This window comes from Homalodisca vitripennis, chromosome 5, assembly GCF_021130785.1.
Source record: "Homalodisca vitripennis isolate AUS2020 chromosome 5, UT_GWSS_2.1, whole genome shotgun sequence".
Lineage (NCBI taxonomy): Eukaryota > Metazoa > Arthropoda > Insecta > Hemiptera > Cicadellidae > Homalodisca > Homalodisca vitripennis.
This window is the reverse complement of record NC_060211.1, coordinates 25,183,504-25,327,682: the sequence shown is the minus strand read 5'-3', so window position 1 is coordinate 25,327,682 and position 144,179 is coordinate 25,183,504. Positions and strand designations below refer to the sequence as shown.

Sequence of the window (144,179 nt, the reverse complement as noted above, 5' to 3'; positions counted from 1 at the left end):
AACTGATGCAATGCCATATGGACTAGCATCACTGGCTACCACTAGTGGTAATGCAGGAATCATAATGCGCTAAAAACTTCAGCAGAGATTAACTTTTGCTTAATCTCTTGTAGTGCCTTCTTACATGCTAAATTAAATACAAAATCGGTATCCTTTCTTAACAACCTGATACATTGGGGTTAAAATAGTGGATATCCTAGGAATGAAACGTGAATAGTAAATTAACAAGACCAAGGAAAGGCTTTAAGCTGTGTCACATTTTTGAGGTTCAGGTGCCTTGACAATTGCTTCAACCTTACTAGGTGCGGTATGCAACCCTTGTTTACTGATAACAAAAACCTAAATATTCTAAAACTGTCACAGAAAAATTTACATTTGTTCTTGCTCACTGTGAACCCTTTGTCTTCAAGTCTTTGACACACTAGTTCTAAAGTCTATGCATGTGTTCCTCATTGTTTTTACCTGTTACTAGAATGTCATCTAAAAAATACAGTTACCCCCGGGATACCTTGTAATGTTCGTTCTATTATTCTCTGGAATATTCCCGGTGCTGAACTGATACCAAAACATAGGCGATTGTAAGCATACAATCCTTTGTGTGTGCTAATTGTACAATACGTTTGACTACTACATCTAGTTTAAGCTGCTGATAAGCTGAAGATAAATCTATTTTAGAGAATTTTTCTCCGTTTTGTAGGCTGGCAAATATTTCTTCAATTTTCGGTAACGGGTGTCGGTCTACCTCCAAGAAAGGATTTACAGTTATTTTATAATCCCACAAATTCTTATTTTCCCATTAGCCTTAATAATTGGTACAATGGAGTCCCCCATTCACTGGTATCTACTGGTGAAATAACGTTCTCTTGTTCTAGTCTAGTCAGCTCGGCTTCTACTTTTTCTTTAAGTGTAAAAGGTAACGTCCTAGGTTTAAAGTATTTTGGTACTACATTTTCTTTTAACTTTAATTTAACTGGTGCACCCTTGAAACATCCCAACTTATCCGTAAATACATTTGGAAACTCATTGTACAGTAATTCTACTTGTTTGTTTGTTGTTGACAACAGACGGATTGACAGATGTTTGTTTGTTTACCTCTACAAGTGTGTTGTGGCTTCCACCTGACAGGCGTGCATGCGTCTGCCGCGCTGCCGCCTGCAGTTGGCACAACCCCCACCATGCTCGTGCGATCAGCTGACTGTACATTGTTTTACATTACTAGGCACTCTAACTGTTAAATCTAATGCTTGCATCCAATCACGCCCTAACAAGGGATTAGCCCCATTAGCTACGATGTATAAAGCTAATTGTTTCTCTTTACCTTTATGTTGTACATTGACCATAACCTTACCTAAAGGCCTGATCTTTTCATGTGTATATGAACTTAATACTAAAGCTAGTTGGATACATGTTTATATTTCCTAACTTAGTCTTACAATCTTTTTCTGACATAACTGAAACACAAGCTCCACTATCGACTTCAAATACAATTTCCTTACTTTCCACTAATAACTGTACCGTTATTGGCTCAATTTTATTAATCTTATTTCTATTTCTTTAACCGTAAATAGATTGGAAATGTCATACACATCGTCATTGACTTTATGTTTCCCAGTGATTATCTGAACCGGACTCTGCTGATTCTTTACTTTCCTCTACATAGTGCTGCCTACCTTTATAAACATATTGCTTTTTATTGCTGTAAAACTGTTTCCCTTTAGCTGAAGGCTCCTTAGACCTATTTGTAAAAAACATTTGGTTTGTTCTCATTAGGTTTGTTAACATAATTTTTCGATCTACAAACTCTTTCAAGGTGTCCCTTCTTTTTACAATGATTACACGTGTACTCACGAAACCGACATTGCGATGCTGTGTGTGATCCTCGCTTGCCGCAACAATAGCAGGTGATGTCTCCCAGCGCCTTCCCGCCGTCCGATGACCGTCTCGCTGCGATGCTCGCCGCCTGTGTCCTTTTCGGTATCGACCCGCTGCTCTGCATCCGGTGAATACGTCCTCCTGCAGTTGTCATCTGGGCCGCCCCCTTCTCAGCAAATTCCATTGCAGTAGCTAGTTTGCACGGCTTTTTTCATAAGTGAGGTTCTCCTCCCCGAGAAGTCTTTTTCTGTATCTGTTGGTCTCGCAGACCCGCGACTAATCTGTCCCTTAAGTAGTCTGGCAATTTATCACCAAATTCACAATACTTAGATAACTGTTTTAAATGCACAATATAATCGCTAACCGTTTCATGATCCAATTGATTCCGCCTACTAAATTTAAATCTTTCCGTGATAAAAGAAGGCTTGGGATGCAGATGATTCGCTATAGTGTCCACAATTTCCTTGTACGACTTGTCCAGACGGTTTGTCTGGTGTAATTAAGTCTTTCAGTAACGTATAGGTCCTTACACCCATAACTGTCAACAAAGTGCTTAGTTTCTTTGAATTATCGATATCATTACAATCAATAAAAAACTCAAATCTCTCTATATAAGACTGCCACGATTCTTCCGCACTATCAAAATAACCCATAGACCCGATAGTTGCCATTTTGTTTTCTTGTACACTCCGTAATAACTGTTTAAAATGTCCCCGGTAAAAATAATCGTCTAACGGCATTAATTGCAACGATTAAAATCAGCTTGTGCGCTGCTTACACCAAGAATAGTTTATATCGATCGGCGTACCTTACTACTCCCGACCGTTGGAATGGTCCGGAATGTCCTTGCACATTCGCGGTTATTTGCACGTGTTCATTACGATAGTTTGCCCTTCCGCACTATATCACTGTAATTCACTGTTTCAATGTCCCGAATGTCCCTGCACATTCGTTGTTATTTGCACGTGTTCATTACGCTTGTTGCCCTTCCGCACTAAATCACTGTAATTCACTGTTGCAGTTGTTTTCCTCGTCGCCACTGTAAGCGACGTTCCACTGTTGCAGTTGTTTTCCTCGTCGCCACTGTAAGCGACGTTCCACTGTTGCAGTTGTTTTTCCTCGTCGCCACTGTAAGCGACGTTCCACTGTTGCAGTTGTTTTCCTCGGTCGCCACTGTAATGTATGCGAGTCGACCACTGTAACTCTCTATGGGTCGGGAAGAATAATTAAACTACACATTTAGAGTAACATTGCTCTAGGGACCGCTCGTAAAGGAACGACGGGACGCGGAGGTTACATGACGGTGTCTGGTGGTGGACTCTGGGTGGACTGGCTGGCTGGCCAGCTTGGACCGTTGGTTGTAGGGTAGTGGCGTGATGTGACGTCACAGGAGAGCAGCCTATGAGCATTCTTTATTCTTTTAGACCACATCGTATGTTACATCGCCTGACAATACACATACTGCCAACATCACTGGTGCAGACATTAAATATCACTATGGATACCTACCAACTTAGTACTTCTCACACTAAATACACTACACATTACTCAAAGCTTCCTGGAGATTTGCTAGGTCACCTGGTGTTCCGTTTAGGATGCACCTCGAAGCACTTAACTGTGAAGTGTGATCTGTTTGCGAACCACTTCAGTTCAGGGTTTTCTATCCGACATTCGTTATTTCCAAACTTAGCCTTCCGTACTTCTGGTGCTATTAGACCGCTTAAGGTTTCTGTGAATGATGTACTGTACAGTGAAGGTTGATAGAACTCGACACTTTTAAGGGTGTTGGTCCCTATGGAATACTATCTATTCTACTGAAACACTGGATGAAGTGACCTATTGGCTAAGTCTTTCTATCAGCTCTTCAACGAGGATCTTTTAATGGAATATTTCCGATTTCATAAAAATGGTTAAATAGTCCCTATGCACAAGTTTAGTGACATAAGGAATTATAGTTTCAAGACATAGCCTCTCAGCCCTTGGTAAGATCTTTTTGAGCTTGGTTTTGGACAACTTGAGACTTAGCAGGATAGCTAGTCCTAATCATAGCGGGGTTTCTGGTAACAAGATTAACTTAACTTTACTAACCTTTTGTTACTTCCAGAAAACGTCCTTTCCCTTTTTAGGAATGACAAACAAGTATATGTAGCATACACATTAGAGAAGTACCTTCATAATTGATCCAGCGGTAAATTTTTATAGAGAACGAATAATATCTTACGTATACGCTTAGTTTAGTTCGTGGGGTTATGACTTCTACATGATTTATAATAAATTATAAATATTGAATAAAAACACATCTTTTTTATTATTATTTTACCTTTTACGAACATGCGTGATACTAAATAAACATATTACAAGAAAAAATTGTATTTTAATGAACAATAACTTATTGCCCTGATCACTTATTTGCACAGGTAATATACAGCTGTTAGCGAGAAGTCAAGTCTATCAGCTATTGCATTTCCTATTGCAACCTTACAATAGCAAAGTAGAAGTCATAAGCTGTTCGTCCACAACTACGGCCAAAGGGGTGGTGAAATCTGGTGTCATCAGTAACTCTAATATCCACTTCAGCAAGGAGTTCTGGACAAGATGCATGACCATTTAAAAGTTTAAACAAGAATCCTATACATGACACATCACATCTCAGTCTCATAAGATGTAAATTTAGTTTTTCTGCATTGGTATTTGTAGGAACCTAACGAAACAGATATCCTACTCGCACTCCAGTCTCGAGTCTTTTTGTATTATCAGCAGTATGGGGAAACAAAAAAAGTGGAAGCATATTCCAGATCCTGTTGCATCAAGGAGAAACAGAGAGCCTTCAATGCTACGAAACTTTTTTCTGATAGAACGAGCGATAAATCCCAATGCTCTATTGGCTTTGTTGATAATTCTATCAACATGCTTACCAAAGTACAAGTCAATGCCAAAATTTACTCTATGGTCTTAGATTAACTCATTTCTTAGAATACTCTACATACCTAAAAATTAAGAAATATTTGCGTGTATAAAGAGCAGTGGAAGTCCATGATGAGACATTTGCCAGAGTTCAATAGAATATGGTCATCAGTACTCCAACATAATACCCTATCAAAGCTCATATGAAGGTTTGTTTTGTCTCTGTCCGATGCCTCCTCTACTAAGAGCATCCACCACATTTAATACGTCGTTGAAAATCATTATTGATAAATTATACCAAAGATAAGAGCCCCGAGGAACCCCCGATATCTGTATAAATTGATTTGAGGGGGCGGGATTAAGTCTAATAAAGAGCCTCCTGTTTTTTTTTTTTTTTTTTTTTTTTTTTTTTTTTTTTCTATATATATATAATCTCTGAAACAGTTGAGTAGATTCCCTATGATTCTATAGGCTCTCAACTTCTCGAAATGGATTTTATGGCCTACCTTATGCGAACACTACTGCACGCTCCATCGTTCGTTAAAAATGTGTAACAGGTTATAGAATTACACATGTAGGTGAGGAGAGTGGAGATCTTACAGTTTCGTTTACGCTACCTAGCTAAGCTTAAAGTGTATTAGTATTATCTTGCTTTAAATTTACTGCACAATATTGAACATTATAGGCTTAAAACAAATTACTTTCTTTATTTAAGAGATCGCTTTTGAGTTCCTCACGATTAAGATATTTGGGAGCTATTAACTGTTATTTGTTTAATGTATCATTTTAATTATTGTTCATATTTTATCGATTAATTTGAACATAATAAATAAAAGTTACAAAAAAGTGCAAATGCTCTGGGTACCAATTTTAAAATAATTAATTACGATGGGTTTCTGTGGTCCATGAAATGAGTTGCATTTTTCTATACCATGTCTTTGAGGCTCAGTTTGGAGTCCGCGTTCCCTTTCTCCATTTCTCATTAGTCATTAGGATTTAGGATATTTTGTTGTGCTTTTTATTCAATTGGAGATAGAATTAAGATTCTGACAGATTGTATCTGCTGATTAATTTTCGTCGATTCTAATGTACGTATCCCACTATTTTAGTTCATATTTTTAATAGATTATCGAATTAATAATACATTTCTGGTCTGCATTACTTAGACTTAAAACGAGCTAACCTAAAAGATATCAGTAGGTAACTAGCCCTTATATTTAAACAGTTTCCTTTGTCTTGTTTGTAATTCAGGTATTGCAAGTATTAAATATATTCTGTGTAAGGAGCCAGTGTAAATTGATTGTAAGAATTGGAATTAGTTTTGTTGAATTTTTACAATAAATAAAAGTGCCTCTCATTGATGACATTTAACTATCAGTAACATATCAAAATTCTATAACCTAGGGTATGACTATAAATGCCTGAGAATCTAAAAATATGAATTCACCCAGCCATCAGTAATATTTTAGGTAGGCCTAGAACTATCAATATTTTAATTTAAGGATCTATTGTGTTTGTATGTGTGCAGATGGACAGATTGCTCCGATTGGGTGGAGGTATGCCAGGGCTGAATCAGGCGCCCCCCTCCAATGACGCACCTGTTGTAGACACTGCAGAACAAGTGTACATTTCATCGTTAGCTCTCCTGAAGATGCTGAAGCATGGACGAGCAGGTGTTCCTATGGAAGTTATGGGATTGATGTTGGGCGAATTTGTTGATGACTATACAGTTAGAGTCATTGATGTGTTTGCTATGCCTCAAACTGGTACTGTAAGTATAGATTTTTATATAGACAAATATTTATTTACTAACAGACAATAGACAATATATATTTATTTTTACATTGTTAGAGAATTACAATGGCATCAAAATGTTATGGAATTGATTCAAGGAAAGTACAGTCACATTCACCAAGATGTTCAAGCCTCCAAATCCCATTGAATTCTCCAGTTTGTGAATTCATCAATGGTGTAAAACGGGTGCTTCACCAAGCACTTCTCCAGCTCCCTCTTGAAAGCGATGCTCTCTTCCTGTAGTTTTATTTCCTCAGGCAGGATGTTAAACAACTTAGCTCTCATGTAAGATGGCTTTTCCAGCCATTTTGGAGTACAGTGGAGTACATTAAGAATCCAGTGCCATTCTGTGTGCTGGTAAATTGAAGTTTTCAGTATAACATGTGCTGTGTGTATGCAGGCCTCTGTCCCTTGTCAAGTTGTTACAATGTACATACATTATCTCTTGTAGTATATAAAGAGACACTAAAGTGATAATATTGAGCTCAATAAAGGCTCTTCGACAAGTATCTCTGGGCTGTAAGTCTGCCAGAACTCGGATACACTTTTTTAAGTCTATATATTTGCCATACTTGAACTGCCCCATACTAAAAGACAATAGCTAAAATGAAAGTCAAAAACAGCATAGTGATCAGTTTTTGCTGTATTATTATCAGTTATCGCCTTAATTCTTTTGCCAACATAGAGTCCTATGGCAAGCTTCTTACAGAGTGTGTTTGAGTGTGTGTACAGAGTGTTTATTTGAGGTCTTTGTCAATTGTAACACCCAGGTACTTAGCTTCATATCTACAGTTTCAAGGTATGGTAGCAATGCCACCTCTTCTTTTTTGCGTCCCTAGACAAGCTGCTTAGATTTGGCCTCGTTTACAAAGAGATTGTTGCTGTGGAAGTACTGAACAGCCATCTCTGTTGCAATATGACTTGAAACTTCCAGGGTATTAGGTGTACTGTCGCTGAGTCATATATTCATCCAAATAAGTAGGAAAGTCATTTTTGTAAATAAGATAAAAAGAACAGGGCCTAGCACAGATCCCTTTGGCACACCTCTTAAAATTGGAAGAGCTTTGGACCTCATATATAGAATTAATCCTTTTTCTGTGTGTGCCAGTTCAACCACCTGGTGCCTGTCTGACAGATAACTCAAACCATCTGGCTGTAATTCCTCTGATACCAATTGCTGCTTCCAATTCTACTAAAAGTTGAGCATGGTCTAGACAATAAAGTACCTTGCTGAAATTCAGTAGAATAGACGTAGTAGTATTGCCAGCTTACAGTTGATCAATTATTTATTTATATACAGCATACACCATTTTACAACAAATGTTAAATCCGATTCAACAAGAGATGAATTATCTTATAATACAGTACAACAAGCAATAATATATTTAAAGATAACAAGCAACAAATAAATAACACCAACTATATGAACAATTAAAAAATTATGGCAATAATCACAGCAACAATTTATGTGTGTGTGGGGGGAGGGTGCGTGCGAAGGGGGCAGTGAGGTGTGTGTGTGTGCGTATAATATATATATGAGTGTATAATTAAATCCAACTTGCAGTAGAATATGAAGTTTCGACAAGTAATAAAGTATCTTATAATATATAATAACAAGCAATAAATACATTTATAATATTTAACAAGCAATAAAAAACTAGATAACAAGCAATTATAACACTTCTTATTACAGTACAATCACGATGCCAGAATGTGTAGAGAAGAATCACTCATGCACTCAACTTTTGTCATCACACTGATATGAGAAGGAATTATAAACTCCACTAGATTTATAACAGCAGTTGTTGTGGGTCGGCCTTTATAAACCCATTCTGATGTTTTGTGAGAAGGTCGTATTCATAAAGGTGGTTCATGAGTCGACATAGTGCCACCTTCTCAATCACCTTAGAGGAAGTTGATATCAGCGATATTGGGCGATAGTTTCCCACATCAGCCGCATTACATTCTTTGAGTAAAGGTATAACTTTGGTCAACTTTAGTTGTGATAGAAATTTTCCTTCCTTAAAGACATGATGAGAAGAGTCAATGGGTAGGCAAGTTCATTACATCAGGATTTTGGGAGCTTAGATGACACATCATCTATTCCAGCTGATATTTTGTTTTTGAGAGACGAGACAACTGTATTTCAATTACTGTAGTGGGGTATAAAAACAAGTTTGGAATCCCATAGTCTGGTGTTTGTATAATTCTGTTTAATTTTCGATTGGATGTGAGGGTGTTGTTGGCTAATTTTGTAAAAACCTCATTTAAAAAGTCAGCCATTTTTAAGGGGTCAGTTATTTTTTCTCCATTTGCATCGAACAGCTCTTGAGGTGTTTTTGCTTTTAGGTCTCCTTTCCTGGTTTATCATTGCCCACACATCATTTGTTCTGTTGTCCGAACGATCAATTTTACTAGCAGTTAGTTAACACCTTAATGCTTTCAATTTGAGATCACAGTTTTTCTTTTTAAGAGCAGCTTCTTGCTTTTTTTTTAATAAGCCTGTAATTGTGTACTTTGCCTGTGCTGTCAAAAAGTCTTCCCTCAACCTTTCTGCTTAAGAATTTTATGTGTTCCTTTTTTGCCTTTTATTCTTGTTTTTTTTTTAAGGGGACAAACATAGTCTATAGTACCATACTGATTGTTCTACTGAAAATGTGGTGGTTTGTAGGACTTTTTCTATTGGGAATATTAAATAAATAATTTGTTCTGATAGCTTCCAACTTTGCAGTATTATAATACTGAGATATGGTAAAGTTAAACATTAACAAGCAAAGTATAGAAATTTGCCTTAACTATGATGACATATGTCCATTATGTAAAATTGATTATTATCTCAACAACAAACCTTTGCAAATCGATGCAGATATATGATGCTGACTTGGCTGTGTATGTAGCAAGCAGTTAACATATATATCTTCTAGTTTGTAAAACAATCTATTCAGTGCAAATACTACCATCATACAATAAGTTTTACATCATCTGTAAGATAAATGTGTTTCTATTGATAAATTTTTTGTCTCAAGTCATAAATATTTTAACGTATTTTCTTGACTTTTGGCTGTCCACAAAATGGTTTTATAAAGGATTTGATTGAAAATAACGGTTTTCCTAATTAATTGTATTATGAAGGTGTATTTTACCATAAACAGTCTTAAAGATTAATGAATTCAAAAAAAGATATTCTTAAATAAGAAACATGATTTAATCTAAAATTTTATCACTGACCATGATGACAATTTTGAAAAAAAAAACTCAGTGGAAATAATGATATCCCTGTAAGGTTGAATCTGTTAGGCATAAAATCATGAACATTTGTAGATCAAGATAAATATCTGCCAAAGAGTGTATTGGTTATAAATTATGTTACACTTGAATTTATTGTAACTTAAAACATGTTTATATTTTTGTACTTTATCAGTGATTTATGTTTAATAAAAATCCCAAAATCAAAACACTTGCCAGTTGTTAAAACAGACCATTGTCAGTCCTAAAAAGTATCATCGTTTACATTTTTAAGATTTCTTAACCAATCCTCAAGGTGTTAAATAGACAAGATTTCATTTAGCATTTAGGGAGGATAATGTTTACATAAAAAGGGGTGTACCACTTTTATCGATTTCTTAAAATTGTATATTTTCATTTCCAGAAAAAATCTTTAGGGCATCCGCAATCCATAATTGCACAATAGCTTATAATTTGTTCGAAATTTAGATTATATTCCAATTAGTCCATCAGACTAGCAGACGAGGAGAATCAGGGTTTCTGGGTGGGGGAGATAAGTTAATGAGGGGTACCAGGCATTGATGGAATGGATAATTGGGATACCAATTTTTACACGAGAAAAGAACAAGGAATTTTCAATGTCGTAGTAGGGCTACCAACTGCATATGAGGATAATTTCAGTTTTCTATACTTTTTCCTGTTATTCTTCATTTCTGCAACAGTTTTTACCTCTATGGTAAAATTTGATTGTAATTTTTTTTCTCTTTACTCTCAATCTTGTTTACCAATATACAGCTTGTCTTATGTTTGTGTGATAATAAGCTTCTAGAAAAATGGATTTACCTTCTAAAAGTGAAGAAAATGATTGACCTGACGGACAATATAGTATGTAGTATATGATAGTGGGTGCTGTATCAAGTTTTTAAATATTTTTTGAATGACGTTCTATTATTGTGTGGTTTTTAGTTCTACATAGAATTTTACATTCCTTTTCCTTGTGCAACAAAGTAATGACGGTCATGGTCCTGAAGCTGAATATACACTGTTGTTTCTTGTTTTATATGAGTGTAATATGGTGAGGTGAGTTTGTAGTATTTAGTGAACATCAGTGATCAGCCTTTTGGAATTTGATATTTTTATGATTGGTACTATCTCGAGGAATATTATTGTTGTTCGTCGTTGTCAGCACTGCCAGGTGCTGCCATAGCCTGTGCTGATGGTTGGAGGCATTACTTTTAGCCCACTCACCTACTAGTGCCTTGTAGTAGATGCAAAAAAATCTTTCCAAAATTGTATTTTTTTTTTTTTTTTTATTTTAATTTTTAAGCATTTTCCAACCAAGTATTGTGAAGTGGCTAAAGTCAACAATTACGTTTAGGGCTTCTGGCTATTGAGCAATTTAGGTTATGTGTACAATTTCCATCTACCACTTTAAATATCTGCTCTGAAATAATTTTGTAATCTTTATACACTAATTAAGTTGTTATAATGGCACTTTATTTGTGACTCTTATGAGTGTGTTTTGTGGACTCTTTTTAAAAACTTGTTTAGTAAAGTATAGTCTTTTACTTGATTGTATGCAAAACTATGCATGCACTTAATCTCAAAGATTAGAAATGTTGCTTAGTTGTTGATTCCAAGAAATCCATTCATTGTAGATCAATTTTTATTCTAAGTTTTTGGGGTAGCAACAATTATCCATAATTTGCTTCTTTCTAGGGAGTGAGTGTGGAAGCAGTAGACCCAGTATTCCAGGCGAAGATGTTGGACATGCTGAAACAGACCGGGCGGCCAGAGATGGTTGTGGGTTGGTATCACTCTCATCCTGGGTTCGGCTGCTGGCTCTCGGGGGTGGACATCAACACTCAGCAGAGCTTCGAGGCACTGTCTGAGCGAGCTGTTGCTGTCGTCGTGGACCCCATACAGAGCGTTAAAGGTTGTACCCCTTGCCTTTTGTACCATCCTAGACACGTAACTTTACTTTATTTTCAGTACTACTGTACAGGGAGCAAGGTTTGTGTATTATGTATGTGAGTATGTGTGTTTTTTGTATGCTATATATCTGAGTCATATATATGATTGAAACTTATCGGTAATGTGGGTCGACCTATCTTTTTCAACAACTCGTACCCACGCACAGGCTTGCCTATGTGGGTACTTTTTAAGAAATGTTTATATTTTCAATCGTATTTTAAAAATATAGTATAAATGTATCTATTATGGAATTGTAATCTCTTTATTTGGAAATAAATAAGGTTTTTGAATTGAATTGAAGTGTACATCCTTTTTGATTGGCTGGAGGTATTTCACTCCTGAAGTCGGTCTGAGATAAACAAATCATCATGATTAATTATTATTCATGTTCTTTACAAATTTTATCATTAAGTTGCTGTTAACATGATTTATTCCCATTGCCATCAATATTTATATATTTTGTAAATCATTTTTTTATGTAACCCAAGCTCTTCTGTTTCTGTCACTATTCATATTATATGATAAAAAAATTGAAATGCAACATAAAACATCTGACTATTTACAGTGAAACGTCCTTAAACCAAATCACCAAAATTTAGAGGTTATTAGTACAAGTACTAAGTATTGTTGAATTAGAAATTGACGTCATTTGGTAGATTACAGTAACTACTTTCCACTGAAAATATATTTTCTTTAATCTATTATACAAATTGTAAATGCAAAATGTGCACTCATTTAATTAAACTATAGTTAAATTAACTAAAAATTAAAATATGCTTTGAAATATTTGTACTAATGAACCTGGTTGTTTGACTCCATTCGTTGCCAATGTTTGATATAAAAATTTTTAATTAGTGTCATAAAATATATTTCTATAAGTTCTAGAAAACATCTAAAGAGTCAATTGCGTATGCCATTACATTTGCACACATTTCAGAATTTATTTGGAACTTAAGTAATTCTGCTTAGGAGAAATCTGTAATAATGTTGTATGTACGTGTGTCATCAGGTAAGGTAGTGATTGATGCGTTCAGACTGATCAATCCAAACATGATGGTACTCGGCCAGGAGCCTAGACAGACTACCTCCAACCTTGGTCATCTGCAGAAGCCCTCTGTACAGGTCAGTACAGCCGTTACAGCAAATTAATTTGGTTTGATTCCAATTGTAATTTATGAAGTTTTTTCATTTGGCTATAAGTAAATGTAAGAGAATTTCTTAATTGAGGAATTTACTCAGTAAGCTATGGGAATTGGTAACTTTATAGTATGCATAAATAAAGTCTTTATTCAATCACAGTTATCATAATAACCATCTGTCATATTAGTTATTTTACTTTTTTTATGATGTAGAGTATAGTGTTATGATTTTATATTGAACACAACATGAAATACAATGTGATCTGCTATATTTAGATAATTTTTCATATAATTTGTGTCAACATTTTGAATGATAAAAAAATTGGATAGTTGGAAGCTCACTTTTTAAGATATGGGTGTGTAAATCATGGTGTGTAAATAGTTTTACTGCTTTTTCTATAAATAGTTTTACTGCTTTTTCTTTAATATGCTGAGATCATATTCACTGAAGAAATTCCACATTGATTGCTATGTTTGAGTTTTAAAATGTTAAATTTAATTAATTTTAAAAATCTACAATTTGTATTTTCATATATTTTTGAAGTTTGAAACTGTATTTTTTAATTACTTACTTACTGCCGTGGCTCTTGGTACCCAAGGTGGTACTTTGCCTCGCCAACACACTGCCTCCAGATCTCTCTATCCATTGCCTCTACTTCCCTTCTTCCCAGTTTTCTTATGTCTTCTGATCTGGTCTCGCCATCTCAACTTGGGCCTTCCTGGTGGTCTTCTGCCCTCCGGATTGTTTACAAGGACGTTCTTGACTAAAGAGTTGTCCTCCTTCCTTAGTAAATGGCCAGCCCATCTCATTCTCCTACTTCTCACCTCGGCCACTATGTCTGGGTCCATATATAGTTGCCTCAACTCCACATTATGCTTTATCCTCCACTCTCCATCTTCAAGGGTTGGCCCATAGATTTTTCTCAATAATTTGTTCTCAAATACTATTAAACGTTTTTCTGTTTTTTTACTTAACATCCAGTTTTCTGAGCCATATAACAGAACTGGTCTTATAATGGTTTTATATATACAGAGTTTGGTCTTGTGTGATAGTAGTCGAGAACTTAATAGCTTGTGGCATGCTGATAAACTTCTGTGTGCTGCATTTATCCTTTGTTGTATTTCCATGTCTTCTTCATTATTATTCGTCAGCATTACTCCCAAATAAGTGAATGGATAAAATGTATTTTTTTACAATGAATGTATTTTTAATTACATATAAAGAAACTATGGTGAAAAGGGTTGATTCAATGTGAATGTTGAGTTCAGCTCCAATTCACCTTCTGTTTAGTGTAGCGATGATTCCAGGAGTTGTCTTTGAAAGCTTCAGATTTCAGATGCTGCGCTAAGAGGGAGAGTTATTGGAGCTTAACTTAACGTGTGCATTGTATTTAAACTGTTTTTAAAATAACAAAAATTCAATTCAAAAAGTTGTTAGTAATTTATTAGTTAAAAGTATACTTTCTATTTATTTAAATTGTAATAATACTAATCTGCTTTTAGTAAGGTATTATTTCCTTTTACTGTTTTACCAGTATCCTCCCTTTTCGTATTAAATACTGTGGTAAAGATTTTGTCCCTTTAGCCCATCATCAGTTTTCCAGTGATACATGAATCTTTCTAATTGCCATATTCTTAATTCTGTTTCAGTAAAAGCTTGGTAAAAAAATCACTGTGATATTTTCGTAAAGTATACATTTATACATTTTTTTATTTTGTTGAAACCAGTGGTTTTCTCATACATCCAGAAATTATTTTTAATTTGGTTGTATTCAATAGTTACATTAAAGAAATATAGATTTAAGAACTTTGAGAAAGATCCAAGTTCGTCAACTGAAATCTATGCAACAATATATATTTGCAGGCTTTAATCCATGGCCTGAACAGGCATTACTACTCAATAAGTATAAACTACAGGAAGAATGAGCTGGAACAGAAGATGTTGCTGAATCTGCACAAGAAGTCGTGGATGGATGGGTTGATGTTACATGACTACAAGGACCACTGTAAGATCAACGAGTCCACAGTCCATGACATGCTTGACTTGGCTAAGAATTACAATAAGGTTGGTATTAGTTGTAGAGATGTCTAATTCTCAATTTTGTAACCATACGGTACAATATCACGATATATCTACTTGAAATTTTCATTAAGTTTTACCGGGATTCTTAAAGGGATCAATATTGTTTATCATAATATTTGTGTTTATCATATCAGAATCAGTGTTATTTTATAAATGAAACTACTTTTAAATAATTCCAATAGTATGCTATAAAAATGAATTATCATACGAGTTTAAATTTCATGAGTACATTGTTTTTCTTACCTATAAGTTAAAGCTTAAAAAACCACCAAAATTCATCAGTTTTTGTGTAGCGGTCAATTGTAAATTACTAATCTGGTACCAAAGTTTTCCTGCATATGTTTGGTGTCAATTTCATACACAGGCTCTTCTGTTTGTTAAATGTTCCAACAATGCAAAATATTGCTAGTTATAGCTATTAGAATGTCACATATTTCATTTTTGAACATTTTTCTTTATATTTGGTAAATTTAAGTACCGGAAAATGGGATTGAAATGAGGTTTCAACAGCCATGCTACAAGTGACTTGATTTATCTGGAGCATGAATTTTGAAATACAAAAATATATACAAGCTGATATTTTAATGTAGTTCTATTTATGATCGTGTCCTCATTAAAAACAAAACACGGCAGAATACGGCATATTATTTGGATATTACTTAGGGTCATTGTGTAGTTAATTGAAATTTGTGTAAAAATGCAGTAATAAACTGAAAAGTGCCGAAATTTCTCAGCCAAATAAGTAACTAAATTAATATTTCTCTATTTACAGCTCATACCGTGGTAAACAACTTTCAGAATTATTTGCTATCCAACTGTGAGTGTCACTATAGCTGCTGTATTGTATCCTATCTACTTATTAAAATACTAGTGTGACAAAGCTCAAGATATGGGAACAAATTTATATTCTGTTGATTTTAGAGACCTAATTGAGATAGATTGTATTTTTATTCCACAAATAAAAATATTTTTTAAAAAAAGATCAACTTAATTGTATATTACTTAGTTAAGCAAATAATAATAAATAACCAATTGATAAATTTTAATCTCACGACAAATAAACTGTATAAATCATTTGTGAAAATTTAATTTAAATCTCAGTCATTTAGAGAGCCGAAGGCCATATAATGCCATTTAAACCGAGTAAAAGTGATGTACGTGGTTAGGCAAGTGTTGCATGATGATGCAGAATACAGCTGGCCACTATGCATGGCACGGCGAGCTTAGGGAACAACCACCTGAGACTAAGTAAATCCGAATTTAGCGAGAAATAAGTTTTGACCCCTTTTGGAGCCTCCCAATCGCAAAGGTTTAAGTACTTACTACCATGAAGTAAATAACCAATATGTTTTTCCCAGGCTCTTGAAGAAGAAGAGAAGATGACTCCAGAGCAGCTGGCTATCAAGAATGTCGGTAAACAAGACCCCAAGCGCCATCTGGAAGAGAAAGTTGATACTCTGATGGCCTCAAACATTGTGCAGTGTCTCGGAGCTATGCTGGATACCGTTGTCTTCAAATGATCATTTTTCTTGCTGTAATCTCTTATTTATGTGGATCCACTTAATTATAAATAATTTGTTAAATAAAACCCATTTTCTATTTTGTTTCTGTATGTATTTCCTTTAACTTCAGTACACCATATATTCAGAAACGTGATGTTTAATTGCAACAGAACTATGGAAATTATTTTTGAAGTGAAAACTTCTTTAGGCGCGTTGAGCGTTTTGGTAGAGGGTAAAATCCTCGGTTCGCGTCACCGACATGCTAATGATACTAACCTGCATGAAAAAGTCAGTCTCGCTGTGTTTTTTAACCGTAGACTTGGCCGCGGACTACTAACCTGCATGAAAAAGTCAGTCTCGCTGTGTTAAAACTGTCCCGGCGGAGTATGAAAACAGACTGCGAAAATCAGTGACCTTTACGGCTTCCTCTCGCGATTTAAAAGTGAAGCCAATGTCGTACAATTCTCTAAGATGCGTCAAATTAAAGCTCTTAATACTGGCAATCTATTGGTTACATTTTTAAATATTAAAAAAATTTCGAAATAATTTTGATTATTGTTTACATTTTACATAGCGTTTACAATGACAAGAAAAAAGTAGTAAGCGAGGATTTTTTTTATTTTTTGGTCAGACAAAATTTGTCAGCGAGAAAGTTGTGTGAAAATAGATGAATATTTTTTTTGTAATTTATCATTTTTTTTATTGGAAGTTTAGTTTAGCCTGTAGTAGCGTATGAAGTGATGAGTGAACGTTTCTGCCGGAACTGTAGTAGGCGCATTGGCTCACTGATACCATATTAACTCAATAAATTAGTTTATTGTGCAATAAAAATACCTTTACGAAAGAACCAAGTTAATTTAACTAATTTATTAGTTTTAAAAATATTGTGGGTTTAATTGTTATTGCAATTATATACTTTATCCGTAGCAATAACTGTATTATTTACAGTGGTGCTCAACTCACTGTTGTTCACTCGGTGTTTACTCACTTATAAATGAATAATGAAAACAACGAATATATTTTTAAACATTTTTGATATTTATACGAATATTTGTATTTAAAATTTAGCATTATTCATTTTAATTATGTTTTTAATATTTAACCTCTTCATCATGAAATGAGTATTATTACGGTATAAGATTTATCTTACTAGCGTGGTAAAATAGATTTCTAGTTATTTGATAATATTTTTTCGTGGATTTTAAAATTGGAAAATTAAAAACGCGTCACATTTACAATTACAGATGTACTGCTACTGTAACGTATTGTTAATTACTCTCAAATTAATAGTTCCGTTTTCACTTCTATCGGCAGTCCCGCGACTGCTACTGTTTTTTTTTTAGAGTTACATAAGTGTTGCAACAGTTTATACCACCACCAACTTCCAAAATGTGGGATTTATTTCCAATTCCTATTTATTTTTGTGTTACTGATACATTATTTAGTGCCTTCTGCATAAATTCATGACTTAAGCTTGGTGTGGAAGAAAGTAAAATAACTTAAAAAAACCTTATGCACCTAGGACTGGGCTCACTGGGTCCAGGATGCATTTACATAAGAGACCTTCCAGGATTACCTCGGGTATGGGATAACTCGGTTAAAATGGAGATTGCAAAAAAATCCTAATTTACAAAAAACTAAATATTAATGAATAAAATGGCTTATTTACATAATAGGTTTTGTGATTTACTACCCAACTACAAACAAAAGGCCCAATCCCTAGAGAAAACAGATCTTGTATTTTCAGTGTAATGTTGTAGTGTTCCCTAAAGGGTTATTAATACTTTCTTAAATGACCTGGGTATCCTTTGGCTGGGATATTCAAACATCTATTGTATTTAAATTTATTTAAAAGTTAACAGAATTTTTTTTAATTTTGGTACTTAAAATACTTTACTCCAACTAAAAATTATTTGTTAATTTTTATCTTTAATTAATGTAAATTTTGGATCTAATTTTTTTTATTCGTGGTGCACACAGAAAGATTTAAATTACTTTTGTTTGTGAAGCTTTGAAAGATTTAAGATGTTCTAACTTAATAATTAAAAATTAGAATTGAATCTCTTATTTGAATGTAACAAATATCTTTCCACTTCATACAATTGTGCTTATGAATATTACCAGGCTACATTCATTTAGTCAAGTATTCTTGGATTTAAAATTTATTATACAGTACATATACTGTTCCACAATTAACACGACAGCCTAACTAACAACAAGGTAGGAGTACACCAGACCATGTGTTGCAAAGCAGGCTTTGTTGGTTGCGTACAAAATTTTAAGTCTATAGCACTTCTTAAGATATGCAGTCAAACAGAATAAATAAAAAGTAATAGTCTTAATGACGTTCACCCAAATCTCTTAAAGGAACAAGCTCCTTCAATAAGGATAAGGACGTTAAACTCGTTCTTGTCTATGTATGAGTAGATATAATGTTAATGCAAAAGTCTTCAGATGACATTTTTTAAGAGATATCCTTGTGGATAGTTAAGGGGACTTGAACGCTCCATATAAACCCATGTTAAATTAGGTACTTTTGTGTCCCATTATCTTAGAAAGTAATAAAGATACGAACCTGATATTTTTATCACTTACTATGTGGTCCTATATAAAGCTACTGATCTATTTTTATGAACTTATAACTCTGTTTGGCCAAGTTATGATTTTTTGTATCTAGCGAGTTCAAAATAACCCTGAAATATAGACTATTTTTCAGTAAAATGAGGCCTAATAAGTCAATACTTGTTATAATTGTTTCTTTGTAGATCAGTAGCATCATAGATAAGTACTAAACATCCTGTAAAAATTTCAGCTTGTTATCTTTAGTACTTTCAGAGAAAACGGGTCATTTGTGTGAAAAATCAAAATTTTCGGGAAAACGCAAAAAACAAAAAAATTTAGATAAAAAGTATATTTTTCACAATACTTGAGCTCTAAAACCCTCCAGGAACATAATGCTCATCATTCTCCTCTTCCTCTCCAAGAGCTTTCCTTCTTTTCTTCACTCGACTTTCCTTGGTCATCACTACTACCTAATTTCTTCTCAGAAGAACTGGGTGGCACTACAACTTTAGGAGTAGTAGGCCGAGGCCTAACTGTTGAGTCTTCATCTGGTGAAACTGAAGGTAACCTTTTATAAAACCTATTACCTTTATTGGTACGTTTTTTAAAGATTCCTTTAGGTCTAGTCATTATATTATCAAAGATCACTTTGAAATAAAAGTCTATAAACACTGAGTCAACTTCCAATAATAACAAAATATTGTCAGAACAACAAAGTTGCTAGGTTACAAACAATTGACAATAACAAAACAAGCAGACATCTGTCAAAACTGCTAAGGTCATAGAGAAACAAAACCTAAGAGTAAGTAAATAATAAATCAGTAAAATCAGCACTATAAGGAAGCTCAACACTGGATACAGCCGTCAATGGCGTTGCAGAGGCAACTTCAAAAATTTATTTGAAGCATTTAGAAATTTTTGTGAGTGATAATATTAATATCATTGTATTCAGAAAATGTCAAACTACAATAAAAAAAAAAAAATAAAAAAATAAATGTTAAAAATAAATTTTTTTTTGTCCAAGTCCCCTTAACTAAGCCTCATAGAGGGATATGATATGCCCTGTCATCAAACACGATGTTGCATATGTAGAAATGAAGTTTCATGCAAAGTGTCAGTTTAAATGCTCAAATTGTTCTTGAGATATCCAATGAAAACCGAAACAATAAAACTTTTCACACACATTTATGTTATTAAACATGCTTATTAGAAATTAAAATTGTTCTCAGAGCTCCAATTTACTGGTTTTTAAACTTTGCAACGTTAATGTTATGTGATGTGAAATCGTTACCAGGTAAAAATTAACAGGGTCACTCTTCGATGCTTGTGTTCTTCAAGTAATTCTGAACCTAATCATGTCATCCAAGTAAGAATTCCTGACGATATTCCAATTGGATCAGTTTGGATTTCCATGTTAATTGCAGTGAGACAGGGTAGGATGCTTGTATTGGAATTTCTTACAGTGACCTTTACTGACTGGGCTGTTTAAGAAATCTCATTGTACAGATAAGAGTTGGTGATATTCCTGCTCTCTATTGATTTCAGGCTACAGTAGGACAAGATAGAGTGTAGTAATCTTAATTTCATAACTATGATGTTTGTAATAGCTTGGTACAATTAAGACTGCCTGTTAGTAGTGATGCATCTTTTGAGGTCAGTGGAATGAATCTAAAAGGGGGTGTTTGAGAGATCTTCCATGTATGTACTGGACTGTAATGAAAAAGTACACAATATTTATTACTTAACTAGTATTTACAAAGAAATAAAGTAGTTGTTAGACCATGTAAACTAAAAGTACCTCTGGGCATCTATTAAACACAACAATTCATTATAAATTCTATTGAAAGGATCAGAGTAAGGAACATCAAGCAAATTCACTTCTGTTTGAATGGGAAATACCTGTTTTTAGGGAAACTGATTTTTTTCAATTAAATATTTGAAAATTGACTTTGTTTTTTTTCTAATTGACTTTTTTGGTATTGTATATTTTAAGTATAGAATGTTTAACAAGTGTGTCTTAAACACCGAGAAAGGATTGAAAGAATTTGATCTAACAAATGAATGTCTTCTACACTAAACAAATGTCCTTTTCGTTATATTCTCAGTGAAGTTCATGAATATGTGCTCCTGTCTACATTTTACTATACACCTCCTGTCAAACATATGTGGTGGTATATAGCCATGCATCAACAGTCTTTCAAAAGATAACCAAGTAGGGTTCAGAGATCATGGTATGGCCGATAAGAAGCGTCGCGGGAGGGTGGGGTGGGCCCGAGTGAATCTTCCAGGGGCGAAGTAAGAAGCAGTTGATGTCATGTGATCTAATCAGATAAGCATTCGGCTTGAGATATTAATTTCTTTCAATGTGCGACCTTGGAAATCGTTAGGGCTTGGCGGGTTGGGGTTTTTTGTGCAGTAATAATATAGTAATATGTAAATGAGTCATTATTTAAATATTGTCAGCTAGGTTCTAAATAAATTTGTTCCAGTGTGTGCAGTTTCGTCAGCATTTATATATAATAAATCAATATTATCAAAGCTGGATATTATGACAGAATAAGCAAGTCTGGATTAAATCTGAAAAATTATTTGAAATGAATATATCAAAACCAAAATCAAGCGATCCTTATAATAATATCAAAGCAACACTGTTTAACATTTTAAAATATACTAACTCTTCTTTTGGAGGTTTTGGTCCGCCCCTCAAAATTGGTACCGCCAGAGCAAGGTTATATCACGTAGTTTTATGTACCTAATTAAAATTATAATTAATTGAACAAATATCACTACAACAAATTTATAAAATCCAGACTATAACGTATTTTCGACACAGACTGCGATAATTCCTTTGTTTCATAGCTCATGTCTCTACAGGAATGTTGCGCAATTTCCTGTCGGGAAAGCGGAAGCCTTGGAGTTGACCTATAATAACTCTGCATATTTTGGTTAAAACTTTCCAAATTAATATGAAAAATAAAAACAAATCTTTATTGATCTTTTATAATAAGCAATTATATCGGAAAGAATTTAAATAGAATCCATGTAAAACATATTATCAAAGTTAGCTGTGACACACTCTTAGAAATAGCTACAGTCGATTGGGTTATGCATAGAGAAACTCCACTGAGGCTTCTTGAAAATCAAATTGGCCTCTGCTCTCGTAAAATTTGAAGAAGTATTCAGATGATTACGTTCCTTCAAAAGTTGATTAATGGTGTCATAGACTGCCTGGAAAATTTGCAAAATTTATTCTTTTATTGAACGTAGTCTAGTGAGTGATTTTTTTGACAGAGGGCCAAATCCAAATCCAACTGCATCATTGTACGGCTAAAATGGTTTGGAAACAAAGTAGACACACACAGGTGGACTTTTTTGCTGACAATACTGCTTCCATCAGTGTTTGGAAAACATTGTAAGCACTTTGAACAATTCACCCTAAAGCCAGAATCGTATTGCTTGCATGTCATTTCATTTTTCGTTGATTAGTTGTAGTAACGTTGTTGAAGTATCAATATCAATAATTAACACTGTATTAATGTTCCATTTTTCATATTAAAGCATGTCAGTTTTTAACAATTATCATTATATGCTCTTTCTGTTTTTCTTTGGGTTTTTATTGACCGCTGGATTCTCTAAAAATCATTATAGCGTTAACTATCATTATTATATTTGCTTATAATATACTGACAGGCTATTAAATGTTTCTGCAAGTGATATACTGGAGGTTTGCCGTACATACAATTTTAATACAAATGCAACTTAATTAATAAAAAATGTGTGTATATTTTAGAACTGTTTGCTGTGCTTTAAGGCTTCAAGAACATTTCCAACCTATTTATTTTATTTTTTAGTTTGAACGGTAACCTCCGAGATTTGGGAGTAAGATGAGCCGAATTAATTTTATGTTGGCAACTCAAAAACTTTTCTTTATGCGTTAGCTAATAAATCAGTGAAGTGTGAAGCAGGCTTAACTGAGAATAAAAAAGCGTTATACTAAGAATTAAAAGACGCTGGCAAGCCCAATAGATGCCAAACTGGATACCATTCTCTCTAAGTTGTCTTCCCTTGCCACTAAAACAGAACTCTCAGAAGGACTACAACTTATAAAACAAGACCTGGAATTGGTGACCTCCAAATTACTGGAACTTGAGCCTCGCTTGGCCTATGTTGAATCTGAAATAAGCACTATCAAGGATAAACAGGTATCGGGTAGTGATCAGCTTTTTGAAGATGTTTATCCGAATGCAACGATCGTAATCGACCTGCCAAAAATGTTATTGTACATAACATCCCCGATTCAAACACAATCTCAAAAACTGCGGATGCCGTTTTTTGTCCAGGATTTTCTAGCTCATTTGAAATCTAATGTTCAGTATTCAGATGTTCGTCATTTTAGATTGGGGAAAAAAAAGGACAAATCGTCCTCTCATGCTTTGTATGCCGTCTGAAGGCACTGCTATTCACATTTTCAAAAACTTCAAGGAAAATGATGTTCCTAATAGCATGCGTGGAATATCAATCTCTCATGACCGCACTCCTCGAGAGAAAAGACATCTGGAGACTTCGTGCCACCTTAAAGTCCAAACAGGATGCCGGTGATACTTCCCTAACGATTAGATATAAGAATGGAACGCCTTCTATTGTGCCAAAAAACGAATAAATTCCAACGGTAAGCAGCAGCATGTTTCTCTGAATGTTTACTGCCAAAATGTAAATGGTCTTCGTTCAAAGCTTATTGAGTTAAAAAAATAATTTATCTGCATGCCTTGATGATGTTATTCTACTATGTGAAACAAATCTCTCTCCTGATATCCCCGACTCCGAAGTTGTTGGTGATACTGACTTCATTGTTATTGTTCATAGATGTGATAGGTCTGCTGCTACAAGTCACAAAAGTTTCTGGTGGAGGAACCCTACTTGCAGTTCGTAAGAAGCTTTTGTCTAAGCGACTATACTCTGGATTCAACATCGAAAGCGTCTTTGCCCTTGTGAAATTAGGATTTGGTTTTGATCTTCTTCTGGCTTGTGTCTACATTCCCCCTTCAAGTCCTCTTTCTGTTTACCGTGAATTCTGTGATGTGGTTACTGAGACAGTCGAATTGACAAATTTCCCAAAGAAGACACTCATTTTTTGAGACTTCAACTTGCCTCACTTCGATGTCAATTTACCTGTATCTGGCCTCCCTCAAACATTGCAGCGAATACCTCCGTGACAAGTCTTCTCTGCACTCTCTCTTCCAGATGAATCATGTTCAAAACCGTAGAGGAGTAACATTGGACTTGGTCTTTCATTCTGATAGTGAGGTGCAAGTTAGCAGGGCTAATGATTGGTTGATTAAACCTGAAATTCATCATCCTCCTCTGTCCCTTTACTCTTGAGTGCTATATGCCCTCTACTTGTGACAACAGCTACAGCGGCTACAACTTGGGGAAATGTGACCTCCCAGCTGCTTTTACAGCCCTACAGGAGGCAGATATGGGATTTATTCACCAGCCGATTTCAGTTGATGAAAAGTTCGACATTCTGGAGAGTTCCTTAGAGAAAATCGTCAAAAATGCAAGTCCGTTGAAGAAATTTGGTATCTCACGCTTCCCTAGGTGGTTTAATAATGACCTAAAAAAATGCATTATCGAAAAGAAAGCTGCGCATGCACGTTTCAAGAGAAGTTTTCAATCTTGCCCATTATTATGAGTTCTCAAGGCTGAGAGATACTTGTAGGTCGCTGTCTCGTGAATGCCACATTTCGATATTTGTCCAATGTTCAATCAAACATATCATCTAATCCACGAGCTTTCTGGGGACTAGTTAAAGCTCAAAGAAATACTCCTGATATGCCATCTAGTCTGCATTTAGATGATGAAGTTAGCCAGTGACACAACAAGCATATGTCAGCTGTTCTCCAGTTATTTCAACTCAGTCTACTCTCCCTCGTTACGAGTTTCACCTAGCTTTAGCTATCCCGTCTTCGATTCTCTTTGTGTCATAACAACCTCAACAGAAGAAGTTCTCAGCAAGCTTAAGAATCTGGACACTACAAAGGGAGCTGGAATTGACAATATACCGCCATCTATGCTTCATCACTGCCGATCTCTCTTAGCTGAGCCCCCTCACAGTGTTGTTCAATGAATAACTTAACAAAGGAATCTTCCCTAGCTCTTTAAAGTTGGGCTTCATCATTCCTTTACATAAAGCAAATGATCCCAGCGACACACGTAACTACCGTCCAATCACTATTCTGCGGCAATTGGCAAAGTTTTTGAAAGTATCGTGGTAGATAGATTGAATCCATTTCTATCCAAAATAATCCATCCTTCCCAACATGGTTTTATGAAGGGCAAGTCTACTGTCTCCAACCTCCTGCTCTTTCAAGAATATGTTTTGTCTGCTTTTCGCAAGAACTACCAAGTTGATACAGCCTACATCGATATGGCAAAAGCCTTCGACAAGGTCGACCACACAATTCTTGTGTCTAAGTTGCTGGGTTACGGAGTGGCTGAACCTCTTTTGTCATGGATTTCTAGTTATCTTCAAAATCGTTCTCTGGTCGTGAGGATTGGTTCCGCCACTTCCACTCAGTTCTCACCTTCTTCAGGAGTTCCACAGGGTTCTTTGCTGGGACCTTGCCTCTTCAATGTCTTTGTCAATGACCTACTAGACAAATTAACTGTAAAGGCCTTACAATTTGCTGACGACCTAAAGATTTTCATCACTGTGTCTACACCAAAAAGACTCTCAAGAAATTCAAAATAGCCTTTCCGAAATTGAGGATTGGTGTGTCAGGAATAACATGTCTGGTAAATCCCAGTAAGTGCTCTTGTATAACTTATCACCGGATCAGATCCCCCAGTCATATACGTATACTCCATTTCTGGTACATCCATTCCACGGCCCCAGTGTATAAAAGACCTAGGCGTTATATTTTGCCAGCGACATGGGATTTTCTGGACATATAGACCACATCAGTAGCAAAGCAAACAAGATGCTTGGTTTCATAGCAAGATTCTCCAGAGGCATCGACAACCCTTCTGCTTTCTTCGCTCTCTGTATTGTTCCCTTGTGAGACAGCTTGTGGAGTATGCAAGTCCCGTGTGGTCGCCTTACACTGTTGGCAATTCAACAGTCGACTTCAACAGTCCTCTCGCAAGGTTTATTCCCTGGGAAATCAGGTTGCGTCTGGGTGTGACCTGTTCTTCGATGGACTTCACCAGGTTCGCCGGCAGGCCTTCTCTCTTCTTTCTTGACAAACAAGGGATGGACGCTAATCTCACGAGGCTGCAAAGAAGTTCTTTAACAGTACGTTGACTGCCTATCAGAATGAACGGACGAATGAGGGGCTTACTTAACAGATTTACTTTCTAAGTCGTTATATTATATTATTGTTTATAGTGTTGTATACCTTATCTTCTATATTTTGTTATTATTAGTAGATTCGATTACCTTATATAGTCTATTAATGTTATTTATTACCACGAGTTTACTGGTTGCTTTATGTTAATGTACGTTAGCGTTGTTTTCAATTGTTACGGTTATGTTTGCTATTATTGTTAATACTGTTATTGTTATATAAATGATTTTCCTAGTGTTAACACTATTTATTGAACCACTGTTTCGTACTATTGCTTATTGATTTGGCTTTATAGCTACACACGTTGGTTTGGCGTGTTTGCAACATGTTATTGTATTGTTTCCTTATTTATACTTTTGTATTTTTTTTATAATATATATTGTTATCTTAATATCCTTATATGTAAAAATGGTAATATTGCCGTTAATAAATAAGAAAATAAATTAAAGAGAGTAAATTATCAAAGTATCAACTTGCCATTTGATGATTGTCTGATAACAACTATTTGTCATTTTTAAGCAAAGAAAGAGTTCAGCCTGTGTTTACTTAATGTTTTAATTATTTAGTTATTTTGTTGTTGAATCTTCAGAATAATGAGAATATTTAGAACGAAAACACGAATACATACATGTATACGAATAGTTACGATGGTATTAGTTTTTTTGTTGGAACATTGGTCAACCTGGCAGATCATATGATCAGCCTTCTGTCTCTTGGGGAGTCAACCCAAATTTTACCTTTTACAAACATTGGTGTTTTCAACATAGTTTAAAATGTCTGTGAAACCAGTGTCCGCCGTTTCAATGAAGGACATGCTGAGGGATATGCCTGATGAAAAGATTGGTAAGTCAAAGAAACATTCACATTTTTATCACTATAATTGGATTGTATTTATTTAAAAGCAAGCCTAGCCCTATCACTGTTGAGAATGATCAACTTATTAATAAACATTATATTATTTAGAATATACATTTAGTCCCTTGATTTTAAGATTGTACATTTCTATAATAGCATATGGATGGTAACCTAAAATGGAAATTGATCAAATTTGGCACTTAGCCAATTAACCCTTTGAGTACCTGAGTTTATGGATCTACAGATCACACTCTCATCTACCCTTTTATCTCCTAGTATTATGTAATTGTATCTCATCATAATCTATTTGAGAGTTCACATTATTAATACAATTAGATCTTCTGTTACTTGGTGCGGAGGGGATGCCTCTGTCATATAATAGTGAAATCGTTTGTAATTTGTATGCTATCTTATGATCAATGTAGAGTTCAGTAACAGGAGGATATGTTAAAATTTATCACAGGAGTGATATTAAAATATTTTGTAGAATTCCATTAGTAATACATGTATCAGTAACCTAAAAACATATATATCATACAGATTAAGAAGTTACAGCTGCAGTATAATAAGCAGCAACCACGAAAATAAAATCAATGGACCAAATTATTGATTAGAAATATCTAAACTATCGAATTGAAAAACATTCTAATTATAGTAATTTACAATTTAATCTAATTAATTATTGTCGGTTAATTTAACGGCTGCATTTGCCATGTTGATATGAGTACCTATGCGTTATTTATAACTCAATCTGTAAGTTTTACACTTGTATCGTTAAATTATTACGCTGCATAAAAGCATATCTGAACCAAACTATATTAATTTAAAATCCCTATAAAGTAATGTCTTTAGTTTAATGTAGGTTTTTTTTATTGTTCGGTAGTTTAGATAATCAGAAATATTGATGATTTTTTGCCCTCTTTTACTTAAGCCTTATTACATTTTCAATTAAATTTTAAGTAATGAACAATTTTTTAAATTTATTACTATAAATAACAAAAAAATTTTATCAGATTTTAAATAACAATGCTGTAAGTCTACATGTAATGTGTGTAATGATAGTGATCTTTCATGAGTGGTTGTAGAGTGTTGGTTTAATGTATTAAATCTAAGAAACATCGTATTTGTAATGTTGGGCTACTATTTTATCAGGAAATAAACATCATATGATTTTTAACTTGTGAATTGCAGTATCAGTTTTATTGCTTAAAGCAGAACCTTTTGTAATTAGTTGTTAATTTGTGGGGGTTTTATATACCGTGAGATGTATGGGCTTATTGAGTTTTATCTTGTTTTGTACTTTGTATTTTTATGTAATTAATTCTAACAGTTTGATAAGAAACTTATATGACAAGATAATGCAACCAAATCAAAGATAAATAAAGGAGCAGGGAAATCTTATTTCCTGAAAAAATTATTATTTTGTTACTGAATTAATTATTTTAGATCAAAAGAACGATTATGTACTAATCTATAGGGTAGCACTGTACGAAAGGTGCAAAACTAGGCCTTGGTAATTTAGAAACACTTCTAGAGGTAGGTTGCTTGAGAACACAACCCAAATAAGTTTGTATTTCATCTATAGGTAAATTTAACTAAGTAAGAGCAATACTTTATTCAGATTTTATCATTGCTGGCCTAAAATGACTTAAATTATAAAACCTCTGTAGTTCTTTCTATTTTTAATCGAATCTAAAATAGTTGTTGATGTTACTTTTACTAACCTATATAGATTGAATAGTTCATTCATATAGTTTTGTCACAAAGAAATCAATTGTCAAAATCAATCAAGTAGCATTACATTAAGAGCCCTGTGACAAAATACCCTCTTAAAGTGAGAACATTTTAAGCATAAAATGTACCTCTTAGTTCCAGTTTACACTCTTTATATAAAAAATGAGTGGCAATTGCTTTATTAAATCAACATGGTGCGATTTTAGGATTCCATTACAATATATAATCAGACTCCTGTAATAATATTACTAAACACGGTTAATAAAAAGTCTGGAGGCCCTGTTAATATGGTAATGGTTCACACTAGAAACACTAAACTCTGTACACTTTTATGTCATGTTATAAAGTACTTTTTGAGGATTATTATTACTTTGTTCACAAACCCAAAATTGGGGATTTCGGGGGCAACTCAAAATTTTTAAATGATAAGCCCCATTGAGTGACCCCTCATTTTGTAGGTTATGGTTAAAGAAAACTAACAACACAAACTGGAGGTCTCTATATTAGCCCAGTACAAAATGGTGTTCAATTGAAAGTTTTAGAAGTCAGAATTAACTACTACAACCTAGGCTTGAATAACCTTTTGGAACAGCTAAGATTTTTAAATTTTAAGTACCACTCAGTGATTTTTTATGTTTAAGGTTACAGGAAATCAGAGATTTCTTTGTAACTTACGTATTTAAATACTCAATTATTGTAACTGAAGAAAAAAAAATGCCCCCAGAATTTCCATTTGTTTAGAAAACATTACAAAAAAATGTAATGTTTATCTAATATAAAGAAAACAGTGTGTAACATATGAATGACATTTTTCTGTATTCTGTGTAAAGTAATGCTTTTTGAATTTTTTGTTTTTACAGAACTTATATTGAATTAGTAGGCACTACACGCACACACTGTAGTAACTAATAATTTATTGATATTCTTGAACATTAACTAATAACAGCCTTATGAAGTTCGTTTTCTGTATTTTTGAGATGGACATAGTATAATACAAACATAGGTAACAAGTAGTTACTTAACAAAAGCTTCTGTGGCTCAATTTCGTTTTATTAAAATAATTCAAAAGTTATGCTACAGTTAGATTTACAAAAAAAAAGATACGTATTTAAAGAAGTGGTAAAGTATACATACTTTTCATAGATTACCAAACTCTATGACACAAACCATAAGGGACTCATATTGAATGAAATGGAGGTGGACTGTGTGTGTGTGTTGCTCAAGTGACAAAAATAGAACTCTGCATCTAGTATATTTATAACTCTGTTCATGTTTGTGGGATTATACACCTTGTGTATTAGGAACCCAATAACAATGATATAGTCTCTCAATTGTTAATAAAATAAAACCACTCTATATGTTGTTTGAATTATAATTTTATATAATACTTTATAGTTTTAATTAGCTCTCAAAATTGTTCCTTGGCAAAAGTCCAGATCTCCCAGTTGTAAGTATGATTCTTGTTGACTGTTTGGATGTTGTTTTTGGCTTTTGTTTTCCTTGCCAAGATATGTTGGATCTGGAACAAGTTTAATTTTGATTCCAAGAGTGAAACATGTATTGCCCTGCACATAAAGGTATTTTAACAAATATTTAATACTGTGTTATGTGAGAACAATAGACTATTGAGTTTTGTTTTTAAAGATTGTACTCTGGAAGTAAATATTTGATTTTGAGATCCTATCATCTGAAACTTAATGAATTTCTCTCATTATTGACAAATATTTGTTTGGTTTTGCTGTTACATAATTGTCATAAATTGGATGAAAAAACAGTTTTTTCATGGAATATATTGAAATACAGATGATGTGACATTGGTTTTTCTTTATATATACCATTAGAACTCTCTTTAATATTTTTTTTAAATTTTATTAAAGTATGTGAATATTTTCCTTCATCTCTTAAGCCACTTTTAAAATCCATACAACATGTTGGCTAGCTATTTATTTTCTCTATTCCATTTAACATAACTAATTCTCCAAACAGAAAATTGGACATAGATTTTAGGCAATAACTTGCATAAATTTTGCATTAAACTATTTATATCATGCTCAATTTGTATGATATGACACAAGAATGTCCTTTTGTTTTATTGAATGTCCACCATAAAAACATGTTATACTTAAAATACACCATTTCACAAATTTATCAAAGCCAATAATCTCTTACTATCAAAGTAAAAAATGAAACTGTCTATTTTGATTATGAAATTTTAGTCAAAATCTAATTATATTTTTAAATTTCAATATAACAACAATAATATTTTATAAAAAGTAGTTTTCAAAATTTTGTATTTGGTGCATGGGAGAATTTTGTTTCTGAAAATTGTTAATTCCTCTTTCTAGAAGAAATTCTTCCATCAATTTCAAGGTCTGTTTGTATTTCAAGGAAAATAATATCATCATTGTACTTCTGAAAAACAGTCATGCTGAATGACTGGCTGGTAATCTCTATACTGTCATGTTTCCAGTGTGAAAACCATTCAGTCGTTTAATGAATCAAAATGCACTTGGTATATACAGTGGTATAGTGGTGTTAGAGCGAGCGCACATGTTAATGACTGAAGTGCTGGTTACAGCTGCTGCCTCTCTCAATAGTTGGAGATGCTGCAAACGTGTTTTTCAGAAATCCACTAAACGCTCAAGCTGGTGGTTTAGTCTACAAAACTGGTGACAAATGTAACTTTTGAATTGTTTTCTTAGAAATGTGCGTATTTGCAAATATTTTGTCGGAATTACTGGCAAGTTTTCTACAGATCTGCCAAGTACGGCTTCCAGAACACAAAACCACCATAATATATGAAAAATTATCCTTTCTTGCTTATGAAGTATAATGTGAACTTGTTAACACTTAACTGCCTTAATTTCGAATCGATTAAAATTAAACTTGGTAGCCTACTCATAGTACTTACACGTGTCTTCAATAAGTTCGTTAGCTTGTATTATACAACTAAAAGTTTAAAGACCACAGCTGTTTATATTTGTACAACATTTTTATCAAAACTATTCATATTTTTTACATCCCTTAAGGAATCAAAATGGCAGTCATTCAAAGTTAGAAAATGAATGGTTATCTCAACTATTAGACATTGTAGAGAAAAATGGTAAATTACTTTAGAATAATAATAGTTTTGTTTATTTTGAGGATTCATACAAATCTTTGTCAATAACTAACTATTAACATGGTCTAAATAGCCAAAAGCCTGGTCAACACACTATACTAGATGACTTTCTAGTTATAAGTATGTTCAATTAATTTAAAATAGATTATGTGATAAAAATTAATAATGGAATAAAATACATAAATTTATTTAAACTACTATACAAATTAATATAATAATCTTATATTTTCATAGTAGAATATATAAAATTATTACCAAAATATTGTAATTTAATAAATGTGATAAAGGTATGAACAGTTCCTTAATAGTATATTAACATTGATTCTAATTTTAATTCTTTACCCTAAATATAAATATATGTATATATCCTTATTCATTAAATTTGTATGAATGGCAACTGCCTAGTTAAATTTCAATAAAGATTAAATTACAAAAAGTAATTGCTCTGCCGGGACTCGAACTCGGATCTCTCACATTTAAGATTATTACTTTTGTGTTTATATGTATAGTATTTTAAATTAATTTTAATAGATATATATTTATAGTATGCTGTTTGTCAATGTCAAATAGTGGTCGATGGAGATATGTGTAATATATTTGTTTACCAATACATTTCCTTAGTCAGTAAACTATTGTAATGAAACATTGATGTATGTGTAGACATGTTGGCTGCAACCAGCGTGTTACAGCAAAAAGCTACGGAGATCAGAGGCCAACGTGTCAACTGGCAATCATATCTCCAGTGAGTGATTCTTATAGTCAATACGTGACATTACCTCAGTGCACTATAGCACATCACTATAAACCAACACAACATGGGTTTTACAATTTGAATTTAACATAGACCTATTATGAAATATTTTCCACAACAATAATGTAATTTTTTGAAATTAGGCTATATCTATGAACATATTTTAAAGTTTTAATACCAATAAAATACAGTTGGAAAATTATAACTTTTGGAAATTTGAGAACAAAATATTTTATTTGTCTTTATGATTTACAAAATAAACAATAACATTTTAAAATCCCATTTTCTGCTTGTCATATGTTATTACGATTGTTATTTTACTTAGTACTTTTTATAATTTAAAGATATATACATATTAAAAGGGTAAGTGTGATAAATAACCTATATATTATTGCATAATGTTATAATTAATTGTTGCAAAGATTTGAAAAACTATTATTAAAAACTATTTCAAACAGATATTTGCAATAGTTATTCAATTGATTATTTTCATCTTTTTGTAATGTACTGAGAATTGCTCTTAAAATACAATACAAAGTTATAATCAGTTTTTATTTTTAAAGGACACATACACAAATATTTATATAAACAATAAAGAATTGTATTTGTTTAAAACATTTATAAAGAATTTGTATACATTTGTCCTCATATTTTATGTTTGATTCAAGTTTTGTTATTATTCATAATTATAAGATACTTTAAAATATAAATAAACTTTATATACAATATACACTACCAGTACATAAAAAGAAATTTAGCTCTTCAGAAAACACTACATTAGTAATAATGCTCAGGCTACTGCCTACTAATAATGAAAAATGTAGAATAGACATACTCGTGTAGTACATTTAAAAACTAATATTGTCATTAGCAATGTCATCTTTACACATTTAATTACTCCAAATAAAAGTTCATTAGAATGATGTTAGATATACTAAAAAGATAATCATATAAACATGTTCTTTCGCCAAGGCAATAGCTGTGGGCTTACCTCTTAAGCGGAAAAAACATTGCTTTTGCAGAAGCCTCTTATTTTAAGGTTAAACACAATAGAGACACAAAGGTTCTTTTAGGACCAAGTGCACGGGTCCTAGAATCATCCCTCACACAAAAAAAAGCAACAGCCAGGATAAAAACTAACAGCTTAACTTTTCTGAGCAACTGATTCAAAATGTTATGTAAAAAAATGTAATAGTAACAATAGTATAAGTTTTAGACCTTGTTTACGCCAATCACAATTGTTATCAACACATAGATAACAATACAGGCTACTTTATGTTTGATTACTATTTCAGCTGTCAGATGAAAATATTGTCACAATGGCACAGACATTCAGACACCAAAGAGGAATAAATAGCAAAACTCCCATACATGTTTAGATAAAATAGTTAAATATTATCAAAGTAGAATTATTGTACATAGTCATTGCTGGCACTTTTTATATTGATGAAATAGTTGACACTGTTTACTCAAAGGAATATGTGGTAATTAAGTCTGACAATAAGCAAGTAAATAAAATAGTACACATTAGTCATATGTAATTTTGATGTGTGTAGTTGTAATGCGAGTTGCAAAACAGTAACGTCAGTAATATAATGTTAGTTATATTTCAACTTTTGCAATTTTATTTCAGGTCTCAGATGATAACACAAGAAGACTTCTCATTCATCACATCATTTGATAATGCAGATGCTGCTGGACGTGAAAGCCTGTTGAAGGATAAACGTACGCAGTGCGCTAAAACCTTTCTCAATCTGCTGGAACATGTGTCTAAGGATCAGACCATCCAGTACGTACTGGTCATGATCGATGATATGCTACAGGTACTGTGTTGCGTTTTTCATGTTACTTTTATTTTTTTAAAGATTTGTTTCATATTTGCTATATTGTCTAGTGAATGAAAAGCTCCTCATTGTTCTTATTCCAAATGAAAACAAAAACTGGAACATAACTGCACTCTGATTAAGTGCTGAATTATCATGGCTGCCAGAATGTAACATCACCTTGACGTCTCGTAAAATATTGAAATTTTGTTTCCCCTCGTTAGCGTTTAAGAAAAAAATAACTGATCACACTCTGCAACATTTTGTGTTAACACATCCATTATACAAGGTAATGTCAATACATTAATAACTGGCAACAATACAACAATGATACATTGTAAACAGCTGATTTAGTATATGACGTAAGCATTAGTTATATAAGTTATTGAAACTGAACACTACTCCGGATTTTACAACAAATGGATGTCTAGTTTTTTATGAATTATTCTTATAATTATACTTTGCAATACTGTTCTCTTTTAAAATTTATCATAAGTGAAAGAACTGTTGTGTATGTCAGAATTTTGAGTGAAACAAACATAATCGTTGAATGAAATCGGTTGTTGTTTGTTAAATTCTGCACCTAAAATAACCGATTTGTTGGCAGGAGGATCGTACCCGGGTGGAGATTTTCCGAGAGTACTCAATACGGAAGCGAGAGCCGATCTGCGGTCAGTTCCTGAACTTGCTGAACGGCTCTGATGGTTTCATCATTAACATGACAGCGCGTATCATCGCTAAAGTGGCATGCTGGGGTTCGGAGCTCATGGAGCAGAAGGATCTCCAGTTTTACCTCACCTGGCTCAAGGATCAGTTGACTATCAACGTAAGCTTAAGTTTGACATCCAGTTAGAAAATTGATGTAGGGGACATCATTCAAACAATTCTGGATAGACGTTACTTGCTGAAATAGGATCATTAAGTTCTCCTCTTAGTAGATTACTTCTTTGAAGTTTTATAAAAATTATGTGAAATATTAGCAGCCACTAGCCGCCATTTTGTATTTTTATAATAACAAATTATTATGTTTAAAAATTTAAGCTAAGCGCAAAGGTTGAACAGATAAGAGAAAAATAAAAAATTGTGTTTTTTCTTACATATTAACAAAAAAAGTGCCTGTTGAAAAGTTTTAAAGTCAAATAACAAAAAACAGTATAATTATAAAAAATACACCAGATACTGACGATTTAGTAATTTTTACAGAAATTCTAACAGTATCTTTTGCAATGAAATCTGTCAAAGGATAAGCAAACCCTATCACTTTATAGGTACGCTTGCACAAGCCGGGAGCAGCAAAAATTTTGTCTTTTGATAGGCATCAACTGTTTTAAGTATGTGTTTAAGAATTTAACAAGATAATAACTATTTTTATAACAATTCCAACGGTACTTTTTTCAACGAAATCCATCAGCGCATAAGCGAGCACAACCACTTTAAAGATACGCTTGCACAAGGCAGGAGTGCCAATCATTTCACAGTTGACAGTTATCTGTTGATTGTTGCTCCCGGTACGATAATTGTTTCAGTTCCTAATTTAGATTTATATCATACTTTTCGTACTAAATTTACATCCTGTTTTCTAATAATCATATTTATTTACAGTAGTAAACCACAGTATATTAAAAGAAAATTTAACTCTCATGTTTGTTTTCAAATTTTAGCATGAGGTTTGTTGTAGAATGGTAGCCTACAACTGCCGGGCTTGTGTAGGTTACGTTGGGGGTCACTCAGATTGGAAAACAACTCCTTCCTTTAGTGTCTGGTAATTTTTACACTTTCCAGATTCATGTAATTTCCACCAACTTCATTTGGGATGATTGTTTTGTTCTAAAATGCAATGTACTTCAACGTTTATCTTTGTACTACGATCCGTGCTTGGCTGCCAGTTAGTTCTTTTTGTGTGAGCTGGGCAATCGGAGAGGATTTCTTAGATAGTTGTTTTAAGATAGTGTTTAAGACTATATTCTGTGTGTTGTATTGTTGCAGTAACCAAACGTGTGGAACAAATTTCTTATTCTCGACGGATCATAAAAAAATGCCTTCTGTAACAGTGCTATTATTCCTGCCATAACCATAATTCTTAAGTTTAATTTATTGATCAGCCATATCTTGTCTGATCAAAATTTTCTGGTACTTTGGAAATATAATTTGTCATTTCTGTTTGAACGATTGACTTTTGTGGAGTATTTAGATGCTGAGGTTCATCTCTATTCGGTACGTAGACATGGTGGTATTTATTCGTAGGCAGAAGGAAATGCAGTTCCAGCAACTCTTGTTCAACCGTCTCAACTACCTGGTGCCTTATCTGATAATCATTTGGTTAGAAAACAATTAATTTGAAGAAGAAGAAAGAAAGAAACTTTATTTCTCCAAAATAAGTTACTTCATTTACACCAGCATTACCAACAATAATGTTAACAATATATTACTACATAGTATTAAACATAAGTAAACACTATTGAGAGTCTCGGATGCACGGGCTTGACTTGATACTTGTTGATAATTGTTGTTGCAGTAGATCACATTTATCCAGACTAATTTACTTTCCACCCATGATTATTACATCATGGGTCTTATACATCTCTCTAACATCTTTTAAACTTATTGCCTCAAGATCAGTTAGTGGTTGTGTTACCAAGACACGTCAGTCCTGCTTTAGTGTGGCTGTGATGTTAATATCACAGACTTACCTTGTCAGAAGCATATTCTAAATCCAGCTTATCTACATGTAGATGCTGCAGAAAGACTGTTAGTATTTGCAAGATTTTGGCTGAGTCCTGTGTGAAATATGGGTTCCAAGAGTAGTGACAAATCTCAGTATGTTGGTTGTTCGAATTGGCAGTGGTTGCAGATTTACGATGTAACCTTTTGTGCGTTACAGGATTATTCATAGTTTTAAGAGACATGTTTCAAGAAAGAAAATTGGGCTCCATTTAGTGTTTCAGTATAACTTATATTATTGTTGAATTGAAAAGTTTTACAACCTTGTAAAAAAACTAAACCAAAATGTGTAGAATGTGAGAAGATACAAAACGATAGATTTTGCTTGTTATTAATAACTTTTCACGGATGGTTACGGATATATCCGCTAAACACTGTGTAGCAAACAGTAAGTAACTGAAAATCATACCAATTTATTTTTAATGTAAACTGTTTAACACTATTTATTAGAGGTATTTTACAAAAATATAATCTCCAAAACACGAATTGAATAGTTATTTTTAAGGAAAATTTGTTTTGTAAATAGGCAACAATGCAATGGCATATATCAGGATGCCTTTTTTTGCAATAAAATTGCCAAAATTTACTTGGTGCAATTTTCTATCACACACTTTTTTTTACATCAAAATGTGTTAGGAATCATGCTTTTGTTTTTGTCCCGAGTCTAAAAAAATGACATCTGTTGCCAATATTCAGCAGTCCGTAAAATATGTTAGAATATGAATGAATATGCAACAAAAAGTTACTACTTTACCTGAAAAAAATAAATAAAAAATCATTTTTTAAACTTGTGGTGAGTTTTTGTTTATTTGTATTTTTATAGCCATGAAATTAACGTTTTATTTATTGATATGTAATACATGTAGGAGATAAAGACTATTCATGCACTTATCAACAGCACTATATACACCTAATTTGTTTTCAACATAATTATGTATTAATGCTAATGCTAAATGTGTTGAATGCAATAAACACAAATTTATGTTTATGTTTTATAAAGTTGTACTAACAGGAAGGTTTCCAACCTAAAATTATCAGAAAATAACTAAAACATTTTTCTACACTTTCCACAATAGACAAGTTATTGTCAACGTATTATTTAAATGGAATAACACACACAATCTGTATAAAATCCAGGAGCATTTTTTAGTCATGGGAAAATTCTTGTTTAATATTTTTTTAGCGGATATATGATTACCAAACTCTATCTCTAAAACCAATGGTAAATTATAAATAAATATAATAATTAATCAAAGTAATCCTAATCTTCAATATTAAATTTTTCAAAAATCATCATACAAGGTTCATAATTTAATATTCAAAATGTGTTTTACTTCAAATTTAAATTCAAAGCACATTTAAATGGTTTTAACTCAGATTAATAATATAATAAAGCTCTGCTAGAACATTTTAACTTATAACTTAAAAATAGTTCTTATAAACTAATTTTGCTCTTAAATAATGTGTATGAGTATTTATTTCAACTTCCATTCCATAAGTGTCAAAAATAATATTCAGTTGTTATGTCTAGTTAAATTTTAATAGTATAGCATTATATTAAGTGCTATGATGTGTAATTTACCAAGCTTTAAAACTTAACTTAATTTGCTTGCCAGCTGTATACTAACCAAGATATGTAACTTTTAACTAACAACCCTTTAGTGATAGATGTATGAATAGTTGATCACCCCCCCTCTCAACTAAATGTAAAATGTTCAGTGTAGCTTAAACGTTGTAACTTGCTTATCACTTTTGCACTGTCACATTGCTCATTCACCTATGTTTTTCAGGTCCAAAAATATTTAAAAATATTTCTTATTTTTAAGTTCTTCTCAAATGTATAAAGCATATTATCAAAAATCATGATACTTGAGTTTTCTTTAAGTAGTTGTGGTCAATAAGGCAGCCTTTATCATATTTAACCCTTCCGATAGTTAGAATATTTATATTTAAATTTGGGTAAATTAATATTTTAGAATGAAATAACAACAGTTTGATATTCATATCTGATAATAACGTAACTGTTCCATGTTCTTGTTGATAACTATTTACGTTGTCATCTTGTATGACTGTTTGGTTATGTTTTGTAACTAAATTTTGTTTGTACTATTGTAAAGTTTCACTATAATCGTGTGAAATTAAACACTATATTAAACCATAGTAATAAGTAATGTATACATCAGAAGTAAATAAATAATGCTAGTCAAATGATTGGTTTGTGATATTTTTGCATGAATGCATATGGTGACTTTCCTGTGTAGCCTATTTCTTTTTTCAAACTCAGTTTCAACGTTGTAAAAATTTAGCTAATAAAATGAAATTTCAAAATTAAATATCTTTATAGTTTTAATAATGATAAAAATAACTGAAATAAATTGTAAATTCACATTACCTCATGACGACGAAGGAAAATATTTAAAGTTTTTCTGTTATAATTGTTCGGTAGAAATATAAATTATTAAACATCTTGGATAAAATATTAAATTATAGAGAATATAATGAAGAAAAAACTCAAAAAAATTGTGAGGTTTCAGCATTAAGAATTGTTTATTACGAAGTTTGTTGCTATTCAGTCAAGGAACTGAGAAACATCGGTCCCAAATGGACACTTATGCTTGTTTCCAAAGTGACAGAATATTTAGGATCGATAAGGTTGGGGTAGGGGCTGCAATTTTCTCATAATTCCATATTACATCCATCACGATGGAGGACACAATCTCAGCCATGTCACCTTGGAAGAAGAGGAGGCTAACTCTGTTCTGGCTCCATACACCCAACAGGCATCCTCTGCAGTAAACTCTATCGATTAACCCATTTCATCCCAATATCTCAAAATTTGTGGTTAGATGTGTCACTTTTGGACATCCATTGGGTTTCTCAGATTTGAGTGACACATTGGTTTTTGCAATATCCAGTGTAGTTTCCACTGTAAGGTATAGAAGAAGTAAACCCTCCTTGGGTCTTATAAAAAAATTGCATCCATTTTAATAAGCTACGCAAAATACTTGAAATAGGTTTCGGTCTCTTTTGATTTGTATATATAAATTTCAAGCAGTCTCAAAATTTTTGGAAGAAATATCAATATTATATTCGGAAATATTACAGTTATTATAAATTATTATTCGGACATATTAAAGGTAAAAAAACTGTACATATTTTGAGTAGGCAGATACTTATTTACAAAAATTAGGAAAATATTGATTGTTTTCAATTTGATAACTAATATTTGGTTTTATTTTCATTGTAATAGTCAGTGTTATCTCTAATAATTAATTAAAAACCGTGAGAATCTCTGTGAGATAACTTATTTCTTTCTGTCATTATTGTATTGTGATAATTTGCTACTTATTTCTTACAAAGGGGTTTTTGATAGGAAGAATTTGAATGTAATTTTTACTACTACAAAAATTATTAGGATTTGAAAGTGGCATTACAGTATAATAAATAGACTAATATAAACTTGTTAAGATATTTCATCTGATCTGAGCAAGTTCTGGAGTAAATGGATAGTATTCATCTACTCCCAGCTTATCTACATTTACATCATCTACTCTGTTCATCAAAGGATGTAAGGTTTCTTTTGTCACTGCAGTTAAATTAATTACCACCAATAAATTAAATCACCATTGACTATTATTTTATATTCTGCATCCTTGTAGAATCAAACTATTTTTTGCATTTAATTGTTTTTAAGAGTGACTTCAATAATACTATTTTTATGATTTTGAATTTTGTTATTGACTTCTTCTAATGTGCATGGATCCACATTACCATTAGCTACTAAAAAACCTGCATTAAACCATGACACTGTTTAATCTTCAGGAAAATCATATACTATTGTCACAAATATAATCAACTTATACAAAATATTAAAATAATAATTTTATAAGTCAATCATTAATAAATATAAGGGAATAGTTAAAAAAAGTAAAATATTTAATCACATTTATCAGTTTTTTAAGTACCGTAAGCATTTTATTTTACTGAGATTTTTGTTTTTGACATGAACTACTACCATAATTTTAACCGAACGATTTTCCATCCTATTTGTATGTGACAGAAGAAACCTTTGTTGACAACTTAGTCTACTTGTTTCTAACACTAACTTAGAGACCTTAGCCTACTTTTCATTTTAACAAAATCTTTCTCTGGTGGTTGTCCTCAATTCTCTTCCGTGTTTTGTAAGTGTACGCGTTCAGGCTGCGATGTCTTCCCTGCAGATAGTCTAGCGTCTCCTCGCTTGAGTTAGGGCAGTAGCCGCTCGCTTTGTGCGCTCTCCTCAGAATGATCGTCTATCAGAGTTTTTCTTTTGTAGTTCAAGGGTCTCGTCCAGTCACGGGAGAGTGGTGTCGAAACTCCTGATCCCCACGCAGCGTTTGATCCGGTTGTCGCAGAAATTAAAAGACAGGAGGCTTTGGTTTGTCACAGTAGCACTTAAATACTTTACGAATATTTTATTGTGGGTACTTATATGTAAGGATTGTTTCAAATTGGTTGATATTTTAACTTTAGTGCTTTAACTTCTAACAGCTGTTTGTAGTTAAGGTAAGTTTCTGATGCATTCAACTCCGTTATGTTGAACGTTGGCAGTACATAAATGATTCTAAACCAGGTAAAAAAATATTATGTCGAAATGATGAAAAACAACTGAACTTGTGATAATATTTTCAGTTGAGGTAGTTATATAAAAATATTTGGTTTTTCTTTTATTTTTTTAATGAGTGTGGATTTCCTCATTTAATCAAAGTTGTACATTTAATTAATTAATCTAGAAGGCCTCTATCGATTGATGCAGAGTTTTCATACGCTTTGACATCTATAAGAATGAATCTTGGTAACATAATTCACTGCTAAAATGCACAGTCTGTATTACTTTGGCCGCTTTACAACGCTCAACCTGATTAGCTTGCATCATTATTTGTTTTCAACTGTAAAATGAATGGCTTATGCTTCATGTAACATTGAAAAATGTTACAAATATTGGTCAAAACTTTAAAAAAAATCAGTACTTTACACACATTTTAAATGATTTAAAATGGTTTTTGAATTATTTATTGTGAATAGAACATTTTTAGTAAAGATGTACTTGAATTGTAAAATATTTTACGTGTGTGCTTAAGAATATTCTAGAATATACGAGGGCTGTTTTTTAAGTAAGGGCCGTTCTCCCGTACACGGTAGTAGTTCGCATTCCTGCCGTAACGAGCGTGCGCCCCGCCTCCCGGCATTCTTAGCGAACAACTTCATGCCATTTGCAGCTCTGTAGCTAACCTGTATGCATTACTGTGGATCTTTAAAATGTTTAAGATTATCGAATCACCCGCCGCCGCGTGTGAGATTCGGTCAGTGATACGATTTTTGACTGCAAGAAACATGTCGGCTGCTGACATTCACCGTCAGCTTTGTGAGGTGTATGGTGCCAAGGCAATGAGTGAAGGTAAAGTGCGGAAATGGGTCCGAGAATTTAAAGATGGCCGCGAAAATGTCCACAATGAAGATCGCTCAGGCCGGCCATCTGTGATCACGGGAGATTTGATTACTGCAGTTGACGCAAAAATTCATGAGGACCGACGGTTCACAATAACCACTCTCTCTATGGAATTTCCTCAAGTGTCCAGGTCAGTACTGTACAAAATTGTGTCAGAAAACCTAAACTTTAAAAAATTGTGCTCAAGATGGGTACCCAAACTCCTCACTGAGGATCACAAAAAAAAGAGATTAAGCAGTTCTTTGACTTTCTTGACCCGCTACGACGAGGAAGGAGACGACATGTTGAGTCGAATTGTCACAGGAGATGAAACATGGGTATCCCATATCACTCCTGAATCAAAGCAACAGTCCATGGAATGGCGGCACACAACATCTCCAGTCAAAGTCAAAGCCAAGCAAACACTGTCGCGGCGCAAAGTTATGGCAACTGTGTTCTGGGACAGGCGCGGTGTTTTGCTAGTGGACTTTATGCCGCGAGGAATGACGATTAACTCAGAAGCCTACTGCGCAACCCTGGCCAGTCTCCGACGCGCCATTCAGAACAAAAGACGCGGCATGCTGACAAAGGGAATTCTGCTCCTCCACGACAATGCAAGGCCTCACACCGCTGCTCGGACACACAGGAAATGATCGACTCTTTTGACTGGGAAGTTTTGAATCATCCGCCGTACAGCCTTGACCTTGCTCCGAGCGATTTCCACCTTTTTCGTTACTTGAAAAATCATCTTGGCGGGAAGCGCTACAATGACGACGAAGAAGTCAAGACGGCCGTGAACTCCTGGTTGTCAGAGCAGGCGGCAGATTTCTTTGAAGAGGGATTTCAAAACTTAGTTTTAAGATATGATAAGTGCCTTAACAAACAAGGCAACTATGTAGAAAAATAAAGAAAAGTATGCAGATTCTGAAAATAAATGTATTTTGAAAAAAATAATTGTTGTTTATTTACAAAAAAAAAAACGGCCCTTACTTAAAAAACAGCCCTCGTATATATATATATATATATATATATATATATATATATATATATAAATGAAAGAAGAAGTTAACGGAATCATTATGTGATTATTTTTTACTAAATATAGTTTGTAAGCAATGTATTTTTTAAATAACTAAAATAATATTTATATATTCTAGGGGCAGCACTCAAAGTATTAAGTCATTATTTTACACACATAACATTTGGCATGAGTATCTCTGGAAGCAATGTTCTAGAGTTCTAAATTGGTCCAATATATTAAGAAAATTATTTTTATTTTTTAACATAGTAAATAAAAACTAGAATTTACTAAATTAATGCTATTGAATTTTAAAATCCTTTGTAGTGTAATAAACAATTGTTTTGTTAACCACCGACGGGTTTATGTAATTGATAATATGATTGGTCTTTTAGAACAACGAATACATGCAGTCAGTGGCAAGATGTCTGCAGATGATGCTCAGGATCGATCAGTACAGAGCTGCGTTTATCTCCGTTGACGGTATCTCCACGTTACTCAGCGTACTCTCAGGTCGCGTCAACTTCCAGATCCAGTACCAACTTATATTCTGCATCTGGGTTCTCACCTTCAACCCTAAACTGGCAGAGAGGATGAACAAGTAAGCAGAGTGTCATGTAGGTTCAGTGTGTGTTCTTGTATGGAGTGGTGTAACTAGGACTTAGCTTTGTGGGGGGGGGGGGGAAGAATCTGATTTAAGAACCACCACACGGGGAGAATTGAATAAATCTAAATTTAAATAATTTATGTAGGACTAATCAAAGTAAAACATTAAACATTCAACTGTAGTATTTCAAACAAGTTGAATTGATGTTATACGTCTATGCTTACATTTTTTGGGCTGAGGGTGAGGTTTCTATTTCCCTTAATGTCTTACACCACTGCTTGTATGACAATTTTGAAACACTTGAGCAGATTTACATACTATTTTGATTATTTAAGCACTAATACCATATTTTGTTTGTTATTTTTTTTCAAACTACCAAATTAAAATTGCATCGTAGTATCCAGATATCTAATTGGTTGTATCATAATATTTTTCAATTAGTCTATTTTGATTTTTGTAAAATATGTAGTTACTATAATATTAAAAATTTGCCATTATTAGGTAATATTATAGGTATTACTAGGTAAATAATTCTTTTCTTTTATAACGAAAGTTCTTCAGTGAAAAAAGAAATCAGTAACACTACGTTTCGAGATCTGCAATCTGATCTCTTCTTCAGGTAAAGAACTAACCTAATACATTTCTTGTTTCACTGAACGATGGTAAATGTCCAGAAAAATCCTGTTTCCTTCACAATCCTTCCATCGTCAAAAATAACCTTCAAACAAAGAAAGTTGTTCTTTATAAAATTACAAAGGTGGAACTTAACAAAATAAGCTATGGATTATTAAGTAATAAATGTATTAATAGTGTAGGCTCCAAAAGTATTTACCTTAACCTACTTTTTACATGATACTGGAATTGCTGAATCCAAAATGTTCATAATATATACTAAAAATAACAAAAGTGATGAAGGCGTTTTATTATTTTTTAATAGATATAAACATACATGTACAAGATGGGGTGGATCTTGTTTTATATAATTTTTTTCTGATTTTCAATATAGGACCAATATTCTGAAGTTTATGTAATAATGAGAGTTTGAAAACACCCTACGTATTATATTAAATTGGTTGAGGGAAAGTTACTCAGAAAACTATATAATTAAATTTTTGAAATAATTTTGATATGCAACAGAACAGAAGGGTACGTCTCAAAGGAATAAAATAAATGTCGCTTCTTGAAGCTATAACACATATTATATATACTGTATAAATATTTTATTTTTATCTTCAGCCATTTTTATTTGGGTCTGACTACAAAATTGTCTAAACTTTCTATTTTAAATGCCTGTAATTTCATAAGTAAATAAAAAAAATGTTAAAAATGTTTCTGTCTTCAGGGAAAAATAATCTGAAAGTGCTATGATATGAATTTAACATTAAAAAAATATTTTCTAAACCCAAAATTGATTGCACCACCTTAATTAACTTTAGTAGTAGTGTAGTAGCTTTGTTGGCATTCGTTGATTCTGCGGCTGTATCAACACTGTAGAAAGTAAACTGTTAAGTAATATTTTTAGCCTTAAATGTGTTTTACATGTTATAACTTCACATTAGATGAAACACTAATACATTTTGGAATTATATTCCTCATTTAATTTTTCAGATTCAATGTTATTCCCATCTTGGCAGATATACTGAGTGACTGTGTAAAAGAAAAGGTGACTCGAATCATTCTTGCCGTCTTCAGGGTAAGTTTATATAAATATTTATTATTTTTTGAAGTTCATTGCTTATAGTTAGTAACTTCTATATATCGGGGCAGTTCTTTAAAAAAATATTTTTAAAAAACGTACAAAGGTTAAGTAAGAACTGATTGTGTATTTAATCCTAGCAGTTTATCACGTAACGTCTGTTCATGGTTAGCCTTCCTAGGTCATTTTCCCCACTACCTTCCATTACATTTTTTTATGTATCGGCCTGTGCTGGTTGAGTGTGTGGTTGTACTGCTTTGTTTTTACATTTCTTTGTCACCGTATTTATCAATAATTTGGTCGATTGTTAAGTTTGTTCTGCTGAAATTCACCTTCAGCTTGTTGAAGTTTGTGGTAAAGGTGCAATTAATTAGTAGTTTAGGAGTGTAGGAGTTTCTTAGAAGACTGACTTGCCCATTTTGATGGAGGAAATGTTTATTATAAAGAACGATCTGATACCAAAATTATTAGATGAAGAAATTCACAAATATTTTTTAATAAATATTACTTATTGCTGTTAGATAACCCATTTTATGCACTGGACGAGTTCTTCCGATTAAATTATTTTATTTTAAATTCCGCAATGCTACTGGTTGTATTTGAGTATTGTATTTTATGTTTGCGTAACATAAAGATATAGATAATGTAAGATTTATAACTGACTTGGCTATATTTATAATGAAAGCTGTAATGAGACTTTGTCAATGATTTTTATTTTATGGCAATAAAAATGTTGATTGATTGATTGAATAAAACAGGCACTTCACTTTTGAAAGATTATCAGAAATTCCCAAAAATTTCAAGATCATTAATTATTTAATCAAACTGTTACTGACAAATTTAAGCCTACCCCTTGTACCTAAAAAAACAAGGGGGCGGGTAATTTGTACTTCTGTATTTGTATTTGGCCCTATTTAGGCCTGTTGTTTTCAGGCCTATTTTCGCCTGTTAACCCTGGAACTGGCAAACGCCCAATATAGGTCGTTTTAGTCGCATCCTAGATGGCAGCGCCCGATATCGGGCGTTTTAATACGTCTTTTATTTCTCAATATTACGTACTTAAAACACAATCAAAGAGTATTGGTATTGATACCAATCGAAAGAGGAAGGTTCAATTTATGTAAATAATACACTAATAAATAATTTTATCTTTTCATTACACGTCAATACGTTTATAATCTCTGAACTGATTGTTTACATTCTTCCGCGTACTGCGCTAGTTGCGTGCGCAGCGATGAGTCAACTGGTTCATTCGGCTATTGTTATTTCGTCAGCTGCATGGTGTTCTGTCTGGTTTATTGTTTGTTTGAGTTCGTTGTAATGATGGTTGTGTATGTGACACAATAATAGTAAGTTTTTTGTGCGTGTTTACGAAATGGATCGTAATTTCCGCGATCGTTCAAGTGACATTCGAGAACTAGTTGTACACCAAATAAGCAACGATGAGAATTCCGATTTAGACATTCAATCAGAACATAATTAAAAAATATTTAATAAAAATAAAAAATTAATATAAACTAATAGTTACAAGATTGTACAAATCCAAGTGAGCTTTGAAGTTCTTACTTTCGTTGGTAAGTAGCACTTTTGAATGTCACTGTATGATTTTTGTATCGTTTACCACATGTAAAAATAAATACCTTATAAACTATGTGTTGTTTTATTTTTACTCAGAATTAAATGCTCTTCCTTTTTACATTTTGGATTTTGCATATCACTAACAACAACAATTTTACAAATCAAAAACTTTGAACTAACTTTTCTTTTTTCTAAAAAAAATTTTTTTCATGAAGAGGTAGAGTAAGGGTTTTTTTTGTTCTTTTAATTATATTATGTAAAAAATGTTCCTTGAACAATGCTGAATAAAGAAATATATAATATGACATAGGTACTTTATAGTAAACATGTAATAATAAAATAAATATAAGGCAATGTATGAAGTACGAAAAACACTCTGCCACTGAGAGAAATATGACCGCCAGTTCCAGGGTTAATAAGCCTTATTTTGTATTATTAAGATTAACTTTGTTTAAGAGGTTAAATGTAAGAAAGGATTACTCTATTCTATTCTAAATTTGACTCTAGCAGATTGCACATTTGTCACAAACAAGTTTGTGTGTGATTAATTAACTAAGATATTAATAAATTTTCTTCTTATTTTTGTTAGAATCTGATTGAAAAACCTGAAGACAGTTCAGTATCAAAGGAACATTGCATTGCTATGGTTCAGAGCAAGGTTTTAAAACAACTGAGCATTTTGGAACAGCGTAAATTTGACGATGAAGACATTGTAGAAGACGTCAACTTCCTGAATGAAAAGTTACAAGCATCAGTCCAGGATCTTAGGTAAGTAAAAGTATTATCCATTCAGTTTAAAAAGGTTTAAGGATAATTTATATCCATTTTTATTCTTCAAATTTGTTTTTTACTCATGGTGTAATGTTTTGTTATTCTAACTAATAATCCTTCAGGTATTTGAGACAATAAGCCTCAAACTGTAATTTTTTAAATATGGTACAGAAAAAGTAAATTTTTACTCAAAAATGGAATGACTGCCTTCATCTTCTTCACAAGTCTCCAAAAACCATGTGGCTTGTCAAATTAACTTAAAAAATATAATGTGCTGATATTGAATATTAGTATGAAACTAAATATCTTCAACAACATTCAATCATGATAAAGGTTGTCAATGTATTAAAGACACATTATTGTTATGTATGCAATTTTGTGTAACTATAAAACCATGTTTCATGTTCCAGTTCATTTGACGAGTATGCCACAGAGGTCAAGTCTGGCAGACTGGAATGGAGTCCAGTTCATCGTTCCGCTCAGTTCTGGAGAGAAAATGCTCCTCGTCTCAACGAGAAAAATTATGAACTTCTAAGAATTCTGATCCACTTACTGGAAAACAACAGGGATGCTTTGGTCCTCAGTGTGGCGTCTTTTGACATCGGAGAGTATGTCAGGCACTATCCTCGAGGAAAACAGTAAGTTTTCTGTCAGCTTTTCTGCACAGAAGTATGAAGCAGCTAACGCGTAGCAATAATGTTGAGACCGTACTGTTCTAATACTATCAGCTGTACATTCGGAAGCTTTATTACCCTAATATCTGTAGTGAAATGGAAATGGTTACCATAAAAATTACCATGGAAGTAACAAATTGCTGCTATCGTGAAATGTAATCCCCAAATGAATTTATCTTTGCAAGGTCAGATTTTAGAGCATTTCTTTTTTATTTAATATTTTGTGTAGTGTTTTGGAATGCCACTAGAAGAAGGTCATTTCACACAACCAATTAATCTGAAGTTTTACGTTAGACAAACTGTTCGTTCATTTTGCAAATGATTCAATGAACACACAACCAAATTTTTGACACAGCAATCCAAATTTGCAGAACATCTAATCAACGAGAACCATTAAAAAAAAAAAAAAAAAAAAGTAACAATGATAGTTAATTGACAAGTGCTGCACAAATGTAAAAAAGATCCTGTCTTATTTTCCTATAGAATTACTAAATTTATATAGGTACAATTAATTCCCAAATTGTTTATTAAACAAAAAAATTTACACAGTTCTATATTTTATTGAATTGAATTACTCCATAATCTAAGACTAGTCAAGTCAGCTGATCTCTCTCCAAGATCAGCGCTATCGAGCAGGCTTTGGTTAGTGTGTTGCTCTGTCCATACAATGAAATTAAATTTTTTGCATTTCTTTATTGTGGTGTTGAGTTCTTTGTGTGTTTGGTTTTGGTAATTTCAATTTTGACTATTATGTTATGTTTTTAAGAAAATGTAACAACCTGATTTGACAATGGGAGCAGTGTTCCCGAAATTAGTTTAAAATATTGCTTAAAAACTTATATGCAACATTAAGGTATGAAACCTTGGTTAATTTAGTCAAGCATCAATAAAAGAAGGGCATTACTTATAAAATAATGTAATGATACATGTTTTTGGGAAAGAAAATGTGTTCTTTTGGTTAATTTGATACAAACGGCCATTACCATTAATAGGTTAATTATGTTGACAGCTAATATAATTTCATTCATGATTGGTTCAAAACGTCACACTGTAGCAAAACCCTAGCTTTAGGACCAATTTGGTTGGAATGTCCCTTAACTGAAAGAAATATCTTGGGAACAGTATTTTGTGAATGATGATAAAAATTTAAAAATCTTGTAAATGAGTAGCCAACTACTGGTGAGGGAATTTTATTCTTTGAGAGATGAAAAGCCTGTTTGTAGTTATAAGAGCCTAAATGTAGGTGAATTGAAGTTAAAAAGTAAACTATCAAGATGTATATTATGAAAGAGCATGTAAATACATTAATTTAAAAAATATTTAAACGAAACACGAATTGCTCTCATACAAAGTATCTTTAATTTCAAGGAAATGTTATGGTTCATTGTGAATCTGAAATCATTTTGAAATCGCTCTTTACCTTATTACGCTTATTAGACTTAAGGGAACAAACAAAAGCTGACTGACAATCATATATTTTCATTGCATCATATTGTAAATTATTAAGGTCTTGTTATGCTTTTGTGATTGAAACAAGGTTTGGAAGACTTGCAAGTTCCAAAGCACACAAGTACAGTAACAAACAGATCATGATTGTGCATGTATTACATGTACAGCACGTTATAGCGGGTGGACAATTCGAGTTGTGTAAATTCTACTGCTTTCATATGTTCTATGAAAAAATGACAAGAAAGCCTTTAAGACATATGTCCACTATTAAATGTCATTAATAATTACTGGATTGTTTGAGGTTTGAGGGGGAGGGCTGAAGGAGAGGGAGGATATAACTTTATTCAAAATCATTTGAAATGCATAAAAAAATTATGAAAACATCACATTTTTACAAGAACAAATAATGTATTACATTAATTAATATGTTATCCATTAATGTAACATTAGTTAATATATTTGATCCCAAATATAAATTTAATACATAAAAAATAAACTACTCTTTCGCAATTCAGTAGAATTATATTTCCAACAATTAACTTGGATTTATCTATAATTTAATTTTTGCAGTTTCATTTCTGTGAATGATGATAAGAGGTCACTAAAGGCCAAGCTTTTTAGTACGGTATGCTCACTAATCAAGCTACCTTAGATACCAGTAATAAAAGCTACACAGTTCTTTGTTTGTTTGTCATTGATGATGGAAGGATTTAAAGAATAACAGGATTTTGGACATTTGCCATCGTTATATGTTACAAAAGTTATAACACAAAATATCTCACTTTCGCCTGTGCTGGTGTGATTTGATTCTTGTACTCGTGACTTTTATTCTGTGCAGTGACAATGCTTGGACTGGACTCCAAGCAGCTTTTGGGTATGTTAGAACCATTTTCTTTCCCTTCTTTATTTTTCTATGTATTAATACCTCCCCCACCTGACGAAGAGGATAGATTCCAATCTTCGAAATGTGTTATACCTTTTGTAACATATGATGATGGCAGATGTCCGAGATCCACCTACACAGTGTCGATAAAAAAAATGATAAAAAAACTGGACTGATGAATAGGTGATCCATTGATATGAGTAAAGGTTTAAACGAGTAGTTGGGATAGAGATTATAGCAACGACACGGCAGTATGAAACATTCAAGACCATAGCCAAGCACAGCGTCATTTCACCCATCTCCGTCTAGCACATAATTAACAAGTAATTAATTTATCTGCTAGGTGTTGTATACCGTATTGTCAAGGCTTGTTGTTTCAGTGTAATTGAACAGTTGGGTGGCAAACAACTCGTGATGCAGCTGCTGTCTCACGAGGATCCCAACGTGCGCTACGAAGCCCTTCTCGCAGTCCAGAAGCTCATGGTTCATAACTGGTTAGTTTTTGATTGACAGATTTGCTCTGTACTTTTTTCATAATTGTTAATTACAACATACAAAAGTGATAAAATGTTAATTTGTTAATATTTTGTTATTGTCAGGCAAATTTTGTATACTGCAGTGTTGTTTTTCTAATATTTGCTTAAAATACACTTATTTTTCGAATACTGTAATGACTGTGGTACTGTTTCTGACAGATAATACATTGAATAACCAACCATTTAGATTAATATTTTTATTATTTAATTTCTATTAAATATGTAATAGTTATATAATGCAAAAATTACATACTTAATGGTGACAATTCATGCTAAAATTTATGTAGCAAAAATATCATTGTACACTAACAAAACCTGAGTTTTATTAATTTTCAGATAAAGATAAGTTAATAAAATTTTCATATGTAAAAAGCCTAAAAAGTACAAAGGATTTTTTTAAAGTTCATTTGAAAATTGTCAATGTTTTCAAAAAGATTTGGTTCATAAAAATACTTTTACAAGACTAAATGCTAAGTGTTTTGTCAGTTCGTCTGAAAATGTCTAAATGCAAAGAAAAGTAAATATAATTATGGTAAACTAGTACATTTATGTAATAAAAATTAAAATAATGAGAAAATAGATTTTTAACACTTTTATATAGAATTTTTAGGGTAAAAAATTATAATAAGAATCAATTTTTATTTAGGGTGTTAATAATTTTTAATAAAGCACAGCATACACTCTTAAATTGAGGTACACCACAGCGCATGTCTCGAAGGTTCCTATGTTATGAATTAAGCTGTACACACATGTTCAATCAAGCGTGCATTTTGAGACAGCTGGCTACTACTGTAATCATGAAGGAAATGTGTTTGATGCTGAGCTCTTCAATGAAAAGAAAATAGTTTAACTCAGTCCGATTCAATTCAAACATCTATGCTATAAATGCTATCCCTTACAAAGTTCCTACTAGGTGCCAAGTCCATAGCTACGTCCAGTAACTTGTCTAAAAATGCAATGGACAGTCTTCAGTAATTAAAGATATGAGCCCTTACTCTCTTATATTAGAATAAAGTATTAAAGGGCCATGAGTCAATCTGTAATGCAATCTTTATTACTACAGAACAAAATCCAAACACGTACCACCTCTTCAACTTATACATCTTTACAGAAGATCAATGTGGTATTGACGTCAATGTATCACATAGATTTCTCTGTTACGCGCATTAACATGCGTTGCAACGTTCTTATGTGTGCATAGCTGTGTGGCATAATAATGAAAAACAAGTATTGAAGATATTAATAAAATATTAACATGTAACTATTATCCTTTGCTGAGTATAACTGAAAACAGGATTGATAACTTTCAACAGCTAGACAACAGATGTATGCAAAAGACAGTGATATTTTAAACTAACCGATACAACCAACAAAATCCCATAGCAAATTTAAATGTGGTTTTTAGAGTACATATTGTTAAAGAACAGCTATATTGCCCAGATGGAGCTGGACTTCCTATGCATGCTTAGTAGTGTACAATTCACCAAATGTAATATAATTCACAAGGTTTGAATTTATTGCGTTGATAGTTAATTATTGCAATTGCAAAGAAAATTCAAATTAGTTTGGATCTTTCTAATATGGTTATTTTCTATGGAAACCTATGAAAAATATATTAAGGGTGCTATTTTGTTTATCTAAGATTTTTGAAATTTTAAAATTAGTCTACTTACTGTTAAATCGCATATCTGTTTCTCTCCCTATGTGTTTTAAAATGAATTTAATCAAAGATTGAATTTAACCATTGGTTTATTTGTGTCATAGAATTACCTCTCATGTTTCCAACCATCCTTTGGGTTTTTATTGCTTCTTGTACCAATCTCCTTTCAAAACTATATCTTTATCACATCCCTTAAAAAATGTGTCTTTTACCACACTTCCTTTACCAGAAATCCTCACCCCATCCGAGAATATTTTAATTTTAATATTTTGTCAGTGGAGTTAACCTCTGTCTGATTGTATAAATTGATGTGCAGGGAATATCTTGGCCGACAGCTGGAGAAAGAGCAAAGTACCACGACCGGTGGCAAACCTGCCGTTGCTGGAAAGGCCTAGAAATAGCTTTCGGGTAGAGTACTACATGTCTTAGTGGTGGTTTTATGTTCACACTGTACATTCCATTTCGTATGTTTACATTTTTGGATGAGGTTTTTGCATTGTCAAAGGTTGGTTACATAAATGTTTTCTTTGATTTAATGTCCAATTATTTTACACTAGTCAACTGATTGTTAGCCGTAAACATCTCTTATACACAACATGATTGTTGTTTTTGAAAAGTTTTTGGGTTCGTCCAATTTAAAAATGAGTATTCAAACGTATAAAATTTACTTATAATTCGCAAGATCTAGCGGTAGCTGAGCTTAGCTAAGTGTAAATAAAATGTTAATACAACTTATATTCAGTATTGTTTATAAATTATATAAAAGTTTATTGTAAAATATGATTATGTGATTAAATGTTACTTCTGTAAATGTGAGAGGAGTAATTTTTTCCCTCCTTTGTCACATTATACATTTTGCAATACAGTCACAGTTATGCTGTGGAAAGATCGTTGGTTATGTTAATGCAACTTTAATGTCATCTTCATACAGAGTCATGGACAAATAAATGAAAAGCACATCTGTCACTGTTAGTATTACAGCACAGAGAAATGTTGTTTCAATATCTACAATCTGATCTCGTATTCACACAGTTATTAAATTAACATATCTATAACAAAATCATATATATATTATATTAGTTATAATAAATATACTGCTGTTTAGTATAATAAAATAAAGAATTTATTTGAGATGTGTATGTTAACATTTTTAATATCACAGAAATATTTCAAGACAGTAGCAGCTATATTAGTCATCTATTAATATTTCAGAAAAGACATTCAAAAATAATATTGTAATGTTATTTGAATTTTTTTTAACTATTTACTTCCAAAGATGCCTTCAAGAGTAGTGTAAATTAAATTAGCAAGAAATGAAACATGTAGATATGTTTGCAGACAATCTTTTTTTCGATTTACCAATTTCCGAGTTTTGAATGTTTGTAGTGACTTGGAAATTGATAATCGTAGATTACTGAAAGAAATAACTGGTGTGATTGTTGACTGGTGTGCTGTAAACAAACTTTGAATCAAGATAAACCATTGATCTTAAATTTATTATTTGTATTAACGTAGATAGTTTTAAATCCACCAAGTTTCTGGGTATTAATATTCAAGATGGGTTGGTTACTCATACTGCTCATGTTGCTTTTCGAATGGCCAAGGTTTTGTTTTTGTTAAGAGTGTTAAAAAATAACGTATCAAGAAGAAGAGAGTGTCAGGTATTCATCTATACTATGAAAAGGTCTAGTTAACAGCCATCTATACATCACTGATTTGAATTTACTAAGACTAATGTTATGACTGGTAAGAGGTAGTTTATTAAACAAACGGATACCAATAAAAGAATACATAGATTGTGTTTTACTTAATCTGCAGTAGGGCTGATCTAAATATAAGCTGCCTCTAGTAGGATAGTGATGAATGTCATTTTTAAGAGAAAAGTCGCCAAGATTCTGTTTTAATTTAATCAGACATGAATAAATATAAAGGTTGATATCAGTTAGAATACCTTCCTCTGCAAAAATAGGTTTACATGTAGTTAAGGAGGAGACTCCTGCTAAAATTCTAACAGCCTTTTTCTGTAACAGTAATACTTTATGAATATCATGACTGTTACCCCATATGGTGATTCCATATGATATGATGCTATGAAAAAATGCATAATATGCGGATTTAAGATAATCTTTGGGAACAAGTTTCTTTAGGTGGCGCAGCAAAAAAATTACTCTTGACAGCCTACAACAGACACTCTGAACATGGGGTATAAAATCTTTTGACCTTTGTCATACATTGTTAAATTAATGTGATAGACAAATAAAGCTTGTAATCATGTGTCCATACAGGCTCTAGCTTTTTTGTACTATATTTTTGAGATGTTTTCAGTACTAGTTGTCTAAAACATTATTGATAAAGAGAGTTGGATTGTAAATCAGTTTCTAATCTGTACAAACTATAATCAAGTCCACTGATTCAATTATAAAATATCAAATTGATGTTCAACGCCATCTGAATTGAAGTGAAGTGTATGTTTCTACAGACTGCTGATAATATAATGTTAGTGTGTTCCTTACCTTCACATCTGCTCTCCTGTCACCTGCAATGCCTGAAGGTAAAGCAGACAAAAGATCTATGACTATTGAGACTTGTATCAACCAATACCTTATATGCACGGATGGAATTGACGTTCTAATTTCAAAGCTAACAATTGAGATCGGGGCAGTTTAGGATGCCCTGAATGCAGCAAATCAATATTTCTAGGCTGAGTGAAGAGGTTATGATGCTTAAAACTTGTATGAAGAAAATAGAGGAGGTGCATGCTGGCAGGATGGAGCACCTCGAACAGTACCTCAGGCGAAACAACTTCCATGTCTACCAAAGCTGAGGACGAAGAAACTGACACCATCATCATGCAGTTTTGTTGCAAGAGCATGGAGCTGGACTTCACCAAAGTATCCAGCATCCGTTTGCTCAGTACTGTGACTGAACTAATATTATTGAAAGAAACTACAAAATTTGATACATGAAATAACAATATATGTAAATAACAATTATTTTCTTTTACATTTTTTAACAATGCAGTGCAACCTTGTTAAGTCGGATCCCTTTATGTTGGATCTCCGGGTAACCAGGGTGAATACTGACGAAGAAAACACTGAAAATATATAGCTATAAGCCAAGCAGAAGCAGCGTCTCATTTGGGTGAGTTAATGGTTTATTTCAAGCAACAAGAAGAGACACCGGCCGAGCTTCTCATGTTGAAAAGGATGATGCATGACCGCACGGAAACAGCATTCAAAGCTGACAACTCAAATTAACAAAATTCTTTTAGAAAAATTAAATTTTATACACTATTATACTTTATTGTACTGTGTATTTTAAGCGTTTTTCCACAATAAATAATATTGGGTTGTTTATTTTTTCAACATTCTTAAATTAACCCAGATTTTTGTTATGTTGGATCGGCTGCAGACCCATCTAATCCAACTTACGAGGTTGCACTATACTGTCAAATATAACTTTTATTAAAAAATTACAATGATCATAACAATTGATGGAGTCAAATGTATAAAGTAAAGAAATCAACAATTCAATTTATTTTACAACTAATTTAATAGAATTCAAACAATGCACTTAAAAGTTAATATGGTAGAAAAAACTTGAAATAGGATTTTAATGATCATAAAGCGGAAGAATATCCAATAAAAGATTTTAATCTTGAAATATACAGGATGAATAAATTATGGTTTTTAAGGACCGTATCTAAAAAAAACCAACTATGTGTACCTCTGTGTGGAACAAAACTACATTTTTCTATAAATATCACAAGATTTTTATAAACTCCAAAATACCAAATTTTGAACCCGTCACAAATTATAAATGTAAACTCTCATAAAATTACACGTAGTTTTAAGGATTTTATGAAATAAAATTAACAGTGAAACTTAGATGTTGTAATCTGAAGGCAGTTTAAGATAGTGATCAATTCAAATTTAAAATATCCTTGTGCCTGAATTTTTTTATAATGAAAATGAAGCAAATATGTTTTATAAATGGAAAATTCTAGCTGTCTATGTAGGAAAACCTAGCTTACACAAATAGTTTCCCACCCAAATACTTATAAAACACGATTCAACTAACAGAAGAGACTATATCTTCTCTTCTATATATGAAAAAAAACCTTTTTACACAATTATTTATATATTTACAAAAGACAGCAACAGTGAAACTGGTGTGTGTGTGTGTGTGTCTATATATATTTAAATACAAGTTTTATGGCAATCTTTCTTGTGCATAGCGAATGTAAGTGATTTGAACAACAAGCAAAAATGTAAATATTCACTCATAATTCAAACACAGCAGTGAAAAATCCCCCCAAAGTAATGTAAATATAGTAATTATGTACTGTACAAGTGTGCTTACTAGCCATCTTACCGGCGATACAGAAACTTAACCATGGTATGGTTCATATCAATAGAAGCATTCAATGTTAAGCTTGAATCAAGTCGTATGTTATTATGTACAATTCACTTGAAGTTTCTATTCATCTTAACACTGCGGTATTGTGCTGTTCCACATTCAAGATACTGCGGACACTAGGACTCGTACTATGCCCCACAGGCATAAAATATGTTTTATATTTTTATCATCAAGTAAGTTTTCTAAAATCTTTACCTACATATAAAAAACTTTTCCTGTACGTTTTTTTTTTTTTTTTTTTTTTTTTTTTTTTTTTTTTCCCTTCTGAGGGAAGAGGACACTTTGTCCCCGCACTTAGTCCTAAAAGGACCTTTGCGCCTCCCTTACTTTTATTTGTGCCCTCAAAAACCGAGGCTTTTGCAAAAACCAATCAAATACGTTAATGTTAATAAATTATTGGCAAAGACATTCTGAGACTTTTAAGCATTTATTTCTGAAAACTCATCATTTTATAAACTTAATATCACTCACTACACATTGTATTGAGTTAACAGCCATCTTAGTTTACTCATCAGGGAGCTAATGGAGGTGGGACAAGTAGCTTTGTTATCTTTATAACCATTCATCTTAACTCTTTGGATGGGAATAAATGTTATTGACACTAACATGATAAATCTGTTAGTTTAGACAGGTTATCAATTATTCACTCAGATTGTATTATTTATTTATTATGATGTAATATATGAGACTCAAGCGAATGTATAAAAATAGTATAAATAAATTATTAATGCTTCAAATAAATATCTTCCACCAACATTATCTGTTTTTAAGAAGAATTCAAATTACTTAGAAGTAATTGCTGCAGCAGCAGACGTTTTGTTAGGTTTCCGCAGGTGGTGATAGTTTGGCAAAATCTTGCTCAAGAAATCAAGCTGCAGTGTTTGAGTCTGAAACAAAATAGGAAATTCAATATGCAAGTATTTCATTGATCATTTTCAAATATATTACTACCAATTATTTTCAGGCAGCCAGAATAAAATAAACTTAAATTAAAAGTATGCCGTTTAAGTTTATAAGTGAAGAAATGTGTATTATGTAATGATAAACATAAGACTGAGGCTATTTTTGGAAATTTACACACATTTGTATGTTACAATGGAAAGTTTTTAATATTTTCACATGTTTGTTAACATTTCTTGTTTGAACTAAACAAAATTGTTTCAGGTATTTTGTTTATTAGCTACTTTGCTATGTGTAGATGTATGTACCATACAAGACTGTAAATAGCGTAATAAACTTACTGATAATAACTCATCACTCTGTACTGATGATTAATTCATAAATTTAAGGTCCAAAGATTGCTGTTTAATTCACACTAACGATCCATTTACCACCCATGCAATGTACAGGAAGAATGCAAGTCATAAGTAAAATTTGTTTATGTAATAGTAAAGTAGAGAGAGCTTCAGTGATAAAATGTTTTGCTTTTTAATCAACTCCTTTGATTAAAGTAAGTAACCCAGAGTCTGTTTTGAAGTAACTTGATACAAACTTTAAATCTATGGATTATTGCCATTAAAAACAAAAAAAGTGGAAGATATACATAATATTCCAGAAAAGTAATTTTCTGTTTATAAAGATTATTTAATAATTCATATAACCTAATTCATGTATTTCTGCACACGACCTTTCCAGACATTTTCAACTAAAATTGGGTTTGATGAAAAAAATTTTATATGGTATGATTATTATATTTTTATAATCAGAAATATTCTTTTAAATAACACAACAGGTTATGGGAAATGCCCTTTCTAATGACTATTAAAAAAACTTTCGAAAAGCAAGCTGCTTTTTCATAAAAAATATATATTTTCTTAAAACTTTGTTTGATTTTTATAATTTAATTCCCTATAAGAAAAATAATTTTATTTCATACAAATGTTTTAAAATTTATATTTTGTTTGTTTTTTTTGTTGTAAAACAGAACAGCAAAGTTAAAAAAAATTAACCATTATAGAATATTGCAGTGTATTCCTTAAACATTATGGTTTGGTCTGGTTTTAGATTCGTTTAGGTTTGCTTTCATTACTCTCAAACAGTACAGACCATTGTAACTATTTCATTATAAGTATAAGTATGGTATAACTGATTAATTTGTGTTACATATATTCAGTCCTACAAAATGTATATACTTACATTGAGTTAGAGAGAGCTGGTGGGTGAAATGTATGTATGGTAGAGCGTAATTTAAAAATAAATCTAATTTGTCATCATGAGTTTTACCTCTTAATTTCTTATTAATCTGTATGCATCCTTTACCTTGTGCTGTATTAGGCCGCCCACATTAGTAGATATATGGGAATACTTCAAACTTCATATTTTTACTGTTAATTATTAGAATTTCAGAATCAAAATAGTTTTTTTGAAATGAAATGGTTATTGAAATTGAATAGTAATTATACTGTTAACTCATAATTTTCCTGATCAAACAGACACTGGAGTTCATTAGGCGATTACATACACTACTTCAAAATACTTTAAAAAATTCAGGATTTTGAACATTTGCCAAAATGCAAAACACTACGTTTTGAGTATTGAAATCTACCCTCTTCGTCAGGTGTTAGAAATTTAATGCATAAAACAAGTACTTAAAACCTATGAGCGTCAATGGACTGCAAATGGACCTAACTGGGAAAAAGTACAAATAGCTTTACGATTTGTTCATACACGAATCTTGTTGACATTACCTGTGTCTATTGCTAGTGGTGAACGCAGTTTCTCTAAACTAAAGTTAATTAAAAATTATAATTGTACAAAAATGATGCAGGAAAGACTTCAAAGACTTTTTATTCCTCTATCAATAGAATAAGACTTTGCCTAGATCATAAATTTAAGTGAACTGTGTCATCTTTCGCAATCCGCATGGCAAATAGACTTTTATTTATTTACCACCAAATTTTCAAAGTATCTAAATCCATTCAGATATCATTTTTCCAAATATTGAATGTGTTCAGCCATCATTGTCATTTTAAAGAAAATTCCTTAAAATTTGATTGTCAAGGTTCTGTTGAGTGTGAGTGAAAAATTAATTCAAGTAGTATGTGAAGTAAATTCATAGGAGAAAAGGCTGAAAGTTCTCAGCCTGTAGTATTTTTAGGAAGAAGAAATACTTAGAATAATTTTGTTTATTTTTCAAATTTACCTCCATAATGGCACACTTTTTTACATCTCTTGTAATGGTTTATATCATAAACATACCAAAGCAGTTTTTAATTTTTTATGCTCTGGTATCTTCCGGAGATTTTTCAAGTTGCTGAACAAGTGGATCCTAGAAATGGATTCTTGAAAGCCGCTTCTCTCAGGTTATGTCTTGCAACCTGGGATTTTAAAACTAGTATTTTGGATTGTGAAAAATGACACCTTTGCTTGTGTTACACTAGTAAGATCTCATAGAAATATACCTATTGAAATAACCTTCAAGACAGAATTTCTGGATTTGTTCACATTTCCATAGACCATAACTTCCAGATCCCACAACTGTATTTTGTTCCAAAATTACACACAGACGTATAGAACTATGCAATAACACAGGAATTGTGTTTAAAATTTACACATACATTCTAAGTTGTACAGTACTTACACACACCTATAATTTAGTGATATAATTTCTGTACCATAAGCCAACTACCATAAGACCCTCGTTTAAGCTGTTCTATAGGCTGGGCGGCATCATGCCATCTCAACATTTATAGCCTTAGCTGGCCAACCTCCACACTGTTTGTTTTGTATCAGACTTCTAAGAGAATAGAAGTATCAACCTCATATTCTACTTGTAATATAGTATTTTGACGTTGTCCATTTCCAGTTTCGAGAAATCAGTGGTTGTCTATGCTTTTACCGAATTTTCGTCTCACATTTTTTATGTTGTGATAATGTCAGTAGTGTTTTGTTGATCCTTTAGTGGATATTTTCTGACAATCTCCTCTCTCTAATTATTGTTATTAATAAAACATAGATATGTTATATTTACAATGATACAAAGCTTATTTTAAGTAGATATATGTGTTTTTAAATCTCACTTTAATATATTAATTTATGTTTTATCACTAAGAATGCATTTCTATGAGCGGTTGTAACTAATGGTGTGTCTCAAACTAATTTTCACCCTAAGCTCAATTTTTTACCAGCCTAGGCCACATATTAACATTTGTTAAAAGCTGTGTCTAGTCATTTTATAAGAAAACATAACTTGCTCTAGGCACACTATTCAAAATTAATTTTCCTCTTGGTTTCTTGTATCGTGGTATTCTTGTATTCATGGTCTATGAATAAATTTATGGATAAAATATATTTTCCGGCTTAGATAGAGGAATGGCAGATTTTCTATGTGGTTGTCACCACAAAATAATAAAATTGAAGGCGCATAATTGGTTTAGAACGTTAATTTGTACAATACTGATGGTATGACATCTGTAATGGTTGTCATATTAATATGTATTGTGATGCTTTAGACCTATAGAAATTCCTTCATCTTGAAACTTTGCAAGATCAAAATCATTATTATAATACCTGTATAAAGTAGTTTGTAAAAACATGGAATTGGATAAGTTACATTCAATTAGAAATGATGTTTGTAAACCTATTAGTTAATTTATTTATTCAATGTTATTGTATAATTTTCAAAACTTGTATGGCCCCTATATCATTCTGCAAATCAGTTGAAGCTGCTAAAAGTAGATGTGTTAATGGACAAAAGGGAAAATGAAAACCAAGTTAAAATGAATGGCTTGAAGAAATCTACAGACAATCGTGAAAATGAGTGAGAAACTGAAGATGATAGTATAAATACAGTTAAAAAACAGTTCCTGTTGTTTTCTTAAAGTCGGGTTCGCTACATTTCAAAATAAGCCTGAGTCAATAATAAACTCTAAGCTACCTAATATCACTTGTGTAAAATGTGGTTATTTTCATTGCGAACAAGCAGTATGCTCTGCTCATGGTAAAATGTGCAACAAAATTAAAAAGCTTAATGACTTTGCATCAATGTGTAGGAGTAAATTAGTAACATACAACCAACAGTTGAAACAATGTCAGGACTTGGCTTTTAATTGTGAACAAGGTAAAATTTTTATTACGAATCCATGAATCAAGATTCTAGATCCATGAATGGTACTATGAAAGTTGAAGGCGTAGATGTACAATTTAGACTGGATTTCGGTGCAAGGGTAAATATTCTCCCTTTTTCTTTTATTAAAAGTGATATATTGTATATTCAAAATTGGAAAAAATGCAGTATAAAATTGCAGGCCTTTGGAGGTTTTATTTTGCTGCAGGGTGTAAAACCTGCCAAAGTTTTGTGTTGACTAATGTACTAATTGAAAAAGTTCTGAGTCTGCTTAATGCTGTGAATTTGATATTTTGGAGGGGGGGGGAATAAACAAGCACGGATAAACAAATTATGCCTTTATGGTCCCAAAACACGGATGCCATAATTTTTTAGGTTGAAATTGTGGTTTAGAATTTCTTGGCAGAAAGTAACAAGGTATGACACCATTGCTGAGACTGCCTCTTAGTTTCAGGCATGTAGTGGGCAACCTAAGTTTCGTTTCCAGTAACAATAGAGTAGAGAAAATCATCACTTTCGAGTTCGTAGCGTTCCAAAAACTCTTTGGAGCTCTGCACTCGATTCAACTTGTACTGTTCTGTCAGCTGTTTTGGGACCCACCTCGCAGACAATTTCGGATATCCGAGAGTTTCTGTGATTATTTCGTGTATCAGGGATCTGGATATTTGTGGAAACATCGCAGAGAGTTCATCTAACGTTAATCTGCGATCGTCATGGACTGCATTCTCGATTTTTTCCACAAGTTCATCAGCCACAATTGAAGGTTTTCCGCTCCTCTGAACGTCATGTACGGCCATCTTTAAACTCGTGACACCAGACAACATGAATTTCCCACTAGGTGAGAGATAGGATTGACATTCTTCACGAGAGATGCTCTTGTGACAAGAGTTTTCAACCCACTAACCTTGGATTGGTCTCACTTTGAAGGGGAGCGGTCAGGCTATGTGGCAGTGTTGCCAACATGTCAAAAAAGTATTCCCTACAGCTGTGAGAGTATCAGTACAGTTACTTTCTGGATGTGCCTCATAAGGAATGTCAAAAAAGTAAAGGGAATTTTCATTTTTTGAAAAAGATATTCATTTAATTGATCTACATTAATGTTATATTCAAAATAGTCCCCATTAGATATTATGCACTTGTGCCAGCGCTTCTTCCAATCCTCAAAACAGTTCTCAAACTTGATCTTTAGAATAACCGCTCTTTCAGAGATGCCCTTTTAATGTCATCTATGACACTGGAATATAGAGGTTGGAGTATCATTACAGTACTGTTTTTGGCCAAAAAATCATGAACAAGCAATGAAGTGTGAGCAGGTGCATTGTCATGGTGCAAAAACCATGAATTATTAGAATTGCTTCGTGCAAACTGCGTTAAACTTGCAGATAGTACTCCTTATTGACCTTGTGGTAAAAATTCATGATGCACTATGCCATTAAAATTGAAGAACACATTGAGCATAATCTTCATGTCCACTAAATTGTCGAGCCTTTTTTTTGTTTCAACGATCCAGAATGCCTTCAACGGGATGATTCGTTGTCATCTTCAATGTCTTCACAGCCGTCTTTGAAACATTTATACAGTTGTATAAACCTTGTTTTAATTATATAGCAGTCTGACCATACACCTTTCTTAACATTGTCCTCACTTTGTTACTTTTTATTTCATTTTCACGCAAAATTTGATCCAAATTCTTTGATCCATTTTTCAAACAAACAAAAATTAATGAATTCATAAAACACGTCTAACCTTAGTGAGCAATAAATACAGCTGAAAATGTTATTATAATTCAGGAGCATGAGTACAAACACAATAAAAAAAATGGAGAATTGGACTCTTCAAACCTGTTACTTTATAAACACACCTTGTACATCAGATCAGACGTGGCTAAACGAGTACGAAAAGAGTTGAAATTTTCCTGCTTATAACACATTATCACACTCAACTGTGAGGAGGTAGACTCAAATACAATGTAAACTTTAGATACAGATTTTATTTTCTTGATATGTTAAAAAAAGTGTAACAGAAGCTTTACCAACATACTTTCTTAAGAAATTCAAATTAATAATTTCTTGGATGTACAAAAGCAGCAACAGTGTAAACACTGGTGAATTACGAGGTCTGTCCAAAAAGTATCCGACCGCCGACCAGTAGGCGGCCGCGGCGTAACGGACCGGCTCGAACCGGTTATTGGAGGGGAGGGGCGAGCCTACTCCTTCCCATATTAGGCATTGAATACGATCCGGTCACTCAGTGAGTCTCAGCGATCTGTTCCGTACAGTACTGCCATGTGCGCATCACATTTCAATATGACTGAACGTGTTGAGCAGCGCATTTGCATTAAATTTTGCCAAAAACTTGGCCATTCAGCATCAGAGACGATTACTATGATACGGAAAGTTTACGGTGACGTGTCTATGGGCGATACACAAATAAAAGAGTGGTTTAGGCGGTTTAAAAATGGCTGCATATCAGTGGAGAGTGATGACCGATCTGGCAGGTCTTCAACGGCCAGAAACGCTGAAAATGTTGAACGTGTTCGTGCAGTAATTAATGGAAATTGACTGTCTGAGAGCTGGAAGAAGATTTAGGAATACCAAAATCGCCAGTTTGTAACATTTTACACGCTTACATATGGCTACGACCCTGAAACAAAGGCTTAATCTTCACAGTGGAAAACTCGCGAAGAGCAACAGCCGAAAAAAGCAAGACAAAGTCAAAGCAATGTCAAGACAATGCTGACAGTTTTTTTTTTTCAGGACGGCGTTGTTCATCACGAATATGCTCCAAGAGGCCAGACAGTGAATATGGAATATTATCTTCAGGTCCTAAGGAAATCTTATTCAGCGTTTTTTGGTCAAACACGACATCAACCAATTACGACAGCCTCCCTACAGTCCTGACATAGCTCTTTGTGACTTCTGGCTATTTCCGAAATTAAAAATTCCTTTGAAAGGAAAAAGATTTGACGATGTTGAACAAATAAAACAAAATTTGACGAAGGACCTGTTAGCCATTCCGCAAAATGAATTTAAGGAGTGTTTCCGGAAGTGGGAGGAGCGTTGGAATAAGGTAGTGGATTGTGGAGAGGAGTACTTTGAAGGGGACCAGATTGCCGTTGCCGCAGAGTAACGTCAGTTCATGCCAGACGTCAAGGTCGGATACTTTTTGGACACACCTCGTACATATAAAACTAATACCCAGTATTCCATTTAAATCTATGCACGAGTTGTAACAAATCATCATTATATGCACTGGACAGTAAAATTTCTATATGTTGTAAGGTGATAATTTTCTTCACATCAATATAAAATCATATTTATTACTAAAGCATAATTCTGGCTGGCTGGAGAAACTTTCGACACAGCCACCATCTGACGGAACTTCTGCACTATCAAAAATGTTTTACACATTTTAGCTCCTCAATGACATCCATTATTATTTATGCCATTTAACCTTCTTAGTAGTAATTTACATAAATTACTGATGGAGCTTCTGCACTATCAAAAATGTTTTACACATTTTTAGCTCCCCCTCAATGACATCCATTATTATTTATGCCATTTAACCTTGCTTAGTAGTAATTTTACATAAATTAACTGATGGAGCTTCTGCACTATCAACAAATGTATTTTTTATTTTTTTACACATTTTAGCTCCTCTCAACTGACATCCAATTATTATTTATGCCATTTAACCTTCCTTAGTAGTAATTTACATAAATTACTGATGGAGCTTACTGCACTATCAAAAATGTTTTACACATTTTAGCTCCTCATGACATCCATTAGTATTTAGTGGCCATTTAACCTTCTTAGTGGTAATTTTACATAAATTACTGATGGAGCTTCGTGCACTATCAAAAATGTTTTACACATTTTAGCCTCCTCAATGACATCCATTATTATTTATGCCATTTAACCTTCTTTAGTGGTAATTTTACATAAATTACTGATGGGAAACTTCTGCACTATCAAAAATGTTTTACACATTTTAGCTCCTCAATGACATCCATTATTATTTATGCCATTTAACCTTCTTAGTGGTAATTTACATAAATTACTGATGGAGCTTCTGCACTATCAAAAATGTTTTACACATTTTAGCTCCTCAATGACATCCATTATTATTTATGCCATTTACACCTTCTTAGTGGTAATTTACATAAATTAATGGATGGAGCTTCTGGACTATTCAAAAAATGTTTTACCACATTTTAGCTCCTCAATGACATCCATTATTATTTATGCCATTTACATCCTTTCTAGTTGGTAATTTACATAAAATTACTGATGGAGGCTTCTGCACTATCAAAAATGTTTTACACATTTTAGCTCCTCAATGACATCCATTATTATTTATGCCATTTAACCTTCTTAGTGGTAATTTACTCCATTTTTTTTTTAAATTACTGATGGAGCTCCCCCCTCTGCACTATCAAAAATGTTTTACACATTTTAGCTCCTCAATGACATCCATTAAATTATTTATTGCCATTTACCTTCTTAGTGGTAATTTACATAAATTACTGATGGAGCTTCTGCACTATCAAAAATGTTTTACACATTTTAGATCCTCAATGACATCCATTATTATTTATGCCATTTAACCTTCTTAGTGGTAATTTACATAAATTACTGATGGAGCTTCTGCTCTATCAAAAATGTTTTACAACATTTTAGCTCCTCAATTGACATCCATTATTATTTATGCCTCTACTTTAACCTTCTTAGTGGTAATTTACATAAATTACTGATGGAGCTTCTGCACTATCAAAAATGTTTTACACATTTTAGCTCCTCAATGTACATCCCATTATTATTTATGCCATTTAACCTTCTTAGTGGTAATTTACATAAATTACTGATGGTGCTTCTGCACTATCAAAAATGTTTTACACATTTTAGCTCCTCAATGACATCCATTATTAGTATTTATGCCATTTAACCTTCTATAGTAGTAATTTACATAAATTACTGTTGGAGCTTCTGCACTATCAAAAATGTTTTACACATTTTTTAGCTCCTCAATGACATCCCCCCCATATTATTTATGCCATTTAACCCTTCTTAGTAGTAATTTACATAAATTAACTGATGGAGCTTCTGCCACTATCAAAAATGTTTTACACATTTTAGCTCCTCAATGACATCCATTATTATTTATGCCATTTAACCTTCTTAGTAGTAATTTACATAAATTACTGATGGAGCTTCTGCACTATCAAAAATGTTTTACACATTTTAGCTCCTCAATGACATCCATTATTATTTATGCCATTTAAACCTTTTTAGTGGTAATTTACATAAATTACTGATGGAGCTTCTGGACTATCAAAAAATTGTTTTACACAATTTTAAGCTCCTCAATGACATCCATTATTATTTATGCCATTGAACCTTCTTAAGTAGTAATTTTTTCTTTTACTTATAAATTACTGATGGAGCTTCTGCACTATCAAAAATGTTTTACACATTTTAGCTCCTCTCAATGACATCCATTATTATTTATGCCATTTAACCTTCTTAGAATGGTAATTTACATAAATTACTGATGGAGCTTCTGGACTATCAAAAAATGTTTTACACATTTTAGGCTCCTCAATGACATCCATTATTATTTTATGCCATTTAACCTTCTTAGTGGTAATTTACATAAATTACTGATGGAGCTTCTGCACTATCAAAAATGTTTTACACATTTTAGGCTCCTCAATGACATCCATTAATTATTTATGCCATTTAACCTTCTTAGTGGTTAATTTACATAAATTACTGATGGAGCTTCTGCAATATACAAAAATGTTTTTTACACATTTTAGCTCCTAAACCCTCAATGACATCCATAATTATTTATGCCATTTAACCTTCTTAGGTTAGTAATTTACATAAATTACTGATGGAGCTTCTGCCACTATCAAAAAATGTTTTACACATTTTTAGCTCCTCAATGACATCCATTATTATTTATGCCATTTAACCTTCTTAGTGGTAATTTACATAAATTACTGATGGAGCTTCTGCACTATCAAAATATGTTTTACACATTTTAGCTCCTCAATGACATCCATTATTATTTATGCCATTTAAACCTTCTTAGTGTAATTTACATAAAATTACTGATGGAGCTTCTGGACTATCAAAAATGTTTTTAGCACACAAATTTTAGCTCCTCAATGACATCCATTATTATTTATTGCCATTTAACCTTCTTAGTAGTAATTTACATAAATTACTGATGGAGCTTCTGGACTATCAAAAATGTTTTACACATTTTAGCTCCTCAATGACATCCATAATTATTTATTCCATTTAACCTTCTTCGTGATAGTTTACATGAATTATATACAGAGCACAATAAAGCCAAATCAATTAAAGCTATAAGTTTGTTTTGGTTGAAGAAACAATTAAATTCTTCAATTCTTCACGCAGACTGCCAGACACTTATCACTATTGTGGTTAACATACTTTTATGCCGCCAAATTATTTTTTCAAAGTAAGAATACAACATTGATATTGACCTAACACGAAGATAACCTATTTTAAAATAACAAAATAAATATCAAATTCAAACAATTTTTTGATTTAAACTGAAATCAGTATCAGAACAATTTCAAACAAAATAAAGTGCATAATGGTTTAATTATTTTGAACCTTGATCATAAAGACTATTTCGTTATTTTCATGTATTTATTCAAAATAAAAATACGTTATCAATGTGTAAATAAAGTAATAGATCATAAATAAAGACTATATGTATTGTTGTTTTCATATATTTAATCAAGAAAATAATAAGTTAACAATACTGCAGCGTTTTATATGAGACGCACATTATTATTAAATAATTATTATACAACTTTTGAGGTATTTTCTGTGATGCTCATAAAAATCGCTGCAGAGATGATTAATTATTGTGGAACAATGTTTATTACATTTTTGAACATTTATCTACAAATCAACAGTATTATACAACAAATAAAATTGCTAGGAAAATAAAATTATTACAAATAAACATAAGCTTTACCATAATAAAATAAAACATGATTTCGACACAGATTTATAAATTGAAAAACAACCCTAATCACTAGTTTTTCAATAAGAAAATGTTACATACTGACAGATAATTTATTTCATTTACATATTTCTTAAACCAAAAAATACAGTCTATTAGAGTACCTGATTTAAAATTAATAAACTATATTTAATATTTATGTGATCTTTCAAAATAACTCTTTTTATCACTTCACACCAGAAGCAACTCTGTTTTACACTGGGTATTTATGATCAAAATTACAATTTACAGTGTAGATATATGAACTAAAAAAGTAAAGAAACTTAACTTCAATTTCAATTAACAAAGAATACTGCTTAAAAACCAATAGTATAATTTTATAGGGACACAAAATTGCAACCTGTATACTATACTTTTACAAAAACTTGTCACATATATTTTTGAATATATTGTTTACAAAACTTTTTATAGTTCTCAAGAACTAAGAGGGAAAAATATTCTTCATTCACATCAACTTATTGTCAATCTTCACAGAAAATAACTTTTTGGAATACTGATTTTTACACTGTTTTATTTTGGGAACTTATTTCAATAATTTTATTCCAGAATAAGATACAAACGATATGTTTTATACCATGGCTTATAAAAGAAATTCTACCTGTAATTTAATACATTAAAAGTCATGAAACATCATATTTCTGAGAACCGCATATAATGAACACGTGTGTCACTGCACCAGACACATACAAGTATTATGAAAATTCTTGGAACACCACTCTACTACAATTTAAAAAAAAAGAATTTACAATAAGACAATTAAAATGTTAGGTTATTAGAAAGATTAGACTGTTTTAACAATATCAACTTCACATAATTTTCATGTGTATGTCCTTTAATTATATACTTAGACATTTAAGTTTACAATTTTGAAAAGGGGAAATAAAATTTGACAATTGTTTTTAGAAATACAAAATTAGTGAAAATTGAAAAATAGTTTTACTTTGTTTCAACACAACGTTTCAAAGGATATTAATCAAATTTAAGTTTGAAATGTGGACTTTTTTATTGTACCACCTTATTACATATTATTACAACCAACCACAATATAACTAAAAATTTAAATATATTTCACTAGTTAAAGCTTCTAAAGCTTCTTACAAACTTCACAGTGCTTATTCTAATTTTTGTGAAATAAGAATGATTTTTTAGTCAAACAAACATTTCATCACAGTTTTTAACTAGAAAAATATATTATGTAATCAATTTATTACACTTCAAATAGAAAGCTTATATAGTACCGATTTAATATTTTGGAAGACAAAAAAATATACCAAAACATAAGTAAAACGAAAACAACAATAAAATATAGGAAAATGCACACTATGAAATACACAGATGAATTTATTTTTAGGTCAGAAATTATTGTACAATTTTTGCATAAAACATTTTAAACTGAAACCAAAATTTCATACAGTACAGTAACTATATAAATGTAAACTTATTATTTCTCTACAATGGACTAATTGCATTTTATATCATACAGTGATTCCATTCCTAATTACTAATAATGAGTATTATTACACTTAGGCCAAAAATAAGATGTTACATGGAATTAATGTAACTTGGTACTCAAAATCCGTACTCGTAATGATTATTAAATGATTTCTTCTTCCTCATCATCAAAAAAATCCTCTTCATGAACAGCTTCTTCGGTGAATGTTCCTTCAAACAACAGTTTAAAACATCTTGACTTGGGGTCCTGATAATGTAAATAAGGGTTTAGTGAGGACAGTCTCTTTAAACACATCCAGCAGAAGTTTGCATTACATTTCCTACAAATCATTTTATTACAGCCGTCGTTCTTTTCTATGTTCACATTGCAACAAGGGCACTTCTTACTGTTCTCCGACATCCATTCCTCGGTCTGTGCCGTGTTTACTAACTCGACCAGTTGCCTTTTCCCGTACCTCTTTTCCAGTTCTAGTCTTCTTTCGTGGTCAGCATTTTGGTAAGCCTTGATCAACTGTTGTTTCTCTTCACTTTTCATCCTGCAACCTTCAATACCGTGATAAGCTCTTTTGCAGAAAATGCAAAAAGCGTGATTGCAACTCGGACAAACCGCCAACGCCTCATCACCTTCCGTCGCTATGGGGTACTGGCAGTGCAGCAGAGGGCAGTAGGTCATGTTACTGATTTTATCCAATGTCCTATTTAGCATCAGTCTGTCAAACTGATCATACAACTCTTTAGAAACCAACTCTTTAATCAAGTTGGCCGGAATTTCAAGACCGCAATTCTCCTGAGAACAAACGATCGATTCCATAGTTCCGTGTTTAATGTGTACTTCGCACATCCGTTTCAGGCAGTCTACACATGTGACATGACTACATGACAGCTGTTTACACAGTTCTCCGGGGACACCTGAGAAACAAACATTACACTCCTGCAATGCCTTTTTAAATTCTTCTTTTGTTTTAGTAGCATTGTATTCTATTAGATAAAAATACAAATCTTTGAGACTTTCTCTATGATAAGACAAAATCTTGTCTCGACCTTGTCTGATAAGTGTTTCTTTCGCTCTGATCCTCAAGAAATCATTTTCATCCCCCAACTTTCTATTAGGATTGTGCCTAGTGATTTTTTTGTAATCGTATTTATTGTTGTTGGATTCTTTGTTTGAAGAGCCACTAACAGTATTGTACCTAAACGTTTGGCGGTCACTTTTTGAAGTTGTGCTGCTGTTTCCCCTGGATCTTGTTGGATTTTGATCACATTTTACCTCAGATAATCCGACATCTAACAAGCACTTGTCACTTAAGTCATAACTACTGACTATTCCTAACAAGTCGAGTGACTGATCTTTAAGAAATGAACACCAAATAAATAAAATTTCACACTGGTTTTCTTCCCAAAGGCTTTGAAGTTGCACCACGAGTTTATCGAGTTTATGTTTAGGAAGCCAACAACAGGATAGAACAAAATCAGGAGAACTCTGAGAAGGATAACTCTGAGGAAGCGAGGCTATGAGGCGAAGCGGAGGTAAGTGACTGACAGCAAAGTCTGTCTGGGCTGTGTCTTTGGACAACAGAAGCAAAAATTTACTTGGTAGTGGAACATGTGCTTCAAAGATTGCATAAACCCCAGCATCTGTTGAATTAGTACTGAACTCTTCTTTGGTGAATATTTCACTCATAGCAGTCAATTCATCACCCTGCCGGGCTAAGTCATCAGGATCCTGTAATTTAAAGCAAAAATTACTACGACTTAACAATTTTGAGAGAATTATTTTTTTAAATACTATAAATTCAAATTTTGATTTGTCTATAGCCCTGGCACTATGAGGAGGGAGGGGGTTAAGCGTGCATTAATAGTCTAATGCAGTTTGACTTTTGATTGTTGCTGGTGGGGGGGGGGGGGGGAGGTACTGCACATGACAGCCTTTCACATAATCGCTTTTATCTCTGTAAAGGATACGGCTACAGTATTGATATTTAAAGCATTATATGTACAATAATATCCTTTATAGAAATAATCATTACGAGCACTCACGTGATCTGAACTTCAATTTGTGTACTATCTAGAGAGATGTTTTTTTCCGCCAGAAGCGCAGGGTGACACTCACCCAAGCCCATGTTGATGGCCAGGGACATTTCCTATCAGTACTTTCCCATGCATTTCAGATCACATGCCAGATCGGCCAACGTGATCTCAGGTCGTGAAATTATAGATCGGAAATGTCCCTGGCCATCTATGCGGTCTTCGGTTGCTTCAACGCCACCACACACTTCTACATCTAATTTGAGAATAAAACGTAAGTTACAACAGTGTAATCACATTTCACATGGCAAAAAAGGCTTTAAGAGCAATCAAGAATGTTTCTTATAGAGAGTCAGTTTATCCATTTTCAAAGAATTTAAAATAATGACTTGTCCAAACCTGCATATTTATTGCTTCTTGATCGATGTTAAGGAATGTTTAAATACCCTTCCTACAAGAAAACGGACAAAGACATACACAGACTGTAGAACAAAGTTTATAATATATTTTAATTAGTTAATTGTTATTTTTTAATATCATTTTATTGTTAGCTTGTGATTATATTGTATGTTAAACAATATATAATTGTAATTTGTTAGTAAATAAGAACAAAATAATTATAAGACTATGAATTTATCAATTACACAGTTTGTGTTTAAAGACAATAAAAACTTCTTGATTCATTAAGTTAGTCAGTGCAGTACTTTAGTTCTTAATTGAGCCATCGTTAGATAAGTTTATGCTATGGTAAACATACATCAATCATAATTTTATGGTCATAATGTTTTTCCTTTCTTAGAGTTTTTGCAAAAGCACATTGTAGATGCAGCAGTGCGGTGAGAACACTTACATACAATATCGAAATATATCAGTCTACCTGTTATTATACTTCTAAATTGTTAAATTAATTTAAAATTTCACATTACCAAACCTGCCAACACCAAAACATGAAACACTTCATAACATTTGGAACTATCCAATTATATTTAGGGATTCAGTATTACATCTACTAACTATTTATGTACAGGGCATAGATGTGCATAAAATTAATTAGTCCAAACCATTTATCACATCAACATTTGCCAAGACACACAAGTTTTTTTTAGTAAAATGTTTAGTTACAATCGTACTATCCCATTAATTAGTTTAAATTGAAAATCTATTTTTACATTATAAACTTACTCTTGATTATCAAAATTTAGCTAATACTAAAATTTTTCTGGCTGTGTTAAAAAATACGACATTATGTGTAAGGCCCATTTCTACAAAGTCTTAGGTTATGTTTTAAAAATACAATGCTTTAGCTCTACGTGTGATTAAGCACATGGCTACCACGCACAACTTCCCACCCTCCTATCTTATGCACTTGCTAGGAATACAGTGATCTCAATTTTTTCGTTTATTAGGTGCCCCCAAAAATAATCTGAAGTCAAAGTGCATCAGACTTAGTGCATGATTCATCCCCCATAATTCCTCGGCTAGTAAGACTCTGTACAGTGTAGAATATATAATAAATTCTCACAGTTTCATCACGTACAAGATGTTTCTAAACAAAATTTCAAGGGAACATGATTTGGTGTTAACTATTTCTCTCTATTAGCACGACTCTGCTAATGCTTTCTTTTCGCTACAGATTCCCAGTTAACGTAAAAATTTATGCTATTCATTACATCACTAATCAACAAAAGATGTTTTATACAATAGACAAGATATGTTTATGTGCAAAATTTGATTTTGTCATAAAAAGTACTCCTTTTAGGACTATTTTAGGGGTTGTTAACTCTTAAAAGGAAAATTTATTTTAAATTCCGTTTTCATATAAAAATTGTACACTAAGTAAAAATGAAATTAAAATTAAGTTTTAATCAATATGTGATTTCTTAGAAGAAAACTAATGGACAGAATGATTTCGTGGGTTAACTGGACATCATTAGCTCTGAGAGGTGATTTTTTGTCCCACATGTTTATAGGAATACAAAGCCTTACTTTTGTCTTCAGAATACAAAAATGAGATGTTTTCAAATGGTTTCAAAGAAAAATAAGAATAATGGTTCACACAAAAATTAATAGTACTAAGATATTTAATTTCATATAAAACTTACAATAGGGTATTTTATTTTCATTAACTCATAACCAAACCAAGACACTTATCTCGTAATTAATTTGTTGAATTTCAGCATGTAAATAAGAATGTATATTTTGGGATAATCACAATATAACAATCAACTAACTTATTTCTATAACACACACTTATTGAAATAAAAACAATAATTGATGTAAATTTTTGGTATTATTTAAAATTACAATTGTACTCAATTGTTATTTATTTTAGACTAAACGTTTCAACCAACTAACCTAATGGATAATATTTTTCATTAAAAAAAATTTTAACGTTAAATAGAAAGTAATTTTCTGAACACTATTGTAGTAAGTACATCAATTATGGGAGAACTCTACTTCTAAACATGACACAAGACATGGTTGTTAACCCTTTGACGTGGTTGTTTCAGTGTGCACGGTGACATACGGCACGATTTTTTGTAACAAGGCTAGTACAAAACCACAGCGGGTTTAGTAACGACTCAATATCTTAGCTAATTTGGATTAGATCCTTACGGTTGTTTTCACTAAAATACTAACAATGTAACTTACAATAAATCTATAATAATATTTGTTATATAAATGTTATGTTTAACGTCAGACAACAAAGAAGCATTGCTCATGTAGCTGTGAATTTTGCAGTACAGAGCTGTCAATTTTTCAAATAACATATCACAATCTTAAACACTTTTCTATAATAATTCAATTTCACTAACGTAAAAGACCGACGAATATGTTCCACTAAACAAGTTTCACCACTTTGTTTACTCACACCACCGTAATGTAATTAGCTGATAGAAGCTTGTTGAATACTCAGTACAATAAAATAACTAGACCAACACCACTAAGGATGTGTGTTTCTTTTTATGTGTACAATGTCCTTTAGTGGTTATTTAGTTGAAATAATAATTCAAGAATTGGCCACAAGATAGAACTACATAATGGGCTTGTGATGTACAATATTTGGACCTCAAAGCACATTGAGGAATTAAAATAGTCCAATTGATGTTGATGAAATATTACACAGAAAATAGTTTGAAATGAAAATTTTATTTGCCAACCTTTTACCTCTGATTAAACTGTAATAACAGAAAAAGGAGAGTAACACAAATCCTGACAATACTTACAAACATTTAATTTTTGTGGAGTTTAAAAATACAATGATTTATTAATTATAATGTTTACAAACACTATATAATGTAAAAAAATGTATTTCCTCTTTATTGTTTTTGCATTTTTTACACAGTGCACTCTAGGCTCTCTCCCTTATGAACAGACAGCAATGGACTTTATCTACACCAGTAACAATTTATATTTAAAAAGATACAGACCCAAATTTAATTTCAACTAATGTCTATTTTTATTTTAGAATAGAATAATTCTTCTTACATGCAATATGTAGACCCTCATAAAAGAATAATGCAATACAGAACAGATACAAATGGCATTACCAACTGCCATTTACTTGTAATTTTTAACAAAAACAAGTAAAAACTTAAATATAAATAAGTATCTTCAACCCTAATATAATTTTCTCAATATAATAAATAGTCAATCAATAGTTTACATTACAAATTTTGTATAATATATCAAAAGAATTAAATATTTTCACATAAATGTGTATCATATTTAAAGCAAAATTTATAAATCAGTTGACAATCATTTCACTGAAGCCTGTGACACAAATAGTATCATGATATATTTATTGATATTAAGAGGGAATGCTATTCAGTTACCATCCGGCCGCACATTTTAGGCGCCGCTTTTAACATGGACCTAAATTGTAAAACTGCTTTAAAAGTAGAAACTCATCTCAAATCTATAAATGTTTTACTTTAGAAACTTAGATGTAAATATCTCAATGCTAATGAGTTGTTAAAAATACAATTATCTGTTAATAATAATAATTTATAGTTTATCTTCAATATAGATTTTCTTATAGGAAACTCAATTTATGAAACAGTTTTAAATTTTAAACCCATATTAAAATCAGAGCCTAAGATGTGTGGTTGGCAGCATGGTCTCTTAAATAAAGGATTTTTCAAACTATTCAAAAAATAAATGATACGCTTTTTCTATTTAATTTTACTTTTTAATTTAAATAGCTCATCGGAAATTTCTATACAGTAATTAGGTAGAATGTCATACATTTTCATACATATTGGGGAAATTGTTTAAATAAGTTTAAATGATATAAGGGCAATCCAAAGTTAGTTCAATTTCTTGTATTATAATTATGATTAAACTGGAGAAACTATAAATTAAAAATATATATCAAAAGAAGGTGGACCATCACCACCAGAGAAGGTGAGACACTGAGGTTGGTGTATGGCTGTTCTGTACAGTGACACAGTTGGTACTTCTACTAACCACTCTGTACAGTGACACAGTTGGTACTTCTACTAACCACTCTGTACATTGACACAGTTAGTATGTGTACTAACCATTCTGGACCAGTGACACAATTGGTACTTCTATTAACCACTCTGGACCCTCAGGTCGTGTTTAGCGTGTTTTGACACCCAACGTTCTATTGCCAACTTAAGTTAGCTCATCACCACATATTGAATTGTCTTTCATTTTTGTGTACACTAAACTTAATGCCTTAAACGTCTCTATGACACCTGAAGAAGAGGTTAGATTGTAGTAGTGTTTTATTTTTGTAACATACGCGAATGGAGGGTGACAAATAAATTATTTAAAATCACCTATCTATAATAATATTAAACCAACAACATAATCCAATTCTAAATATTTTGTGTATCTACAATTTAAGTATAACTTTTCCTAAAACTTAAGAAATTTTACTCATTAATAAAATGTTTTTATGACAGAGATCTTTTAGTAGGAAGTCTGATTATTCAAGCCACTGGGTTAACCGAAGTTATGTAATTTATTGTATAAATAAACTATTTTTATTGCTCAATATTTAATTTTTCTGTAGATTAGGATATTGTATTACAATCTCCATATTATCTGAGTTTTTGAATATCCCAGGTAGTCCCGTTTCCGCTAAGCTTGGTTCATCAGACTTCTAAAATACTAGGTAGTTCTTTTTTAAACATGGGAATCACTTTTGAAGATAAGTTTACTAGGAAAGTGTCCATGATAAAATTATTGGTTTATCACATTAGCCAGAATTGGGATTACAACTTTACAGAAAGTGTTATCGGTGAAATATGAATGCCATCTCAAGTGCATGTCTTACTGGTATTTAACTGTTCTCTACTTCTTTCATCGCTGCATATGAACATAAGTCTAGCATTTGCACAGTTTTCCAATACTAGCGGTCAGACTATACAACATCCTACTGGAAACCACCAGTAACATGAACACTACTAAGTTCAGGGAAGCCATATGGTCCAGACTCACAAGTAGGCCTATCTATGTCCTCAAGGAACTTGAAGATGAGCCACTGTTCTTGTCCTGTCACCACTGACTTAATTAAAATAGTAAACGTAGTTTTAGATACTTGAAAAAATTGCAGAAAAGTTTACAAGAAAATCTGACACAGTCTATCTGGTTTTACCAGTCAAAGACAAAAACAAAGACATCATGTATCAAGTAAGTAAGTATAACATCTTTTGGTATGTCCAGCCTTTTAGCAGCACCAACAAATGAGAAATACAATATTCAAGAAGTTCTTAAGTTTTATAAATTTTACTACTATTTGAATCTTGAACATGTTCTTTGTATTTAATATACAGGGGTAAATTAAGTCCTGCTTCACCTGGATGTATTCCAAACGGATTGAGATATCAATGTACAATCTTCACCGTACCTACTAAAACACTTTTTTTGGACTTTTTGAAGGATAAAAATATTTCTCCCCTTTTTTAAGTGGGGTTACTTTAAATGTTCAAACTGCAACCCCTATCTTTTGACATGTTGTTTGAAAGATAATTCAACAGAAACACAATGACATGAACAAAACATCTCTACGGCGATCCTAGCAAAAGTTATAGGGTGTAGTTTACATCTAAGGGTGTAAATTAAGTCATGATACGCCTGGATATATTCCAAACAGATTGAAATATCAATGTACAACCTTACCATATTTATTAAGTTACTTTTTGGGATTTTTTTGAGGGAGAAAAAATCATTACCCTTTTCAAAGTGGGAGGGGGTAGAAGGGGTAACTTTAAATTTTCAAATTGCAATCCCTATCTTATGATATATTAGGGTTAATAGAGTTTCAACCTCTAGAAGAACTATATTTTTGTTTTTCCTGAACTTACCAATGTCCTATAAAGGTTAAATATGACACAATGTGCCTTATGCTCTAAGCAGACAAAGTAGAGAGTTTCTATGAAGATCATCCATACACTCCTGGAAGAACTATATTTTTGTAACTTCCCAATGTTCTAGAAAGATGAAATTTGACACAGATATATATATATATATATATATATATATATATATATATATATAATGTTCTGAAAAAAAAAAAAAACAAAGCAGTCAAGAGAATCAACCACCTATACAGGTTGATTACAATGGAAGTAGATTTAAAAAGTCGGAAAAAAAACACCTTTTGATCAAAGTAGTTTTTTTAGGCATACACATTTTCTTGATCGGGGCAACAAAGCAAAAACTATGGCAATGTAAATGCATTAACACGTTCAATGCGGTTGCGGTAGATCTACTGCACGGCTGCCTCGCGCCAGGCGCGCATGACGTAGATCTACTGCACAGCGCCATTGTTTAGAAACCCAGTCAGTGTGCTCTCAGCACTCGTCGTGTATGGTTGTCCGTTTTGCCGCTCGTGGGGATATACTTTTCCCGCGTTTTTGTGGTCGCCGTTCTCAGTTAGCGTTTTGTGGTTAGTTTTTAGACTACTTCAAATTTTACCGTTTTTGTTGTGTGTTTAGTGTTATTCTTATAATACAATAGACATGGATTTGCCTCCTGGAACTAGTGGAATCCAGAATAGACGTCAGTTTGTGGCTAATAGTGATTCTGATTATGAAGACGACCCTGGTGTCCCTGGTTATGCTCCGGACCTCGACGATGAACAATACGAGACTGATGAGTCAGAGGTCGAAGACCCAGACTATGACGTAAGACCACCACAATGGAGTCCTCAAACTATAGGTATGAAAGATGTACCGTTTACAAAAGAGGAAAAGTTTTTAGTCCCTTTGCCTAATGAGATTACCCCAATCAATTTTTTCTTGTTGCTGGTGGATGTGATTTTTTTGGAGGGCATTGTGGCTACTACGAATAGATACGCGTTGGAGTTATTCTGTGGACCTACTACAACCCCAGGCTCACGAATCCATAAATGGAAAGACATTACCGTGGAGGATCTCAAATGTTTTATTGGCCTATTGCTGCACATGGGAATATTACAATTACCCCGAATACAAGACTATTGGAAAACTTGTAAGCTGTTTTCAACGTGCTTCCCCAAATTCATGGCCAGGGACAAATTCATGCTTATTTTGCGATGCATTAATTTTGAAAGGTACCCTAACCCAAACAACAGAGCTTCTAAAGTACAGTTTCTAATTGACTACTTCAACAATAAAATGGACTCAATTTATTATCCTCAAAAAAAGTTGTGCATTGACGAGGGAATGGTTTTATGGAGGGGACGGTTGTACTTTAGGCAATATATAAAAGGGAAACGCCATAAGTACGGCATCAAACTGTACAGTTTGTGTGACCCCCATGGCCTAATACTTCGTTTTTTTATGTATTGCGGAGTTTTAGATGATTACGGTGGTAAGGGGCATGCAGCCAATGTTGTATTGAAGCTGATGCAAGGGAAACTCAATTGTGGCCACAGTTTATTTATGGATAATTATTATAATAGTTTTACTCTTGCCTCAAGCCTGCTCCGTAGGAATACATATTGCACTGGAACTCTTCGGCTGGACAGAAAATACGTATCTCCTGAAGTCAAATCGGCAACCCTGAAAAAGGGTGAAACCATCGCCCGCTACGCCGAAAGTGTTGTTGTCGCCAAATGGAAAGACAAACGCGTTGTCTCTTACATATCCACTGAATTTGAAAATGACATGGTGAATTCAATTAATCGAGGTGGTTTGGAGAGACTAAAACCACTACCAATTGTTCAATACAACCATTTTATGAAAGGCGTGGACCGCAGTGACCAAATGATGTCATATTATCCTTGCGAAAGGAAAACACTGCGGTGGTATAAAAAGATTTTTGTCCACGTAATTCAGATGATGTTAGTGAATGCACACTATCTCTATAACGAAGTTCGCACATCAAGTGGAGAAAACAAAATGCCATTGTACGACTTCCGTCTGGAGGTTATTGACAAGCTACTCCCGGACGTTCCCGAGCCTCCTCGACCTCTGAAGCGCCGCCACGTCCCCCATGTACCCTCACGGATTACAGAAAAAGTGGCTTGTGGAAAGAGAAGTAAACAAAAGAGGTGCAGAGTTTGCTATGCAAATGGCAGAAAGAAATACGTGATGTGGCAGTGTTTAGAATGTGATGGACAGCCTGGGTTGTGTGTCCCACATTGTTTTGACCAATTCCATGACTAATGAAGCGTACCTTGGGGAGGATGGTTGGGTTGTAAATAGTAGTTTTTAGTGTTTTTTATCAATATATTTTTAGTTATACTAAGTGATTTGTTCCCAGTATTATTATAAACAATCGTTAGTGGTCTGTTTTTCAAAAACAATAAGGAAAACGGTGCGCGCTTCGAAGAGAGACTGGCCCCAGGAGCGTGTGCGGTAGATCTACTGCACGTTTTCAAAATGGCGAAATTCGGCTCTTTTGGTGTTTGATGACCTTTCTGTACCAACCCGTGTCACAACAACTAAATTGGTAAGTGAATACTAATAAAAAAAAATTAGCCTCTAGCAACATATAATTACTTAATTTTTAGCAGCGAACGTGTTAAACTGGAAGTGAATTGAAATAGCTGGAATAGACAATTTTTTGACTCTAGTAGGCTTCTTAGTTTTATGTACTCCATTTAGTGTTCCATAAGTCATCTATAATATTTCAAGAGATAATTGGTCATCTAATGACCAATCTAACCTTAAAAATTTTGATTTAATATTAGTGTCAAATTTAATAATGAAATGATCATTCAAACCCTTGAATTATACGAGAGGTCATTTTTTAAATAAGAACCATTTTGTAAAAGATCAAGGGATACTTTATGTCTGAACTTAAATTGTATCATAAACTAAACTATGAACATTTATTCACTTCTCTACATTTTTTCCCCGAGGGAAAGGGACGATTGTTCCCACACTTAGTCCTAAAAGGACTTTTGCGCCTCCCTTACTTATATTTGTATCCTTTTACGGAACCTGATTAGATTTGAGGGCTCCTGTTCTTGGAGCTGAGGAGATATTCCCATAGGAATCTTTACCGAATTTTAGATACAGCAGGACAGTTTAGCAAAATATGCTCTGTTGATTCCTCCTCTACTCTGCAGAATCTGCATTCATCAGTCTTGCTAAGGCCCTCCGTCATGAGGTGTTCTTGTTAAGAGAGCCATGCCCTGTCAGCATCCCTATTATCATTCTTATATCCTCCTCACTCTGATCTAGGAGAATTGGCCATTCTTTAGCATAAGGAGAGATACACATTTTTGATTATCTTAATCCTGAGGCCTTACTTCAATTACAATATCTTATCCTCTTTTCCAAATCTTTTACTAGAGCTTTGCTGTAGGAGAAAGCTATCCTGCAACCCGGCTCTGGTCCCACCATAATAGGCTCTGGTCCCTTTTTGGCGAAGGTATATGCTTTTCCATTACCATGAATGCCCTCATGGCCGGCACCCAACCGGGCATTACTCTATTTTTCTTCACCAGTTTTACCAGAGCATTCTTGCATTCCCAGACTGCTTTCGAATCAAACGAACAGGAATCAAGTGCCTTCAGTGCAGCCTAGCTATCAGAAAGTATTAGGAATTTTGCTCCTTTTTGCCTAATTTGTATGAGTCGTTTGGTGGTTGACTCTACTGCCATAACTTCCGCTGCCGAAGAACGTGGTGTATTTTCCCAGGTGCACTGCTAGGTTAACTCTTGATCCATATATTCCGAATCCTGCCCTAGAGTCTAGGCGTGTACCATCTGTGTAAAACTTCTGAACTCCTTTTGTAGGGTAGGCCTCCTTTAAATCCATTTCTCCCTTTCTTCAATAGAGACTATATATGGTTTTTGAAAGGAGTATTTTCTTAACCATTATTTCTGACACATTGGTTAGCATTGGAAATTCCTGGGTTATTTTCATGTGACCTTCTGAAGAGATAGTATTTATTACCTTTGTTCCTTGAAGCTTCATTGCCCTTAGAGCAGTTGTACTCATCACCTCCTGCCCCAGAGGAGTGTATCTCACGATCCCTTCAAGTGCCAGGGTTGGACAGGAGCTCATCGCTCCTGTGATGCTTACGTAAGCTAGCCTTTGAAGACTCTGTAGCCTCTTAGCACTGTTTTTTATTCTACTTTCGGCCACCACACTAAAGTGACCATTGCTTTTATAATGGTTTCATATATTCAATAAATATTTTGGGGGTTCAAACCCCGTTTAAATCCAAAAAAGTCTTTTGCAGACCCCAAGGACCTTTGTAGCTTTAGATGTTGTGTTCTCAATCACTTCTCTACACAGTCACCATGAGCATTTAAACTTTCAAGTAGTAGCACCAACTTTTGGATCCCATCATCAAAGAACTCTTGCTGCCTGATCGTTAGACCAATTAGTGACTTTCTTTTAAAATGAAATTTCTTGACTTTTGAATAAAGATGAAGTCTGATGGTACTGTCAGGGCGATCCAGTAATTCTCAATGAAACTTGTCTAACTGTGCCTGTGTTCTTACTTTGACGTTAGGTCGAGCATTATCTTGAAACAGAATGATGTAGCTAGAGAACAGGCCTTGCCATTAGTTTTGAATAGCGCACCTAAGATTAAATAACGTTTCACAGTATCTCTCTGCATTTACTGTCATTCCTTTTGGCAGAAAGTCTATCAAAAGCATGCCTTTCTGGTCCCAAAAAACTGTGGTTATAATTTTCCTTGTTATAGGGTCTTGCTTGAATTTCCTTGGCTTCGGCAGTTTAGATGATACCACTCACTAGATTAACGTTTAGTCAATCAAGCGTTCAAAAAAGCGTTCAAAAAAGAAAGCCCCCGTGGAGGAACGATGTCATAAACAAGCAGACTAAACTAAAAAAACAAACTCCGTAAGATATATTGGAAAACCAGGGACAGTAAAAGATTGGGAGATGTATAAAAGAACACGCAATGAATTGAATGGGATGGTGTGGAGAGCAAAGAGAGATTTTTTTCACTGAGAAATTATCCACTAACAAGGATCCCAAAGATTTTTGGACTTGTTTGAAACAGTGTAATATAGTTATGGAAAAAACAGAAATGAAAACATTCCACACCAAACTGAAGCTTGATGACATCAATCAGTATTTTGTCAATATGGGGAATGGAAATGAAGCCAGAGTTGAAGAAATCGATGTCTTCAGAACTAGTAAGAGAATTGAATCGATGAATGATTTTAGCTTTTCTGCTGTCACTGAAGATGATGTAAAAAAAGCACTAAATGAAATAAAATCTAGAGCTGTTGGTAGTGATGAAATATCCATCCAAATGATTAAGGCCGTGAGTCCGTATGCTTTGGGTGCAATTACTCATCTTATTAACAAATCATTGATGAGCGGTGTGTTCCCGCAGAGATGGAAAATGAGTGTTGTTCATCCATTGCCAAAAGTAACGTCCCCTAAAAGTGTCCAACAACTGAGACCATCTCGATTTTACCAGCAATATCGAAGATTATGGAAAAAAATAGTAACACGTCAAATAGCACAGTATATGAACGAAGTAAACATATTGCCAAAAACACAATCTGGATTTAGAAAAAATCATAGCACATGCACTGCCCTGGTAAGTCTGTTCAGTGACTTAATTGATGCGAAAGATAAAGGGATGTGTAGTTCACTAAGTGATACTGGACTACTCACAAGCATTTTGTTCCCTTAACCATGAACTTTTGTACGCTAAGATGCATTTTTATGGCTTTGGCAAAAATTCAATCGAGTGGGTAAAATCATACCTAGGAGACAGAAGTCAGGTTACAAAGATGGGAAGTGAGACGTCAACTTCACTTGTCAAAAGGCGAGGTGTTCCTCAAGGAAGTTGTCTTGGACCTATATTGTTCAACTTATATACGTCTGACTTCCCAAGTTGTGTTCAAAGCTGTGCAGCTCACCTGTACGCAGATGATTGTCAGTTGTGCGCTTGTCATACGAGCCTGGCTCCATTGATGAGGCTATTGAGAAAATAAATTCCGACCTAGTGAACATCAACACTTGGTCGGTTAACAATGGCCTTAAACTCAATATAGGTAAGTGCATTGTCCTTCATCTTGCCCCACACAATCTGGTGCAGGCCCTTGGTCAGAGAGGAGTGAGAGTAAGGCTCAGTGGGGAGAGCCTGTCTGTCTCTGAGTCAGTCAAGACTCTCGGAGTTGTGCTTGACAGTAAGCTCACCTTTTCTGATCATGTCACTCATGCTATCCAGCGTGCCCTTGGTAGGCTGAGGGGTCTGTACAGATTTAGAAGTCTGCTGCCAGAATCCGCTAAGCTCCGGCTTATGAGTTCTCTTGTTCTGTCTGTATTTTATTACTGCTATCCTGCATACGGCAACAGTATCTCTAGGGGAGCATAGATCGGATTCAAAGACTGCAAAACTCTGCAGTTCGATTCATTTTCCAATTTGAGGCGCTTTGATCATGTGTCTCCCTTCCGAGATGCTTGTCAGTTTGTCCCCCATGGAAAATGTATGCAGGATCCTGACATTGTGGCATGATCCACAAGGTGCTTGCGCTGGGTGAGCCGCGGGTACCTGGTCGAGAAGCTCCAATTTCGGGAGGAGGTCTCTCAACGCAGTGTCCGCCATGGTGACTTGCTTCACTTTCCCAGAGTCAAGCATGAGTTTGGGAGGAGGAGCTTTTCTTACTTTGGCCCAAAGTTGTACAATGACCTCCCCCAGAGCCTTAAACAGACTTCTGTTACTGTTTTTTAAAGTTAAACTAAGAAAAATGATTGTACAGTAAATTTATTTGTCTTGTTTGGGTGTTATATTTAGTCTATAGGTTTTTAGTTTTTAATTTTTATTTCCCAGTATTGTAAATAGTGTAAGATATGACAAGAGTTGTTCTGTAAAGCAGTTGTTATACTGAGAAACGCTTGCAATAAAGGCATTTTTATTTATTTATTTATTTAGTCTCTGGAGTGTAATACGCAACCCATGTCTCATCACCAGTCACAATGTGACTTAAAAACTCATCACCATCCTTGTGATAGCACTCCAAAAAAGACAAGGAATGTGCCATACGCTTTGTTTTATGTTCTTCGGTTAACATTTTTGGCACTTTTTGTAATAAGGTGTATCAGTAATAATATTAAAAACTACAGACCTTGGAACTTGTAGAATTTCTGATGAAGTTCATCAATAGTGGAGCGCCTGTTATGGCAAATTTCCTAATTGACTTTTTGTGTCAAGTCTTCATTAGACTTACAATAGACCGTCTAGGTTGTTCTTCATCATGAACATTATTTGTCCTTCCTTCATTAAAAAGCCTATGCCATTCTCCACATTTCTATCGTTCCATTTCCAATTACACCCTTACCATAAACTTCAACAAGCTGCAGGTAAATTTCGGGAAGACGAAATTATTTTTCATTTAAAAAACGAATTACTGAGCGTACTTCAAAATTAGCAGGATTAATGATGATATGGTGACAAACAAAGCAGTATAACCACACGACCAACACCAGCAGACGTGAAATGTAATGGCGGCATAATGAGGGACTGACCAAGAGTGGCTGACCTTGAATGGACATCACATGACAGGAAGTGTAGGCGCAATGGGTTCTTACTTTTAAAATGACCCACGTATCATACAGGGGTATTTGTGTACAATTCACTTGTCACTGTCAATGTTTTTTATGTTAAGATATGTTTTTTGTTAAGAAAGTTGGAAATACAAAGATAATAAAAAAATATAATTATGTAGGACGTAGTGATTACGTGAGTTTGTAGTATTATTATACTATACAAATAATAAAGCAACCACCAGGCACTTAAATAAATGTTGAATCAGTATCAGATAACTACATACGTAGCAACTTTCAGTCTCTTTATTTAGTTGTTTGACAATGATATAGGTACTATTAATAGCCTGATGGTCAGTTTTAAGTGTATCAAGCTAGAAAAATTCCTCTGTTAATTTCAAGAAAAACCAGGATGTACGCTTACACATTGAAAATCAGCTCTCACTCCTAGACTGTTAGTTCTATAAGGACCTTTGTGCTCCTTCTGGACGTGACAGAATATTCAACCTTCAGTCCAGCAGTCATCATTCAGCAGTAAACTAAATCTATTGACCAGACCTTTTACTCTATTATATTAACATTTATAGTTCAGGGATATGGCTGGACATCTATTGGGTTGCCCAAATTCTAGAAACACATCGTTTTTTGCTGTACCCAGTGTAGATTCTACTTGAATGTATTAACAGCCAGGAGTAAACCCTCTTGGAGACCGCACTACTTACTGAAGGAGCCAGCCAGCATGAACCGTGGCCAGCGCATGCGCAGAAGCAACAGATCTTGCTCCACTCCACTCTAGAGCACGTGATACAGTCAGTGCCAAAAAAAAAATGTAGCGCTGTGATTGTTGTCAATTATTTCACCATGTGCGTTGAGTTGTTCTATGTTTTCGGTGACAAACGAGGTGGACATACTAAGGTAATGACATTAGCTTGTTAACTGGCAAATAATGGTCGTGCCACGAGGAGGGTTGTTGGTGGGTAGTGGGGGACGGCATTGCAGATATTCTCTCTGCGGTTCACACTACCGGCTCCCACAATACAATACACACAATTATTGCATAAATGAAACCACATAATAAAATATAACTCACAGGTGGGCGGTCCAACGCTACGCTGCGTACACAATGGCGTCCAGTTATCACAGTTTGGTCGGGCAATTTCTCGGCTACGGTTACACGGCAACCAGCGCCAATTATGCAGCCATTGCCTATTACCACATCCGGACCAACGTAACCTACAAATTTCACTCCAGTTAATGATTTATTTGTAAAATAACAACAATTCTATTACTTTGGTAAAGTTCACTACGTGATGAGTAAAGAAATAAATAGAAGTACCTCAGGCTTTAATACAGTCAACAAAGTAAAAATGATTGCAATCACAATAAAAGTTCCTAAATTAGCAGAAAGAACACATATTCACAGTTGCAAGAGTAGATTTCATACGGTTTGTTATTGATATATAACAAACCGTTTAAGATTATATTTTGTTTGTACAGAACCGCAAAAGGAGAACCCTCTCCACCAGTATCACAACTAAGTGGTTACTATGAATACAATTTCTACTAGATCAGATTGGCAGTGTCCATATTTGCTAAACAATGTCGGTCCAAAATATAAGTGGCCCACTTTGACATTGCCCTTGAAAGCTTTCAGAAATACTAATGCAAAAGGGATGTGATCAACAAAACTACTAAATAATATATAAATTTAAAAGCAAGCACTCCAATAATATACTTTTTATTTCTGTGAGGCCTTTCGTGCTCTAGAAACACATCAGGTTATGTGGGTCTTATGTTATGTTAGGTTATGTTGATGTTCCTCTAGCACAAAAGGCCTCACAGAAATAACAAGTATATTATTGGAGTGTTTGTTTTTAAGTTGATAAATAATTCCAATAAAAAAAGAGCTTCTATAATCTACTAAATGTTTGTTTGGTATACAAATTGTATCATGATTAACAATCTATAAAAATATTCTATTTTAACAGACATGTAAAACATTACTAAAGTATCTTATATTGAAAATTGTAAACTTTTTTCTGAAATAAAGAGTATGAAACAATGGTCACAAAAAGTAAATATTAACTATTTCCAATGGATTAACCAATTATTATTTTAAATAAATATAGAGTATATATTTAGGACAGATATAAGGACAGTATATAAAGGACAGATTTATATTATTAAATATTTATGTATTTTAAATAATGATATATCTTAATTCAATAATGATTTAATTTAATTGGATTAAAACATTAAATTGAACTACAGTGAAATTGAAGTAATTAACAATATAAAGTACTCAAAATGAAAATATAAATTGAGATATAACAAATTCCTGAAAACATAATCGCTCCTATTATTTACAAATGTGAAAATCACCATTGGATATCATAAATATTTTAATGGTTAAATGGTCTGGAGATGCTGTAAATAAAAATAATTCACAGGAACTGACTCTCAAATTACGCAATTGATTAAACCAGGTGTCATGTAGTCAACTTTATAAGTACAACTATCAATTAGGCAGTTGTGCTCTTCAGTTTAGTTCAAACATCAGTATTAGTCAGTATATAATGAGTACACATTCAGCTGGGATATCTCCTTGCCGAGCTTAGTAACCTGTTATCTATCACCTAGATAAGACCTGCGTTATCTTCCAACCCAATTACATCACTCAATAAATTTGTAAGCGTACAGGTACTATGTTTTCCTAAATCCTGCTTGCAGTTTTGGAAATATTTTTCTTGCCGTGGTATATTCCATGGTTTGTTTGAGTGCAATGTTTCTATTATATTGGACCAGCAGGCAAAACTGAGATAGGTCTTAGGTAATGCAATCTAGTAGGTACTTGGAGTTTAAACAGAGGGTGAATTATATAGTTTTCCATTTTTTAGGGAAGACTCCACTTATCAAACTTGTATTTACTAAATAAGTGATTGCCTCCACCAGCTTATGAGCTCACTGCCTTTAACATTTGAATAGATACATGTGCATTTGATTTTATTTCATTAATAGCAAACTTTATCTCTTACCGGCAGTAAATTGGAAATTCTGAATATTTTCCTCATTTTAAATTTATTTGAAGAAATGTACAGTATCAGAATGCACATTTAAATGTGGCAGATGGTATTTATTCTCTGTTACTCCAATCAGCTTCACATTTTTCTTAAGCGGCTCTAGAAATCTTTTGAGAGCACTGACCACGTTAATAAGTTAGAACAAAAACTCGACTTTTGTTTTTCAAATCAAATTATTTATTCTATTTTGGAGAGGACTCTATATTTTTCTCCATCTGTGGGTTCTGAGTTTTATAATATTATAATTCAAGATTTGGTTTTCTCTTTTATGAGTTCTATTTCTATAGTTTTCTAAGGAATAATTTTTTGTTGTTATTTTATATTTGGGACAAACTCAACATAGACATTTTTTTATTTTTATGGATATAAAATTGTAATTGTTTGCCTGATTGATATACCTTATCCCAACTTACCTCTGAAATTTGAATAACTGCTTGATCCACATTAAATTTTGAGAAATTTCGGTAATTGTGAGCTGTACGAAATATTAAAATAAACAAGTTTATAGTCAGTCAGCCAGCCATGTTCACCTTCCCATGTTCCATGCTCTCCATTGCACCCTGAACCACCAATTGAACATCTTTCTTAAATTCTTACAACCTACATGAATATACCAGGTTTCTTAAAAGCCCCAACCCCCCGCCCCCCTATTAACTTTCTTATGAATAGAGGTCGAGTGATTTACTTTGGGGATGTTCATATGACCACCTAAAGAGTTGTTTGATGTATGAAAATATTTCATCCCCCCCCCCCCAATGGGGTATTAGGGGTAAGTCAAAATTTTTAAATAGGAACCCCTACCACATGACACCTCATTTAAAGGTATTATAAAAAGAAGACGAATGGCGCAAACTAGAGGTCTCTAATGTTACTCTACCAAATTTGGTGACCAGTTAAAGTTAATATAGGGAGTGGAGCTTTTAAGACACCTGGTATAAACATAAACAGACAGCTGTAATGGACATAATTTCTAACCATGTCCCTCTTTTTTTTAAATCTGGTTTGTGATAAAATTGGCACTTTAACTGGATGTACTTTTTTTATCTATGTCTACATTAACAGCTTTCTGTAGTATTATTATGGTTAACAATATCAGCAGATTGGGAACTCGTCTTATCTCGTCATACATTTATTAACGTGATCTTTACACCTATATAAGTCTCTTACTCACTTTGTTTTTTAAATTATTAAAATTTTGCTGTCCCCTGCACCATATTCAGCAATATTAACTGGTACAAATATTTTAATTTATAAATACTTAATTTTATTTATTGACCATTTGACGTGTAACTGTTCTCAAAGAATATGTTAATAAAGAAATTGTATAATTGTCTAATACAATCACTCACTACTAGCTGCGTAAATTTAAATTACATTCGTCATGTTGTTCTTTTATTAGCCACATTTTCTTTTAAAAGAAACAAACAAATTTTTAATTTACATGATTAAAAAAGTTAATGTGGCAATTTGTTAATGTGCGACCTCACGCATAGTCTAAATTTTACAAATTACACAGTATTTGTAATATTTCTTTATTAATTCAGTTTTATCTGCAATTAATTTTAAATAACATATTCTGAGACACAGTTATTGAAACTTAAATCACATAGTTTTTTTGAAGATTTTCTATTAAAAGATAATAAAAAATAACAAAAAGTAGGCATTAGCAAATTTCCTTCATGCGACCTCTGGTGTGTTAACCTCCTCCCTCACCATTCTGGATAATGGTGTAGTTACTCACTATTTGGAAAAAAATGTTCCTTTATCCAGTGTGGATTGTGAGAATTTTACTGTAGTAATTAATAATATAATGACAACAAAGTTATTTTGACCATTAGAGGTCGAATTTTTGACATTGTATTCTCTAAATAGAATCCTTAATTGATGTACTACTCGGCATATGCTATCTTTTAAGATTCTCTTCTGACTACTTGAGGGCCCTGATATCACCCAAAAAAGATGAAAAACAAAATATTTTCTTCAAAAAGTTGATTTTTGGAAATAGGGAATAGGTGCTTTAACTTTAATGGTTAAAAAATATAATACGTCCCTATACATTTTGTATTATAAAAGTTATTTGTTTTATTATAGCCATCTATATGTATTAACTTACATTTAGGTTCAAATACATTGTGGTCTCCAATGAGGTTTTTGCATGGATTTCACAGCCTACTTCAAACACAATTGTTTACTCCAATAGTTAGTGGGAACAGGATTTTCAATGATTTGTCTTCTCTTCAGATCTGAAAAATAATTCCTTGGATATGACCTTTGTAACAAGATAATACACTGCCAGATTTTAACTTAAAAGGCTAAATAGACTGACCTGATGATATCAAAAAATCAAGAAGAATCAAGAATCAAGATCTTTATATAGTTTTTAAGAACAGTACACATATGCAATTGACTTTCGTCCAAAATACTTATCAGTAATAATTTACAGTTATTTTACACAACCACTCTAAAGTTTTAAAAAAATAACAAAATAACAAGATTTAACAAGGATAATAAATTAATAAATAATTAACAACAAGAACATTACAATTAACAACAACATAACAATAACAAGAGAATAAAAACAACGAAAGCATGAAACGTGTCTAAAAACTTATATCACTAGTATCACAGGCAAAGTAATTCATTGACACAATAAAATGCTTTTTCCTTTAACCAGCTCGATTAATTACAGACTTAAACCTATCAGTACTAACTAACCAAAGCTCCTTCTGGCAATTTATTAAAAATTTTATTTCCATATAAATGTGACTTTTCTTAGTTTTTTCTAGTCTAATTGGTGGTAAGTCAAGCTTATATAATAAGTTTTCTTGTATTAAATCGTGAGTATTTCCTCTTTGATTTTGATATTCATCTTAAGTTTTCTTTAACTTTCATGAGACAATAAAAAATATATATACAAGGCAATGTCATAATGTGAAATTCTTTAAAAAAATTTGGCAAACACATCTCTCTGTCCTGGTACTCCTTTAATTATTCTAAAAAGAGCTTTCTTCTGCCATATAAAAGCTTTTATTAGATACTCTACTGTTACCCTCGTCCATAAATTGACACCATAATATCAAATGTGAGTGTGAAAAAAAGCAATAGTAAGATATAATGAGCATTTCATTACTAACACAGAACATAAGCTTACGAAGTAACAAAATACAACTCTAGCTAACTTTTTACAAACATTTTGTACATGGCAATCCCAATTTAACACTTACTTTCATCTAAATAAATACCAAGCATTTGTTAACAGTTTTAAAATTTTCAAACATATTATTCATTGTAAAACAAATTTTTTTTCAGTTTTATTTTCATTTACTACTAAAAAGTTAGCTTGAAACCACTTAGCAGCCATTTTTAACATTGCATCTTGTTCTAGATAAAAGTAGGATTTTCAATAACATAATTACTATGTAAAAGTGTGGTGTCGTCAGCATAAAGGACAGATTTACATGGAACATTACAGAAAAGTCATTGACAGCTATAGTAAAAAGAAATGGGCCAATACTGAGCTTTGAGGCACTCCATTTTCAATTTCATTAAAGTTAGACCTATCATCACCTTGAACAACCATCTGTTTCCTACAGCTAAGATATGATGAATAAAAGATTCAGTTTCAATTCCTGTAATACCATAACGAGTCAGTTTATCCAAGATCAAAGTATATGAAATACAATCGAAAGCCTTGGACAAATCAATTAAAGTTGCAGACTGTACAGCTTTATTTTCAAAACTTAAGATTATGTCATTAACAACAGATTCAATCAACTGCCATTACAGTGTTACAACCAGGCAGAACCAAAACTGTTCATTACACAAAAGATATAATTAAGTGAGAAATAATCATAACAGTTGCTCCTTAATACAATACTCGAAGATTTTATCAATGATGGGTACCAAAGATATGGGGTGGTAGCTAGTATGGATCTCTACATTGTCTTGTCTCCCGTCAGTTCTTACAGATATATAGGAAATTATTTTTACCAGCTTGAGAGCATTTGGAAAAAACACCTTGTTTCTAACATCTATTATATAAATATACTAGAGGATCTATAATAACAAAAATGATTTTTTTTAAAACCAAAAAATTAGAAAACCCCATAAAAATCTTTTACAATTTTTCTCCATGTAAATTTTTCTCTTAAAAAACACTTTATCGAAGAAAATTATTGAATAGTTGTAAAGCCTCACCATTATTTTTTGTAAGATGTCCTTTTCATCAATTTTGTGTCATACATGTATTGCAAGACCATTGTACGATTGATTTGTCCAAGTTTATTAAATTCTTTAGCAGTGAGGGTTGTATCATCGAAGAGGAAACCAAAACGAACAATTTTTACACTGTACTGCTTTAGAATTACCAGTACTCTTTTTACCATTTTCGCCACAAGGATATTTACCCGTCACCATAATAAGAAAGGATCAGAAAATACTTAAATATTATTCAGAAAATAACAGTTCACTTTTTTTATAAATATTTAATAAATACCCTTTTTTATAATTTCCAATTAAAATTTGTTCAAGACAGAAGAGTCCTATAATATGAGAAGAGATAAAAAAAACAAATAAATAAAAAGTTTTTATGCTGCAAAAATATTAAGTCTCTGTCAGGAATTTGAACCACTGATCCTTGACTTATGAGAAGTCACCTTATCCACTCAGCTATCAGAACTGTTGAAATATGAGTTCCAAGAGCAGTGTCATATGGGTCACGTGCCTAGTATGAAAATAGCAAACTTTCAGTTCTCACAGAAACAGTAAAACATGTACCATAAAAAATATAAAACTTTGTGTTACTGATAAAAGGCTTCCTCAAGATTTATTTTTGCTAATAAATTAATTAAATTTAGTTCTCTCTAATAAACAAACTTTTTATCATTATTTGCTAATTTAAGTTCATTAGTGTTTATTAAAAAGTATAGGGTTTATGGGAACTCTGCAAAAATGTTTTTTAAAGTTACAATTTAAATTTTACTTTAGAAAAGATAAACCTTCAAAGTTTTTTGAGCTGAACTATGTATTTAAAATTACCACAGGATGTAACTTTCACCTCACACTACTATAAAATCAAACTTTATTAAATATTTTATACAACACTAATTAAAATCACATCTACGTCATTGAAGCAGGGCCAAACAAACATCTATCTAAGGGTTAATGAGGGACAAATGACTTCAAGTACAAAGCGAAAAAAATATATGGGGACTTCACCCTTGAAATGGCCTACTCGAGTGATGCTTCCTTACCGTAATGCTAAGTGTGATGTACTTGCCACGACTCTCACCACCAAGTAATTATTTCTTACAGAATTGAGTTGCATGCATAATAAAAGAAATTCAGAAATGACCCCTAACACAGCCTTTTCAGCCCATTGTATATCAGCGATATTGGATCGGACAGACACATGACAGCAGGCGTGCAGTAGTTTTTGAGGCAGAAACTTTGGCAAGGCCATCAACCTCGCTCTATCTCTTAAATTCCTTCTTCCCACTTAACCTACCAACAAGAAAAGGGCAAAGCTGGTATTTATGGTCTCTCGTTACAAAGACAAAACATTTTTGAGAAACCAACCTCTGCAGACTATGACACAGCTTTCCCATCAATTCTACACTGCAGACTTCATAAATAGAGGACACAAACAGCTCATTTGTTCACCAATGGGCGTGTGTTAGGGATAACAACACAACTGGAATCATTTCTTATCAAATCTCATAGAATTCAAAAATCCTCTGGAGTAGATAGTCACAATTGTGTCTTATAAGAAAGATCAAACAAGACATTAGACATTATACAAGGTGTTTTAGGTTAGCATCCTGATTATTATGAAGAGGATGGAAACCATCATCCAACATCTTCAAGGACATTCCATGATGACAGCACAAAAAGAAGAGCCTTCAACATCATCTTGAAGAGCAAACCATTGTTTGAATTCTTTTGATGACTGCATTATCTCATGTCCAACAAAACCCTTTTGCGATGAGCAGAATCCGAGCGAAGTGAGGTTAGCTACGCCGAGGAACCAACCGTTTGACAGTCCAAATAAAACAGTTGGAAACTACTTCACCGACTGAGACACCTTTGGACTGCAAGTGCAGATCGCACCATTAGATATGTTAGAACGAAAGTGGCCAGTGAAAAGTGGAAAAAATTCATGGGTCAATCTAGTGTTATTGATTTAATGGTTTCTTCTCCTTTAGGTTTACACTAATGTTTTATGACAATGAAGAACCGCTTCTGCATCTGTTTATAATAATCTTTAGATATAGATGTTAATAAGGTAGAGACCAATTTTAAACTCAATGTATTTTAATAACAATAGCAATAATACTTTTGGTAATGACTATTACAATTTAATACAATAATCTAAACGGCACTCAACTTCAATCTCTTAAAATACTACATCACATATGTTCAACATTTATCATCAACACGCCTAAACATATTAAAAATTAATCTAGAGGAAATTCAACCTGATATTGTCGCAATATCTGAACATAAAATGAACCGACAACAGAAATTACTTATTTAAATGTATCAAAATTACAAAAAGTTGTTCCTTTTTTAGTAGATGTCATTCATTGGGCGGTGGTGTATTGATATTAGGTTAAAAATTGCATCAATGAGTCAAAAAAGTATCAATTCCACCATACAAAATCTTTTTTGGTGGAGAAAGAATTTGAATGCGGTGTTTATCAGAATAACTGTAAACACATTTTCATTTATCTCTTGGTATGTATATACAGATCCCCCCCAACAATGCTTACTTGAAACTTATGTTTTTTATAAATTTGATTTCCTTTGTGATTTATTGTGCAAAAAAATACAAAAATATCCTTAGTGCAGGTGACTTAAACTTATAATGTTTTTGAATAAGGATAAAACTTATAATGCCCTTTGTTAATATTTTGTGTTCTTATGATCTCGAGTATAAAAGTAGATTTGCCCTACCCGAGTTACATCAGAATCTGAAACTGCAATAGATAACTTTATCACTAACATTAAATGTAAAAAGTTAAAAATATCGGGTATAATAACACACTTATCAGACCATGATGGACAGTTTGTTGGAAAATTTATGGTTTTGGAAAATGAGTTTGGGTCATAAAACTAAAAAATACTGTAGGAAATTTACGAAGGCTAACACAGATTTAAATGTTTTTAAACTTCTGGCACACGAAAATTGTGTTAGATGTTTATAATCAGCTACTGTTGAAACTAAATACAATGTTTTTTTATTGTAAATTTATGCTTATGCCTTTGAAACTAGCTTTCCCAAACTACTAACAATAGAAAAAAAACGTAACAATGTTAAATGGATTTCAATGATGTAAAAATTAAAAATGATGAAATTGTTTTGAAACTTGAAAAAGAGTTATAGATTGCTGAAAACCGAGTTTTTAAAACAGAAAATTAAACAGTTAAAAAGAGAAGTTAAATTTGGCAAATTGATAATTGAAAAAAAACAGTTTTTGTGATAATAAAATAATGAATTCTACAAATAAATCAAAATCTACATGGCAAACTTATAAAAATCTGAAGTTTGAACAACACTACTAAAACAAATGACCAATATACATATTGTTGTAGAGGGCAAAACATGTATCAAGAACCAAACCTTGTCAGCAATATTTTTAATGATTATTTTGTAAATGCTGTAGATAATTTAGTAAATTCCCAACATCCAACCGAAAAATTGTTAGTGAGTTGTCTTTTTAAAACACAAAGTTCAAGAAAATTCACTTTTGAATCTGTTAATGAAGATGCAGTTAAAAAAAAATTGTTTAAGACATTTAAAAATAAATTTCAACTGGTATTGATGATAATTCCAATGGCTTTGGTAAAACAATCGTTCCCCCCCGCCTCATCTCCAGGCCACTCACACGCGCACATTATTAATTCATCATTAATTTCTGGTTTTTTCCCCATGTCAATTAAAAATGCTAAGGTAATACCTCTTCATAAAAAAAGGAAACACAAATGACCCATCAAGTTTTCAGACCTATATCATTGTTGTACCCGTATTCTCACGGTTTATGAAAAAGTAGTTTATAACCAGCCTTATGAAATATTTGGAACTAAATCAGTTACTTGATAACGAGCAACAAGGGTTTTCGACCAGGCATGATCCACACTACAGCAAGTGTTAAATTTATTGAATCGATTATAGACTCAATTGACAGAAATGAAAAAGTTATTGGAATTTTTCTTGATCTTACCAAAGCATTCGACCGTGTGTCACATGATGGGTTGCTTATTGTCCTTAGTGATTTTTAATATAAAAGGCAAGGAATACAATTGGTTTAGGTCATATTTGAAGAATAGACAGCAGTGTACTCAAATCCAACACATTTTAACAAACTATGCTGGAAGTCAATATAATTACATTAGAACCTATTTTTTGTCAAAATTTAAAATAGTTAAACATGGCGTTCTCTCAAGGTTCTATCCTGGGCCCTCTTTTATTTCTCTGTTATTTAAAGGGGCTCCATGGGACGGTTTCCAGTGGAGGCTCAATATGCCTTTATGCTGATGATATAGATGCAAGTATTAGGTTTCAGGTAATAAACAGGAAAGACATTGAGCTTATTGTCTTTTTAAACCTTTTAACTGTTAAAGATTTCCTGAGTTTCCAAAATCTCTTGCTAAACCCAAATAAATCAAATTTTGTATATCGTTTCAGTACTAAACAATCAAGATTACAATTTGAGCCTAAACATATATTTAGAAAATTCAAAATTGAATCAAGTAAGAACAATACAAAGTTTCTTGGAATAATATTAGTAGCATCGGAATTTGGGTTGGGAGAAACATGTTTGATTATGTGGTTAAAAAAATGTCCTCCGGTCTATTTGCTTTACGCCAAATGTCAAGGTGTGTAGCATTGAGACATTGAAAAGCCATCTACTTTGCTATGGTAAATTCCCATATGTCTTACAATATAGGAATATACGGAGCCACAACGAAAAGAAATCTTGGACAGATCTTATTACAACAAAAAAAAGCTCTAAGAAATAATTTTTAACCTAAAACAAAGAGATACAGTGAAACCATACTTTTCTCTATCTTCAAATTTTAACTGTATATGATCTATACATTTATGAAACTGTTTTTATACGTAAAAAAATACAACAACCCATATTAAGTATTATTAAATCATCATGATCATAATTTTAAGACGTAGCAGATATGTGTGGAACAACATAGGCTGAAGTTTTTATGAAAAGAAAAAAAACTGTTTCATTGGCACAAAATTTTTGTTTAACCTTCCTCTCAATATTCAAAAATGAGCAAAATTATGAAAAATTCAAAAAAACTACTTAAAAATTATTTATTAACATTATCCTTGTAGTTCTGTTGAAGACTTTTTTTGTTTCAATATGTAAGTAACATTTAAGTATTGTTGGGTATGTTTAGAAATGTATAAATCCCCTTAAATTACCTAATAATTACCTTAACTAATAACTGTCTTGATTTAAAAATTTGTTTTAAATAACTTACTCTAGTAGAAGGCTACATAGCCAAATCTTAACTTTTTCAGTGAGTGTCAAACTGATTTTTATGTTTTAAATATAGCAATTATAAATTTATATTGAGATTTTATTGTGACGCTATTCTGTGTAATCTGTTACACTGGCTGAATAAAGAAATTTTGAATTTGAATTTGAATGCAGTAAAAAACTGTTTTTTGGAGTAAATAAGGCATAGAGCAATTAATCTTATTCATGTTCACTGGCAGCACTGCAATTGGGTAAAAGAAAATAAACAAATAATCTGCTCGGAGGCAGCTGACATAATTAAACAAACACAGTCATGAAATTACGTGAAATGGTGTTTGACAAAGGCATTATATAGTCCTACAAATTGGACTCCATATTAACTAAATTTACAGTAGAAACTCATTACATCGGATCCCTTTAGGAATAACTGGGTTTAAAAATGGCAGAACAAATGTTCATGAATCAAGAGAAGGACCAAATTGCAATAAAATTTAATTAGTTTGACTTTAAAAATGTACAGTATTGAATAGGAGGCACAAATATATACTTTTAAAATCGGATCCCTTTAAGAATAACTGGTTTAAAATGGCAGAACAAATGTTCATAATCCAAGAGAAGGACCAAATAGCAATAAAATTTATTTGTTTTGACTTTAAAAATTTACTGTATGGAATAGGAGGACAAATATATACTATACTGGGGGGAAGGGGGGGATAGGGGGGGGGGGGGGAAGGGGGGAGGGGGGGGAGGGGGGGGTGGGGGGGGGGGGGGGGGGGGGGAGGAGGGGGAGGGGGGGAAAAAGGGGGGGAGGGGGCGGATCCCTTTAAAGAAATAACTGGGTTTTAAAATGCAGAACAAATGTTCATAATCAAGAGAAGGACCAAATTGCAATAAAATTTTATTTGTTTTGACTTTAAAAATGTACAGTATTGAATAGGAGGCACAAATAATATACTTTTAAATCGGATCCCTTTAAGAATAACTGGGTTTAAAATGGCAGAACAAATGTTCATAAACAAGAGAAGGACCAAATTGCAATAAAATTTATTTGTTTGGACTTTTAAAAAATAGTTACGGTAACAATTTATCGGTATGGAATAGGCGCACAAATATCTACTTTTAAATCGATCCCTTTAAAGACGTAACTGGGATTTAAATGGCAGAACAAATGTTCATAATCAAGAGAAGGACCAAATTTGCAATAAAATTTATTTGTTTGACTTAAAAATTTACTGTATTGAATAGGAGGGCACAAATATATACTTTTAAATCGTATCCATTTAAGAACAACTTGGGTTTTAAATAAAATGGCAGAACAAATGTTCATGATCTAGAGAATGACCAAATTGCAAATAAAATTTATTTTGTTTGACTTTAAAAATTTACTGGTATTGGGAATAGGAGAGCACAAATATATACTTTACTAAGTGTCAATTGCTTATGTTTCAATTTATTCTTTACCATTAGTCCTAAGTTAGACAAGTTCAAGAGATCTTAATAGGCATGCAAATTAGTGAATAGCACAATAATAAGATTTAACAAATATTAGATAAAGAAAAAGATTGATAAAATAATACAAAAGTCTAACGTTTTATCTCATCAGCAAACCAAATATCATGGTGCCAGAGTTCCAAGGATCATGTTAGAACTATGGGTAGTGTCTAAAATCAAATTGAGGAATATGAATCATTGAATGTTGTAACAGAAAAGCCTACATCTACCACAATAAAACTCTTTACTTTTTCCCACAGAGATAGTTTTACACTTTATGTAAAGTATTTACTGACAATTCTTAAACACAAGTGTTGTGCAAAACAATAATGAAATAAACATTGTCTCACGTGTAAATGAAATCGAAGTTTGCTCCTCAATGATATTGTTCTCCTCTCCGATCATTATAGGACCAGCCTCAGCTATAAGCGAAGCTTTAATGATGTATTAACTGTCCATACTCCCCACAGTTATATTTCCTCTGAGCTTGCTTTCTACACAATACTACTCGCCCCCGGAGCAATCTTCAGACTGAAACAGACAAAAACACTTATGCATTTAAGACAAAAATTTGTTTAAAATGTTTTAGCCTATATTTCTTTATTTTAAAATGAACTTGATCTAATGTTTTCAATGGAACTCAGACAGGTCTATTTGGCTGAGTCTTAGCAAAAGCCTAACCACTTATAGGGTTGGAAAATTTTCATTTCTGCCTGGTATGTCTGTTTATCCGCAAGATATTTTCGAAAACGAAACTGATCTGGTGACTTGAAAGTTTGCATGAAGCTTTATTTTTTATATTAACAACACTGAGTTCGGTTATGGTGTATGTCACTGCATGGGATTTGACTAAGCGTTAGCAAATATTTTTTCATTGGTCTTATGGGTAAACATGAAGTACAACAAGAGAATAGTATCATATGGCAATATAACTTGAAGAAGTTCGTCATCTTTTCTCAAGAGTTGAAAGACAATGACATTCAAGTAGCATGAAAAAAGGTGCTGTATTTACAGAAGATATAAAGCTTATAGCTGTTTTTCCATAAGACCAAATATTAATAAAACTATGTTTCGGGAAAAAACCTTTATTCTTTATAGGTAAAAAGGTTTTTTTAGATTCTGCACTGACGTTTGATTTTTTTTATGAAACCTGGATGCATTTATTCTTTTGTTTTTATATTTTGTACTGCTGTATCTTAAAATTCTTATTATACACAAAAACATATTAATTGGTATTATAGAATACTTCATTTCTTGGGTTTGTAATAAATTGTATTTTAATATTAGTAATTTATTTTATTTTTTTATTTCGTTTGTGAACACTGCAGTGGGACCACCAAGTTATCAAGTTTATTTAGACTATAAGAGAATTTTTTGGTGCTAGCCATCTCTACTTGATTCGATGGCTAGAAATTCAGAACTAAATTTTTGGATTGTGTACAAAACTATGTAACATAATGGAAGGAATAAATACATATTACTATATTTATAATCGTCTGATATATAGAATATCAGACGATTTTGATGACCTTGAAAATATCCTTATTCAGAGTCCTTTTAAATAGTTATGCGATATGCAACCAAAACATGAACATAGAAGACCTTCAAGAAACATAATTACGAATGAGGATGGGTTTACTCTGTTGGTTAATCAAAAGACGCCAAAACTCGACTAGATTTTAGAACTTGTTTTTTTACAGAATATATGATTTTATTTCAAACATAATCGACTAATAGCAACAAGCAATATTATAGTCTTAAGAGACACACAAAAGAAACCACACAAGAGAAAATTATATGTGTATTTGGCATTTAATAGCTGGTGTTAGAATTCTTCACACCAGCAACTTTAAGATCTATGGAGCATTGATGGATTTGGGGTAGTAGAATTATTTGATGCCCAATGTCTATCAAAGGATTCAAGTTCCTACTCACTGCAATGCAGTTCGGTAACATCACGAGCAGAGAAGTTATACAGAATCTTGACAATTTGGCCCGAATAAGGGATGTTTGAAGAATTCGTTGAAAATTGTAAACTCCACTACAGACTGAGCGAGTTGGTAACTTTAGATGAAGTGTGGAACTCACTTCGTGGAAGATGCAGTTTTCGACAAAAAAAAAAAAAAAAAAAAAAAAAAAAAAAAAAAAAAAAAAAAAAAACTAAACCAGGAAAATATGAGCTAAAAATGTATGCGTTAGTTTGTGCAAAAACATTTTATACCTAAAACCTTGAAATATATGCGACAAGACCAACCCCTTGTCCTTACCAAATAGACAACTCAGCTTCAAGTGGTGTACACCGATGACATGAGCCCATATCAAAATCTGGAAGGAATGTCACTGTAGACAAGTGGTTCTGCTCTGTACCATTATGCTTCGACCTAATGAATGACCATCGCCTTATTTTGGTCAGTACTCTGAGAAAGAACAAACGGGAGATTCAAAGTGCATTTTTGGAAACAAAGCACAGATCCATGTACAGTTCAATGTTCGCTTTCAAAGACAAATACATCATTTTTTTTCTTTGCCTCTAACAAAGAAAAGCATGTTGTACCTGCATCAACTCTGCACAATGATGATACAGTTGACAACAACCCGAACTCTCCAACAGTTGGCAAACTTGAAACTGTCTTGTTCTACAACAGCAGTAAGGGTGGAGTTACCACAGTTTACAAGTATAAAGTGTTACTCGACTGCTTGAGTGTGTAATACCTGGCCCATGCGAATTTTCTACTCTCTATTTGACATAGGAGCACTAAATACCTTCATACTACTGAACAAAAACACCAAACAACCCAAAATGAAAGAAGAATCTTTTTAGCTAAGGAGTTGTGCCAAGAGCATATGTGCTCAAGAATTAGTATCAGGAGTACACCAGCTAACGTAAAGCAGAGAATTTGCCAAATAATGGAGATTGATGATCCACATCCAACAAGAACTGCCCTGCCCGAAGACGTTCAATCAGCTAGATGCTACAGCTGCAATTGGAGAAAACATAGCCTCTCGAAGACCCAGAGTTCAAAAATTTTGTTTTTAGAGAGCACAATGCTCCTGCTATTTGTGTCACATGCACCGAGTCTCATCTGTCATCCGAAGAAGACATGAGTGAGTTTGCTGAAAAACTTTGGATAGCCATTTTTATGAGATTTTTGTTACTGTGGTCAGAACCACTTAGTTAAGCATCAACTGTCCCGTGCTGTAAACTTCACTGCCTTTTCGATAACAATGACAATTACCCAACTGCTGCATGTTAATTAGATTTGAAATTTAATTACGTGTTTGATTAAAATTACAACAGTTATCAACTTACTAGGACACTTATTAATTTTTTTTTAATCGGTTATCATACTTTTTCAAAGTGACAGTATATAAGTTAATTGTATAATCGTTACTTTTAAATTGAGAAAATATTTTTATGTGATCAGAAGATATTATGTCAAATATGTAAACGTACATATGAAGTTATGATTAAGTTAGATTTACTTATTTATCAAACTTGTGTTGGTTTTTTTACACTATTTATTTGTATGTAGAAAGTTTAATTACATTTTTATGCATTATTTTCAAATTTATTTTTGTAAACACCGAAAACGATATTCTAGTTACTAAGCTATTGATAATGTCCTACTGAACAAATAACATAAGGGTTTAGGGTATGAAAATGACACATATGAATTTTAGAGCATTAACAGTGGAACTACTTTTCTTGCAAGATAGTAGGAAGTTAGGTTGATAGTTGAGTTAGGTTAGTGAATTTACAATATGTGTTTGTTTTATCAAGTTGTGACAACAGTGAAATGCCGAAGGCATTTATCATCGGACCATTTAGAATTTGATTTGTTACTGATAAATACTTAAGAGGACACTTTTCGTATGTTGCCATCAGCATATATGGCTGGAGGCACTTGTATTAGGCTGATATGGACTTTTATTCTTAGAAGATCTAAATTAACAAAAACGTCTTTTATTTGGGTCAAATTCCCCTGATTTCAACATAATTGTTATTGTACGTATACAAAGATGGCATAACGGCAACCAATACTATGTTGACTTACGATCATAACAAAACTGCATGACCCTCGTAGAACAACGAAAAATTACCCCACTTGAGAAAAGTAGTTGTACTTTAAATGTTCTATAAGTTCATTATATGCCATTTCCACCAATTGAAACCGTATATTGTTTTGTTCAGGAGGACGATAGCAATAAGTTAATAACACGAAATTCACATTTTACCACTCCACCCATTAAGTTTACAATTACCATATATTTGTATGTAACTCTTTTAGTGTTGTGGTAAAAACGTTTCTTGATGAATAGCAAAATGTTTCACAATATTATGCAACTCAACAAATTCAAAATTGGGGTTCATAGGCTATATGGTTGTGGGATGTTTTATTACCTATTCTGTGTTTACATATTTGTACATTTTTATTTTAATGGAATTCATACATACCCTCACACCCCTTTAGTCTAGTGGTTCGTGACGTTTTCTAACACCCCCATAGTCTGGGTAATAAAAATTGTGTGGTGGGTTTTCAAGAAAAAAGATCCTTTTTTAGAAATATTTGATCTAAATCGGACAACTTTTAAAAATAGGTGACATAGTAATCCTCCCCCAAACTCATGGGTAAGCCCATGTTGTACTATAGTTCTCTGTATAGACTAACCTTCAAAATTACATTAAACATGCATCATGTGAAATCCTAAAGCCTGGGAATCACTATTTTCAAAAAACCTATTCACTGTATGGGTATTTTGAGAAAGTAGCCTAAAACCCGTAAGTAAAAATATAAAATCAATAGGGGGTGGTGACTCGATCAATTATATTGTAGCCTATTTAATTGAAAGGATATAAAAAATACACCCGCAAATTAAAAATGTGCATCGTGGGAAATGGGTGTAAGTCTACCCCTAATACAGGAATCACCATATCAATTTAAAAAATTCCCTCTATTAGGCTAATCTAAAATTTCACATCATCTCATCCTAAAATAAAGAACTCTTTAGTCATGGGCTAAGGATGCAGTTCTCTAAACAAGCAACATAATAGGTTGGGTTACAAGAAAAAAATGCTAAATCTAGCTCAAAACCCCCTGAAAAATATTATAAAATACTGTAACTTAAATTTTACTTAAGGTAATTTAACAGTTTAAACGTACTAAAATTAATTATACTTACTCCTTATTTACTGAAGAACTCATGGTGTCAAGTGTAGACAAAATGTATTGATGACAATTATTGCAGAAATAGTTCAATACACAATTTATAGAGTCATCATTGGAATCGGTCTTCAAAACCTAATTTGTAATCTACTCCGCTCTTAGAATCTCAATTAATTTTACAATACAATTTTACTAGCGAACTAATATAATTTGATACCAGTTATGAGGTTATCAGACCAAATAATTAAACATTATTATCTTAATTCTATTTTTAGTGATTAATTTTGTCAAATATAATCTGAAAGCGCGGCAGCCAACTGGTGATTCCGGTATCTAATTTTAATGGAGTACTAACAATTTCTAATTAATTCCAAACTTTATACATATATGACATGCGGATGTCCAGTCAAATCAACCAATTTCGAAAACGGTGAAAAATAAAAACGTTTGACGGAGTCATGAAATCAGCTATGCTGATAGCACATTGATTTGTTCTTATTGAATGTAACGTGGGCCGAAATAGTTTTTTCTCTATGGCGAAAAAAGCAAAAAAGGTTACGCGGAGCCAATAATTGGCTTGGAAAAGGGTCTCGTTGGCTGTGTCTATGTGTTTGTGACAAAAATGTTCATCGATGTTTAATACACCCTACTCTCTGTATTGAGTGTCTTGTTCAAAAATCAACACCACAAGATGGTCCGTTTCCATCGTAAGAACTAGCAGGCTACTGAGGTGGATATGTTCAGTGAACCGCGATGTTTTACAAGCATGTATTCAATCAACCTGCGCTGATGCATTTATTTTGAACATAACAATTTCTAGTTTTCATAGCCTTGAACTGTTAAGTTGTTGCTTATGACCGTATAATTTTTTAACACTACACATTTATTATAATTTATTTAGGCAAATTAACTAGTGTTCCTTTTCGTGTGGTACCCAACAAGCGCTCATAACCGAAGAAAGATAAAAAAAGCCAACCTCCGTAGTCGGCGCAGTCTAAAGGGAATTGACACGGCTCTCTGGACGAGATATCACGGGTTAAAATATCACGGAGGTTCATTTATTATATGAATCAGAAATGTAATATGTGACCGAAATAATAGCCATGTTAGCCAGAAAAACCAGCATAGCCAAGGATGAGGCTTAAAAGAGACAAAATGAAGATATGCATCGTGGCCCCGGTAACAGTATTATGTAATTAACCTCGCCTACTTTTTACTCAGCTCAGTAACACGTAATCTCTCAGGTCAGCTCAGGGTAGATTTGAACTATTTGCTACAAGCTTCAGGATACAAAAATAAGTCAGCAAGCTTCCTTAGAGGTTTCCAGAAACTATACTTTCGAAGTGCTGAAAGTGGCAACAACTCTTTTGGAAGGAAATAGACCGAAATAGAGAGCACTTTATACATAAATGTTGGAGAATGCTGGCCCAAAAGTAAAAACTTGGCTGTTGCCTCTCTATGATGAATTTTAGCAACTGACAGACTACCTAAATCTTTTAAATTATCTAAGACTTTCGTAGTCGTGGTCGTGAAGCCACGGAATGAGTCATGAGAGAAAGCCGGGAAAACATACTTTAGTCTCTGTCAATCCCATATTAGTACGGCATAATTCTTTGGGGTATTCTACTGTAAGTCATATGATTTTAATATTATAGAAAAGGTATTTGATCAGTCCCAGAACCCATATAGATTAATAGATAACCGGTAAAAAGTTAGATCGGAAATCAAATAATTTTTGTAAATGACCTAGACAGGGTCATCGCTATTAATGTAAAATCGATGTGTCTATCGGGATTCGAATTCGGTTTCCTAGAAGTCCTAAGTCCTAAGTATAGATTTATATAATAATTAAAGATAGAAATGACAATTCTGCTAAAATATAACGTAGAATAGATGCTTACGAAACGATTTTTCAAATGTTATCTCTTTGTATTTTTAACGATATCGCACACCGGCAAGAATAATGTCACAACTAAAAAAACCCAACTTTTCAGAGCATGAAAAATAAACTTTACCTATTTTGTGAAATCAAACATCAGTTATTTTAGAAAGGCTAGGTTGTGGAAAATGTACTGTTATCTGCTGTGAACTGATAACTATTATGACTTATTCAATATCAACCGTTACCATAACCCAAAATACATATGGTTTTTGAGTTGTGTCACTTTTGCTGAACAGAAACTAAATTTATTTTGGTTTTCTACCTTTCATTATGAACTGTATTAGTTTGGTGCCTTGCATAATAAATGATCACAAGTTCATTATACTGCAATTATTATTTTATTTAGACGTTAAAAGAACAAACAATCAAACAATTCATAGTTATTTGAACATTATTACATAAAAATAAAAAATACACAATGTTCACAAATCTTTTAGTAAACAGCTTACTTTAACAATGGAATGAAGAACTATTTAAAAATGGACTCATAAAACGGTCCATAAAATCTTGGAATATGGTTACTATTTACAAGGCCGAGGATGTCTGATTTCTTACGTTCGGAAACAGAAATTTTCTTTGTATATGCCGGAGGACAACTGATACTCTTCACTTCAACTGCCTTTTTCTTCTTTTCTCCTCTTTTCAACTTTACATCGTCAACCTTAATTTTATAGAATTCTTCTTGGTCGTATGAGGTTTTAACAAAAAGAACTCGAGACTCACTTTTGACAACCTTAAGTACTTTTATGTCTCCTATACTGATTTTGTTCTTGGCTACTTCTTTCTTTTTTACATATTCTTTGTTGTTGCCCTCCCCCTCAATACTCCCATTCTCTGGTGTTTCTGGTGATGTTTCTTCGTTGACAATTTTCGTGAAATTGGAACCCAGTTTCTCCGTTACTTGTTTCCAGTCAACAAAGTCACTGTGAGAGAACTCTGTTACTTTAAAAGGAGTTCCTGTCTTTTTTGCAGATCGAATTATTCTCACGTATTCTGGTGGAGTGTAAATAGGACCTGATTTCAGTGCTTTTTTCACAGCTTTTTCAATTATTGAATGGCTATTGTCACCCTCATTTTGGGTATGGCCCTTGATTAAAAATTTATGAGTGATTGATTTTACTTTTAGTGTTTGTACTGCATAAAGGTACATTCCAAACACAAAAGAATTCTTTTGCTGCCCACAGCAATTGTCAGAATAAAGCACTACTTCTAGGTCCGTGCTGTTCTTTTCTTCAGCTAACTGCTCAAGGTATTTAAATACACAAATGCCGATTTCAATAGCACCTCTGTTGCCTTCCGCTTCGTGCCAGAAATAACATTGCACGTGATTCAGGTTTAGGCTACTTACAGTTAGGTTGAAACTATTAATTCTTGAATTATAAAAGAAAACCGAAACATCTCCTCTAGGAGCTGGCAAAACAGCTTGAAGATCAAAAACAGCTGCAACAAAGTTGTCATTGTTCTCTGCACAAATCTTGTCTCTTTTCTTTTCCTCTCTTGACAGATCCTTCTCTTTCAAATGTGTATCATACTGATCTTGTAGTTTGTCTTTTTCATTATCTTGTAAATTGTGGTAAGCAGTACACAATTCACATTGGTCCTTTTGGGGGGAGAAAAAGGAAATATTGAAATCTTCATTGAAGATTCTTGAAAACAAAGTCAAATTTCCAAATGGTTTGTTCTGCCTCTTACATTCTGAAACATAATCACGATGAATGCTTGCAATTGATTTCCCACCTTCGATATACTCACGTGTTGTCTGTGCCCTCAAATAATGACTTTCTATCTTTGGTATATTGTCAATGAAGTCATGTATACCTTGCTTCATTGCAGGATCAACGGCAGCGTGCTTTCCATGTTTTCCTCTCTTATCAGGTTCTATGAACCCATTGTTAATTTTATTCAGTACTGTCCTGATAGGCCTATCATTTATGTCTAAGGTTGCTTTAAAAAACTTCTTGCATACACGTATTTTGACATTATTTACAAAAAAATTAAATGCATGGTTGAGACTTCGGGTACTGCCTTCCCTTTTGTACCGATATTTTGGTTTTATTTCAGTGACAAGCTTTGAAATAAACTCCCGCTGCAGTTGTAAACTACCGAGATTCCAATAACTGTTAAATATGACCTCTCTTTCTTCATTACTGATTTTTTCATAACATTTTAGCTTACAGTTTTCTGGGCAGGGTGGTTGAAGTGCTTTTCCTCTAATTTTTTGGGGGTTTTTCCGAGAGTTAGAAATGTATTCTTTCCCAGTGTTTCTGCACAACTTTTTGCTATTTTTCTTCCACATTTCAGGTTTTGCACGTCTTTTTTTACTCTTCTTCATATTTTCATCTCCTAACTGATTTTCTATTACCGGTACTTGGATTCATTTAACTCTTCTGTAGTGTCGTCTTCAACTTCTGATGAATCATTAGATGAAGTACATGTAAAGTTGGGGTCTTCATCAGTGTCATCCACATCTTCGGAACTTGAATTATTATTTTCCAAGCTTTGTTCTTTTATTTTACGTAACCTTAATTTCATATCTCCCGTTCTTTCTGTAGCTATCCAATTCGAACATGAGGTAGCTTCAGCATTTACAGGAACAGTGTTTTTAATTTGAGCAAAATCAGTTATGTCAGGGTCAGGAACAGTATTTTCAATTGAGACATTACTGTCGTCCTCTTTTGCAGTCGTGTGTGTGCAGTGTTCAAACTCTGTTACGTGTTCCTCTTGTTTCTTTTGTTTTATTTCTTGTTCTCTCGTTTCTTCAAGCAAAGCAGCTTGCACCATTCTCTGGCCTCTGGATGCCATAGTCAACCTAAAAATAACACATCGTTGTTGTACAATTGCCATGACTACCTTTTTATTGATTTTTAAATTTATTTTACTTATTTACTATCAATGAATAAATCAGATTTAAATGTTCATAATCATGGCAATAGTGACACAACTCAAAATAACAAGCTACAACCTTAAACTAATTTGTCCAACTAAAAGTAATAACGACACAACTCAAAATCAGAAAAGAAGAACAGCGGTTTTAGTTGTTAGTTGTCAGGATAATAATGACACAACTCAAAATGAAACGTTGCAACGTAATATTGGATATATCTGTGAAGCATTAATAATGACATAACTACAAATAACTAAGAAAGGAAATGAAAATGTTATTACCTTCAGTCAAGAAGAATGCCACAAGACGAAAAGTGTCAGTATTTCAGCAAAACATCACATAACCTCACTGTTCCAAGTCAGAAGTGACACTGTTCACTGCTGACGGGAATCAAAATGGCATCCTACTAGAACGACACTTCTGCTGCCTAGCGGCGAGTTTTGTGACTACAGAAGTGACACTATTCCAGATTTGTAGAGGGAAAATATGTTAGATCAAGTATGGGGCTAAGTAAAAAACTGGATATTTTGAGTTGTGACATTATTCTTGCCGGTGTGCGATATGTGTTTTTATTTAAGTCTGAATTGTTTGTATTATTACTTTACTTTTATTCCAGTTATGTGGGTCTGATGATGTATTCATTAAACACGAAATGCTTAATGCTTCACGAAAATAAAATTTCTTAATTAGTTATTGGATTGTTTGTTAATAAATTAAGCATTTGATTCCAATAAGATAAAGCTGATAAAATGTAATTAATATGTATCTAAAATTCATATCACGTACAAATATATGCATAACAAGTAACGAGATAAATAAGCATTGGTAACAATAACATTATATTTTGTAACTGTAACACTGTTGATTGATTGCTGATTGTAAGTTAGACTATAATTCTAAATAATAAATACTGATAGTCATAGTGACCATCATGAATGAGACTGCTACGGTAGAGCGTCAATCAATCAATCGGCGTCGTATCAATTAGAACCCGACCCCATTCGAATTTTTGAAATGTCGGAATTTTGAAATGAACCATCAAAGGGGATTTCACGAAGAACTTATAAAGAGATATGTGCAATTGAGAATAAATCACGATGTTGTTTATGGAAGTGGAGCGAATAGATTAAAACTATTCATTACTATATTAAAACGTTAAAGGTTTAACTTACAGAAAATATATAGTAATCATATATTGTGTAAAGTACATCTAGGCTATATAAAACTAAAATACTGTACCTAATTTAAAACTCTGATTAATATAAAACTTAATTTATAAAATATTTTAAGTTTAAAAAGTATGTATCTAAATTTAAGAAATATTTTCGCTGGAATAGAATCTGGATTATTAAGGGCCTGATTTTTGACGTTCGAATTTTTGATGCTGTATTAAAAAATCCATCAATCGCCAACTATTCAATGATTCAATCACTAGTACTGAGTAGTGAGCACTCCAGTGTTGACACTCGCTCGCTACACTTCAATTCAGTAAGAATAAGATACGGACTGAGTGAGTGGCTAGTGTTTGAGTTTGACAAGTTCCATCAACCGTCAAATCACTACAATAGATTTTATTATTCAATACTCACTAAACAAGTTCACAACTAGCTCGGGACTATTCAGTCGTTCAGTGTCGGTGTGTTGATCTGTTTATGTCTTTCCAGATTAGATTTGGTTTCTTTTGCTAGGTAAGTAAGGAACGAAGACAATTAATATCACGCCGTTAAACACTGAGTAGTTAAGTTAGATCGTTGTAGAAACCTATTGGTCAAATATTTTGAGAACCTTGTTTGACATTTATTTATTGTCAAGTATTTTATAAGAAAGAATAATATAGAATATAACTAAAATTTGATTTAGAACTGTAGAAATGGAGGTATGGACATGGAAATAGGTGTCATAATAAAAAAGCCTTGGTTTAAAAAGATCTACTCAGAAACCATTTTTTCTAAATTTCACTGTTTTCTTTTTTTAACACTTTTTAAATAGATAAAAGTAGCCTACATGCATATGCCCATCTGCCAAAGTAATAATAAATATGTACTTAAGCCACTTCACATTAGCCTTTTTGTTGGTTTTAAACATAGAAAATCCTTAACCTTAAAAGTGGCAACCATTAACTTAGATTCCTATTGTTTTTCCTTGTTTTGTAGGTGCCAGACGTTGGATTTCCGACAATAACTTACTGTACTATTTTACTTTAACTCATGCATCCATGAAAAGATGAGTCTGAACTTTCATTTTCGCTCATAAAACAACTGCTGTTCTTTATTTGACTGTGCATAAGTTAGTAACAGAAAATGTAAAATAATTTAAAAAGTCAAAAATTTATGCAGTAGACCATTTGCATCGATATAACCTAGTTGGAACCTTAGAAAAATGTTATAGGGATTATTATTTTTTATAAATAAACTTCTGAGTTTTAGTACCACTGAAAAGATCCATTAATGATGCAACTATGGTCAATGAGGGTTTTTGTTTTATGTTGGAATTGTAGTTTTCATGGAACAGAGTTTTGAAATTATGTCTATTTGAAAGGCTGAAGTATAATTAGCGACCACTAACGCAATTGAATCATCGATATTTATGACCATCTAATGGCCCAGATCCCTTGACCGAGCGGCTGGATAAGGAGCGAGCCCCACGGGCTTAAGCCAAATTTAGGCCTAGCCTGAAGTAATGTGATAAACAATCCCAGGTTAGAATCCTAAAGAGTAGAGGAGATTTTTTAGTGGGTAAACCCGTTTTTAGGGCTGTCCCACACTACAGGCTGGCCACCTGCGTGCGTAATTGAATTTTTCCTGCCTCTCTTTAAAAAAAAAACAAAAAATATAGGTATATGTTACAGAAAACGACCAAATAGTTCTGCTGGTGTTTAATCTTGAAAATTAATGTATTAACGATAAATTTAAAAACTATGCTGTTCGTAAGTATCCCTTATAATATTTATAAAGTGTTACAAACAATAATAACATTTAGGCTTACTTACCCTTTAACTAATTTCAAGGATAAACGTGCCTGGCTCCTTGTGAAATAACGAACACATGTACATCGTTAGTGTTCTTGCCACCATTAGTGAATAACCAATAGGCCTACTTTGAATATCTTTCCAAACACAATTTTATTTTGAATTATAGTATCAAAGTGAATTAATTAAGTTTTAGGCTTTTAAAGTTCTCTTATAGAGCTATACTTTTATATGTAAAAGAAATGCATTTATTTCAAATTATATAGACTAACTAAACTTTATTTAAATGGCTTCTGAGCAATGTAGTACTTATGATTACTTTACAGGATAAACATGTGTGATAGCATTCAACAAATGCTCGAATGGATCACCATCAATAATCATTATTTCTCGTCAATACATATATTCTGCAAGATTGGCAGTGCAGTCACTCCTTAGACCAAATAATGGATTTCTTTGTACCTCTCAAATTACATTCTATTGTTTGAGTGTTTGCAGAAGTTAGTGGATCGACAAAGATTGTACTGTGGTTTACAGTAAAATGGTCATAACCTTTTGTTTTAGGCCAAAACAGGCTTTCCATAAATCCGTAACGATCGTTGATCCTGGTTATATATGTTTCACAATTAATGGGATAAGTGAATCAGCATTTCATTTATTTTTTGGCCAAATTCCCAAAGGGAATGTACCACCTCCTCTCTCCCTTTTGAAAATTTCTTCATTAATGTTTATTTCCATTATTCTTTATCTTGCAACTATTAAAACATTGCTCAGGATTTTAAAATACATTTTAGGCCAATATCTGCATGTTCATCACCATTGTTCTTGCCTCATACTACATAAATGAAATAACAACAACTGTCAAGAACGTCACTAGTTTACTCAGTAGGTAAGTGAAATAAAAACAGCTGGGAATGAGTAATTAAGAATTTCTTGGGGTCAAATATTGAATTCAATAGTATTAATATTTATAATCAATAATTATGATTTTATTGAGATGGTGGCCGCTTATTATACTGCAACCATTTGAAAAACTACAAACAGTCCTGCCTGCAGGAGCCACCATTCTTCAGTTTATAGAAGAAACTAAGGGTAGAGTATGTATGAAAAGCGGGTCCGGTTTTTTTATATTGATGTTTACTAACGATGTTGTAAATTGTTGCATAATTACACCGATCTATATAATCAACCGATGCTGATGATTTATTTAATAGTTAACTTAAGTCATCTGTACCAACTTAAACACATTTTAAGATTGTAAGCATTACACTTGATAAGTTACTAAAGATTTCATTTTGTTACATTTTGTCCAATTGTTATCGCTTTAGAGATTGCGCTAAACAATATTAATGAATATAATATAAAATACTCATTTTCTAAATTTTGTTTTATTCCTTGAGTTGATCTAGGAACTTCAATTTTTTCATTAGTGAATAATATGCACCATCAACAATTTCCAACAACTACAAAATATAGTGAAAAAAATCCACTTTGGCTATTTTTTTTTGTTTAAGGTAGTCGATGGGCTTGATTGAAGATGAACTTGAAGAAGTCCGTAAACTCTGTGAACATCTCATTGCTGGCAGTAGACTCATTTCTTGTGTTCGATCTATGGTTCGTGTCGAAATAAAGTAAGTATAAAAAAATTAAATCCCACTTTGTATTCTTTAAACAGTAAATTTGACATCATGTGCAAATCTTGTTGACCAGTAATATCTGTTTTTTAGTTTTTTTTAACAGAAATTGAAGGAGACTATCGTTTCATCTTATTGTATAATTACGGTGAATATATTTTTCATGGTAAAAAATCAAGAATAGTATTTTAAACTCTTAAAAGTGATAATGAGCTATTTTAAAGTATATATTTACTTCCATTTGAAATAACTCACTTTGTTTTGTTAAATTTAAACAGGCTTTAACTAAACACTTTAACCACATTGTTTTACTAAGTAGTTTTCACGATGTATAGTAAGTGTACAAGATACTGAGATTTGTTCATATTGTCATGTTTTTCATGTTTTGTGGATTGTAAATGCCATTACGCACCAAACTACTTATTTTCTAACCATGTTTCAAATGTTTTTTATATTAGTTTCTTCATTCAACTCCTTTCTGGATCGTTTTTAACCCATTTACATGATAATTTTGAATGGTGTTGTTGAGCAGTAGAATTCGTGTTCTTGGTTGGTTTTACAAATCGTATAGCTTGAGTCATATTGGAGATATGGTTTTAAAACTTCACCAAATTATGTTTTAAAGCGTTTTAAAAGCATTATAAGAAAGCAAAATATGAATATTATCACATAGGCTATATAAGTACACACATATATATACTGAAAAGTCTTGAAACTGTCTTAATTTCTTTTGTACTCGAAAACTTACAAACATAAACTGTTTTACAGTGACAGGGCATAAAATTGAACTTTTGGATGCTATCAGGAGCTCTTCACCATCTCAGAGGGATGGCCCGTAAGGAGTTGGTTGAAAATCGTAAAAGTAAGCATAGGTTGATGTGCGTACCATTTTAAAGGTCTTAATAAGAAGAACGTCGTGCTACAAATTAGACCAACAAAAAGAGGCAACATGCATATGCGCGTCACGCATCTGTCCCTATGTATATTGTAATGTGATTTCAACAGTTCAATATATAGCAGTAAATTTTTCAATTCACATTCAATACAAACCAATTGGTAATTTAGATATATATTGAGTGTTGAATGTGTCACACAGTGCTTTAGCAAGTTCATGAAAGAAGTTAACGACCTATGCTGTATTTGAGATTTAGTATAACTATTCATTTTGTGATTTTTTTCTGCAGAAGAACTCAATTCAAACAGCTGGTTATCTGCATCCAATTCCCTGAGGACTACCCAGCATCACCTCTCCTGATTGAGTTGAAGTCAAAAACATTGGTGGATCAGCTGTTAGCGAAAGTTACAACTGTTTGTGAAGAGGAAGCAAAAAAATACTTGGGAAAACCACAGGTACAGAATAATCTCAATGGATAACTTAGTCACATCTCCGAGTAATAGATAAATTTAGTACATTAAATTTAAACTGTTGGGTTTGCAAATACTTCCAGAGAAAGGCCAGTGTCACAGAATTATATCTTTATAGAATGTAATCTTTTATTTTAGTATGAAAATGTACTTATTTAATTTGTAAAAACATGTTATTTTGTGTTGTGTGGTTATTAAAAAAGCAAGTAACTGGTAATATTATTCATAGGAATGGTAGTTTATAGATTTTAGTACAAAAATTTTATTCTGGTAGTTTGTTGTAATCCCGTATTGTATACATGAATAACGTAGTAAAAACTATCAGATAATAAATAAAACTAGGATCTGTATAGATTCTTTTCTTTGTGTTAAACTGTCTTTACACTTGGTTAAAAACATTTTATCACTATTTATGTGTGGCGGTTTGTAGTACACCACACAAAATTAGTGTTGTGCATGTGGTTTATTTGTTGTAGTGGTACTGGTGCTGTACTGCTAGATTTGTTGTATCGTTCTTTTGCATTTGGCTCAGGTTTTTCCTAGTGTCACATTTTTCAGCCATTAAAGTTTTTTTAATTCTTATTTTTTATTCAAAAGGCTATTTTATTATGTTTGTTTATTTTGAAGTTTCTTTATGCTTTAGTGTGCGACTAATATTGTAATCCCCGATTACAAACCGTAAATCAAGGGAAAGGTGCAGAGACGCCTTCATTCATGAAGGTGTCTTAACGATCATTAGCCTTTACATTAGAGAGGTCATAATGCATGCTGTCAAAGAGGAGTTACAACGAGGCCACAACCTTCATAACTATAACACGCGCCAAGCTTTAAACTTCCACCTGCCACAACACCGCACTGCTCTGTTTACGAGGAAACCATCCTACATTGGCAGGAGACTATTCAACCACCTTCCGGAGGACATAAAAATGCTACAAGGAAACACATTGAAGACCAAACTAACCAGATGGCTGGCCGGCCGACCATTCTACTCCATGGATGAGTTCATGAACTGGAAAGGAGAAGAACAGGATGGCAGATAAAGAACCAACTTTGTAAAACTTGACGCCATTGCAATTCTTGATGTTTTGTTAATAAAGAGTTTGTCTATTGTCTATTGTCTAAATATGAGTTGTCATAATACATAAATCATTAATTATGTGAAAGTTCTCTATACTACTCTATGTTTATTTTTCAGATTTTAAAGGTTCTCAAACTTCTAAGAAATTTTATTGATGAGAATCCTTTGTCCTGTTGCTACAATGAGGTCCTTGCCTTAAAGAAGCAGTTACAGGGTGATCTGGACGAACTGAAAGTCCGTCAGAAAACATCTTCTCTCATCTTAAGAGTTCAACAGGGAAATTACTATTTAAGAGCAAAAATATTAGTGCCTGACGACTACCCTCTTAAAAACGTTGGGTAAGTCTTTCTGATTTGTATATATTTATTAGTGACCTTATTTTTTAAAACTTGTGTTGGCCGCACACAGTCTGATTCTGTGTTGAGAAATTTTTATGCTATATTTAAGAAGCCTATTGTAATAGTGTTATCATTTTGTTGGTTGTCCCCAACATGACTATATGTTGAAGTTAGTATTTTAATGAATCATCACGTCAGTCAGTGAACCGTTGTTATTTACGTTGTGTATTGTTTTTGTAAGCAACTTTTTTCTATATATGCTATTAGTTTTATTGTTTTTAGTACTGTATGAATTAAATAGTAATATTAATTTAATCATTCAACTGATATTAGTCGATATTGATAGAAATTTATGTTTATGTTGAATATACTTTAACCCTTCCCATGCCGTGAATTCAATATTAGAATGGTATATTTTGACCAAAACGCTAAGTACAGTTATATCCGATATCATGTCTTTTGGAGAGTTGTTTAGTCCATAAAAGGCCTTCGAAATGCCTGGTGCAAGCTCCGTGCTTATCGCGGTTGCCAAGGAAGTATTTATAAACGAACTTCACTGTGCTTCAGGGGAAGGGAGTGCCCTTTGTCTAACTTTGACCACCTGCACGTCAGTTTTGCGTCTCCTACAGAGCCATAACCAAACATATCCGTGGCGTGTATTACTGCTCTCTCAGTTGTCACAAGTGAACGTATACTACGTATCTTGTTATTATTCGTCAATTAAGTTACATTTTACAAGGGATTGAAATTTATTTCAAATAAACAGTTCTTTTTTATTTTTATTAATAAATACATTCATTTTGGTACTTACGTATTATATCGACCACACTATTATTATTTTAAAACATCAACATATTTGGTAATTTAGAAGCATGGTTGTTGTTAAGGTAACTGCCCAAAATAGACGTCCGGTGTTATCTTATCGCAATACCTGTCCCTTCCCCCCTGGTCAAGGTTCAGCGGCCGGCCGCTCCAGCGATTATGGCCAGTTATAAGACAGCCGAGTTGGAGGAGGCTGGTTTTCAACATTTCACCTTCAACCATCGGTATAATTTTGTTGACCCTGAAACCAGCGCAAACACTCAACAAGTTGAGAGGATGTGGGGATCTGCTAAATGGATGAATAAACGACAAAGAGGCACTGCTAGACAACACTTTATGTTAGGCATTATCTACCTGATGTATGCCTACTAAAGTTTTAAAATTTTTATAGGGCTCCTATCATATTACATTATAAATGCTTTTACTAAGTAATATAAGGACTTCAGTTCTAAAGATGCCGTGTGAAGTCGCGGGTAACAGCTAGTATTGTTATAACAAATGATGTACTTTAGTTTAGATTGAGTGTATTTTTGGTTTTCTTGTAACGGTCTTAACACTATTGCTGGATTCTGTCAGATGACAAGTATGTACAGAAAATGGTATTGCCAATTATAAGTGACACAAGTTGTATGAGCTTTAACTATAAAATACAACTTAAAATATTGAATAAGAACGTTAAGTTCAGCTACAGTTCACCTTCCACTTAGTGCAGCTCTGAAGTCTAACATTGTGGCAGATTTGACTCCTGAAATCTGGAATCAACATCAATCTGAAGAGATCCAAAACAGTTTGCGACGAAGAATCTCAAAACAAACTCTCTATATCATTTCTACATCAGAGACACATTGACTACAAACAAGTGTAATCAAGATGAAATGTTATTCTCATTGTCTCTTCAGGTACACAATTGGGTGCACTAAAATGTTTCTGAGACGATTTGAAATCATTGTGGAGCAACCAATTTTTCTACACATAATGGTGGGAAGGGTTGATTCAATAAGAATATTAAGTTCAGCTACAATTCACCTTGCAATCAATTGTGTACCTGATGAGACAGTGAGAACACCACTTCATCTTTATAACATTTGTTTATAGTCGTGTCTGATGTCAAAACGACGTAGACAGTTCGTTTTGAGCTTCTCCGTCGTCAACTGTTTTGGATCTCTTCAAATAAATGTTGATTTCAGATTCCAACAGTCAAATCTGTCACAGCATTAGACTTCAGACGCTGCACTCAGTGGAAGGTGAACTGGAGCTGAGCGTAACATTCTTTTTGAATCAACCTTTCTCACCATTGCTCTGCGTTAAAATATTTATCAGGTTAGAGGATGTGGACACAAACTTCCCACCGTTGTTTGAACGTTTCTTCATCGCTCAAGCTAAAGAGATTTCAAGACAGTGTATTGAGCCACCGCTGCAGAGGAAGCCGTCAGACGCCTTCAGTCCAAAACCGTCTGTGTTGCCCACGGTCAGTTTCCTCATTGAGGCAGTCAAAACGATTCCTCAAGATAAATGTCAGTTCTGTCAGGAACAGTGTCTCCCTCCAGATCCACAGGTGAATAATCTGTAGTCATTGTGTGTTATCAGCTTTCTTTATAGATTTAATTTGGCATACAACGTGGCAATTGTTGTAAATTAGTGTAATAGAATTATTAACTAGTGCTATTCATTTTATTATTTGGTTCATTTTGCTTTGTTCTTAACCCTTCGACTGAAATACTCTAGACAGAATACAAGATATTTTCAATAATTCAAAAAAAATACTCTATGTAACAAACTTAAGTGATGTGTATACTTACATAAAAAGGTAAAATTATGAAGAGTACATGGTGTTAAACTACAGTCATCAATGTAATTTTTTTCACAATACAATGTTTTGTTTTACATAGCTTCAATATATCTGACTTCTAACCAAAAAAGTTTTACCGAAAATGGTCTCTAAAATATATTTTGCAATATATTATATTTAATTCCTTTAATTGGTAGATTATGAATGATTTTATAATGCTCTTTCCAAATCTAGTAATCTAATCTGTGCGCGGTTGCCACCATTGATATATTTGCTTTAATATGTTTTTTTGTTATATAACTTTTTATTTATAATGTATTAACCTTTAGGGGTTTATTTGTTCTCTACTGGGTTCATTCATCAGATCCTATACATTTCAAACGAATATGTATATATTTCAATATTCCTTATGTATATGTCATTATAAACCAATAAATTGTAATAAACTATAGTTTTTTTAAAAGAAGAACCTTGTATCATTGTTATAAAAGATTATGTAACGCAAAATAAAGATTGTACACATAATTTTTTAAATTCTTAAAGTAAAGTAAAAGTACTATTTTGTTGAAGTTTTTTACGTTTATTTCTTTCAGAGTCAAAACTGTAAGAAAACAACTGAACGATCCTGAATTTCTAGAGTGAAATTAATTATTATATTTTAGTATGAGTATTATTGTATTACCATCATCATTAAATACACTTGTTATTTGCATCTTGTTAAATGATATGTTTTTGTAATGTCCAGAATGTGGAAAAAAACGAATCAGCAGACATGCACGTGGAGAGAGTATACTGTGGCCATTTGTTTCATCTGCAATGCCTCATCACCTACATGAAGACCCCTCCGTTCAAAGGTAATGTTTGCTACATGCCTAGGCATAGTACTGTTTTAACTGTGACCTACCGAGACTAGTGAAAATCTCTGTAATAAAAATATGACCACTGCATTATTAGTGTAAGAAAAATGTAAATGCCTTGAGATATTTCTCACAAATTTTAGCTGAGGTGTGTTATCTCTATTACAAATAATTGTTGTGCGTAGAAAATCACAGTTGCAACATTTTTATAAAATATTACAAACAACCCAAGTAATAACCCAAAGTAACAACCCAAGTTGTTTTTAATAAGTTTGTATTTTTAACAAACTTATTAAAAATGTGAATTTTTGGCATTGATACAAAATTCCCAAAGACAACTAGTTAGTGATAAATAATAAAAAAGCAACAGAAGATTGGTGCAAAGATAGGTCCTTTCCAACCAGCACAGCTGGTAATACACTTGAAATTCTAACAACAGTAAGAGAGGCGATGACTGATGGCATCTTTCTGACTTAACCACGGCTGATTTAGGGCGTTTCTCCATATTGATATTATATATTCATTCTACTATGCAATACAATTATATTGACATATTAATTTATGCATGGAATTACAAAATAGACAGAAAGAGCTGTAAGTAAATTGTGGTACGTACATATTTTTGGAAAACGTAACTCTTAGCCTATTACAGCATTGTTTCATTTGTCCGATGTACACGTATCCGATGGCCGTTATGTTAAATAAAAAATATATTATCTAATAGGAAAGCTTAACTCTAAACTGGTATGCATTTTAGCCATAACTGGCAGAGATTTTTAACTCCTTGCTCAGAGTTAAATAAAGAATTAGCTGCAAAATCGTTGGGTTTTGTGTAAAGCATGTGTAACTATTGTATGTTGTAAGTATGATGTTGTGTGTCAGGTGGGAAGAAGTGTCCACTCTGCAACAAACAGATATTCCATGACAAGTGGAAGGTGAGCGAGAGGTTGGCCGAGGTCAGGTGGGCTCATCAGCAGGCTCGGGAGAGAGAGCTGCAAGAGGTCTCGGAGTTTTTTGAATGAATTTGACAGGTAAATGGCTAATTATGATTGAACCATAATGATCCTATTCCAAGTTTTCTGTTTTAATGTATCAATTTGAGGGTTTATGAGTGAGTTGACTGTAATATTAATGGAGCAACACGTGAGTGTGCTTCACGTAGAGTGTTGCTTCACGCAGAGCGTTGCTTCACGCAGAGCGTTGCTTCACGCAGAGCGTTGCTTCACGCAGAGCGTTGCTTCACGCAGAGCGTTGCTTCACGCAGAGCGTTGCTTCACGCAATACACAGATCTGGTGAAGCAATGTGTGCTGCTTCCATTTCCTAATTTAGCTATATAAAGAATAGTCATCTAAATATTTTTGGTGCCAAAAGAGAAGATAATAATCTATGAAATAAGATAAGACTACAATAACTACTACTATAATTTTCAGTAGGTTTTATCCTTTATAGTTGCGTAAATTGAATGAGGTAAGTGAAAAAAGGTATTTCCTCCTCGAATTTGTGTTGTGAAAAAGACGTAAGTAATACATTTTTCATTGCTTAGTGCGACGAGCCGTGATGTCCAAATAAAAAGAAAATACCACAACTGAAAAGAAATACTCTTTTTCTTTGTATTGCTGGAAACGAGATGCAGATTGCACAAGCCTTGCAAATATGTAATTTACAGAAGTGCCAATTTTGCACTTCAACATAACAACCGTATTAATTAGTTTACATTATTCTTTGAGTAGTCGCTGTAAAAAAATGCTAGTTAGATGCTTGAAAGAGTGATATACAGCAAGTTTATTTTGGTTTACAGGTAAGCCACGATGAGCGCAATCTTTTCCTCCAAAAAAAGTGTTTGCTAAACTCAGTCTATGTTCTAGCCGTCTTATCTTGCCAAGCCTATACTTAGTGCATCTTGACTGCGTTTCTCAGCTCATATTGTTATCATAAAGTGTTGTAGTCGTTATTTGTTGTTTTATAGTTATTAAAGTGTTGTGAAGTGATAAGATAGAGCATTTTTAATAATTAGTTTCTGTTTTTACTGGAACTATTGTGCCATACTAGCCTAGACCCAATCAGCCTCATTTTGGCATAGCTTATTGGTAGATTAGTATCAACTGTTACATGCCGTAATTTTTGGAAATAGTAAAATTATTTCTTTATAGAATCATAAACATTTACGTAGTATGTTTATTTTTCAAAAGACACTAATAAACCGTTACATTTTAATACTTTTACTTGTGGTATTTTTTATCTTTCATGCTATTTTTTATAAGTTGTTTATTTTATGTTAGTCTATAAACTACAGTAATTAATAAAATTAACAATAAAACCACTGAATCAAACATTTTTTCAGGATTGTTTTCAAACATTTTAGTGAAAACATTATTGGCCTCCGTGGAAATATTGTTTTTGACAGATTATATATAAAAATCAATAAAACAAAGAATACAATAATAATTTTGTTCTTTTCAAAATAATATCATAGTTTACACACTTTTAAAAATGGGTAAATTTAAATGTCATAGCATTTTTGTATTGATGTAGAAAGCTTTTTATTGTACCCCTTTTATTCCTTTATGTAGATTAAAAAATAATTTCTAGTGCAAATATGATACTGGATATACATACAAATAACAGATGGAGCACTGGAGATAAGAAAATATTGATGGTGGTCTGAAATTAAAACACGAAAAAGAAGATAAAACAAAATACAGTATTGTTGACATATAGCTTAACCTGAGAGTATTCATCATAACATTTTATTACTATCTGGTTGTTTTGAAATTACGAACATCATACAAAATGACACTCTGTAGTCACCAGTTGAAATAAATTATAATTATTGTTTAAACTAAGTTAATTTTAGAACTTTGTTGTTTTATTGTTTAATTTTGTTATTTGCAATTTCAGATGTAAAGCTGCATCGATGCATCCTAAAATACACTTTGTTATTTCCTGGACCCACCTGCTGCTCCTTTGAAAGATAGATATTGTTTGTGATGTATTGACATATCAAGACACTTAATTGAAGAATACACAAGAGGATAAAAAAAACTGTAATTTTATTTTAATTTTTATATATGGAATACTAATTATATTATGTGACAATTTTACTATGTGGATTTAATTATGTCAGAGTAAGTTAATATTGTATACAAGCTTAAGTTTAATGTTAATTTGAGCAATTAAAATGATTTTTGTTTTTAACTTGCATTTTGTCCTAATGTAATAAAATGTAAGTAGCTTAAAACTCATTTTCCGTATTTTATTTACATTTTTATCAGCCATTTATGAGTAAAGATTTAAGTACTGTATTTATTGTTTACTTTTAGTTCATCTTATCAACTTTGTTGTTTTTATTTTTATAGATGTAAGTTCTCTTTTACAAACATATTTTGAGTGATCAAACAAGTCAGATTTTAAGTTAGTTACAAAATGAAGTAAAGTATTGTATTTGGAATAAAAATAAAAACAGATTCAAGTGGGTTTATGTAATTAACATTTTACTGTAAATCATGTGCACGGGAAATAACCAATTTGTTGACTATATTCATTGAAGTACACAAGCCAATATGTATTTTTCCTTATGTTGTAAACTTTTTCTCAAAACTTTGGCAATTAATTGTCAATATTATGCCTTCTCCAAAATATATCTCCAGTAATGATGGTGAAAGTTTATATTTTTTGATTCCAATAAGTGTCAAATTACTGTATAAATAATATAGGGCAAATTGTGCTAATCAATGTTACATACCTCCAAAATTACCTCAGGGAGGTGTGGAACAATTTATTTGGAGACCAAAGTAACATGCAGAACAAACATGTGTTTATGTGTTTATGTGTTAAAAAAGATGTTAGTTTATTTACTGATGTGCCAATTCTAAAGATTCTCATCTCCACTGTTTAATCACAACAGGAAACAGATCTGTTAAAATGGCCTAGAGTCCACTGTGTGTTGCCGGTTTTTAAACTACCATAATAGTTTTTCTGTGTGAAAAACCAATATTAACCCTCCGAGTGCCACATATCCACTCCCTTAGTGCCACAGCTTTTTTTGGCGTGTTTACAGATCTCTTTTTAAAACACTGTATAAAATACAATTTTGTAATTAAATTGTTCATGTAATATATCAATGTATTCAAAAAACGATAAGGAACAAAAGAAGTATAACAGTATTGTACTTGCCCTCTGTCTGTTCAAGTATGTAGCCCTCCGAAGTGAAATAAAATGTTCACAATTTTGTCATGTCCAAACATCCACTACGCAAGATTTCACTATGTACACAAAAACACAGTTTCAAAATAGCCATTTTATTCCAAATTTAATAAGTTTTACAAATATATAAACTTTTTTTATATTTAAACTAAAAACCAAACTATAAAATTGAAAAAAATCACAAGTATATACACAATTTGTCTCCGTGTTTACTCTGAGTGTCTGCTTTGTGATGCCTTTCTTTTTCTCTCAGGCCTAAGGGTCTCCAGAAATGTTCTAATAAGTGGAAACATTCCCTGTGCACACCTGTATTACAGCCAGGACACCAAAATCTGCTTCGGCCTCTTTTTTTTGATTTAGCAAACTGTGCACCAGCGTAATTTGACCCTAGCTTCAAGGTTCATTAGGGTCCGGTTCGTACTATTCACCACTGCCACTTCACAAAATCACGAAGTGAAATGTCTGAAGGTATATCAGGAGCTTCAATGTCACTTGCATCGTTTTCACTAGATACATATTCATCTAAAACATCCTGAATTTCATTAGAATGTTCCAAAGCATCAAGATCCAAGTTTGAAAATCACGCAACACTGCAGTCAGCTGTCAGCATTACGCAGTTGTATCGTATCGTCATGCACTGCCTCCACAATTATGCATTGTCGCGATTATATGTACTACAATAAATCTTCATCTTTCAAATGATACCGATTTGGACTATTTTCCTGCCATTATAATATGAATATAAAACAAAGTCCTGTTATATAGTTGAGGGCACGACTTTGGCCGTTATAATAGGCATTAATTAGTCGTGCCCGCGACGAAAAGTGCTCAAAGGGTTAAAACAAATCCACTTTTAAAACTTCAATTTTCAACAAGTTGTTTTGACTGTTTATAGGTTGTGCTGTTGTTGAAATAATTTGTACAGTATTTGCACATCCTTTCTTTAGTATAAAATGGACAATATTGGATTGTCGTGTTAAAGTATTTGGATTTGCAAGTATTTGTCAACTTGTCTTAACTCGAAAATTTACTATTTGGATACTTCTATTAATGTACTGGTATTTTTTAATAATTACTTGTAAAAGGCGTGTCAGATGGGTAAGTGCCATCTAAACATATTTTCAAAGCTAATTTTATTTTTAATCAAATGGATTTGATGACCAAGGTGTCCAAATTATCCTTAAAGGTGCATCCTGCTAGTTATGATAAGCATAATTTCACAGTATTCTTTGTTTAAAGTTTGTTATTGACGATGAAAGGTTTGGAAAGATAACAGGATTTTGGAAATTGGCCATCGTTATATGTTACAAAGAGTATAACACATTTTAGTAATAAAAAACTATGACAAATTTCCGAAATCGTGTTATCCTTCCACAGTATTCTTTGCCAACTCTTATCTTGAACGTAGTTACCGTCAGAGTTGGTGAAGAACTGGTAGTGGTCTTTGCATCAGGTCATTTAGAATCACAACTAATTATTCCTTGGAATAGAAATTTCCCATTGATCAATAAGACAATGTATGTATTTGTAACATGGTAAACCAGAAGTGTTAATTTAATAAACCCAGAAGTTAAATGAGGTGAAAGTGTCTTTCGAAGTCAGTCAGTAGAATATTTTCCAAATACAATATTTTACTGGGTACTTTAAGTTTCTTTGTCTTTGCCGAATTATTAACTCAAATAATGTTCTTACCTTATACAAATCTAACATTAATACATTTTAACCTAATAAGATTGTATGTTTTGTGTTTATAATAGTTATGCACTAATTAATTTTTATTGTAACTGTTTCTAAGTTAAGTATATAAACAAATATGATTTTTTATCATTATTAAAAACTGAAAAATCTTACAGATATTGATGGTAAACCGTTCATCCAACTCAACAAAACAAAGAGTCTACAGTTAAGAATCACCTAAAATCAAAGAAAATTTTCATTCTGGAAATTAAATATGAGTATTGGGAAATTATTTACAGTTTGGTTTTTTAACTGTAGTCCATAATTAGTTTAGACAAACAAATAAAATAATACTTAACAACAAATCACAGCCACGAATTATTTTACATGCACATATAAAATACATTTGAATTACAGTGCTTTCATATTAAATCCTAGTAGATAATAATAAGAAGAGGTTGTACAAATTTTTTGATGACAACCATGATACACAATTATATGTAACAAATAATTAAGTAAATGATGATAATGATTTTGTATCATTACATGATAGATACATAATTAATCGTGAGTTCAGTTTAGTTACTAGAGTTGCTTGTATCATAGAGTTTAAGAAGTTTAAATTTAAATTTGACATTTTGAAACTAATATTTATAAATATGTTTAAAATAAATTATACATTCTTTTGTATTTTAAATAAATTCTAAACAATGCGAAAGAATACAACATTATTGCGGCGGTACTTAGTTTAATTGCAATGTTCATGTGGAAAAACATTTTTAAAATTCCTTGTGAAAATAAGTTAATTTTTTTTTACTTGTGTTTCTAAGAACAATGAGACATGATCATTTAATTTCGTAATATACTTAACACTTTTTTATGTATCTTTAACCCCTTTAGTACTTAAATGTTGCAAAATATTATACTCATTTTGAAGTGTGGTTACGTCCAGTGATTTGTGTTGTACTCTGACAATAAAAGAACACAGATTCTTTTATAAAACATAGTTTCATTGTTCATCCTTATTCATCACTATAGTGCGAGACTCATCAAAGCAAGCCTGGCCGTATGGGCAGTTACTGCACCCCCCTTCCCCCCTCACCTTGTGGCATTGCCAAAATTTCATATCAGCTGATTTTTAACCCTTTGAGTGCCAAGTATTTTTTGAGTGGGTATACTGATGAAAAGTGCCAGGTATTTTTCTAGTGGGTGTACCTAAAAGTGTCAGCCCTTTTTCAGGCATTTTGGAAGGCTTTAGTAAAAAAATTCACAGTTCGGTTATTTAAGAAGCTATCAACATGATTCTTTTTTTATTTTTCTCTGAAAACTCTGTTTAATCAACATAAAATAACAAAGTTACCATAACACTAAATTTAGGAATACCAAAAATGGACTTAACCTAAAAAAAATTCAAAAATATTTTTTAATTTCATTTTTCAACCAAATTATTATGACAAAAAAAATTCATATGCTTTTCTTAGTCCATATCACTGGAAAGTGTATGCAGTTGTCTGTAAATCTTGAAAAATTTATATTATTGTCTTCAATAATGAGTAAGTTATACAACTTTTAAGAAACTATTGTCACATTGTTTCTGGTAGCTATGGCAACCAAAAATTTTTATATGTGAGTTTCATAATTTAAAGTTTGATCGGAAGTGTAATATAACAATTTATTTTGAAAAGAACGATTCTTCACAAACATTTTAATATGATATTATTTAAAAATATTACAGGTTAAAATTTTTAGTGACTTTTTCCCGAACGTCCGGTAAAATCGGACGTTGGCACTCAAAGGGTTAATATGAGGTGACGCAACAATGTCTCTCTTTGTTTCGGTTGTTTACATCGTTTTCTTCTTCGCCGTTTGATTATTCTGCATGTTATTATATTATTATGTTTTGCTTTCGTTCTATGTCGTAGTGTAAACACGTGTTAATTTAAGTTGTGAAGGTCTGATTGAGGAAGATAGATGAGCAATAACGATCGCTCGATTGTTGAATTCTATAGATTATCCAATCACTAGTTATTCTATCGTTACAGTTGGCAACACAGTTCCACATCCCAGTCTTGAATTGATATGTCTCGTACTATAGTAGCAATATTGACATATACAAGTAATCCCTCTCTAACTGAGTGGTCATTCCTTAGCTGACTCTAAATTTATAAACATTTTAATTTTATCTTCCTAATGATAGAAAATTCAGTCATATACTAAAAGAGTTTTCTGTAACAGTTGTTGTATTGCCTTTAGACCAGCTGGCATCTTTATCTCTTGAGGAACAACAATAAAACATATGTTTCCTCTCTTTTATAAGTAGAAAGTATGATGAATTGAGATCGAGTCTAAAATTTCTCAGTGCACTCAATTGTGCAGCTGATGGAACAATGAGAAAACGTCTTCATCTAGATAGCTGCTGAGTAAAACGGTCAGACCTATTTTGTGGTCTAGGTCTCTGTTGCAAAGAGTTTGTCCCATATTCTTGTTGGATCTCTTAGAAGTCTTTGACGTGTCAGGTTTAAGACGCTGCAATAAGCAAAAGGTGAAATGGAACTAAGCTCAACATTTGCATAATCATTAAGAATGGGGCATATTTAATTGTCTACCACATCATTTACATAAAACATTACCCAAGAACCAGCATGAATGTGATACATATGTGATGACCGTGGTTCTAGGTTGCAACAACACTAAATTATTAAGAAATTACTATTGATTCTCCAATATACTAATATTGAATTTCAATACCTATAAATAATCTAATATTACAATACAAGTAAATACAGTTTCCTGCTAACCATTTACAATAATGGATAAATGAAAATAATAGAAATCTGTATTGGCTTTGAGTACATTGATCAATTAACCATTTTTACCACAGCTTCAAAATAAGCCAATTTACAGGTACATGATACAACCAATACTAAAAATGTATTCCATGACTTATGTACGATATGACATAATTTCTCCAGCAATACGAATATTTGAACTAAAAGTACATCCATGGTTTTTTATACACTGTACTTCACTAACAAAACAATCCAGAAGTTTATTCAAATCTAAAAAATCGTCTTGAAATATGTGAATTTTTTATGTTACTTATTGTTTTCTTCTTATTATGCCTGTAGCAGATGATCTACCCTTCTGGGGTGGGTGGAGGAAACCCTTTTATAGACAGAATCTCAAGCATCTCCGGAACCAGTGGTGGCCGATTGAAGAAATAATCATCATGCTGGATTATGCCTGGTAGCTGACTTGTAACAGGGATGTTGAGAAGTTCTAAACCATTTATGAAGTATGGTCTGTGGTATTTTAGACAAAACAAGATGGTTGAAAGGTTCAGTTTTGAGGTTGTTATACACAAGTTAGAAATAATTCTGCATGGGAAATCCATAGTTCAAATTTAGGAGTCAATAGTTTTCTCCAAATCATTGTCATTGACCAACAGTTGAACCTAATCTTGTTTATCTCTATCTGTCATGTCAGATTTTAGTTTAAGTATTAGTGTTTCAAGCTCATTAAACTTTTATTGCCCTTTTTTATTTTATCCACTTCTACTGTGGGCAATAATGTATTTCAAACCAAAACGCAGATTGATTTAAAATTGTTCTAATGATTTTATCTCAAAGCCTGTATTGTATTCAACAATTTCAAAGAAAAGTCAAGAAAACCACTTTACCTCCAAAACAAACTGATATGAATTTTTTTCAGAAATGGACATTTAAAAATGCAATCCTTTACATTTAAACCGTAATGTGTATATCCCAAACCATTTAAATGGTAATATATAAAAGTAACTAAAATTGCTTAAGAGAAATGTGTCATAATTTGTAATTAACGTTGTCTGTGGTGAAAATGAGCGAGTACATGTTTTAATGCAATGTTCAGCAAACTGCCTGGCCAGTTCTAAACACTAAACATTATTTTTCTACACAACATTAAAAATACATTTTTGCTAAAACCCTAGAAACTGTCATTTTGATTCCCTGTTCGTGCAGTCATTAGTAAATGTGGATATTTCAGGATTTAATATAAGTGTTTTCCGGTAATTTAATGGTATCCTGAGCCCACTATTTTTTCATTTTTTAACAGCTTTTCTTATCTGGGACCTAAACAACTAGCCTACTTTATTAGAAAGAACAGTCTTTATTTGTCTAACTGTGAAAATTATATGCCATTATAAGGCCACCGAATCCTGCACTGATGGCTAGGGACATTTCCGATCGGCACTTTCTCGACTTCAGATCACGTGCCAGATCGTCCAACGTGATCTGACGTCGGTAAAGTTGGAGGATCCAGGACCTGATCTGAGGTCGGGAAAGTACCGATTGGAAATGCCCCTAGCCATCAGTGCGAGCTTCGGCGCCACCCCGCACTTCTGCCAAGAAAAGAAAAACATCCCTTGAGATAGTACCACAATTCAAGCTCAGATCACTTAAGCGCTCGTAAAGGTTATCTTCAACTTTGGTACTACTGGTTACATGTTTATGATAGCCTAATCTAAACATACTTATATCGCGTAATAACAAGAAGTAAGTAGGGACAGAGTGGCCTCCTCGCCGACATCGATATTGCTTCTTTCTGGGAGACAAAGAAAACAAGAATCGAACGTCATACAGTCTGTTATTTCTAATAATGTAGTTTTTTAGGTATCAGGAAAAAAACTGTTCTAACAATAGTGGTCTCCAGATAATACGAAAGTACCGGTTTTTAATAGCACAATGTTTAGGTAAGCCTAAAGTTTTCTTAAAATATGAAAAGTATGAATTTTTCCAGTTTCCACCACCAAGGTTCTAGGTAAGCCCTACTAAAATATTGATATTTTTGTAGGTAACACGAACTTGTCCCAACTGCTATAAACGTAACTTTTACACAACGCCTTCAACTATGAGGCGGCAATAAAACTGCGAGTGTAAGTAGCAATTGCAGCCTAAACAGTGCAGGAGTTTAACTTTAGTCATATTGATGGATAATACGGGAAGTAAAACAATCATATCATTATAGTTGAATTAAAGTATCTAAAAACAATGCAATGTTTTATTTATGCAATTTTTATTATCAAGGTTGTAATTTGTTATTGTAAACCAAACGGGCGTACAATTTTAAATCGGTTTTGTTATTACTTAAAGGGGTTATACAGTTATTACATTATCCTGAATATATCCTTTGTAAGCATACACCTACAAGTTCAAGGCTACTCTATATTACCTATCACATATTCTTCAGCTAGTAGGTCACTGTTATTAACAAACCATCACTAAAAGGACGTAGTCAGCAAGGGAGTTTAAGGGGTCGTACCCCACAAATTTTAAAGTTTTTCAATTACAATTTTAGTAAACGATTATTATTTTTTAAATAATTCAGTATTACTGACATGTACTGCTGAAAGATCTTTCTCAACAAAGAAACGGGTCAAGAACTTTTTAAGGAACAAAATGGGACTTTACTCTCTGTCCACTACGGAAAAATATCAGTTGTCTGGACTTTTCCCCCTCCCCCAAATGAAGTTACCTTCCCTACAACCAACGTAGGAATGCTCCTTCGTTAGTGTTCTTTCAGTTTAAGAGTTATAACTGAAATACCTTGCGGGGGAGAGCAACTCCACGAAAGTTAACCTCACCCTATGATTTTATTTATAATTTTACTGGTTATTAAAAAAGTGTAGAATTTTGTACTTCATTGTTTGGATATTCAAAAAGTAGAACATTTACAAGACAAACTAAAGCGTTGCTCACTAAAGTTGCTCAATAATAAGTCTTTTAAAATTAAGAACCATCTTCTGTAATTTTACGAGCAAAACTAAGAGCGTAAAAGAGTTGGGCCGAAGTATAATAAGCTGGTCAATTGTCATCTTAACAAAAAAAGAACATCAGTCACAATTTGGACAGATTGTAGCCTATGATAATCAGATAATCCACACCTTTTCTGGCCATAATACCGCAATTAGATTGGTTATAGGAAGCTAGATTAAAGTGGGTAATGTATCTACACAGCACATTAACCGTCCGTATGTAGACCTAGTAATGTACACGTGCCGCACCAATTCGATTAGTGTATTGTTGAGCCACAATCTTCTCGATTTAAGGAATCTTTCTAAGCTTACATATATGTATCTCAGGAACTGGAGAGGTTAAATTTATGTAAGAATTAGTTATCGGCTATATTTCAACAATTAAAAACACAATCATTAATCGTCTTAGTAAATTTTGCGCGAGTTCTGAGCGTTGAATTTGAATTTCAGTAGCCTACTTATCTTCCAATCATGAAAGGAAACAAACCCTAATTAGAAGAAAAGAAATATCTGTATACCGGGTTTTTTGAAAAGTTTAATAGTTTATACTGTTCTTAAATGTGTTTTTTTATTCTGTTGAATCCATTTTGGATATTATGTTTACGAATAGTTATTTAGGAACTTCTTATAATCAGGCGCTAAGAAAAACGAGTTCGAAATTCGATACGTACTTTTGAGGTTATGTTCATGAAAGATCATGGGATACAGCGGTGATATGTTTCTATTTATCTATCTGTATATGTATCTATGCCTATGTAAATTTCTGTACAAACGTAAAAAATTGAACGTGAATTAAACTAGAATTTCACATACAATATACCGGGTGTCCCACTAGGAGGTTTAAACGTTTGATTTTTTATTACTTGCCCATTTATGAACTGAACATTTTAAACTCTACACAGTTCAACGTAGAGTAATATTTTGTGAAAATTTAAGCTCTCTAGCAATTGTTGAAACAAAATGGTGGCATTTTGAAAAACTATACTACAAAAACAGTAAAAAACAGATGTTTTTGGTTTTGTAAAACTATTTATTGTCATATTATAAAGAAATAAAGCATTTATATCAGAAAATTAGAAACCTACCTTTACAGTCCACAATTATTCAAACTGTAATCCATCCACAGCGACACACTGATAACAGTGCTTAACAAATGAATTGTAAGAAGAATATAGCAATTCTGCGGTACCTACCTATTTTTACAACACTTCCAGTTCAAATCCTGGGTAGGCAACCTGTAATTGACTAATTGTTTCTGAAATGTCGCCAAAAGCAATAGCCCACACACAAAATTTCACGTTTTGTTCAACATTAAAAGCCGTTTCTAGAACTTCAATTCAATAAAACTGTAATGGAGGAGGTTAGGTTATGTTTTTATAGCACGAGCAATATTCTTCAATCAAACAGCTGTTTTTCAACAATGAGCGTTATTAAACAGGTGCTCTTTAAAACCGCAACGCAATAATCAAATCATGTAATTCAGGAAATGAATTTTTAAAGGAAGCAAAATGGTAACATTTTCAATATGTCACCATTTTGTTTCTACAATTGTTAGGGAGCTTTTATTTTCACAGAATACTTTCAAAACCCATTTTATTAATTGTTTAGAGTTTGAAAATGATCGGTACATAAATGGGCAATTAATATAAACTAAAACGTAAACCTCTTCGTGGGACACTCTGTACATATAGAAAAAATTTACATTTTGACGTGACAACGTCTTAAATTAGGTTGCGGCTCGGAGTCACTCATGAAAAAGTGTAACGCCCGGTAACGTTACGATGCCCGTCCGTGGGTCCGCCGCACGGGATCCGCACGGGATAAAGCAGATAACTGTGGGTCCGCCGCACGGGATAAAGCAGATAACTATGTTTATTCGTGAAAATGTGGAGTGCTTAGATTCGTCATTTACAACAACTACAACAATAAAGGTAAATAATTGTACACTGATATTTCATTATCGTAAACTATGATTGATTGATTAATTGTTAGATTGACACAAAAGTTGAGAAACTGAGTTTATAGGTTATGTCATACTATTGACAAATGTTGATAGTGTTAAGTAAATTATTAGTTTAAATCACTCTGCAATCAATCGTAAATCAGTCGATTGAGAAGAAACAGCGCGTATTGCTAGTCAAACATTTAAAATAACAAATTATAACCTCTAACCTGTCATAACAGTGCGACCAAACAAACGAACTAAACCGACCAATCACCACGCGCGGAGTTAGAATTTAACTGTGTTTAGCTAGAATTTAAAATTCCAATTTTAGTAAATGTTTTATTCAACTTTACCATTTACAATAACAAATTTTAATTAATTTCAAATTATGTACAATGTTTTAGTAAACAAAATATATTTCTATAGTTAAAATTTGTGCAATTCTTATTTTCATTCAATTCCTTGTTCCTATTGTGCAATTTAATAATATTCATATCAATAAATATTCTACCGAGAAAAAGACGTTGTCAGGTAAAATCTTCGCCCGTAAAACCGACTTTACAGGCAACGATAATTTTTATTTAGAACGGCCTTTATTTAGGTCGTAACAAAAAACGCACCTAATAAAAAGCGATTTCACAACCTTAAGTCTGTTAAACCGACATTATGTTACAGCATACTGTTAGCTTATGTTATCATACAGCTGTGTACAGGAAGACGAGTCTCTGTTAACAAAGTTGGCCGAACTGCTCGCATTTCTCTGCAAAGTTAGCGGCTAGGGCGGCCGATAATGGCGATGGAACAATGCCGCATCAACAAGGCTCCGAACTTTATCCAGACAAAAGCTGATTAAACAATTCTGCTCTGAACAAAGTTGGAAAGTTATGACAGGGTTGCATTTCCTATAGCGAGTGTAATGGAATACCGTTCATTACTTTTAATATTAAAGAGATTTTGATTTAATTACTTGAGTTAGCGTTATAGCTTATTAATGAACAAAAATTCCTATATTTCCGTACAATATATCCTATTCCGAACTGTCGAAACTTGCAATATTCCATATCCGTTCATAAACTTTTGTTTACTTGAAATGAATAAAACAAGGTTAGTATGTAACAATTTCACAAGTGTTTTATTCAAAACTAGCTGTTTCCCGCGGCTTCGAACGCTTATCGTAAGCTTTACCCGTGGTTGAGCACTTCTGGTTCAAGCGAATTATGTTTACAACACCGATTTAGATTTGGCCTTGTAGCCACGGACAGGAAAATCTGTCAATAGTGTATGTTTTTATATTTGTGTCCTTACAAGTACTTTATTATAAAGTGGTTTTCTATTCAAGTTTTACGTTCAATCAATAATTTATTTTTAAGACAAATATACACCATCTTAGCGCCTTCAAATAGTTGGCTACTTAATATACGTAACTGTGTCGTGATTGCAGTTTATAACTTGCAGGCGCTTTGAAAACTTATATGTTTTGTAGCACTGCCTGGTGGTGAATTACACCAATGGGCATAGAATATAAACCTTCTCCATCGAAAAATACATATACATACAAATTTTCATAATGATCGGTCAAATAGTTCACGATTCCATAAAGGACAAACACACACACATTAATTTATATATATATATATATATATATATATATATATATATATATATATATACTAGCGGGCCCGGCGCGCTTTGCTGCGCATTTCAATAATTTTTTGCAAAAGTTGCCCGCGGCTTCGCACGCAATTTCCCGTTGAAAACAGTACACTATATTCACTTATTCTTTTTCTATCACATTCTAAACATTGCTGAGATAATTGATAGTCGTTCCATCGTGAGCCTCTTGGGCGTATTATGAAGGTATGTACCATATTCCTGCCTCTATCTAGCTGTTACCCACGGCTTCGCACGCAAATCTTAAGAACCGAAGTCCTTATATTACTTAGTAAATTTGTTTTTTTTTACTATAATAAATTTTAGATTAAATTAGTTATATCTCCGATGCCACGATTGAGCTTGCTTTGTTGTCTCGATCGAGAGAATATGTACACACGGAGTTTTGAGAACCATACTTCTGTCAAAAAAAACAACTAAGGTTGATTTTATAACATTCTTTATATTTGTAGCCAACGTAAGATAGTAATTATGATATCTGCATTACTCTTCTGATCAAGCATGAGCATGGTTTATATTAAATAAATATTGCAGTTAAAGGTGAATTTTTACGTCAAATTTGAATTGTATTATCTGGATAGTAAAGTCTATGTTTAACAGTGATTGCAAAAACAGTTTAAACAAAATTTGTCGTTTCTCTTAAGCTTACTCTATGCTTTAAAACTATAAGTGTAATATATGTTTACAAAGAACAGCTGATTAAAAATTTGAAAAGACGTTAACATATGTTTGCTGCAATGCATTTCTTATGGGTATTTCTGTAACCAGTGGGGCGGAATCCTGAATCGGGAAAGGGATGGGCATAGCTTATAAACCTTCTCCGTGGAAAAATACATATACGTACAAATTTTCATCATGATCGGTCCAATAGTTCACGATTCCATAAAGGACAAACATACAAACATTCATTTTTATATATATACTAGCGGGCCCGGCGCGCTTTGCTGCGCATTTCAATAATTTTTTGCAAAAGTTGCCCGAGGCTTCGCACGCAATTTCCCGTTGAAAACAGTACACTATATTCACTTATTCTTTTTCTATCACATTCTAAACATTGCTGAGATAATTGATAGTCGTTCCATCGTGAGCCTCTTAGGCGTATTATGAAGGTATGTACCATATTCCTGCCTCTATCTAGCTGTTACCCACGGCTTCGCACGCAAATCTTAAGAACCGAAGTCCTTATATTACTTAGTAAATTTTTTTTTTACTATAATAAATTTTAGATTAAATTAGTTATATCTCCGATGCCACGATTGAGCTTGCTTTGTTGTCTCGATCGAGAGAATATGTACACACGGAGTTTTGAGAACCATACTTCTGTCAAAAAAAAACAACTAAGGTTGATTTTATAACATTCTTTATATTTGTAGCCAACGTAAGATAGTAATTATGATATCTGCATTACTCTTCTGATCAAGCATGAGCATGGTTTATATTAAATAAATATTGCAGTTAAAGGTGAATTTTTACGTCAAATTTGAATTGTATTATCTGGATAGTAAAGTCTATGTTTAACAGTGATTGCAAAAACAGTTTAAACAAAATTTGTCGTTTCTCTTAAGCTTACTCTATGCTTTAAAACTATAAGTGTAATATATGTTTACAAAGAACAGCTGATTAAAAATTTGAAAAGACGTTAACATATGTTTGCTGCAATGCATTTCTTATGGGTATTTCTGTAACCAGTGGGGCGGAATCCTGAATCGGGAAAGGGATGGGCATAGCTTATAAACCTTCTCCGTGGAAAAATACATATACGTACAAATTTTCATCATGATCGGTCCAATAGTTCACGATTCCATAAAGGACAAACATACAAACATTCATTTTTATATATATAGATAGATATATATATATATATATATATATATATTATATATATATATATATATATATATATATAAATATTGTTGTCAGAAAATAATTGGGGAAACAATAACTAAAAACAATATACTACGTTTATTGAGACGAAAAACCATTTCTTTGTATAGGTTTGAAACTCATTTCCGTAGCTCTTGTCGACGGGGTTAGACTGTCTGAACCAAGATTTCATAGATCTGGTGTGATTTCGTTAGTTAGCTAGTCAATTTATTCCACGCGAAGTACAAAATTGTTGTACTCGTAGCATATAAACGTTGGTGCAACTAAGGTGACTGTGCTTATATTGGTTAGCTAGTCAATTTACTATTTTATTTAATTTTAACTAGCTGCACGAAGACCTAGATTTTGTTTTATTTAATTTTGAACATATACCTCCGAACTGGAATACAGTGTTCTAATATAAAATTAACCATCCACTTTCAAAATAAAGTCACGTAGCCTATTTACTCATATGAATGGTTTTCACATGCCTAAGAGGGAAAACCTTCTGCCAACATAAAACCAATATGCTTGTCCATGGGTCTGCAGGCGTATGTAAACTCGGTTTATATCTGTTTGTGTACAAATATATGTTACAATAAATGTATTGGTGTAAAATCTAGGGTTGTACCCTCAAAACGTATTTTTATATTTAAAATTAGTCACCGTGAAGTTTAATTGGCTAAGCGTTTAGCGAAATCTCTTCTGTCAGTTGATGATGAAGGCTCTGTCTTTGTGTGTGTCCGTCTGTATAGTCGATGACTTTTGAAAGAGTTAACTTAGAGGCAAGGGCGTAGCCAGCGAGGGGGTTCAAGGGGTCTGGACCCCCCAAAATATTCAAACGATTCCATTACTTTTTTTAGTAAACTATTATTATTATGTAAGTAATTAAATATTACTGATGTACTTCTGAAAGAAAACGGCCAAGAAATTTTGAAGGGACAAAATGGGGCCTTACTCTCTGTCCACTACGGGAAAATATCAGTTGCCTGGACCCCCAAAATTTGTTCCTGGATACGTTCTTGCTTAGAGGATTGAAACTTAGTGTCCTCCACCACTACTATATGTATACTGAAATTGAACATTTAATGGTAAACATTGGTCTACTTGGAGTCACTGTGCAGGCCAGGATGTTATAATAGGGCAGCAGGTTTTGAATCTAATTCCGTTAGTTTCTTAGGATGCACATAGATCCTGACTTAAACTGGAAATTTTACATTGATCAGCTGTGTAGGAAACTAAGCAGTTGCATATTTTCTCTTAAATATTTATCTGGATTCTTAAATAAATCTATTCTTAAATGGTGTATTGTGGTTATGTTTTTCCACTGGTGTCATATGGTATTATTCTCTTCCGGGGGACTTCATCGTCATCCTCTTTCAGCCGGGTTTTTAGACTGCAGGAAATGACTGTGAGGGTGATTTGTGGTATCGGGAGCCGGGAGAGTTGCCGAGAAATATTCCCTCGTGAACATTTCCTTACCCTTCCATCCTTGTTCGTTTATTCGATGTGTGTATTTACTTTTAAAACGTGACATCCATCCAGTACATATACATCCTTATTCCACACGATTCAAAATCTGTCCTAGGTTCCAAAATATCCTTTAAAAAACAACCTCATATCTTGGGCCAAAATATTTTAATGCTCTACCAGACTATATAAAAACTAGTGAAATCCTTTCAATATTAAAAAAAGACTAAATAATTATCTCATGAACAGAGTACGTTACGAGTAATATCTTGGAGGAATTCTTGAGAGGCTTGTCTCTGACGGTGTAAGTTTATAAATTACATTTTTCAATAGACATGTTAAGGGATTTTTTGGGATCTTAAATCTGAAACGGCATGTATAAATAATATTGTATGTAATATAGTTTTTATAAATATTATACGTATATGATTATGACAATGTTCTATGCGGTGTTGTATTGATAATGAACAATACAACATTTGATTGATTGATTGATTTCCACTGCGGAGGGAACGAGAAGCCTCTCGGGAACTGACCTGAAATCGGACGTGCCTTTAATCTTGTCAATTTCAGTGAAACAGTGATATAGGTGTAAATGATATAGTACTACACTTTGCTTAGCCTTTGAACCGTTCCTCTTAGATGGCTAAAATTCAGAAACTGACACTACTTTAATAAGTCTGGGAAGACTGCATATGGTAATGCATTTTTGCTTAACTTGACATTTGATTCAAAGAGCTTCTAGATTGGTCGATCGATTGGTTGGTGTATTCTGGTTTTGGTCATTGCAGCAGGGGGGACATAAGGTGTGTGGGCCAGGGACAGATGGGGGCAGTCGACCGTACTGTGGGCAGCAGTCGGCCACACACCTGTGTGGACTGGCTGCGGCACACCGTGCTGGAGTACGACATTGGTACACGGTACTCGCATATGGCGTCACATACACTAGATGGTGGCAATCCTGGAAGGTTGTATCTTTGACGCTGAGAGAGAAGATTATTTCCTATGTTCCTATGAAAAAATATTAATACAACGTTTCAGCCATTTATACTGAAGCCTGACAGCCTCTTCTCTTAAGAGTTTCAAAACAATATGTCTGCATTAGATTTTCCAAAACCTCTTTGAAATCCTCATTAAAACGGCGTTGAAATTACATTAGCTTTGCCGGAAGCTCTATCTAGATCTGCGCAGCACAGGCTCCAGGCTTACGAAGCTCTGCCGTCTGAGGTTGGTAGTAAACTGTTTAACAAGCTGCCCTTAGACTTGCGTGTTGAAAATAGGAAACCACTGTTTAAGAGGAAGCTAAAGCGCCTACTGGTGCAAGGAGCCTACTACTATGTTGGTGAGTTTGCGGATCATGAGGATTAATAAATTCTGTTGGGTTAGGGATGCCGTTATGTGAAGCACTTTAGCTTTTCACCTTGCAAACTTTTTGTATTCTTTGTTTAAAATTACATACATTATACAATTGTATTTTATATTTTTAAGGGTACTTGTTTGTTATTTGTATTTTTTTGTTATTTTTACTTACATTATTATATATTTTAATCATGACGCATGCCATACAATATTGTATTTGTCTACGGCAATAAAATTATTATTATTAGTCCCATGGTAACATGAATAGCACAAGGACTGCGCCTTCTTAGAAATCCACTTCCTTTGTCAGTAACCCTCTTAAAGGTTTCATGCCGAAATAAAAATTATATCCCAGTTTAATTTTTCTTATCACGAATATCCTAATTCTAATAATAAATGCGAAAGTGCCTTTGTTTGTTTTGTTTTCACGCGTAAACTACTCAACCGATTGTACTGAAATTTTACATGGACATTCCTGCAGTTCCTGAAATGAATATAGGCCTATTCTTATTTCGAAGATTTCTCAGAGCTACGCTCAACTAGTCTTTAAAATACCATTCTGGTCTCTAAATTTGTGTAATATTAATTGAATGAGCCTGTAAAATGTAATCAACTGTTCTGTGTAAACATTGTTTATAATTTTCAATTTTTTTAAGTTTATAGTGAGTAAATTTTCTAAGAAACCATAATTTCTAAAGCGGTTTTTCACGCGATTAAGTAAGTACCAATCTACCTTATAAAAATTCCTAAAACGTAAATCAGAATTTGACTCCAAAGACTCCTCTATTGAAGCAGTCGAAAAGAACTATGCTAGATGAAATTTCTTGATCGTGGCAACAACGCAAGCTCAAAATTGGCGTCGGAAATATAATTCACTCGAACCTGAAGTGCTCACACAGGTGCAAAATCTACGAAATTGCGTGCGAAGCCGCGAGTAACTGCTACTTAAAAATTATAGTAATATGTTTCAAAATTGTAGTATCATCAATTAAAAAATCGGTACTCAAAGATAATCCAAACCCAGATATCTCACAGAGGTTAGTAACTAAGTCCAGTCTACAGAGTTCGATGTTGCGCTAGGTCCAGTCGATGGTAGTTCCTAGGTCTGACCGTTGGATGGCGCTGTGAATAGTGCTCTAGTGAGACTTCTGCGCTTTGTCACTTCGGTAATAATAACATTCTACTAGATCACGAATCTAAAGATGAAATACGTTCGAATCTCCGTGGTTATGACCACCAGATCTCAAAACCCTTCCCGTTAAAATTTTTGTATCAAGGTGTGATGTTATTACTCGACAGTATTCAGTAATCTCTGACTTATCAAGAGTAACATTTGCACAGGAATAGCAACTAAGCATGTCTTTGATAAGATTGTTACTCAGAACAATTAAATAGTAAGTTTAATGGTAGCGGCCTTTGGTATTTGAGCACCATTTTTGTCCCGACTATAACACAACATATAACAAATGTAAAACGCTTTTAATAGTTTCAAAGTTATGAGGTATATTCAACTATCAGTAATCGTAGAAAAAATTAAAAAGTTTTAGAATGTTGAAGCCGTTT

The 144,179-nt window shown here is 33.0% G+C and overlaps 4 protein-coding genes across 6 annotated transcripts; 3 read left to right on the top strand and 1 right to left on the bottom strand.

Annotated features, from left to right (window-relative positions):
• Positions 1-5,716: 5,716 nt before the first annotated feature.
• LOC124361874 (26S proteasome non-ATPase regulatory subunit 14) lies at positions 5,717-16,597 on the top strand. Its single transcript, XM_046815920.1, has 6 exons — positions 5,717-5,864; positions 6,305-6,547; positions 11,515-11,731; positions 12,779-12,891; positions 14,773-14,973; positions 16,350-16,597. The coding sequence occupies exons 2-6, from the start codon at positions 6,305-6,307 to the stop codon at positions 16,509-16,511; spliced, it is 936 nt and encodes a 311-aa protein (XP_046671876.1). The 5' UTR covers positions 5,717-5,864; the 3' UTR covers positions 16,512-16,597.
• Positions 16,598-27,086: 10,489 nt separating this feature from the next.
• Positions 27,087-54,561, top strand: LOC124361873 (V-type proton ATPase subunit H). Of its 3 annotated transcripts, none has more exons than XM_046815916.1 (11): positions 27,087-27,244; positions 32,772-32,853; positions 34,496-34,685; positions 35,293-35,511; positions 41,722-41,823; positions 44,287-44,492; positions 46,107-46,191; positions 48,362-48,540; positions 48,954-49,181; positions 51,930-52,043; positions 54,062-54,561. In XM_046815916.1, exons 1-11 carry the CDS (start codon positions 27,175-27,177, stop codon positions 54,138-54,140), a joined length of 1,554 nt encoding a protein of 517 aa, XP_046671872.1. In that variant the 5' UTR covers positions 27,087-27,174; the 3' UTR covers positions 54,141-54,561. The 3 variants fall into 3 exon arrangements, with proteins under 3 accessions (XP_046671872.1, XP_046671874.1, XP_046671873.1); XM_046815917.1 differs by lacking the exon at positions 27,087-27,244 and adding an exon at positions 30,474-30,567; XM_046815918.1 differs by lacking the exon at positions 41,722-41,823.
• A 15,421-nt stretch (positions 54,562-69,982) lies between these two features.
• Positions 69,983-92,979, bottom strand: LOC124363390 (E3 ubiquitin-protein ligase RNF14-like; the record flags this gene model as incomplete). Its single annotated transcript, XM_046818641.1, is given in 4 exon segments — positions 69,983-73,472; positions 88,811-88,953; positions 92,914-92,944; positions 92,947-92,979. Coding segments are annotated over 4 exon segments (1,788 nt in total), but the record flags the coding sequence as incomplete, so codon positions are not given.
• A 20,297-nt stretch (positions 92,980-113,276) lies between these two features.
• Positions 113,277-127,271, top strand: LOC124361872. Its single transcript, XM_046815915.1, has 8 exons — positions 113,277-113,473; positions 116,268-116,384; positions 117,572-117,737; positions 118,948-119,168; positions 121,311-121,545; positions 122,525-122,633; positions 123,519-123,667; positions 125,536-127,271. Exons 2-7 carry the CDS (start codon positions 116,275-116,277, stop codon positions 123,656-123,658), a joined length of 981 nt encoding a protein of 326 aa, XP_046671871.1. The 5' UTR covers positions 113,277-113,473; positions 116,268-116,274; the 3' UTR covers positions 123,659-123,667; positions 125,536-127,271.
• The last annotated feature ends 16,908 nt before the right edge of the window (positions 127,272-144,179 follow it).

Excerpts from the sequence above, each read along its gene's own strand:
- LOC124361874 (XM_046815920.1), top strand. The coding sequence starts at position 6,305 with ATGGACAGATTGCTCCGATTGGGTGGAGGTATGCCAGGGCTGAATCAG. Across the intron at positions 11,732-12,778 it reads CCCCATACAGAGCGTTAAAG|GTAAGGTAGTGATTGATGCG; the intron begins GTTGTACCCCTT and ends GTGTGTCATCAG. Across the intron at positions 14,974-16,349 it reads TGGCTAAGAATTACAATAAG|GCTCTTGAAGAAGAAGAGAA; the intron begins GTTGGTATTAGT and ends TGTTTTTCCCAG.
- LOC124361873 (XM_046815916.1), top strand. The coding sequence starts at position 27,175 with ATGTCTGTGAAACCAGTGTCCGCCGTTTCAATGAAGGACATGCTGAGG. Across the intron at positions 32,854-34,495 it reads AACTGGCAATCATATCTCCA|GTCTCAGATGATAACACAAG; the intron begins GTGAGTGATTCT and ends ATTTTATTTCAG. Across the intron at positions 41,824-44,286 it reads TTAAAAGACAGGAGGCTTTG|AACAACGAATACATGCAGTC; the intron begins GTTTGTCACAGT and ends TTGGTCTTTTAG.
- LOC124361872 (XM_046815915.1), top strand. The coding sequence starts at position 116,275 with ATGGGCTTGATTGAAGATGAACTTGAAGAAGTCCGTAAACTCTGTGAA. Across the intron at positions 116,385-117,571 it reads ATGGTTCGTGTCGAAATAAA|AAGAACTCAATTCAAACAGC; the intron begins GTAAGTATAAAA and ends TTTTTTCTGCAG. Across the intron at positions 122,634-123,518 it reads GAAGACCCCTCCGTTCAAAG|GTGGGAAGAAGTGTCCACTC; the intron begins GTAATGTTTGCT and ends GTTGTGTGTCAG.